This window comes from Medicago sativa, chromosome 1 (genome assembly GCF_051527215.1).
Source record: "Medicago sativa cultivar Bolivia chromosome 1, Bolivia_mono, whole genome shotgun sequence".
Lineage (NCBI taxonomy): Eukaryota > Viridiplantae > Streptophyta > Magnoliopsida > Fabales > Fabaceae > Medicago > Medicago sativa.
This window is the reverse complement of record NC_140749.1, coordinates 76489191-76607871: the sequence shown is the minus strand read 5'-3', so window position 1 is coordinate 76607871 and position 118681 is coordinate 76489191. Positions and strand designations below refer to the sequence as shown.

Genomic DNA, 118681 nt, shown 5'->3' with positions numbered 1-118681 from the left:
GCTAACTCTTGGATGTGTTCCGTCAGTACATCCAAAACTAAAGTAAAAAGATAAGGACTTAGGGTTGACCCTTGGTGCAGTCCTATTGTTATGGGAAAATCTCCGGTATCCCCATCCTGCGTCCTCACACTAGTCGAAGCCCCCTCATACATATCCTGGATAGCTCTAATATAGGCAATCCTCACCCCTTTCTTCTCCAGGGCTTTCCACAAAATCTCTCTAGGTACTCTATCATACGCCTTCTCCAAATCAATGAAAACTAAGTGCAAGTCTTTTTTATCCGTCCGATATCGCTCCATCACGCGTCGAAGTAAGTAGATCGCTTCCATAGTCGACCTCCCAGGCATAAAACCAAATTGGTTATCCGTAACGTGAGTCTCTTTTCTTAGTCTTCGCTCAATTACCCTTTCCCATAACTTCATGGTATGACTCATTAGCTTAATTCCCCTATAATTCGCGCAATCTTGTATATCCCCCTTGTTCTTATAGATTGGAATTAAGGTGCTTCTTCTCCACTCGTCCGGCATTTTCTTCGTCCTCATAATCTCGTTGAAAAGTTTTGTGAGCCACCCAATTCCTCTATCGCCAAGACTTTTCCACACTTCGATAGGTATGTTGTCCGGCCCAACTGCCTTGCCATTACTCATCCTTTTCAACGCTTCTTTCACCTCGTGCTCCTGAATCCGACGATAATAGTTATAGTTTCGGTCCTCCTCTCTGATGTCTAACCTGTTAGAGTCTGGTAAGATCTCATATCCTTCGTTAAATAAGTTGTGGAAATACTTCTTCCATCTATCCTTAATATCTCTCTCTTGCACCAAAACTATACCCTCTTCATCCTTAATACACTTCACTTGGTCCAGGTCTCTTGTCTTTCGTTCTCGTCCCTTCGCAAGCTTGTATATAGATTTCTCCCCCTCCTTGGTACCTAAAGATTGGTATAATCCTTCAAATGCTTGAGTTCTCGCTTCGCTCACCGCCTTCTTAGCCTCTTTCCTAGCTATCTTATATTTATCCCAAGTTTCGGCATTTTTACACTTAGACCAATCTCTAAAACAATCTCTCTTGATCCGAACTTTACTCTGAACACTGTCATTCCACCACCAAGATTCTTTACCCCTAGGTCCAAAACCTCTAGATTCTCCCAATGTCTCTTTTGCCACCTTCTTAATCTCATGAGCCATCCTCTCCCACATATCATTAGCGCTTCCATGTGGTTGCCTCAAACCTCCCTCTAATATCTTGTGTTGGAATATCCTTTGTTTGTCACCCTTTAAATGCCACCACTTGATTCGCGGAGCCCCGCTACGGTCTCTTCTCTTTGCCCTCCTCTTAACCCTTACATCCATCACCATTACTCTATGTTGGGTAGTTAAGCCCTCTCCCGGTATGACTTTACAGTCTAAACAGATCTTCCTGTCTGTTTTCCTAATGAGAAAGAAATCGATCTGAGAACAAGAGGCCCCACTCTTGTAAGTGATGAGATGCTCCTCTCTTTTCCTAAAACACGTATTTGCTATTGTAAGATCAAAAGCCGATGAAAAATCTAAGATGGAATTTCCCTCCGCATTTACCTCCCCGAGACCATACCCCCCATGCACGCCCTCGAAACCTCTCGAAACCCTCCCTACATGCCCATTCAAATCCCCTCCTAGAAAAATCTTTTCTCCTAATGGAATATCCTGAATTAATCCTTCTAGCTCCTCCCAAAACTTTACTTTAAGGTGTTCTTCTAGTCCTACCTGAGGTGCATAAGCGCTAATTACGTTAAAGGTGTCTTGTTCCACTACACACTTTAAGGCTATAATCCGATCTCCTATCCTTTTAACATCCACAATATCTTTCTTCCACTCCTTATCCACAATGATGCCTACCCCATTTCTCGATCTAACTTCGCCCGTGTACCAAAGCTTAAATCCTGAACTATCTAATTCTCTCGCCTTTTTCCCCACCCACTTAGTTTCTTGTAGGCACATAAAGTTAATCCTCCTCCTAGTCATAGTGTCTACTACTTCCATAGATTTACCCGTAAGAGTACCTATATTCCAAGTTCCAAAACGAATCCTACTCTCATGAACTAGCTTCTTTACCCGCACCCGTTCACGAAGATGTGGGAACCCTTGCTTATTTTTCACTACATCCAGGCGGCGATGCAGCGGCCCTTGCTCATTTGACACTGTACTCGAGCCATACAGCGCGTTGCTTCCGGGCAACGACCTAGCATTCACACTATTTCGTATTTGGTCCATGTCATAGAGATTCGACAAAGTTTTACGTTGGCTGTCGAGGCCTAACACAACCCTCTCCATTTTACCCGGGCTTGGGACCGGCCTTGGCAGGATTAAAGGACCAGACCAGCTGAAGCAGGAAATTTCTTTTCATTTTTTGAGAATATACAGTGTATCTTAGCGTTGCCGAAATAATAAACAAGCAAAAATGTAACGCAGCAAAATCTCAACCCCCGCTTATAACACTGTTTGATACAACAGACCAAAATGAATGGCTCAGGATCTTCTCTCCAACCTCCTTTCACTAGATCTTCTCTCCTCTGCCTCTCGTCGTTTTTGTTGCCTGTCCGACAACAGTGGTAATTGTATCAACATTTAATTTTAGTGGTAGCTAACAATGACTTGAAACTATATGACATAACATTGACAATAAACAAGGAACATGTTAAACTGTAGATTTTGAAATCAAACTGAGGTAACACATAAACTTCAGCAAATTCTTCTCCATCTTCTCCATACAAAACAGAGTTTGTAAATAATTCAGAAAAGTGAAACTTTTTTTTAAAGGAAAAAATTTATTAAAAAAAAACTCTAAAAGAAGCACAAGGTGTGCAAGGATTAGATGAAAGACTACAATGGAACAATCACATTGGCCTGAGCCATACAATTACAGCAAAAATACACCACTGCTACACTAAAAAGCATTATTTAACATAGGACGAGAATCACCCATTCTCAATTCAATACTCCAATATCCCAGAGAAATGAAACTATTTAACTTGTCATGAGTGCATATAGAATATTGCAAGTAGACAGCTTAAACTTTTGAAAGAGTACATAGCTGACACGCAAATCACACAAAGGTTTAGATTCTAGCTTTCTTTAATTAAATGATAACAGGCAAGACATACTTTGAAATGTCTCAACAAGAACACATGCCAAACCAAACTCAAATCTTACAAACTGAAAACATGACCAAAATCAAAAGAAAGATAGAATGCAGAAAGAAGTTCAAGGTTGCTGATCAACTTACGCAAATAGCATGTATCCACTGCCAGCATTAGTAGCAGATAACACTGCTGCATGAGCCCCTGCTGTAGATACAGAATCCTGCCCCACAGAGGGCAGAGGAATTTTCCGATCACCATCCACCTGTCATTCACTAGAATTTAGTAAGCACAATGATGATGAGTGTCACTGAAGTAGTATTTGCATTTATTTAGATAAATACCTTATCCCATTTTGATTTTTTATTCTGTCTACCATCTCGATTAATAGAATCAGCTGTAGGAGGCACCAAATGCAAACCACCTGTAGTTGCAGCAGAACCACCTATGCAAAAAGTCAACATAAAAGCGTCATAAGAATATAACTTGTTATACTGAAAAAAAGACTTCTAAAAAATAGCTTCAGCACTGAACAAATAAACTAGGTGATTTCTAAACCTGTAACAGGCATGCTGATCCTGGGAGCACCAAGCACAATTCCTGGTTGTGTACCCCCAGAAGTAAAATCAACCTTTTGGTTCTGTGCTTTCTTCTTTTCTTGCTCTTTCCTATCACTTTCTCGCCTCATATCAGCTTCTGCTTTGTTTTAGACAACGGACAAAAGCAAATGAGGGAAAGTAGTGTAAAAACAACGGCCAAAACAACGCTAACATTAATTAATAATAATAATAATAATATTAATAAGAATAATAAAGTAGTTGAGATTGGAAAATTAATTGCAGTTTTCACTTAAAACTAATAAGCAAATTAGTAGATGCATGCAAGGAATGACCAACAAAATTTGTCAAAAATGAGGGGAGAGGGAGGAAAGCAAAATCCAGAGGCATCGTTAACATAGTGCAACAAAATAAAGTCATGATTTCTCTATTTACTGATAGTCAAAATAGTAGTCTGGTCAATTATACATACTTCACCAAGCTTATCCTAATTACTCTAACACAAGTTCTAGTAAATCCAGCCTGAATGATAACCTCAAAGTATCTTGAGAACAGGAAAACAAAATTCTAATACTGGCATCGAAAATATGAGGCAGGCAGTAATATATACTTTAAATCAGCCTTCAGGTTAGGGGAAAAAGCAGCTATCAATAGCATAACTCTCAGTGGCAAACAAATATAGATGAACTCGTGAACATGTACAGCACTACAATTAGTATGTGATCTATTGAATAAATAAATTAATTAAGGTTAAAACAAGAACAAATTATATACAAATACAAATACCACTAACGCTTAGATAAAAGATGGAGAGAAGGGAAAATTACGGACCTATTTGATCATAAAAGTCACTTGAATCATATCCATGAGGATCAAATACATCTTTACTGAAACAAGACCCTATTTGATCAATATCCTGGTACCTCACAGCATGCAGTAAGAAGTCAGGGTTTCGGTAGTCCTTCCTGTTGCGAACTTCTGCATTAAAACTTTTTCCTGCCTTCTTATACTCCAGAAATTTATTTATTTTTCTCTGCAATAATCAATTTAAAGGCTATCATGAAAATTGACAAGGGAAAAAAATTGTTATGTCTAAATGCTAACAAACCACCAAAGCAAAAGATTCAATTTACGAACAAACAACCTATTCCTACCCCCTACATAGAACATAAATCTTTACTTGACTGCAACAACAATCCGAGCGCTTTCCCATTCCAGTAGATGGGGTCAATTATATGAATTGCACGATGCAATAAATCCTATCATATCACTAGGTATTACATTTCTGGTACCATGCCTAGGAAAAAGAGTTGGATTGTATAAGATCGAAGATTCAAATACTGGATAACTTGTAATCTGTATTGATGAACAAAGCATGTAACAAGAAAAAGAAAAACTGATAGAACAATGTCTCCCTTCTCCAGAGAAGTATTCTCGGTGACCTGACTAACTCTCTATAGTATAATTCCTGAATTGATCTCTCTCTTCCCCCTCTTGTTCCTTGTATAACTTACTCACCATTAGACACTGATTTTCCTCCTACCTACCTCTCCTAGTTCAGCCCCTTAGTATTCTTTATCTACATAATAATAAAACTTCCAAGTAGCAGAGGTAGGAGAAAAATAAGTGTTTAATGGTGAGCAAGTTAGTTATACAATAATCTACATAATGTGGACCACTTCCAAGTTTCAACATAATAAAACTTTGCCTGGTTATTGAACAATGGTAGTATAACCTTGTTTTCCTTTCTTCCCCTTTTGCTAATAATCGGAAAGAGCTGACAGAAACAAACAGTAATATTTTATATTTCAATGACAAAATAATGCATAAATTTTATTTATCGAGTGGTGCACTAACACCAATTTTTACATAGGGCACCAAGACATCCCCGCTCTCAGCATTAGAAAATGGATATTTGCTGCAACATTTTCCACCCATCTTTTTACTCGGTGAAAAATAAACATTGGGATTCTACTATCAGGGTAAAGTAAAACAACAGAGGTATGCAGATTAGCGTAATTAATAATTACTGTTAAAAATACTACAGATCTTCATTTCAAATGTTAATCTTATATTTCAGCTTAGGCCCAAAACAAAGGCAATATAAACCACTCTAATGTGAAAATTACAGATTTAAATCCAGATTATTGTTGCTGAGACAGGTCATTTCAACTAGCGACGCACATTATAAAAGTACCTATCTCCATGAAATGCATAGATGCTGACCAGCAAAGAAAGGTAATAAGATAAAAAAAAAGTTCAGCGCAACCCTCTAATTGCCAAAGTTTCTTTTTTATCAAATTCATTGGCAATAAAGAATATTGAATGCTTGATCAGGACTAAATCAAACCAGTTTAACTCAGCAATTGCATGGTTCTTTAAAATATATCCAAATGGCATTCATCAACTATAGTTATTAAACCATTAAAGAGGACTTACTTGTAGCTCCTCTGAGCATTTAACTTCGGGTGGAGGAGGAAGAAATTTATCCAATGGATCTTCAGATTTATGCTCATCTTGATCTGCTTCTCCAAGCTCTGCATCATCAGGTCTAATCACATCGTCATTATTCACGGTATCAGATTTCAATGTCTCCGAAAATTGGGGAGTGTTAGCTTGATTGTTAGGTGTCAAAATTTGTGCTGTTCCTGATGATGTTCTATCTAGCAAATCGCCTGCAGAAAAATTTCATCTTGGGAAGTAAAATAAACATAAACAATAAACAATTTACCTAAGATCCCGTTTGTTACAATTTTTTCGTGAAAAAGTCACTTTTTCTAAACAAAACAATGGCCTTTGGAAGTTTCCATATATTTGTCACAGATTAAAATGAGTGCATTTGTAGTAATGAAATGGAACAAATACATCAAAGCAATTGCAACTTCTGAAAATTGAACTTACCATTGGTTACATGATGTTGGTCCCCAAACATAACTCTACCACTACCATCTATCTCTCCCTCCTGCAACAAAAACCAACTAACACCCATTACCTTTCAGTGTATAATCTAACTAAACCTATGTTTGGTTCCACATTCGGAGCAACCATAACTGATTCAAGAGGTGTAAAATTGATTTTGACATATATAGTTGCTCTCAAGTTCAATTGATAGTGCCTCCAAAATTGATTCTAACTTGAAGCTAGAATTTTTAGCTTAAATTTATCGCTTAACTCTCCAAACATATACCATTTCATACTAACTTACTTTTTAAGTAAAATCAATTAATTCAAAATCAATTTTTATCACAGCAGAACCAAAGAGAATGCTCCAAGAGAAAGGAAAAAAAAAACTACCTCCGGTTCAGGTGACATTGCTACTTCATCATGACCATAATCAACTATCGTAAGCGTGGCACTCTTACTAATCTTCAATTCCACCCGTTGTTGCTCTTGAACCGGCGAAAACAATCTATTCGGAGTAAAACCCTCGCCGGTGACTTCGTTTCCGGAATCAGCAACGGTCATTCTATCCGTATCGGCAGCCAAATCTTCCTCCGCCGCTTGTTCAGCGGCGGCGTCATATTGCTCCTCCTGGCGATTCACGTCTTCTTCTTCTTCAGCGTCTTCCATATCGTCGTCGCTGTTGTCGTTGTACATGGATAACAAAGCGATTCCTTCCGATTGTTTCTTCTTTGATGCCATTGAAGGGGCTAGGGTTTTGAAATTTGTTGAATTGGGTTTTCTGGAAGAGATGAAATTCGGTGAAGGATAAGTGTTGATGTTTAACGATTGGGGAAAATTAGTTAATGGATTTTGGAGAGAATGAAAATAGGAGAAAACGCAGGAAAATTTGATTTGGAAGTGAAAACGCGAACTTGAAGCAGAAAAAGAATGAAGACGGAAGAAGAACGATGTGAAAAAAATAATTAATTAAACATGTGGTCTTTATAAATATTTTTTATTTTTTTTTTAGGGAATATGTGGTCTTTATAAATATTTATAATTATAATTTTGTTTTTAATCTCCACAAAAGGAATGTGGTCTTTATAAATATTTATAATTATAATTTTGTTTTTAATCTCCACAAAATAAGATTTACACTTTTTAATCCCGTAACATTTTTCTATAACATTCTTGAGACAAAGATTCTCAAGGAATTTAATCCCGTAACATTTTTCTATAACATTCTTGAGACAAAGATTCTCAAGGAAAAATGGGATTTTTTTTTGTGGTGGCCGGGGTTTGAACATCGGACCTTGCATATATTATGCATTGTGCATTGATTGTGCACTGTTCATACCAGCTGAGCTAAGTTCACGAGGACAAATGTTGTTGAAAATTTTTATCAAAAATGTTGACGGGAAATTATATAAAAATTAAAAAATGTGACTTTTTTTATATGAATTAAAAATGAAAAATGTTAGTATGATAAAATTAAAGTGACTGAAATATTCATGTCTCTAGATCTGTAATGTCAACGCTCAAATCATTATTTTTTTGAATGGTAAAGTAGTATATTAAATATTATGTTAGTTTTTTCTCCTTGGCAAGAAAATGTTAGTATGATAAAATTAAAGTGGCTGACATATTCATGTCTCTAGATCTGTAATGTTAACGCTCAGATCATTTATTTTTTGAATGGAAAAGTAGTTTGTTAAATGTTATGTTAGTTTTTTCTCCTTGACAAAAATTGAACCATGTACCTCTCACTCCTTAACCCTTGGCTCAAATCTTTTGAACTAGACAACCCCTGCTTAAATTATTGATTGAATAATTAATCTTTTAATATTAATCAATTGAACACCACAACAATATGAGAAATTAAACAACGTCATAAAAGACAACGAACAACACATTGCCGCTCTCTGACAACGAAACCACGAAGAAATAAAAACTTAGATATGTTAGTATCTCTTATTTAGAATTAATAGAGTGAAAAAGATGAAGATAGGTGACTCTACTCAAAAATTGCCACAAAACCTCTCCCTCAATAAATAGAATAAAAAAGAGAACCTAAAAAGAAAACTAGAGTCGGTTTGTTGAAGAGGGAGGAGCTAAAGATAAAATATATGTTCCTTCTTAATTTTGCTCAATTTATTTGTTCGGATTTAATAATTTAAAATGTAGTTGACGTTAATAAATCTGAATTGTATTTGATCGTACCTTATTTGAAGGTGGCTACCGATGCAGCATTTTGCGGTGATTACTTCAACTGGAACGGTGGGGTTGTACCTGCAGACATTTTAACGCTCAAGTTAGCGTTGAGTTTTAAAATGGGGGTTAGGAGAGTAAAAAGAATCTAGCTCTGAGGACTGTTGAGAGTCCCATTTGTAACGCCCGTCTTAATTATTTAATTATTTGATGAGTTTTAACATATATTTATATGATTTATATATGCGTGATTTATATGATTTAAGAATTTAAGTAGTTTACATGATTTATAGATAAATTATGTGATTTTCAAGATTGATGTGAAGTATATGATTTTGTGAAGTTATTATGTTGGTGTGACTTATTTTATTATTAAATAAAATAAGATATGAAAAATAAAATAAAAATATTAGAAGTTGGGCTGTGAGGTGAAAAGAGTAAGTTTAGAGGTGAGTAGAGTAATAATGAGAAATAAATATAACAACATAAGTTAGAAACGTTTTTACGTGAAACGCTTTTGGAGAAAATGGGAGAAAAGTCAGAGAAGAGGAGAACTAGAGGGAGAGCTGCGATTTCATCATAACCAGGTAAGGGTGAGACTAACTTTCAATATTATTAAGGGTATGATTCTGAAGAATGAATTTAACATGATTAGGTTGAGTTTTTGTGAGAATTGAGAAATTAGGGTTAAAGACCGATTTTGATGATTGAACTATGAAAAGATGTTAGATTGATGCAAAACTTGTATACAGACCTTAGATATTCCATAAGGGTGATAATTAGATGCCAATTGGATGATAGAACAGAGAGATTAAGTGAAATTTTGAGAAACTGCGAGCAGTACCACTCGCCATTGCAAGCTATGAAGCTCATCGCTCGCCATTGCGAGCGAAATCACTCGCCATTGCGAGCTAGTCCAGACACTCGCCATTGCGAGCAAAGCCTCTCGCCACTGCGAGCAAACCCATTACTCGCCATTGCGAGCAAATCACTCGTCATTGCAAGTTAAGTTGTTAGTTGCCTAAAACTGTTTCCATGCGATCCTTTCGCACGTGTAGTCATGAGTGGATCTTAGAAGTAAGAATGAGGGTTGTTTAGGATGTCTCCAGATGTTCCAGAAGTCTGTTTGAATGACTGAGATTATTAGTAATGTTGCATGAGTAATGTTATGATGTTTTATGATATTTATGTTGACGTAATTTATTCCTCAAATGATGTTGAGACATTCAAGCACTGGCATATGTTGTATTTGCTGTTGTTCGATGTTGTTGACCATTTAATGTCTTGAAGTTGCACGAGTCGGTGTAAGTTGTAAAGAGTTAAGAAGTTGTCCATGTTTATGGAATTACAAGAGATGTTATGATGTTGTTTAAGTTGTAGGAAGATTGAGTCCATTGCATACTCATTAAAGATGGGGGCTTGAGGCCCGGCAGCTTAATGCTCAAACGACGTTGGGGGCTTGAGGCCCGGCAGCTTTATGCTCACTTGTTGAAGAGCCTAATTACGCTCATATTATGTTGGGGGCTTGATGCCCTGAATGGTACCACATGCATTTGCATATTAAGAAGTTTACGATGTTATAAGTTGTGAAGAGTTGCATTTGTCAAGTTGAGTCGCATTGTTGAGTCAAGTGTCGAGTTGAATATGATGTCTGATGATGATTTAAAAAATGATGTTGATTATGAATTATGAATGATATTTGATTATGAATTGATATGATGCTAAGTGATAAAGGTTGATATGTTAAAGATATTTTATGTTGTTAAATGCATTTTGATGAAATATATGTTTAATTTATTGACTGTGAAATCTCACCCCTTCTGCTTGAAAATGTTGCCTTTCGTATGGGTAACTTGCAGGTAACAAAGACTAGAGGCGTTCGTGAGTGGACTCCTCACATTGTGTCTAGGTGCTCTGATACGTAACGGGATGGGGCTTGCTTTACTTCTATTCCTTACGTGTCTTTTATGAACTTTTATGAATAATTATTGAACTAAAACTTATGAGATTTTTGATGAGGCCTGCGTGCCAAGACTTTTATCATGTTGAACTATTTTCCGCTGCGAAGTTTCAAGGTTTTATGATGTTGAATTTTGAAGGATAATTATTATTATCTATTTTATGATTTCCAAGAAGTATGTGACATTCCGTTTATGGTTTAAATACTCTGATAATTGTTATGAAATTTTCATGTTGGGAAAACGGGGTGTTACACCATTTATATAGGGTGGGGGTGCAGGTGTCGTTCTAAGGCACACATAAAAGTTCGACGGTTACAAATTCATAGGAGTCGTAACTGATGAAGTATAATTTTTGCATCAAACAAAGTAAGTATTTTAATATCGTCTCCACAGGGAGTTGCGTATATCATAAGCATTTTCACAATAGTTCACATTAAGGGTTTGGATATAAATTGTTTGTTTGTAAAACTATGTTCCTAAACGACATAAAAGTAAAAACGAGATGAGATCGAACTATTTCGCTTGCGGTATAAGATAACGAGCAAGCATAACAGCAGCAATCTCTTGATCGATTAACAGACTCTAGCTTTATAACCAATATTATCACAATCATTTCTACAACATCCTTCGTGTCCAAAGCGATATCATTATTTCTAAATTATCGTTTAAACATTCGTGTCCAAATCCCTTAAACGATAACAAAGTCGATCGGATAACTTAATCGACCGTGTCCAGCCTGATTAAGTATCCGAAAGCATTAAATTCTTGATTAAAAGCAATTATCAAAGGTTTACAAATTTGTCAAGAGTGATATAACTTAAGATAGTTTGTTATTCTAGTTCTAGATTCAAGAGTTCGTGTCCAAATCATCTTGAATCTCTTTGAAAGCATTAAACATAAGAATAACAACAATATTGAATCATTAAGCTAGAACCTTATACATTAAAAGATCAAAAGATTACATAATAGCTTGTTTGTTACCTCAATACTACAAAGAAGATGATAGCTACACATAGACATGTATACTATAACAAGGGATGAAGGAAAGATGAAGATTCCATGTCAAGATCTTTTGTGTCCAAAGCGATCTTGAGTTGAATCTACTCCTAAACCACTTGCTTTGTGTTTCTCTCTATGAAATAGCTCTAACCTCTCTCTAGAAATGTATGAAAATATCTCAATAAAACAGTGTGTCCCAAAGAGAGGTGAAAAATCTATTTAATTGGGATTGCACTCGTGTTGGACGCTTTCGCGTCCTCAGGACGCTTACGCGTCCTTCACAAAAATCTCCCAGTGACCAATAGCAAGCTGCCACGTATGCAGTGAAAATATCTTCTGGCAAAAGTAGATGAGCACGCTTTCGCGTGCTAATGGCGTGCAGAAAGCGTCCTAAGACGGTTTGCCTCTGGAGCTTGCACGCTTTCGCGTGACGAGGACGCGAAAGCGTCCTACTTGAATCATGAAAAGCGTCCTGAAAGCGTCCTGAAAGCGTGCAATGAGTTGCATACGACATTGTGGACGCTTAAGCGTCCATAGGACGCGAAAGCGTCCTACCTTTGGTTCAAATTCTTCTTTCTTGTACCTTGCTTGTCATTTCCTGCATACATTGGGTAGAATAAAGCTCAAAAGCATATATGACATATTTGCATAATATTTGGAGTTTTCCATGGAGAATCTTGCAAAACAAGTCACTAAAATGCCTAAACTCCTATATGAAATATATCACTTTTAAACACTTATCAGTAACCATCGAGCGAAATTCGCATAAGCGTGGGGGAGAGGTTACCATTCAGGTTTGAACGAGTCTTCGTCTTGCTCCGATTCCCCCTTCCCCCGGGTGTGTTGTTAGTAAATGACCCAAACATTAGATTTTGGATGTTTTAGACTCAACCTATGCAAATGGGCGTATGAGTGTTTGTCCGGTCTAGGAGAGTATTTGACGCAGTTTTGTGTAAAATCAATATTCAGTTTATTAAAGAGAAAACTCAAGTGCATTTATTCACATGTTTATAGTTTTTAATCAAACTATATAACCCGTTTGTTACGGATTAAAATAAAAGTGATTTTGACATAAAATAATTTAGAGATTATATTTTAGAGATTTTATGAAAAATCAAAATTTATTTTGCGTTTGTTTACCGTAATAAAAATCACTTTTTTAAACAAATAATCTAGTTTGTTTGGATACAACTATATAAAAGGGATTTTTTATTACAAAATTAGTTCAATTATTTAAACAATATTTTCTCTCTCCTCTAAAAGAAATCTATTTTTTGAGAAGCTGCTCACATTCGAAGCTGTTTTTAATTTTTTTTTAGATTCTGATTTTTTTAAAATGCTGTAAAAAATGGATACAAAACTCTTAAAAATTATTATTTTCTTAAAAAAGCTATAACAAACGGTCTCAAAATCCGACAAATGAATACATAGGCCTTAAATATATAAACTCTTACAATTTGGTTTTAAAGTATTCAAGTCCATCAATTTGACTTCTAATATCATAAGATTAAATTCACGAATTCCGTACACTTTATTACTCCATCTGTTCCTTTTTAAGTGTCTTTTTAGGGTGAAATTTTTGTTCCTATTTAACTGTCTTTTTAGTATTTTAAGGGTACAATTTGTCAATTATACCCTTTGTCAATTATTCTTATTTTTTTCAATAAAACTGAAAGTTTGTTTTTAGTATTTTAATGCTATCTATTTGGAAAACTAAAGTTTATTTTTTTTAAACAAAGTTTGTTTCTTGTTATCTTCAAATTTAAACAAAATTTTGCTACAAACAATGGTTCCAAGAATAGTTAAAATTCTATAAATAAGATAAGTAACAATTGTTAAAAATTTCAAGTGCAAAGTAAAAGAACAGATTTGAGAGAAGAAAAATAAAAGACTCCATGAATGTGCAAAATGAGGAAAATTGACAATTGTTTGTTATGAAAGAGAGAGCGCGCAAAAAAATAGAAATTTGTTGGTGAAAAAGATAATAAGGGTATAATAACTGACAATTGTTTGTTATGAGAGAAAGATAACATATTAAATTTATTGGAGAGATAAAGTGTGTGCATAAAAATAAGAATTTATTGGTGGATTAAAATAAGGGTATAATAGGAAGAAAATGTGCAAAAATACACAATGCTATTTTTGTGTTAATTTTCTAAAAAGACACTTAAAAAGGAACGGAGGGAGTAGTATTTATCACATTATTTCAAAAACAAAATTAGTATTTATCACATATTAACATAATTTAAGGATTTAGCAAGGAAAATATTAACTAGTGTCTCAAAAACATTCTTTAAGGATCATACGTAGAAAATATTTATAAAAATGTGTGTAATCTATGCATTGAAAATTGAAATATTTATTTTTTTTAAAGAATAATTGTTTATTTTAAAATGTTTAAGGAATGTTCTGGATACACTCGTTAATAAAACATGTAAGTAAAAGAGATAAGATAGCTTCAAAAATAAATTGATAACTTATTCAAATCACAATCATTTCATGTTTATCCTTCACACAAAAAAAAATGATTTTGTGTTTAAAAACTTGTTTATGAGAAGGGCTTCTTAAAGAATATATTTGTTTTCTTAAAGAATAATCGTTTATTTTATAATGTTTAAAGAATGTTCCAGATGCACTCGTTAATAAAACATGTAAGTAAAAAAGATAAGATAGTTTGAAAAAAAAGAAAAAAAAAGAGAGATAAGATAGTTTCAAGATTAAATTGATCTTATTCTAATCACAATCATTTCGGCTCTGTTTGGTAAAAATAGCGGATAGCTTATAAGCTAGCTGATAGCTTTTAGCTGATAAGCTAGCTGATAGCTTATAGCTGATAAGCTAATTAAAGTGTTTGGTAAAATTAGCGGTTCAACTAGCTGATAGTTGTAAATTGACATAAAAGGACATGTTTTATTCATAATAATGTTTTTAAGAGTTTATAATACAATCTATACCAATTAATATTTAAGATGTTTAGTCATTTAAATTTATTAATATAATCAACATATATTTTTCATTAAGAAATTATTTTAAGTTTATTTCATTCAATTTTTATACTTTATGAATGATTAAAGTATAAAATTTTATCCTATAAACAAAGTTAAAAATAATCATCGATAAGATTAGAAGAAAAAAGTGTTAAAAGAATAACACAAAATAAAATAAAATTGGTAGTCAGTATATACCCAGGAAAATTAAACTTTTTTTTATTAGTTGGGAAATATAAAAAATTGCATGTGTCATTACATGAAACGAAATGGTGTCATTTGCATTGTAATACATTGAAAGAGTGCTAAATAAAAGCATGCATACTTTGTAGTATAAAAAATACGTCGCACAATAACGTTATATTATTAGTTTTCAAGTATAATAAATTATAAAGGGTAAATATGGATTTTAGTTAAAATAATAAGGGTAAAAATGGAATAAATGATAATAAGCTATAAGCTCAAACGCTACTTGGAATAGCTTCTGAAAAATAACTTATAAGCTCGTGGAAATTCGTGAAATAAGCTATAAGCTCGTTGTAAAAAAATGTTACCAAAAAGAGCTTATTTTGTCAAACGAGCTTATAAGCTATAAGCTCATTTGGTGGGCTTACCAAACAGAGCCGAAGTTTATCCTTCACACAAAAAATACGATTTTGTGTTTAAAAACTTGTTTATGAGAAGGGCTTTTGTTTTCACGTTCATGCTACTATCGTTTAGTCAAATATTGACCTATAAACAGTTTGTTTTCATAGATGTTTGTGACGTACGAAGATTCCCATCTCAGTCAAGTCAAGTGTATATGCTTTGTATGCAAATCTTGTTTTACTTTTTCCCATCTCAGTCAAGTCAAGTGTATATGCTTTGTATGCAAATCTTGTTTTACTTTATTTGTTGAAATTGAGTCAGAGCCCGATAAAATATGTAGAGCATGATAATAGGTTTCTCAAAGCATATTCATCTCTTTGTAAGTTGCAGACAATAGATCAATTAAATGAATAAATCAAAATAAAAATTATATAGATTTTACATACATTCAATCACTTAAGTAAAAAATTATATAGACTTTACATGCATTCTAAAATATATGAAGTAAATTTTACTTATAAATTATAATTCACCCGGAGGCTATAGGTTGCAAGCTATGAAGCCCGGATACGGATACGAGTGTGGGTACGATACGGGTACGTGGATACGCGAATTTTTCAAAATTTAGGATACGATACGACTAAGATACGTTAACAAAAAATTTATACTAAAACTTATATGTATGTAAAATACTTGAAGAAGATAAACATTGATTAAAAGAACTCAACACAAATTTTATCTAATGTTAATTAACTGAATCATCTCTCTCTCGTTACTTTCATTCACAAGAAGTACAATTTTAAGTGGTTCATCGAGAAACAATTATAGTGATGCATATCTAAAATTGAATCATATATATCTCTACTGAATGTTTACAACATTGTCTCACTTTTTTACTCTTCATATTTTTCTAGGATATGTCTCTGTGAAGTATCTTATAAGTATCCGTGTGTATCTGCAGAATATCGTATAAGTATCCGTTAAAATATTTTTTAAAAATTTAAATAATTAATTCGGATACTTCGTGGGTGCGTATCCGCGAGTATCCGTGGAGTATCGGTATCCGATACGTATCTGATACGGGTACGTCTCCGTTTTGAAGTATCCGAGCTTCATAGTTGCAAGTCTTGGTAAACATTTACTAAAAAAAAAAAAAGGTCTTGGTAAACATGTTGCACATAATAATAAATATATAAACACCCTGTACACAACCAACCGGATCCGGATTCCATAACTTTATTGAGGGAAAAGTTATGTAACTTTATTCAATATTGGCTCTTGGTTTAATCTCATGGTACAGAATTTGACACATGTCCCAGCCTTTTTTTGTGTTAAAAAAACTTAAACAAAAATTGAGATCCATTTCACAAAACCCGATACTTGTACCATGACCCATATTTATGACCCGTTTCTCCTCCACAAACTACTGCCTTTAAACCGTCGCTGCTCACCGCCGTCCTGTTAAAAGCTTACTGGTAAAAATCAATGTTTTCTAATATTTGTAACTCTTTTTCATTCCAATGTCTCAAATTTTTTCTATCAAGATACCATAGAAGACAATTTAGAAAATCGCCATTTTTAATACCCTTTTAACTTCCTGCTTTAATCCAAAGCATGGCCGTTTGTTTCTGTTGTATGTTCCGTGGAAGCATGTTGTGTTCATTTAGTATGTGTAACATTGTTTTGTGTTTTCTTCCAACATATGGTGTGTTTGTTCTGTGTAATGTTATAGAACAGAAATGATAACGACAAGGAAAGGAAATGCGTGGATCTAAACACCAACGCCGAGAGGTGCGACGACAGGTTGAGCGACGTTTGTTAGAATTACGACGAGCAGGACGGCGACGCACAGCGGTTTGTGGAGAGGAAAATGGGTCATGAATATGGGTTGTAAGATGGATCTCAATATTTTTTTGTTTATGTTTTTTAACACAAAAGAAGGCTGGGACATGTGTCAAATTCTGTACCATGAGATTAAACCAAGGGTCAATATTGAACAAAGTTACATAACTTTTCCCTCATTAAAGTTATGGAATCCAGATCCCAAACAACCTAGTAGTGACATCCTTATTCCATTTCTATCATCTTGCCATCTTTTATTTCATTCATTTTGTCTTTTTTTTTCATTTACCGTACGTGTGATCTATTTTGGAATATTCTTCATATCTGTTTGCGTGCCATTGATTAAAAAGGAGTACAATTTGATCCTTCTTCATATTTTTCAAGTAGAAGTCGTGCACACATATTCAATCATAAGGATCCCCATATAATATCTTATTTTTGAACTGTTATTTGATTTGAATCTATCTTGTGGTTTTTTTGTTCTTTCTTCTTTGCTATATTTTTAGATGAAGTAAAAATATAGCAAAGAAGAAAGAAAAAAAAACAAGATATAGATTCAAAGACAATATGTAAAAACTAATGTGTTTAGAAGGATCTTGTCACTCAACCCAACCATGTGATTCGACGTGGCTCTTTTTCATTTGTTCCACAAAACAAATCACCCAGTAAAATTTTGAGTAATGATATTTTGACATCCATTTGATGACAACTTTGTTGACAACCTTGTTTTTCTCACTTCTTATTGGTCAAAAACAATGGAGAGAGAAAAAGGAAGAGAGAGGATAACAACATCATGTGAGTATGAGAGAGAAAATTGTCAAAAAATTGTCAAAAAGTGGTTGTTAAAATATCATTTCTCTAAAATTTTAGGTTTGTGTGATGGGTTGAGCTTACTCACTATCCATCTTTAATTATTGTTTGTTCTATTATGTTGGTAAAGAGACTTTTAAAAACAAGTTATTCAATCTCTCCAATCTTTTTTTTTTTTTTTTGACAAAACAATCTCTCCAATCTAATATCTCAAAAAAGTTGCTAAATGCATCCCATCAATAACTTTACGTTAATATATTTTAACATTAATTTCTCAAACATCAAAATCAATAGTGACTAAAGAGACAAAATGTCCCTCTATACATTTTTCATAAAAAAAAAAGTTGTACAAATGGGATCCAAAAATAGTAAGAGCGAAAAAATTGAATTTCAATCATCGGAATGAGAGCGTTTATTTAGAATGACATTAAATAGAAGCATACTCTAGTGAGCTGTTATCTAGAAAACGCTCTCACTAGATATTTTGCTTGATAGAAGACTATCTAGACATGTTTAAAAAAAATATAGAAATGTTTAGATTCACGACGAGATTAGGAAAATAGTGGTAACTAGTAGCCACCACAAATTTAGGCAAAATACTACCTTTAGATTTAATAATATTATGGTGTCACCTTGATTTTATTGAACACGCGGTTCATCAAAAATACCCTCAATTTAAGAAAATCAATTTGAAAAAGAAAAAAAAAAAGGCTAAATGGCTAATGCATTTAAATATTTTTTTTGGGTGGGCGAGTGGGGATGTGTGGATATTAAAAAAATTGCTTGGATTAAATGTAATATTGTGTGTCTTTATAAGAAGAAATGGTGTTTGAGGATTCAGTGGAGTAAAGAGTTTAATATGAGATTGTTATTAGGGAAGTGGTATTGGAGGTTAATGAAGGAGTGGTCGAGTTTATGATTTAAGGTCTTAGTTGCGTGTCATATGGAAGAGGGTGCAAGAGTGAAGGAGGGAGGCATGTTATGCTCTTGATGGTGGAGAGACATTACATATTTTAGTAGAGGAGTAGGAATGGGGATAGACATTTGGTTTAATGATAATCTGATGTGATTGGTTGCAGATGGGACAAACTCTTTTTCTTTTTGTTGGCTAGATGGTGGTGTTCTGTGTGACAGATTTACAAGGCTATTTGACTTAGCAAATAACAAGTCTATAACGGTGGCATAGAGGTGTTCTTTAGGTAAGAGTGTAGGAGAATATGAGTGAAAGTGACAAAGGAGGTTGTTAACGTGAGATGAGGAGCAGGTGGGGGAGTGTAGTCTCTTATTGTTTACTAACATTTTTTTGTGTGCATAATTGTGTGGATGACATCTGGAAATGGAAACTAGATCTAGATAGAGGGTACTCGGTGCATGGCGTTTATCAAATATTAGCGACGAAAATGTTAAGGGATATATCATTCTTATATGATATTGTTTGGATAAAAGTGTACCGTTGAAGGTTACATTGTTTGCGTGGAGGCTGCTTCAAAACGGTTTACCAATAAAAGATAATTTGATTCGTCGTGGATGTATCAAGGTTAATTCAAACTTTTGTACATGTGAATGTTGGCAGAAGGTAAATGTGGACCATCTTTTTGTGGGTTGTGACTTGTTTGAGTGCATATCGTCTCTTATTCGCTAATGGTTGGGCATTTGATCAGCCGATAGGTTGCACATAGTAGATCACTTTCAACATTTGCACATTTAGAAAGTGGTTCTAAGAAGAGTCACTATTTACTTTGTCTGATTTAGTTTGCTAGTGTTTAAGTACAGTAGAAACTCTTTAATTTAATACTCGGTAAATTAATAAACTCTCTAAAATAATAAATTTGTCCGGTCCCGACTTGGGCCAATGTAAAAAATTGAAAAAGTCGATAAAATAATAAGATAATAATTTTTAGGGAGATCCCTTTATAATTTTCGGTCCCAAGAAAATCATAAATTAATAATTCATAGAAACTGAAAAAAAATATATGAAGAATACATTGAACACATTTGTTCCTCTTGTTTACATTTACTATACTTCAAAAGTCATTATTGATTTCCAATGCATATGAACACAATAGTTACTAATTTACGTTGAGTCACAAGGTTCGCTGCAACGTAATTCTTTTTTTTTTGGTAAGTACATTATAATTACTTAAAAACTCTTTAAATTAATAATTATTAATTTATCGATAAATTAATAACTCTAAATTAATAAATTTCTCCGGTCCTGACATTATTAATTTATAGAGTTTTAAGTGTATTATGAAAGGAGTGAAAAAGTCATGTTTTAACGGTTAGTCAATAATGTCAAACTATTCTCTTCCTTGTAACCTTAGTTCTACCATACTTTGAGTCCTAGCCTAATATTCATTTTGTTGGTTTGGTGCTCTTTTTGTTTAATATATTCATTTTGGTTTCTTAGAATAAAGATACTATTGCAAATCCATATCATTTATTTCGGTGTTACACTTCACATATGTACACATGCATATATACATACACCCTCCGGCACTAATATAAGCAAAAAATTACATTTTATGTTCATTTATTTAATGATGTATATGGTCTATAATAAAGACCATGTGCATCATTAAATGAATGAATCTAAAATGTAGATTTTTGCTTATAATAGTGACCGGAGGGTGTACACTAAATCTTAGTACTAGAAAGCAATATAAAAAGAGAAGACAAATGCCCATATCATTTATTTCATCAATTTTACAATACAAGGTAAAACTTAAGAACTAATGGTGCTCTATTCGCCAGATTTTGCCCATATATTGCTGTGACGTTGACATGTTAAGCCCAACTAAGAACTAAGAATCTAAATCTAATCAATCTATCTAGTTTTTTATTTTTTATGCCGAGAATTCTCTATCAAGTTGATAGATATAGAATCATTGCTAAAAAATAAATCCCATAACATTACTAATAATCTAAAAATAAAAAAAATAAAAACTATAAAAAAAGTGAATAGAAAAAAATTGACACGGGTATTTTGAAAAGGTGAATGCATCATTCTTGGTGAAAACGGTGGGAAGCTGAAAAGCTACGGCAACAATTAAAGACCAAACCAAGTTTGCGGTTTGTCTTTTATTATCTTAATCTTAATTAATTTCTTACCATCACTGCCGGCAAGCAACTTCTAAGTTTCCATGCCCCATGAGAATCGATTTGTAGACCTGCAAAATCATCTTCTCATCATATTCTTTAGGTGGGGCTCTTTTAAAACCAGGATCCCCTGTGAATCCTGCTGGTAGAGGAGCCCCACCAAACCCAGAGGCCGAGCCACTCACGGTCATAACCCGTGAGTTGGCCAAACCCAACATCATGTTTACATATGCATCTCTTGCCCTCAGCAACATCTTCTTAGGGGAAGGGATTCTGATTCTGTTGATTCGGATCTTAGGTGATAGTTTGATCTTCCACCTCCAAAATCGACCTTTTCGGGTTTGAGTGCTTCCAAGTTCAACTTTGCTTGTTCTTCTTCTTCTTCGGCCTGATCCATTTATTCTTTTGTATCCCTTTCTTTGCCAATATTCCTTTAAACCCTTGTAAGCACTAACTGTGATTCCTTCCATATTTTTCTTTGATACCTTATTTGATCTTGTTTATTTTCTCCACTTTTCTTTGGCTCAATATATGATATAGAAATAAGAAAATGGGGAAAGAAGGGGTGGGTGAGAGAGTGAATGAAAATGCAAGAAAGATAAATTAGTTAGGTACATGCAGACAGAGGAATAACACATGGGCATGGAAGCTAGCTATCTGCTCTTGCTCATAATATATGGTTATTTGATTAATTTAATAATGTTAGATATGTTAATTAATTAAGGGTTAAATATGTTTTTGGTCCCTATAAATATGGCGAATTTTCGTTTTGGTCCCCCTAAAATTTTCCTTTGAATTTTGGTCCCCCTAAAATTTTCCATCCACAATTTTGGTCCCTGCTGTCAAATTTGGATAACGGCGCTGACGTGGCAGATGACGTGGCGATGACAAGTTGTCACTTTTTAATGACTGTACAGTGCCACGTAGGATAATTAAATATTTTAATTAATAAATATTAAAAAATTAATAAAAAATATTAAAAAATTATGGAAAAATGAAAAATGACAAAAAAATTGAAAAAAATGTTAAACAATTCTGGAAAATTGAAAAATTAATAAAAATGAAAAAAAAATATTAAAAAATTCTGGAAAATTGAAAAATTAATAAAAATGAAAAAAATATTAAAAAATTCTGGAAAAATGAAAAAAATATGGAAAATATTTAAAAAATCTGAAAAAATTAATAAAAAAAAAAATCTGAAAAAATACGGAAATTTTTTTTTAATCTTCTTTTTAAAAATTCCGTATTTTTTCAGAATTTTTCATTTTTATTAATTTTTCAATTTTAAAGAATTTTTTAATATTTTTTTTCATTTTTATTAATTTTTCAATTTTCTAGAAATTTTTAACATTTTTTTCAATTTTTTTGTATAGCCATACCCATAATCAATGAAACCAAACGGAATGAGAGAAGCAATTACACAACTCAATCCATCTATGCAATAAGCAAACTTGCAAATGAAAAAAAAAAAATTTAAAAAAATGTTAAAAAATTCTGGAAAATTGAAAAATGAAAATAAATTGAAACAAAAAATTAAAAAATTCTGGAAAATTGAAAAATTAATAAAAATGAAATTTTTTTAAAAATATGGAAAAAATTAAAAAATTCTAGAAAAATTAATAAAAATAAAAAAAATACGGAAATTTTTTTAATATTCTTTTTAAAAAATCCGTATTTTTTCAGATTTTTTTATTTTTATTAATTTTTCCAGAATTTTTAAATATTTTCCAGAATTTTTTAATATTTTTTTTCATTTTTATTAATTTTTCAATTTTCCAGAATTTTTTTAATATTTTTTTCATTTTTATTAATTTTTCAATTTTCCAGATTTTTTTAATTTTTTTTAATTTTTCAATTTTCCAGAATTTTTAAATTTTTTTTATTAATTTTTCATTTTTCCATAATTTTTTAATATTTTTTATTAATTTTTTAATATTTATTAATTAAAATTGTTAATTATCCTACGTGGCACTGTACAGTCATTAAAAAGTGACAACTTGTCATCGCCACGTCATCTGCCACGTCAGCGCCGTTATCCCCATTTGACAGCAGGGACCAAAATTGTGGATGGAAAATTTTAGGGGGACCAAAATTCAAAGGAAAATTTTAGGGGGACCAAAACGAAAATTCGCTATATTTATAGGGACCAAAAACATATTTAACCCATTAATTAATGTTGACATAAAGAAAATAGTTTGGGTAGCACCGAAGGTGTGAGGTGGGGGTGGTACAATAAATGCGACAAGTACGTAGGTTGATGCATTTAATAACCACGGTTGTCATTTTCCTTCTTGCAATTGATATAATATTAGATCAGATCAGATAAAGGTCGCGTGAACCATGGTTATTCACATCACACGGCAAGTTTCCTCTACGTTTCCTCAAAACTAAAACTCCCTAAACCGTATCCTAACCTTATCAAAACAATAAGTAGATTTAAAACAACTTCATAGCCAATACATAATACTAGAATTCGACAATAACTTTAAGTAGATTTAAAACAACTTCATAGCCAATACATAATACTAGAATTCGAAGTACAATAACTAAATAAATAGGTCCATAACCAACACATTAACCAAAGAGGTTAAAAACAAGTACAAAACATAACATAAACTTTTTTTGTTTGAAGGAAAAACATAACATAAACTTGACTACGTATAATTTATGATTAATTATGTTTTTAATTCTTACAAATATTCAGAATTTTGTATTTAGTCATTTTAAAATAAAATCACATTTTTTAGTCCCTGTAGCATTTATCTTTAGAATTTGTAGGTACAACAAATATTAACTGAAAATTTTACCAGGAGCAAAATTGCTGATGGAAAATTTTACTCTTTGCTAATCAGACCCATTCAAAATTGTTTCTTGAGCTGCATTATAATTACCACCCAAATTTAGTTCTTGCACATCATCCACAACAACATTTGGTTCTTGAACATAATCCACAACAAGTAGGGGTGTAACGGTTCAGTTTGGATCGGTTTTTGGTCAAAAAAATGTCCGAACCAATGAAATCTTCTTCGGTTTGGTTCGGTTTTTACTGTTTTTTAAAAAAGAAACCGAACCAAACTAGTCTGTTTGGTTCGGTTCGGATCGGTTTGGTTGATCAGTTTGTTTGAAAATACAATTAAAAAAATCTATATTTTCACAAATTTGTATTTCATGCATACAACATACTCAAATATGTCATAGAACTTTGTTTTCCACGTTCTCTGTATTTCAAACTACTTTGTATAACTAACATGAAAAAACTAACAAGAGATGGACGATCTCAGCGGCAATGAGGAACGATGGGTTAGGTGTGACTGGCGGCTAGTGTTGAGACTCTGAGTGATGAGATGATGATGAGAGAAAATGAATGAATTAAGGAGTATTTTTTGTTGAACTTTAATTTTGAGCTTAATCATAAGTGTGTGTGAGGAGGGATAATATTACTAAAATGGGGAGCGAGGTTAGCATCGGTTCGGTTCATCGGTTCATTGGATCTCAAAATTAAAAACCAAAAACCGAACCAAACTAGATGGGTTTAGGTTGGTTCGGTTCGGTTTTGAACCAAACCAAACAAGGTCGGATACTTTTTCAGTTTGGGTTTTCGGTTTCATCGGTTTTGTCCGAACCACTTACACCCCTAACAACAAGTCAACAACACTATCACCCACATTTGATTCTTGAACATCATCCGCAACAACAATAGAATGAAGTTGTAGTGCATTTTAACAACCAGTTTTTTTTATCATCCAATTTCACATTTTATTTTAGAATTAATTTTTACTGTCATCCTATTTTGATATCATTTTTTGCTCATGTAGCCTATTCAATTAATAAAATGTATCAGAGTTTATATGGTCACAAATATCCACATCAGAAAAAATGCTTAGAAAAGATAATAAGCCACATAAGAGAAATGGCCCGAAAATAAGATAAAGGATAAAAATTAATAAAAAAAGTGAAATTGTGAGGAAAAAAATGGTTTTTAAAATGAAAAAACTAAAATTTCATTTAAAAAAAGTCTGGCTAACAAGTGCTCTGAAAAAGGCACTTGTTTAGAATTCTAAAATAGAAATAATTGGTAAGTTTTATGTAGAAAAAATACTTCATCCGTTACCAATTATAAGCAAATTTAATTTTTTAGGTTCTTTCAAGTAATGATGTATGTGATCCACAATATGAATCAGATACATCTTTAATTGAATGAATCTAAAAAGTTAAATTTGCTTAAAATTAGCAATGGTGGAAGTAACTTTTTAGGTTCATTTATTTTTTAAGTTTAACAAGTACTCTAGGAACTTTCGTTAACATTTCCTTTAAAAAAACATGAAATTATAATTTTTTTTCTTCCATCGTTTTCTATATCCATGCATTGTAGTAAATGTGTACCTCCATACTGTACTTTTATGAACCAATAGTAAATCACACATTAATCAAGAAAGTTAATTAATAGTATATTACTCCCTCCGTCCCTATATGAACCAATGGTGGAGTATTTGACTTTATTTTTGTTCCTTAATGTAAACCCCTTTTCAAATTACTATATGCATTTATTATTTTTCCCTATACATACCCATAATTAATACTACTAAGTTCTCTTGAAATATGAAATGTCAAATTTAATACACATACTACCTCCGTCCCTAATTATAGGGCCCTTTTGAAAAAATAACGGGAATTAAGATAGTGGATATTTGTATTAAATATGTTTGTAATTACTATTGTTTTTACAATTTTATCCTTTAAGAGAGAGGGTTGGTTTATGTTTTCAATATGTTATTTATTGTTGATTGAAGAAAAAAATGTATAATAAATAGGGGCATGTATGTAAAGAAATAATTAATGTAGTTGGAAATAACAAAGGGGTCTTATAAAAAGGGACAAAAAAAATTCTCAAAAGGGTCTTATAATTAGGGACGGAGGTAGTACAAACAAAGGATAATTTGGTAATATTAACACACAAAATAGACACATTAATTACACTAACAATTTTCCTTAAGAAATGTGAAAAAAGCAAAGGGGACTTACACATAAGGACGGAGGGAGTAGTTGATTTTTTTAGGTAATCAACGGGTATTTTTATATTATTATTTGAATTTTTTATAACAAGTGTGCTAATAAGGGCATTGCCATTGTTAAGTATTACTCCATATATTTTCTCCGGTCCTATTTATTAGAGAAACTTAAGTCAACAAAAGTTGATGTGTCTAATTAAAAATTCAGTCCAAATACATTAAATTTTGTTGACCTAACTTTCAAATTTTAATGTGTTGAATACATCAATTCTAAGACAAAATTTCTTTTTAAGTTTTTTAACAAGTGCTCTAAAGACACTTGCTAACATTTCTTTTATTATTTAATGGCAAATATTAAGGACACATGTTAAAATGTTGAAAATTAATTTTCCTAGTAAATACTTGTTTTTTTTAGAGACGTAAATACTTGTTTTTTGCGGATTTTTTAAAATGTGCTCTTAGTACACATGTTAACACCACTCTTGTTTAAATTACCACTTTTTTTCATCTAATTTTCTGTGGCAACTTATGAGACATCAATTAAATAGTGTGGATCATACTCTTTTTATGATAATTTGTTTGTGAGAAAAATGAGGATGTTATTAACTATTTTGACAATATTATTTGTTATTTGTGGATTCCTCACCATCAAACATAGTCGCTATCATTTTCTCTTGATCTATCTATTCCAATCGAAATCGAAGTCACATAACTAATTTTTCAAGCCAATTATTGAAAAAGACGTTCTCTTTCATAAATAGGAACAAAAATTTAAAATAATATAGGTATTAGTTTAAAAAAATAGAAAATTAACAAAACCTTTGATCATCTCTCCAATAAATTATTAGTTGGGTTATTTCGACAAAATAGTTTGATATCAAATTTCAACATCAGTTTGGACCGTTAATACAGTTTAAATATGTGGTTAATTATATTCCGTAGATTATTAATCTATATTATATATACAAAAATACATGGTTTTGAGTTGATTTTTTCACTTTCAATTATATACCCCTAAGCAAATTTGTATATAAAAATGTTATATTTTTTATGCCATTCAAAAAGATAAATTTATATTATACTCTCTCTGTCCAATATTATAAGAAAAAAAAATCACACCTATTAAGAAAACCAAAACATAGTAGTAGTTTGCAACATAGTTTCTTGTGTCATCCTTGAAATAAATTTTACAGGAAGATGTAAAAACAATTTTCATTGGTTATTGGTTATTGAGAAAATGAAAGAGAGAGCAAATTGAATGCACTTTACATTTAATTTTCCGTTGGAAAAGATAATTAAATATGATAAAAGTTGGTCTTTTTTGCTTATAATTTGGGACAAAGAAAATGAGTTTTTTTTTTGCTTATAATTTGGGATGGAGGGAGTACTTGCTATATTGTTGGTGTCGTTGAAAAAGATAAGTATAGTTTGTTACAATATAAATGTGCGAAAAATTTATACCTATAATTTGAATTAAAATCAAAATGCAAAATAAGGTCAAACAAAATTGATCTATCACGTTTAAAATCTAAACACGATATTGTTTAACTTTTTCTTACTTATATTTAAGATCGGATAGAGTAATTTTCAAAGGTTGAATAGATTATTAGTGAATTGCGACGTCTTGTTATATTGATTAACTATTGATTGAACATTGGTTGAACATAAATAACAATATATTTGAACAATGTTAACCATCCAATTTAATCTCAAATTTCTTTTTTCTTTTTTTTTTACTAAAAGAAGCAATATTCTTCATTCAAGTTGTATTAATTTTTTGTGTCAACATATCATTTCTCAAAATATTCTCAAAATAATAAAAGGGGTTTAATCCCCGCAAAAAACATAAAAACCTCTAGAAAAAATAGTATCAACAACACATGCCACACATGGCTTTAGAAAACTCAATAATTTTGATACTAGTGTCCAACATCAAACCATAATTTCCAACCCATCAACAATTTGGTTAGCTTCTCTAAAAATGTTGTCCGAGAAATATCACCAGAAATGCTTGTGCAAGCAACTATCCTCGAAAGGGGAGGGGGTTAGCTAGAGTGGCTTGAGTTAAGAGATTTAAGTAGATTGAGAGTTAAAGTACTAGGATTCAAGTCCTAGCAAGAAGAGATTCAAGTCCTAGCAAGAAGAAAAAAAATAAAATTAATATAACAATTAACATAATCAAAGAATCCGCACACATGAATTTTGATTTGAGAAAACCTCTATTTCAAGCCAACTTCAAACCATTTAGGATAGCCTATAATTCAACTTCAGGAGCTAAACACAATCTTAACTTTGAAGCAAAACCAATCAGAAAATTTCCTTTATCATCCCTAAGAACTCCTTTTCAAGAAGCCAATGTACAATCGGAAAGTAACTACACCATCGATGTTAAGCGCTATCGAACCAAAATTCGGCATCGTCTATCTAATCATATCATGAACACTACTAGGCTGGTTGCATAGGATGTGACTGGACATAATATTCTTTGCCATCGATATAGTCTTTTGGAACAATTACATGTTAATCAACCATTTCTTTTGAAAAACATGCATATTTCACTGCAAGAAAAACGGACTAGGATCTGCCGTTGTTCAAAAATGACGCAGTTGCACACAGTTTTCTTATAATCTTGCAAGAAAAACGGACTAGGATCTGCCGTTGTTCAAAAATGACGCAGTTGCACACAGTTTTCTTATAATCTAACAATATGACATCATACTCTATGTTAATCTTTTTGTGGAATCATTTGTTCGTCAGATTAAAATATGTTAGAAGTTTAATTCATTGGTATAATGAGTAACAAGTAAAATTATTAAATAAAGATGTTTCGCGGTCCTTATCTTACACAACTACTCATGTGTTTGTAGTACTGCTGCGGGGACAATTGAATATGCTTAGACTATCTCTTGTAATGTGTCATTCATTTAATAATTTTGCATGTTATGAATATCTAATGAATTATGTGTTGATATGTAGTTGTTGTTTTTATTTGTTGTATATTATTCTCTACAAATTGCGATTTGTGTTAGTTGTTTAAAAATTTGATTAATTGATATAGGAAAAATTGATTAACAGTCTAGAATTTGTAGAAACCTTAAGATGGATCGACTAGTTGAATGAAAAAAAAATGATTGATGAAGAAAAAAAAAACTAAATTTATCAATAAGCTAATCATGGTCAGATGTCCCTTATTTGGAGTGTTAATGAAAATCAATTAATTGAGGATAAAAAAAGAGAATTGCTTAATTGGTTATACTATTATGTGATGTCCTCTATGTTTCTGAATGCTTTTGAAACAAATTTGACACTAGTAGATTATAAACACTTTTGAAATAGAGAGTGTCACTATAATCGACAATTATGTGTCTCCAGCAATTAGTAGTTGTAGAAGGTGATCATATATAGTTAAAGTGATGATGATCGTAGTACTAGTGGTGGTTAGAGTGATAGTGTCATGTTAGTGTTAAAACAAAAACATGTTTGTGGTTTTAGAATTTAAGTGAAACTATTTTCAAATTACTTGAAAGAAAAAACTAATTCAACATCATTTTATGCCATGTAAAAAAATAAACATAATTTTATGACAACATATTTAATTTTAAAATTTAACTAAAAAACCAGGAACCTGAAAACCAATTTGACACACATTATTACACGTATAGTGATAAGGAAGAAAGAAAGAAAGGAAAAGAATGGAAGGAAAATTGTCGCGTGCAGCACAGAAGCTAACATCATCACCCATTCAAGAACTCTCTCACCTTGCTCAGAGATGCAATGCTATCAACCTAGCTGAAGGCTTCCCTGACTTCCCTGCTCCTCTCCACATCAAAAATGCCGCCGTTTCCGCCATTAATTCCGACCTCAACCAATACAGGTTTTTACTTTACACACAACTCAAACTAATAATACATTTTTCACCAATTCATAGAATCTATCTACTCTTTGTATTTCAAGGCACGTGCAAGGTATATGTGAACACTTGGCCAAAATGGTGAAGGAAATGCATGGTTTAGATATTGACCCTGAAACGGATGTAGCTATTTGTTGTGGTCAAACTGAGGCTTTTGCTGCTGCAATCTTTGCAAGTATGCTCTTTATTGTTATTTTGTTTTAGTTCAAGCTGACGCATATCCCGTGCACAATACCGACACTGATACATTACCGGTTATCATTTAAGATAATAGAAGTAATTGAATGTAAGAACATGTGTTGGTGTCGTACTAGTGTGAGTGCTTACAAGTTTTTTACACGGACACGTCTTCAACCTGAAGTGTTGGTACTGCATAGTGTGTTTTTTTTCTCTAATATCATAGCATGTTCTGTTTCAAACAGCAATTGACCAGGGTGACGAAGTCATACTCTTTGACCCTTCATATGAAACATATCAAGGATGTGTTACCATGGCTGGTGGTGTTCCTGTAAGCTTGCATTGCCACCAATCCCAAGTTTTGTTTATCAGTTTAAACTTGCATTGTTGTGTTTAGTTAACAATAATCACTGAATAATTCCTCAATTTAGTCCATAAACTATCACCGTCTCCTATTTAGTCTCTGGATTATTATTAATCCATTAAATTAGTCCTCGGTTGCTTTAAAACTACGAGAGACAATGGTAGTTCAAGGGCTACTTATTATATTTCTATAGTTTAGGGACCAAATTGACGGTTTATTCAATATTCAATAGTAGGTATTTCAGATTAAATCTTTTTGAAGCGCATATCCTGTGTACAATCCAATGACCCTGCATGTTTGCTGTCCCTTTTAACTGTTGAAGTTATTGATATTAACATTTTATCACTTTTGCCTTTATCTAATGTAACTAACCCTTGTTTTTGTGAACTTAACTGGACAGATACATGTGCCGCTTGACCCGCCTAAGTGGACCTTGGATCCAAGAAAATTGCTTACATCAATTACCGAGAGAACTAAAGCCATTATATTGAATAGGTTAGAAATTACACATAATTACTCTCTCCAATAGATTTCATATTTCCCTGTTTCTTTAACTGTTTTGGATTGGATGCATGAGTTGACTATGTTATATAACAGCACCCACTTAGTATAAATTTTGTTGTCATACCTCAAAATATTTGAAAGAGATGGTTAGTCTCACATTATGAATTACAAAATACTAACACAGAGTTTAAACAGTCCTCACAATCCAACTGGAAAAGTTTTCACAAAAGACGAACTTGAGACTATTGCCGGAGCATGCTGCAGCCGAAATTGCCTGGCTATAACAGATGAAGTATGACACTCAATTAATTTCCTGCTACTTCAATTGATTGTAAAGTGAGTGCCCTTGAGGAGTTTTTGCATGAATCAGTTATCTACTTAAACATTTTAATTATCCGACGACAGTAATTCTTTTCATAGATAAATAGAAATTGCTGGTTCTTATTAGCTTTTAATTTGGATTATCATACTTTTCAACCTGAATTTGCTTGTGCACAAGAAAAATTACTGAGAATTTTAATTCTGCGAGAATAAAACTGTTGTATGCTATTTGAATAATGTAATGTTTTTACCTTCTTCTGGACTCTTTGTGCAGGTTTATGAGCATATAACTTATGACAACCAAAAACATATATCCCTTGCCTCATTTCCAGGAATGCAAGAACGGACTATTATAACATCTTCCTTGTCTAAAACATTTAGTGTCACAGGTAATAACTCAGAGCTGCATGAAACAAAACTTCACTGGAAATTTTTGGGTTATCTATCTCATCCTTGCTAAGATGAATAGCATTAACTCACTGTTGGTCTGTATCTTTTAGGTTGGAGGATAGGATGGGCAATTGCACCAGCCTCTATTGCATCTGCTATCAGAAACATTCATATAATAGTTACAGATTCTGCTCCAGCTCCTTTTCAGGAAGCTGCTTTGACGGCTTTGAGAAGCCCCCCTGAGTACTTTGAATCACTAAGAAGAGTAAGAGATCAAACATACAATTTTAGGTGACATTGTTACTAGTGTTTCTTACTTGTCATAACAATGCTACGTTTCTTACTTGTGTTAGACCCCGATTGGACAAACAACTTAGTGAAGCGCTTATCATACAAGTGCTTATGTATAAACTATTTCTATCTTTGCAGGATTATCAATCAAAAAGGGATTATATCATTAAGTTGCTTGCGGGAGTGGGTTTTAAGATACAGTTTATACCTCAGGGTTCCTTCTTCTTATTTGCCGAGCTTCCTGAGGATTGTCCCCTTTCTGATGTATGTGCACTCTTTTATTCTCTTGTTGATCTCATGTAGACCAGTTTAAGCACAATTTTAATTGTAGCAGTGCAATTTTAATTGCAGATAGAATTTGTTAAAAAGTTAATACTAGAAGCCGGGGTGGTGGCTGTTCCAGGACAGGGATTTTTTCACACAAGCCTATCATCAAATGAAACTTCTAGTGCAAGTTGTAACTACCAGAAGAGATACATCAGGTTTGCATTCTGCAAGAGCGAGACAACTTTGGCTGCGGTTTCAGAAAAACTGGGTAAGCTTTTGGATTGCGAAGGGCATCTTGCGCTATATTAAATTGGTAGAAAGAATAATGGGTGACGGAGCCGCTATGAAGATTGAGGATATAAAGTTTTGTTTGAATTAATGAAGTTTGTAATCTGGTTAATTTGACCAAAGAAGACTATGTGAACTTTTAGTTGTATTTGGTTAATAAATGTACTTTTGATCCTATAAGAGCGACGCAATACTTATGTCTGATTGTGGTTTAACATCAACTGGAGATCAAGCTGTTTAGAAGCAGTACTACGAAGCTTTTGTAAATTAAGAGATGAATATTTGGTTTTTATCATATTATAAACCATTGTTAACTTAACTGGTTAACAATGAAGGATCACTACTATAACTGGAATGCTTCTATGTCACTTAAGGGCATCTTCAATGCATGTTCTAAATATGGTTATTAAATAGAAATGCTTCTTAATATTATTGTTTTTTTTTGTCCATCAATCTTTTATGCAATTATCGCATTTTTGTTACAAAAGTTGTTCTTGAAATTGACTTTGTCTAACTAATATTTTTTTTTTGGTAAGTGGTAATCCACCGAAATCAAACTCACATTGAATTTCAGCATTTATGAGTTAAAGTAGGACCTCTGGACAACTAAAATTATTTCTTATTTGACTTTAAGAGATAAAATCAGAAGTTACAAGAAAGAAAATATGAAAAGTAACTAACTAATTGACAAAAAAACGAAATTTCAGACGAATTGTAAAGAAAGCGGCGGCTTTCATCAACAAAAAAAGCGGCGGCGCGAGTCAAGTGAAAGAGCAAAAAAAAAAAAAAAAAACCTAAAATATCGATATCGGTGACGGAGGAACCAAACCAATCGAGCTCGTGTGATCAGAAATGTCAAATGAGAATCAGATACACGATGCAGAAGAAGAAGAAGAAAGAAGACCTCTTCTTGATTCCTCAATTCTCACTGTTCATGAAAATGAACAAGACAAAATAGATAGATCGTCACTCTCTGTTCCTACTAATCAACGCCTTGTTTCTCTTGATGTCTTTCGCGGTCTCACTGTTGCGGTTCGTCTTCTCTTCATTACACTCAATTCAATTGCTTCATTTTTGTTAATCAACTAAGTAGAGTATCTATGTTAGTTAGGGTGGTTAGCCAGCTAAACAGTTCTCAAATATTGCTGTAGTTGATGATATTGGTTGATGATGTGGGACGGGCTTTCCCATCCTTGAATCATTCTCCATGGTTTGGAGTCACACTCGCCGATTTTGTAATGCCGTTTTTTTTATTTGGGGTTGGCGTTTCAATCGGTTTAGTGTTCAAGGTACAACTTCTTTTCAATCCTGCTGCTATTGCCTTATCTTCTTGGAATTTGGAACAATATTCTAATTCTTGGATAGCCTTTCAGAAAGTCTCTAGTAAACCAAATGCCACAAAAAAGATACTATCGAGGACGATTAAACTTTTTCTTTTGGGGCTCCTGCTACAAGGTATGATCTGTATGTGTGTGCTTACCTTAGTCATGCAATCAATAGCCATTGCTTTAATGTTTCTTTCTCAAACTTGTTCATAGGTGGGTATTTCCATGGCCGTGGTAATTTAACTTATGGACTTGATTTGACCAAGTTACGCTGGTTTGGTGTACTTCAGGTAAAGTAGTTATCCTTACTCCTTACAATTTAACTTATTAGACTTTTTTTCTTTATTTTCAATTCTAGACGGTATAGCATTGATCATTATATGTAATAGACACCGTAGTGGGAAAAAGGCTATTGTCGTTGTTGCTAATTTCTAATCCAGGAGATTTGATAGTATTCTTCTACATGTTATTATCTATTTGATTTACTTTGTGCTTCTGATTATTAATAGTTTCAAATTCATTGATTCTTTCTGCCATAACTTATTTGTTTGATATATGCTGCCAATAAGAAAGATGCACTGAGTCTCTTTATAATGCCACTCCACAACTGTTAATACAAGCGCCTGTTGTATTGTTTTGAGGAAAAGTTAATACAAAGTTTTCTCTCTGAAGTTTTGACTTAAGGCTGGTTGCAGATTTGCAGTCGGCAGAATAGTTATTTAGTTACTATATAGTCATTGAAATTTGTTTTTCGTTTATGGTATGACATTGGAATTGCAACTGAAAAAAGGTCACAATAAAGAAAATAATCAACTGCCTGTTGCTTTTGTTTTGTAAATGTGTTGCTAATTTAACACAAAATTCCTTGCATGGTATGCAGAGGATATCCATTGGATATTTCTTGGCCTCAATGTCAGAGATTTGGCTCGTGAACAGTAATATTTTGGTTGATTCACCAGCAGCTTTTGTCAGGAAATACTCCATCCAGTGGTTAGTTTATTTTTGTGGCGGTTAATGTTTCATCTAACACCTAGGAGCTGAGCATGGAAATTTAGAATTTTGATTTCGAAGTTGACTATAAATATTCAGATATGTTGGGACAACTTATAATAAAGCGATTCAGGTTACTTTGATAGATCCAAGATATGATATGCCAATTGTCAAAATTAAACTTATGCAGGCATCAATTTTGTGTGCCTTATGATATTCTTTCTTTGTGCTAACTGCTTATTTTTTTGTCCAGGATTTTTTCTATTTTACTTTGCTCAGTATATCTTTGCTTGCTCTACGGCCTCTATGTTCCAAATTGGGAGTTCGAACATTCTAACTTGTTGTGGTCTGGTCGTGTATCAACTATTCAAAATGTGAGTTGGCATGGTTTTGCACTTTGTGACATTGAGTACTGAAGGAATATTTATGCTTTCATGTCCACATGACGTTGCTTATGACTCATTCTCTACAATAGATGGAGTTAACATGCAATTTGGTTTCTTGTTGCTAATAGTTCCCGTACACTTTTAAGTTTTTTTTTTTTTTTTTTTTTTTGAAGAGCCTGAACACTTTTAAGTTGTGCTGTAATATAGTATGATCTGCAGGCTTCAGCCTTTTATTTCAAGAAATATTGAATCATCTCTTTGCCTAATACATGCCTTCTCATTCTTAAAAAAAGGAATTTTAGGTTTGCATTTAATGAATAAAAAGGAATTTTAGGTTTGCATTTCATGAATCGATGAATCTGCATAGACTAGCGTCAGCACGCATGCTATGTAAGAAATGTGAAAGGTGCTTACTGGACATGAAAATAATAATTTCTGGACTAGGAAAATACTCCTAATAATATGAAGAGAATATAGAGGTATGCATGCAGCAATACATCATGATGTTTCATATTTCTTTTCGTGCCTCTTGTAATACGGTGTCTTAGTTTTCTTGAATTTTACTTTCATTTTAGCTACTTTTTATCTTGTTATTTTCATTTTATGACTCTACCCACCTAGTGGAAAGAAAGGCTTTGATTGTACTGTTTTTGTTTTGTATTTTATTTTTCATGGAGAATAAACTCGGCATGTAATATTTGTTCTCCAGGTTCATTGTGATATGAGGGGTAGCCTTGATCCTCCTTGTAATGCTGTGGGATTTATTGATAGATTAATTCTTGGTGAAGATCATATGTACCAGCGTCCTGTCTACAGAAGAACAAAGGTTATTTACCCTCTAGCGTAATTCCTGTATTGAATCAATCTACTGCCACCTCCAAAATAATTTGTTTTATCCCCTTAAATAATTTTATTCTTGACCTCTTTTCATTTTCAGGAGTGCAGTGTCAATTCTCCTGATTATGGACCCTTACCTCCAGATTCACCAGGATGGTGCCTTGCACCATTTGACCCGGAGGGTATTTTGAGGTAAATACCGTTCTCAACTCTTTCCTCTTTTTTCTTTTTCCTTTTCATTGTGGGTCGTTGTTGGCATTGAAATCTATGGTGGTATAAATATCCATACTGCCATAGTCAAGGTATTTTATTTCTTTCAGTTGTGCAGTGTACTTTGCATGCCTTATGTTCATCTTTTTTTTTTTTGATTTTTTCGAACTACTTTCTGATGTATGGATCTTTATCTTTTATGATCTATTATTTCATTAACTATCTTCAGTCAAATACCACAGGAAATTTTAGTGATTCTTAGAAGTAGGAATCTCATCTTGGGCTTGGCTGGGTTATCAGTCATTTAGAATTTTCATTGGGCCAGTCCAAATTCAGGCTGGGCCCATTTTACTGAGATTGAGCTTGGGCCAACCATCTCATAGTTTATACTGAGTTATTGGACCTAACCCTTCAAATGTGACAAATTTTGACAGTATAAAATTTCGTTAATGCATTGGTTGCTAACTATTTTACTAAACCTTCCAGTTCACTGATGGCTGCCATTACTTGTTTCGTTGGATTGCAATTTGGGCATATACTTGGAATTTTTCAGGTCTGATGTACAAGTATCCAATCCTAGTGACATATAATTTGTCTCTGAGATGTGTCTAAAACTATATCAACTACTGTTTTTTCCATTCAGGCACACAAGCAGAGGGTACTCCTTTGGTCTGTGTTTTCCTTCTCTCTATTGGTAGTCGGATATATTCTGGAAATTTTAGGTACTATCTAATTTAAATTTCTCAAGATTGAGATACATTTGCCTCTCCAACTAACAACTGTTAAGTTATTCAGGAATTCCTTTATCAAAAGCGCTGTACACATTAAGCTTCATGTTCATCACCGCAGGGGCATCAGGCTTGGTTTTGACTGCTATATACTACATTGTAAGTTCGTACTTGGGTCATAATGTATATATAGATATATTATATCCCAAGGTGAAAAGCATATAATTTGCTTATAGGCTTTCACACGAGGAGTGAAAAGTGGTTGCTCTAGTGCTCAACCACTTGGTGACTCTGATCACGACAGATGATTAAAACCCTTCAAATTCATATACTGTTGCAGGTTGACATAAAACAACTCAGAAAGCCTACAGTTTTACTACAATGGATGGGAATGAACGCCCTTATCGTATATGCATTGGCTGCTTGTGACATTTTCCCAGCAGTTATCCAGGGTTTCTATTGGCGCTCTCCTGAAAATAACTTGGTAAATGTTTATTTTCCAAAGGTTCTTTATATCTACCCTTTCTTTATAAATTAAGCAGGAATTTGATTTTCCTAACAAATTTATTACCGAATAGGAGCCAACGTTACATTAATTTATTTACGCGCAGGTTGACGCCAGTGAAGCTTTAATACAAAATGTATTACATTCCGAGAAGTGGGGTACACTGGCCTTTGTAATAATTGAGATTTTATTCTGGGGTCTTTTGGCTGGTTTCCTCCACAAGAAAGGGATATATATAAAATTGTAACAGATGATGCAATCATACAAGAGACAATAATATGTACATCTACTTTCTTTGTAGATATCTTCTATTAGAAACCAGCAATGCTTTCTTGGCAAGCACATATCTTTTTGGTTGTTTTTCTTGATTCTCCTATATAACCTGCCAAAGTTGTCTTTCCTAGCTTTACCATCGGAATGTCTAAACCCATCCTATTATCGTGTCTTTGACAATCTTAAGGCCAATTGTTGAGGAGTGTTAGTGTAGAGAACACCAAAAGCAATATTGAACAAATAATTAGAGACAAAAACACCACATCTCTACTTAAAATCTTTTGGTGGAAATCTTAAATATAATCAAACTCTACCTAGTTCTGGAATTAACCACTTACACATGAATTTCAAGCCATTACTAGTACAGGTGACTAGGGCTTCCTCAAGCGGTGGAATCAGGCTTTTTCGTTCTTATGTTTGTAGTGTGTGTGATGACAATTGACAAATTTGTTACTAAAATAAATTTCAATGATTCTGTTAGTTTTTCAGTGATGAACATGCGGTTGGTTTCACCTTTCCAGCTGTGCGAAAGGAGCACATGAGTTGAGACAATTTATTGTATAAGCATCAAGAAACCTAGTTTTGTGAATTGCACAATTTGCTTTCACTGAAAAATGTGTTTAAGATAGAGACAGTACAAGAAAGTCTATAATCGAAGCTGTTATCTTTTCTATACTTTGTTTAAAAAGAAAAAAGCAGGAGAGAAATGGGAAAAATACGAAATTTGTTATCTTTGGTGTCAAATTACTCTTTCTTATTCTATCAATTGATTTCCATTTAGTTTGATGTGAACATACAACATTTAGAAATCAGAAATGTATACTTATAGTTGAATTTCTTTACCTTTCGATTATTCCCATTCAAAATAAATCACAATGAAGCAGCTTGATGCCTACAAAGTACAAACACAACTCCAATCAACAACGATAACAACAATTAGGGCCAAAGAAAAAGAAAGAAACAAAAGCAATTAATCCAATTTTGTCTACTACTTTGTGTGCTACAAAAGTGCCATGTATAGGTAACTTTCTAGATATAAATGACATGTTTGTTCACATTGAGGTTTAGGACCTAAAATGGTATATTTGGTTTCTTCAAGTTGAAGACAAGTTGTAAAAGAATCTTACAAGTAGTAAATAAAGATTAAAGAGCTCTCTACAATTATCGGTTCTCTCTGTTTCTTTGGATCTTTTGGCATCTTTACACTGTCCTTGTCGTTCCCAAAAGTAAACTCACAAGAGACAATTTTAACTGTCTCAATAATTGTTTCCTTTTTCTATTCTTTTCCAAACTATATAAGTTAGTATCACCTATCATCCAATAATCAAAGGGAAAAAATGGATACTAAGAAAGGAAATGCTAAGATTTCAGGTAACAATGAAGACGATTCTGTTGAAAGATGATCAAGCATTAAACATCTTGAAAACTTTCACTTTGGAAAAGCATTGGCATTCAGAGCAGTGTATGGCTCTAGTGGATTTCAACGCAGTGGTAGCAGAAAAACTAGAGGCAGTGATTCCAAGACATCATCGCCAAGCAGGCTCAGTAAGGTCACATACAAAGTGGTTGTTGATGACACAGATGCTTAGTTTGCCTGAAAATATGTTACTATATATACCCTTGTAGTAGCTATATGTAAGTTGAATATGGTTTACTACGACATATATATGTTTAATGCTCAGTTTTGGTGCCTCAATTGCACAATTAGAAACAGAGGCACCAAAATTGCGGGTTTGCCATAAATAGAGAGACCAAAACCGCATTTAAGAAAAACTTAATTAACATTTCATATTGAATAAGTTTATTTGGAATTTATGCAATATCAAAGACTAGTTTGAGACCGTCTTCTAAAGTTAGTGATTAAGGTCCATCTATTGTGACCCAAGTCAAACCATTTTAGGATATGTCATTGACACATGACTATGTTGCATGTGATGCACTTGGCTTATTGTATGCGATACACTTAATTTATTGCATGAATAACACTTGACTTCTTGCATGTAATTTTCTTATCTTCCCTTCTTCTATAAATTAATAGGAGTTTATAATGTATTTTGATCATTCAAATTGTAGAAATCAAAGAGTGTGTGCTTCTCTAACATACAGTGTCTCTGTTTTGTAGTTCTGATCCAATTAGAGACCAAATTTATGCATGTTGTATTCTTCATTCTAAGACCAAGATATCTGACAAAAATTTCGGATATTACACTTAACAAACACGTCTTTAAGTAACTTGATGTCAAGTGCATCAAGTTCAGAGCTTAATTTAAAAGATTTATATTCTGAGTGACTAAAATTTGTCTCACAAAATTACTCATTTAATTTAATTTAATTTGAGAAGAAAGTAATAATATTCATCCATGATATAATATTAACTTTAAGTTGTCCATTTGAACTTATCATTACATCTCTACCACTTTCCAGTGTCTATTTGGCTGGCTACTCAAAACTTGGCCTACCTCTCAAACAATGATCAAGAAAGAGCTAATCATTCCAAACACACATTCTATGTGTCCATTTTATTCCCTTCCTAATTTCCATTTTCAATTTTAAAAATCTTTTCTATCATATATTTTTTGGTTGATAATCTTTGATATCATATACTTATACACAAATAAACCGACAAATTAAACTTTATTATCTTATATGTAGGTTCAAACACAAGACCTTCCCATATAAATTAATGTTAAACATTAGAAAATTGATTATTCTCTTTAGAAAGTCAGAATGTTGTTAAAAGTTTTCAATACTATAATATGAATTAGTGATTAGTGATAATAATAAAAATGAAATTAACATGCACTATATATTATTTGTTAAATAGTATAATGGAAAGCACTATCCCAGTTTTCCAGCTCCAAAATCTTTTTTTTTTTTAATGACTCCAAAACCACTTGAATAACATTAAAAAAAAAACATTAAAACATGGCACATTCTTTACCAAATACTCCCTATAAATATCACACATCTTCAATTCCTTCACTAATTAGTAATTACAAAACCATAATCTTAAAATTTTCAACTTTCATGGAAGGGTACGGGTACGGGTCGGATCACGGTTCATTTGGAAGTGAAAGAAGAATCGAGATTGTGAGCGGGAGAAGCTACGGTTTCAATCAGAACTACTACGTGGGTCGGAGTGAGTCATCTGGTGAGGTGACCCGAGCGAGTCACGACGGAGCAGCACCGGTGGCGAAGCCGTGGAGCTTCAACGACGCGGCAACGAAGAGGAGAAAGAGAATAGCAAGGTATAAGGTTTATGCTGTTGAAGGTAAGGTTAAGGCTACGTTCCGAAATGGGATCCGATGGATCAAAAACACTTGTTCTCGGATCGTCCATGGATACTAATTGGTACCCGGTATCATTTTCAATTTCTCTCTTTGACTTTGACTTCTTCTATTAGGAGACATGGACACATCACTATGTACAATTTAACTTTCTTCTATGGTTCTAAAGAGAGTAATAAAATTTGAGATTCATTTCTATCCCTATTTTTATAGATTAGTTCTAAAATATCTTTACAAATATCTACAAGACCATATGGTATGATTTCACTGAATGGATGTGTAAGATATTTTACATTAGATGTATGCAAACTAAATCCTAAAGTTTTAATTTGTGGGTTTGAGGTTGTATTGTATTGTGGGGTTTTTTAAACTAGTGTTTGATTTAATTGTATCAACCGGCATCCATCAAATTTGAACTTCATAAAAAGTGTGAGCAATGATTTTTGTTTTAGAAAGAGAATAGCGAACTAGATCCAAGAGGTTACCAAGGTCATTGGAAACTTTAGGTCTATAACGTGAAATTCAATTAAGCGTGGTTAAGATTGGATGTAGTCAAGTATAGTCGCACTTCAAAACTGTCCAATTAAGACGATTCAGATCTCAACACAATCCTTTTTTTTTGTTTAATATAAAATTTTGAGCTAGAAAATCTAAATTGTTCGATCTTAATCGGTGATCTCGAGTTTGTCGACCCATGAATGCACCAATTTTTTATTGCACCAAAACTTGACCTCAAATAAAACGGGCAAAGATACTTAATTTTATTTTAGGTAAGAAAATATACTTAATTTTTGTTTTGACAAAACAAACATACTTACATTGATTCATATGAGTCTCATCATTTTACGTGGGATTCATTTTTAAAGTGTAGAACACACATCAATCTCACTTAATAAAAGGCTGAGTGTAAGAAAATATTGAGAAAAAAAAATGTAACTAGCACTTCGTTTATGGTGTATTTGTGTGTGAGTTGTCTGTGACTTTTACAACAAGATTCATGCATTGCAATCTTAGGCGACAACACTAGCTATCATAATTTTTTTTGGCTAATACTTCATTCGGTAATTTTTATGAGACAAATTGGTAAACCACAATTGATGTTTGGTTCATAATGTAGATCAAATACATCAACTTTGATTGACTCATTTATCTCTTATAAAAATGACCGAGAGAGTAGTTTTTTTAGAGTTCAAATTTGAGACATTTGTTTAAGTTGAAATAGACTTGTGTTGTCTCATTTAAGTTCTTTTGGATACTATAATTGAGTATCTCTAATGGAGAACGTATCCAAGTGAGTTTCATAGAATGGTTGTTCCTTATTTTTTTCAATATTGAAAAAATTATGATTTGACACTTTGAGTAGAAAAGAAATGATTGAAGTAGCTTAATAAGCTATTGTATCATCAAATTAAATGTTGGTTTATTTTCTCAAATTAAAAGGTGCACATAAAAAGTTCATTAAAAGTGTAAGTTTCAAACACACACTCGTGGGTGATTACATATTTTCAAGGGCTAAATAAGTAAATAGTCCTCTTAAGTTGACCAACATTTGATTTTAGTTCATCTAAAATATTCCTTAGGCTTTTGGTTCTTCATCCATAAAATTAGTCCATTCTCTTTTTTTTTGAACAAGAAATTAGTCCATTCTCTACATTGAGAACGGAGACTAATTTTATGGATAAAAAAATTTAGAGGGACCAAAAGCCTAAGAAATGTTTTAAGGGGACTAAAATCAAATGTTACTTATTTAACCATATTTTCAAATATACATCAACATGTAATTGTAGAGATCATTTTGGCAAGACTTTATATCAATTTTTTTCCTTCTAAAAACAAGGTTACAACACTTTATATATGTATACATTTTTTCGCACGCATATATACTTTTTCTTTTATGTTTTTAAGAAGGGTTTACAGGCCCATCTTTCTACACACAAAAGAAAAACAAAAAAGAATGAAAAAAGTTGAATCGATCTCGTTTCCATGCGCATGCCCAATTAGACAAAGTATGAAACCACAATATTCATGATCATTGCAATCAGCTAGATCATAACCCTAATGACCTCATACTCATCTCATTGTAACGACGATCCACTACATCCATACGCTGCAACCTCATTTCTCGATAAAATTTAGCAATAAAATCTTCAGCTTTGGCATCAATCATGTCATCACCATCTATCTCATTATTAGTATTACTATCCTTATCCACAATCTCTTCCTTTTTCTCCTCCTCAACCATTTCATTTCGCCCCGCCTCATCAGCATCAATCATGTCATCATCATTCTCATTAGTATTATTATTATTATCCTTTTCCACAATCTCTTCCTCTTTCTCCTCCTCAACCATTTCACTTAGCCCCACCGCGGAAGCGTAACGGCTACTCGCCACCGAAGCGAGGCAGCTTCTAGTCGGAGATGGCGAATTTAGAAACTCCGATGCATTATGAAACCCATCCTCACCTTGATTATCAATAGTGCTATTAACATTATTTTCAATCACCACTTTTTTATGATTTTTTTCACCGTTGAGAATTTGCGGTGGAGATTGGTTGCTTTGAAGGTGCATAGGTCTCATGGACCCCAAAAGCTTCTTCCACATGCTTTTAGACTCATTATCAATAGGCATAATCGATTTTGTTTTACGAGAATGCCCTCGCATCATGAATACAACAACCTTAAAGAAATTCTTAGATCCTTTTGATGATCTCTTCTTGAGAATGGGTTGGGGTTGAGGAATATGATCTAGGGTTGTTTTTGATTTTGGATCATAGCTAATCATAGCATTCTCAACCTTTTTCTCCATTATATAAATAATGAATAGGTGTTAATTGAAACAATTAACAAATGTTGGAGAAAAAGGAGAGATTGCAATAAAGGATATTAAATTTAATGTGACATTTTTCCTGCTACGTACAAGCAGGGGGAGGAATATTTGGGAGCTAGAAATGATTCAGTATGATGAGAAAGTTAGGAAACAAAAACAAGTTTATATAATAAGAAAATTTAGAAACCATGATTTGTTATTTTGATTTTATGACAGGAAGACAACAAAGCACGAATGTTCTTGTCAATTTTAAGTGTTGATGTTTAAGAACAGGTTTGATAGTTACGTGGCAGTTAGATTGTCGAATGACTTAAATAGCCTCCTATTGGAGTTTCTTAAATTTTGATATTTTCTAATTTTAGTATGGAGAAGGGTGGGGAGAATGGTAATTGCATAGGGTAGTGTATAGCGGTTTTTGTGGCGAAGAATTTGGGTGCAAGGAGAGAATGATTTTTGTTTAGGAAGGACTTAACTGTAACCGTTAATTTCTGTTTCCCTCGTTTTGAAATGGTCTTTCTAGAATATTACTTTTTTAGGGGTGGTCTTTCTAGTATTTTTTGAGTAGTGGTGTCAAAATTATATTTATAAAATTTATTTATACAAAAACTTTACCATTGTTCTATAATAAAAAAAAAAACTATAATGCAAAAATTGAAGACATTAAAATCTATGAATTATAATTGATCTCTACGTGTCATTATATTTTTAAAATTGTCGTAGGAATATCGTGTAAGTGCATTTAGAATGTAAAATGTCGCAAAGGCCTTTGATACATTGATGTGCTGGTTTGAATCCACATAATATCCCTCTTCTCTGTAAACTGCACTTAGTGTGTATTAGTGTTTTCAGTTAAGTTTTTTTTTTTTACAAAATAAGGGAATGTGGGAATTTCTATATTTACAACACTATAAATAATATCTCTATCTATTTCTCCAAACAATTATTCTAAAAATCATCACTAGACATTTAGGTATTTGATCAATTATACACAAAATTGACTGGGAGATAAACTACTTTCATGGTCCTAGTTTTCACTTTAGTGAGCAGGACATTGTTTTAAGTGGGGCACAAAATAAAACATCATATAATTAACAAAAAAAAAAAAAACAGAATGGAGGTAGTCCCCCCACACCCATCCCCATTAACATATATTCTTGTATGTTGTTAAAATAAGGGGTTTTGCTAATTTGTGCATATGTCAATGGGTGCGGGGAGAGAATGATATTTGTTAAAGAAGGACTTAACCGTCGTTGTTCATTTAAGTTTCCCTCATTTTGGATTAGGCTTGTACGTAGATTGGTTTGGGTTGGGTTTGGTCAAGCCCAAATCATATAGGGTACTCAGTTTGGTTGAGGTAAAATAACCACTCGGTTTGGATAACCCTACTAATTAAGTTCTGGGTTGGATTAGGTAGTGGGTTGCCCAAATTATTTGTCTATCATTTTCAATATTAAATGACTAAATAACAAATCCTCATAATTTTTCATAAGAATTACTCTGCTTTTTTATTTTCTAAAAATTGTGTAACTTATTTTCACTGTTTTTTTAGCATTATAAAATAATAAATGATAATATCAAATAATAAACTTCATCATAAAATACTTGCAACAACTAAAGTTGCATAACATAAAATTGCATTAAGATCAAAATAACAAAAAAGTGCAACATCCTAATTTGACACCCTAGCAATATTAATTCAGTGGGATACTACTGTGACTCAAGTTTACAAAACTCTATTTTTCTAATGGCGACTTTGTAGGGGGCCGTCTAGGTCAAATTTTTTTTTTTGGCTTATTGTCTATACTTCACATGTACTCCCTCCGTCCCGGAATATCTGACCCATTTTCTAAAAAAAAGTGTCTCAAAATAACTGAGTCATTTCAATTTTCAATACAACTTTCATCATTCCCAATACAATATAACTCTAATTAATACTACTTTCATCATTACCAATACAATATATTCCATTTTCCCCTTTATTTATACATTTTTCTTAATCTGTGTGAAAAACCAAACTGGCTCAAATATACCGGGACGGAGGGAGTAATAGTTGGGGGAGAGGAGGGATGACACATAGTAAATGGAAGGCGTTTCTTGAAGTCCGAGACAAACAAGAGTTCCTTCACTTGTTTATTTTCCTGTTTGGCAAAGTCTTAGATGCCACAAACTTGTTTCTTGAAGTTCAAGACAAGCAGGTGGTTCTTTCACCTGTTTACTTTTTTGTTTGACAAGTTTCTTGAAGTGCAAGACAAGTAGGTGGTTCCTTTTTGTTACCTCCATTTTCCTATGTCACCATATCTGTGCATGTGAATTTGACATGCTAAACACTTTTATTATTATTGTGTCTAAATATGTTTTATTTATTTAATTATCATTTAATTAACTTAAAAATTCAAAGTTCATCTTCTCATAATATCCTAACAACCACCATTGTTGAGAGATTCACCAAGCAGCTTTTAATTAGAGTGATATCCCAAATTTAAGTTCAAAACCCATGAACAAAATCATCCAAAATTACCCACACCCATGTCCCATATTTAATTACAGTGATGAAATAAAATCAAGGCAAAAAAGATACAGTAGAAACTAAAATCAGGCCAAATCACCACACCCATTGTTAAGCTTCTTCTTTTCTTTCTAACATCAACCTTACAATTTTCACCTAATATTCATAATTTGTTAACTTCTCCCCTCATACTTATTGTTTTTGTGTGTGTTGGGTTTTATTGAATGGGGCAAATCTAGGAATAGATTTGGGAACTAGGGTTGATACATTCATCATAAACAAATTTTGGGTTGATGGAAACGAGAGATTGAATTTTTCTAGGATTCTGGATTTTTTAAAATTTGATGAACATTGATGATGATATTGGTTAATAATAATTCTAAATTGATAAATGAATTATAAAATAAAAAATCATATTATTAAAGGACTAATAGTGTTATTTGCCATGTCATGCGTCACATCAGATAAATTTAACGGTGTTATTGCTGTATTGACAGAAAGGACCAACTTGGTCCAGTTTGAGAATTAAAGGACTAATATGAAGGAAAAAAAATTAGTTATGGGACTAAGGTTAACCTCAAAATTAATTTAGAGGACCAAAAGGCATACAAACTTAAACTTATATACATGCAAAATACAAAGAAATATGTATTGATCATTTTTCATATAAAGATCATAATTTCCAAAAAATAATATTTGCGATCAAAACCTAAAGGGTAGAGTTTTTGTATAATTTAGGCCAAATACCTCCCTGGGTCCTTTAAGTTTCACGTTTGTAACAGATAGGTCCTTTAAGTTTCAAAGGTTACAGATAGGTCCTTTAAGTTTCTAAGGTTTCAGATAGGTCCTTAACGGAGGTTGATAGAAAGGACCTATCTGAAATAAACTCGAAACTTAAAGGACCTATCTGAAACCTTAGAAACTTAAAAGACCTATCTGTAACATTTGAAACTTAAAGGACCCAGAGAGGTATTTGGCCTATAATTTATAATCTCCTTATGCTAGAATATCAACAAAACATATTTAGAATAACTCAAAATAAGTTTAGTCTAATTTATTGGTTATGTTTGTTTCTCTCATTACCATCTTCAATAAAAAAAAACATGATTTTTATACCTTTGTATTTTCTACGTACATATTTGTGTGTATTTATGAAATATCTTCTAAATATGCGATAAATGTTAAAAATAATAATAATTTCAATACGTATGGGATGGATATCCGCAAGTATCCATATAGTCAAAGGTATCCGACATAGATGCGTCTCGGTTTTTAAAGTGTTCAACTTCATAGCTCTCTTCACATAACAGTAAACAATGTACCTAGATGGACAGAAAACATGTAGGCTAGCTCTGTGAGCCATCTAGAATTCGATTCCCTGGCTAATGAGTGAGTGAGTGAGTGACTACATGGTACTCTTGTTTCATTGTTTCATTTGACAGCACCAGCCCATCTGGTCCAGTTTCACTATTTCCATCCCATGAGGACAAAAGCTGGCTAGCTGTAAAGTTTGAAAGGTTGCGACTCTATTTGCTTCAAAACCTCTGTACCAATGAATGAGAAGGAAAAGTCAGACCGAATGAAATTGTATGTTTAGTTGCTTGAATTATTTAAAATTGAATTAAATTGTATGTTTAGTTATTTGAACATTGATTCACCCACCGTACACTATGAGTGAGAAAAAAAAATATAGAGAAAGTAATGTGATAGATGTAATATATTGATGGTGTGATGGAAAGAGAGTGAAAAAAAAAAAGATATTTTGACAACCATTTTTTGACAACTTTTGGACAACTTTCTCTCTCATACTCATATGATATTGTTATTCTCTCTCTTCCTTTTTCTCTCTCCATTGTTTTTGACCAATAAGAAGTGAGAAAAACAAGGTTGTCAACAAAGTTGTCATCAAATGGATGTCAAAATATCATTACTCAAAAAAAAATGAGATGTTGAATAAGTATCAAGAAATTATGGGTGATCAAATATCATTGTTAATCCTCTAAAAAAATAGAGAAATGTTATTATACAACCATTTTAGGACAACTCTTCATACTCTTATTATATTCATATTTTTTTTTTCTTTATTTATTTGGTTTTTGTGTCAATATCTACATTTTTTATATATATTTGCTTGTCATATAAGTTGTCCAAAAAATGATTATTCAAATAACATGCCTCAAAAAAATATCATTGTTGTTATTTTTTTTATGAAAGCATTTTATTTCATAACTCACCATTTCTCTCTCTTTTAAATGATTTAGAATGAGATAAAATCTCTTTTTATTTATTAACCAGTATCGGACCTAACAAATGAGTTAAACTCGTGTAATATAACAATCATAATTCGAATTATAGATAAAATAGATATGTGTATGTAGTGTCTGACACACCTTAAATAAGATCGATTAACTTCAATGAAGGAAACTAATATAAAACTAGAAAAAGAAATATCACTTGTATATGGAGAGATGCAAAGCGCTTTTGAAAGAAGAAGAAGAAGGAAAAAAAAAAAGAGCATTGCACGACACAAGAACACAACAATTGCAAGAATATACTGTGTCTGTTTCAAAAAAAAAAAAAGAATGCTAATTCTGCATTTAATGGAAATCAAGGCCGTGCGGTGCTTAAAATCAACGGATCACATGGTTTCGTGTGTTTCGTTTTTAGTGTTTTCGTAATAATAAGCATTATCCACAAAAAAAAAAACATATGGAACAAAATCACAAGAAAAAGTTTTAATTTGGAAAACTCGAAAACTTAAGAAAAACTAATGTCGTCTAATGACAACCGAAGAATAGCACCAAGTGAATTTTTTCTACAACACATGGACTATGGTCTATGGTATTTTTTTCTATAATTTAGTCACTAAATTGAAGTGAAAGTGATAGTTTAAAGATTAAACTAATAGTTTATTCTAAAAAATTTAAAAAATAACAATAAATATAATGTTCTTGCTCTGGCCCGCTTTTGTGGGCAATTAGTTGTCTGCATGTCTTGCTAGAAGGAATGCAAATTTAGAAAAACTCCCATGAATGATGCAGCAACATAAAATGTATCGGTGTATCTAGCTTGTTTATCTTTTCCCTTACTTCAAACCTAAATTATATATCATAAGTGTTTGTTAATAACTCATTCCATCTATGCTCAATAGACCCTAATTGGTGATAGTAAAAAGCTCTCCAACATGATCAATTAACTGATATCTTTCTTGGACACAAAATTTGACATCAACACCGTATATACACAAGTGCGAGGACTAATCTAAATAATTGAGGTTCATTTATGTGTACATGTTGTACATAACTATAACTATAGGCTACGGAAATTGTGTTGCGTCGTCATTGGAATTGAGATCAATAATGTGGGACTGAAGGGGTATGCAAGTCAATTTATGGCTCAATGTACCCCAACAACCCATTCAATCATCATTACATTATAGTTTTTGTGCTCTGTATTTTTGTTGACTTCTCAAAGTCGGAGTCTTCTAGGTATGTGCATTGCAATTGCATTATAGTCGTTTCTTTTTTTAAGTGATGTGAAATCGATGTATAATTAGAATCTTGTTATATTATTGTTACCCAAAATAAAAGCACTAAAATTCTGTTGGCATAAAAGAATTTAAAATTGGAGAATGAATTTAAACATATAAGAAAAGAAAAAAAAATAAAGACAAGTCAAGTCACATTTTTAATCATTTGTAATAATAATAAGTACAGCTGCAGAAGGGAATATTAAGGTTTTTGAAAGAATATAACTACTAGGAGGATTGGACTATTTACCATTTTTAGTCAAGGAGGATTCGATTATTTTACATTAGATCCTTACACAACAAGTTTAAGTGAAAACTCTGAGTCGAAAAATACTAGTGAAAATTGCAACAGAAAGTTCCTTTGAATTTTCAACCGCGGAATGGTTGTAGGAGCCAGTGGGTCGTCAATATAATAGTAGTTTATAAAGACCATTGGCATTAAGCAAACGTTTACTTGTACAAAGTGTCTTAACTTTGTGTTTAAACAACTAATTTCTCTTTGGTCCCAAAAAAAAACTAAACTTTGTGTTACATTAATTTTAAGACTTTCTTTTTCTACCTTACACTTTTTAGAGGTCTCTAATTTGTCTCGGTTTTAAAATTCAAACGTGTAAAAGATAGAGAAGGTTTAAAAACTTTTTACGCATTCGAATATTAAACTCCAAACAAACCATAAGCTTCTAAGAAGTGTGGAGTGGGAAAAAAATTTGGTTTTTTTTTAATTACCTTCAAAGAATGGTAGATAATTTATCAACCAACCAATAAAATTATAAAAATGAACGATTTATCGGTGGGATCAAAATAGTTCATGAATGTCATCTAAAAAAGTAAATATTCATTTGTTGAAGTAAATCACTCACCATTCTTCCATGGATACTCTAGTTGTCACCAAAAATATTCACAAATTTGAAAACAAGCAATCCCAAACGGCGCTCAAATACGCCAACAAAATCCAACTAAATGCAGCCTTCCTTTCATGTGGCCGTGGGTCCCATTTCTATATTTTTTCCACATCATTTCAGTTGACGAAAATAACCCCATGAGTATCAGATTGTTTTTGACTAAGAGATGGTTGGTAACTCGGTGAACCAATGATGAGTACAAGTTACGGGCAAAATAGTTAGCAATAAACAAATGATGTTAATGTTCCAGGTTGTTTCCAACCACGTACAGTAAAGACGTGTCCTTAACGAGTTGGCTCTTCGTCCTTTCCTCCTCTCACAGTTCACACTATATTATATTGAAACATCAAACATTAAACTGAAAAAAAAAAACTGCACTGTCTCTTTCTAACACCACGCTACGCGTCCTAAATCCACCAAAATATATCAATCAATCTACTATTTTTACATATAAAAGAGCAACCACCACTTTCCATACATCATCAACATTAATCATCCACAAAAAGAGTTTCTATTTTCTACAAACACTTGCTATAGCTATTAGCTACTATACTCTTCATCACTTTGTTTTTCATCTACATTAATTCAAGCACATTTTAGCATATAGTTAAAGATAACATCATAATATCACCATGTCTTTGAAGAACCGTAATGTTGGTCGTAGAGCATGGAATATGTTGCGGCTCTCATTGTTGTGGGCACGTAAAAGTGGTGTGTTTAGGCGCAAGCTAGCGACAGAGCTGCGTCTTGTACCAAAGTATTTGAAACGTTTAGGACACACAACAACACCTACTAATCAAATTCACTACTTTGAACGTGAGCTCTCCTTTGATGAGACACCTATGTTCAATGTCAAGATGTATCGTCCATCATCGTTGCGCTTTCACTTGCCTCATATTCCGTGTATAAACCCACATGTTGATTTTGATTATGATTTTAATGATGATGATATTGTTGAATATGACAATGGGAGAAAGAGTGATCTAGTCGATGAAGGAGATTATGACGAAGAATTTTATCATGGGGTTGAATTATGTGAAGAAATGGGTTTTAGAGAAGAAGTGCAAGAAGGTGAAGGAATAGATAAACGGGCTGATGAGTTCATTGCTAAATTCCGTCAGCAAATGAGACTACAGCGCCAAATTTCTCTTCTACAATACAAGGAAACACCCAGCAGAGACACGAACTGATTGACACCATACACATGCAAATTTTAATTTTCTTTTATTTTATGCATTCAACTTCAATTTTCCTTCTTTGATTTTAGTTTTGATACTATGATCAATAGAACTTTTTAGCCCATGAAATGAGAGAGAGACAGTACAGGCGGGATGTTTGTAAATACAAGGAGCTGCTCTAGAGTTCTGGTATTTACATTGTTTTGTAGATGTAATTTCAATAAAATACTAGTTTTACTAGTTATTTTTTAATTTAAAAGAATATTTCACTCCTATAATTGTCACTTGTCCATATCCCTCTTTTTCCTTTGAAAGTTGTCCATATTTCTCATCAACACTGAAGGAAAAAAAATAAAAAAAGGAATTCTCATGCGTTGTCAAAAACGATTATGATTAGAGGAAATCCTAAAATCACTGCTTGTAAGTAGTCGTACTATTGGGTGCACTGAAGGATAGTAACTTTTTGACTTGATAATAACAATAATGAGATGATTGTGATAAAATTAGCTTACAACATCTCCAATGATCTTTTTATAATTAACCTACTTTCAAATCATACACTATTAATAAGCGGTCTCTACAATGCTACGTCTTACTTATGCAACTTATACACATTTTACTCCAATGGTAAAAAAAAAAAACAAGGTACCTTATATTTAATAATGATATCGGACCTTATTTAAGTTGCAACTACAATTTTTATGTTATCCACTTTGTCACGCCAAGGTCCTCCAACGAAGACAAAAATAATGAAGAATTTAGCCTTCTATGAAACTTAGTACCCCCATTGGAGATGCTATAAAGAGAGAGATTCTGTTCAAATGACATATTATTTTTTACCTAAAATCCCTTGATCATAGCATCCAAGGTGTAAGTCCTTAATTTTCATTTATCAATTTTCTTCTAAACTTTTTTTTTGGTGCAAGTTTCTTACAACATAATTTCAATATTTAAAAAAGATGGAATGGTAATTCAAATATTAAAAGGAACCATATTCATCAATTGAAGAACCAACCAAAACGCATGCGACAGAATTCCACTCATAACCCATAATTATAATATTATCTTCAAACAATTTCATCCGTTTAAAATGTTTCTTAATGAACCTTCATAATGAGTGACTAAGTAACACAAGTATGAGAAAATAATATTAAATACACATGTATCATCTCACAATTCTACTTACAATTTTTGAACAAGTTTAAAACCTAATTAGCGAGCATAAAAAGAAAAGGAGCACGCACGTTTGGGGCATGGTGAACTGAACAAGGAAACAATCTTAAACTGTCTGACAGTAATTTATAAGCCTGTGAGTGTCAGGTTAATGGTCAGCTTTGAAATGAAAATTAACTTGCTTATAGTGTGGTGTAGACAAGAAATTAGCTCCGCTTCAGACCTCTATACACATCAAACAATCATCAGTACTTTTTTTTTTCCTGCAATGAAGATCGAAAAAGATGACACAAATTATGTTAAATCAGAAGGCATGATATTGGTATTACTTCCACAGCAAGCTATACAACTAAGGAAAAGGTCTGGCCATACTATTTAGCTAACTGTGGCCAAGAAGTGCTGAATTTATCAGCTAAGGAAAGCAGAGCCCTCCTTAGCTTGACAAAGTTACAACTCAAGATGCCGTAATTGTTTTCAATACCAGTATTTGCAACCTTTTAGCATCTCTATTACTAAGTTAATTTAATATTAAAAATTATAAATCTCAGAACTTCTGGTGATGAAATACATGGACGAGATGCAAATAATATTCCTTTGTGACTGATATGAATCAGATCCAACCTAGAGAAGCATGGGGTAGCTGCACGCATACTCCACTTCAGGATTCCCATTCCTCCTACTTCAGTTCCTAGTTCCTACCTCCCATTCCCTTGCTCCCAATTATTTTCCCTAAAGAGAATCAATTTACCTTAGAAAAGTAATGTAGAAATGAGTCCTATAGTAAAGAATCGTAGATCAGCTTCCATTCTCATGAATGCTAGTGATATGTGCTTCCAACTTCCCCGTTGCTGCCAATATGAGACCTACAGTATAGGTGCAGCATCATAATATTTAATCGAGTAGAAATAATTGAAACAGGGATTGATGATAATCTATAATAATTTGAAACGCAAATTCTTTTACTTATTACTTCTCGCCATTTTTCAAGAAATTATAAGCATCAATTCACATGGGAATTTCGGTAGGTATTTAATCTTAAGCAAGCAATAACATGACATCAGGAAGATAAGCAACAACAAGAGTGCTGTGAAGGTCCAAACAGACCATCTTCATCTCACAGTATTAACACAGATGGTGTAAACGGCTCTTGGTTTGTACTTGATATTGTTCATGCACGAGATATTAAATGCCAATTCATAACTGAAAAGTACCTAAAAACAAAGCAGATGGTCTCCCAGGCCGAGATTTGAATTCGGGATGAAATTGCACGCCTACATAATATGGATGACTTGGATGTTCTAAGATCTGCACAAGAGAGAATTTCTTAAGGTTACATTCTTCAAGCAGAAAAACAAGCAATGAAGAAAGTGAATTATGTATAACAGTAATATATAGAAACACTAACGCAAGATAACAAATATTGCCATGTCTAATTGAAACCGCCAGGTTTTCAACTACAGTTCTGGTTAATATCAAAACCCTATCCAAGCAGGAAAATATACCTCCATTCGTCTTCCGCTTTCATCCCTGCCAACAAATTTTAGCCCAGCTTCTTCTAAAGTTTCAATAACATCCGGATTTACCTGAACAATGTCAATACTAAATTAGAAAACAGGTACTACACATGTTTGTAGGACATCCAGTAACTAAAAACAAAGATTAACATCAAAACCTCGTATCTATGACGATGCCGTTCATCCACATACTCCGAATTGCCATACCTGGTAATTAGGAACAGATGAAGATATTAACATGGACATAATGAGTATTGAGTACTGAGAGCATAATCTACATATAAGTCTAGTCCAACTAAACAGTATAATACAACACACAAAGGAACAATCAATTGAAGAATATATGGAGGACACATCACACGCTGGTGTATAAAAAAATTCCACAACACAGGTTTTCATTATAGAACCATATACTACCTCAGTTCCAAAATATCATTTCCCCTTCTTATAAGACTCCATTCAAATTTTCAACGACATCAATTATTTCTTTACCAACATACTCCTAATTATATTACATCTTTTCCTGCAATCTGTAATAAATACTCTGATGAATACATTAAGTAATTTTCTCTCCTGAAGGGTAAACTTCTCAACAAATGTAATACCAAAATCAACTTTTTCAAATCTCTTGATTTACTCGATGTGGTCTTATATTTAGAGACAGAGGTAGTAGTAAATTCTTTAGGATTACAAAGGAGAGCTATATATCACACTGTTGATAGAAATTCTTTTTTCACCTTTTGCTAGGAAGGGAAGGGGGGGATGTAGGTTTGGACAGTCGGCTGTGCAATATGACCAAACCTTTCCCATTTCCCTTCCCTTGAAACCCCTTATCTACAGTAAGGAAGAATTGAATTTGAATCCCAATCACATTTGAAATGCAATACTCACTCCGTTTCAAAATAAGTGTCTCAGCAAAAAAAAAAATTGTTTCAAAATGAATGTCATGTTCACTTTTCAATGTAAACTTTTACAATTATGCCCTCTAATTAATGTTGTATACACTTCCAAAGTAATATATTCTACTATTGTGGGAAACACACCAATAGTTATTAGGGGTAGTTTAGTAAAAGGGTTATGTCTTTTGAAAACTTTTTTGCATTTTTTAATATGTGTGCAGAAACCTTAAACGGCACTCGTTTTGAAACGGAGGGAGTATCACAGAACATAATGAATCAGGCCTGATATTCATTTACATAAAATGATTCCCTGATGGTCAACGACCAGACATCCTTATTGACATGTGTCATTCAGAACAACCAGACAGGCCCAGAACAAGAAAACTGAGATTTAATATATGCAGATACTACCAGAAAGAAAAAAAAAGTTATCTGATGGGAAAGAAATATGGCTTATCTGTGAAAGGGATATTTAATCTATTTTTTATTCATTATTCCATCAATTATTAAAACACTACATAGTAAGATAGCTACATCACATACAGTTTGGAAGTGATAGAATCGCGTGTCTGTAAGAGTGTTCTTCGAGATCCAAGTCTCATGGTACTTCCCATGTGAGTCCTAGAACCCTGTTTATGACTAGCAGGCATCACAACAAGGATAATGATTAGGGAAACTGGGGAGGAGGGGAAACAAGTATGCGTACCTCTGGCATGAAAATTACAACAGGATTTGGTGTTTGGGCATCAAACTCGATACTGTTCGCTCTTTCCCAGCCCAAAACCTAAGAATAGATTTTAAATTACTAAGAAAAGCTTGCAGTCATAAAAAAAAAAAAAAATATATCACAAACAGAAAATTACTTACTGATCTAGCGAACTCAATTACAGAAATTTGCATTCCCAAGCAAATCCCCAAGTAAGGAACATTGTTCTCTCTGGCATATTTGGCAGCTAGCATCATACCTCTCACACCACGATCTCCAAATCCTCCTGGAACCAAGACACAAGCTGCACTCTGCAAGTAAATTGTCCCCAAACAAATATTGTCATTACAGATTCAAAAGCAGAACATCTTTCTTTGTACTGTATTAATCATGTGGAGAGATCCACATTGGATAGTAGTATTTACAAGCCAATATTGTGAGATTGAGCAGGCTCAACAAAATTTCAGATTCAATATGGTATCAGAGTCTATCTAAGAACCATAAGACCACCCATTATTAGGCCAATAAGATCACACTCTAGATAGCCAGTAACGTAAAGGGTGTGTGTGTTGACTGATGAAAGTTGTGCATTAAATAGTGATATGAACTGAATAATGTTTACAAGTCAGTTTTTTAGGTTGAATTAAGCCCGATCTAAATTCTAAGAAATCCAATTTTATCACAGAAAGTCCAGCTGTTCGATCATAGATATTAAAGCAATGGGGAAAACATGTTTTTGTTTATTTCTCAACCAAAAACCGTCTAGCACATAGCGGGATCACATAACTAAAATCTGAAGGCCTCACCAAACTTCCTAGATAGAATAGACTAAACTTCCATAAATTGTATGTGCTTCTAGTGCACTTACCTTCAGAGTCTTCCATGCTGCGGCATGTGCTTCTGGTGTCTGAAAGAATAAAACCACAAAATAAAATTAAATAAGCCTGACTGCCTGCATAATGAGAAGAAACCAAATTTCTTTAAATGCAATTTGAAAGAAATCATTACTGATTGTGCACTGTCATCTTCAAGGTCAGAAGCTGCAATCCAGTCAATTGATGGTCTCAATGAGCGTGCAACACAAGCATGCAGTAGGGCCTTTAAACAGATGAGGCAAAATAAAATCAAACTATTCAGAATATTTCAGTGACATAAGAACAACCAAAAACCCCTTTTTTTAATTTTTTTAGAAATAACAATTCTAAAATCCAAATATGTTGATATTCGGCAGTGATATGTACACTTTAGCTTTTATAAGATAAAGCATGCATAAACCAATAAGTGATAGCAGTTTTAAGAATACCGCAAAGATGTCAAAATCAGATTATTGCTAGTGAATATGGCATCAAACTTTTGGAAAGAACCAGATTTAAACGAAAAAAATATATATATAAATAAAAAGTTAAATGATATCATCTAAACAGTGTTGATAGCTACATGATAAATACACAAAAATTCCATAACATATATTGATATCCTGCTGTTCTTGGGATAAATATCAAGGGAAAGAACAGCACACCTTTACAACAGATAAATATGAATCTGTTAGACCAACATATTTTCCCACCATGGCAATCCTAACCTGTAAATTTCAAAATGCTCTGATTCACATGCACAAAATATTATGATAAATTTAGAAAAAACATTGTAAGCAGCATATATAGTACTAACAGATTCAGTGAGGTTATCATAGCTCTCAGCCATATCAGTCCATTGCCGCAAATCAGGAGGTGTAGCACGGCTGAAAAGGAATTTAAAAGTGAGACAAACTAATGTTTCCAATTATTAATATATTTTTCAATAAAAATATGGAAAACAAGTAACAGACATATCCAGCAGAACCTTCCCAAGTATGACCAACATATGACGTGTTTCAATTTTGTTCAGATTTTAATAGTTAGTTCAAACCATTAAGAGATTCCAACATATGACTTATAGTTTTTCAGAAACTTAAACAACAATTGAAAAGAGTTTCAAGATATTCAAAGTATATTTTCATAACAAGTGAACAATTATAAGATCAACCCCAAAACCAAAAGACTTGTGCTTATGCTACAGTTATTCATAAGAAGTGAAGAATTATAAGATAAACTCAAGTTGACAACGGGATGCAGGGGACAGTTGGAACACAAATGCTACATTTAGTCATTGCATTACTGTTGAGAATGTAATCAACGCACTCTTCATTGTTGGGCTACATCTCAAATTTTTTCATCAATTAAGGCAAGGAAAAGACAGACAACTTGTAGAACGCGATCAACAATATTGTAATAAGAGAGGTGATGTTTGAATTACTGTAGCAACTTTTACATGTGATACTGTGCATAGCTTTTGCCAGTTATGAAAATAAAAGACAAATCAAAAACTCACCTAAGTAAGTTAAGCTGCTGTAAAATTGAGTGGTGGGCATTTTGATTCTGAAAATAGAAGCCGGACATTAAGAGGAAAACAATTACACAAATTAAAAATAGCCAAGATACAATGGCACTAAAAATTTACTAGAGACTCACTCTAAGTAACAGGGGAATATGCCAAATATTTGGTACATCATGAATATTCAGAATATTGTTAACCTGTGAAACAATATACAGAAAATACAGATCAATAACTAATAAATTAAAGATTATCTGGGAAATAACCAAGCATAATTCACTGAAAACTTACTGGAACATGGCAAAACTGTGAAAGTTTTTCCTTGGTACTTTCCAGCAGAGGCTGCACATTGAATAAAAGTATTTTAACTACCGAGATAGTGAAACTAACATCAAAGACAGCTGTCAAAACAGAAGAAAATACTTGAGAAACACTGATAATCTCCAGTTAACTTCATGGTAAAAAATATGAACATAAAAAGATAAATTCAATTAACCACTGTATTCTCCTAAATATAGAATGAGGCAATAATCCTTTAAAAAGGAGTCGCTTGATTGTCAGACCATAATCTCATTGGAGAAGCAATTGCAAAACCAGTGTCACATAAGTTGTCAAATCCACATAAGCACATAAGTAGCTTTTGCAATAGCACTCAGCTTCAACCCCTTTGGTCTTAACAACCACAATCTATTTATTGATTTACCAAGAAACCAAATTTCCTCGGTAAGGCCCAATATCACAAACATTCACTAATAAGTAATAACAGTACCCATCCTAGCATTACCCTTACTAAAGTTCACTGCAGTGTTTTAATAGGATTCAATGCATTAGTGCTAGTATAATCAACCAAACAGAGAAATATATTATCTTCTGATCAATTTTTAAATTGTTTCAGAAGCAACAATTTTAAAAATAAAGATTAAAAGTTTGTCGGTGTGTGCTCATGTGCATAGAATTATTGAAGTTTTTCACCCGTTGAGTTATAGATTAACCAACTTTAAAGTCGCATAGACTTGGGATGAAAAATACAGCAAATATTTCTAGACTACCAAATGCAAAATAATGATTATAATTATGTTCTTTGCTAACTGTTGAGCCTGAATTTCGTAACTGTGGTAAACATCAATAATTCATGTGGCTAAAAAGAAAAGAGCAATATGATGTACATGCTAAGAACGAGTGAGCAAGCAAACTTTTTATGCAGTACTACAACCTAAAGACTTTGGAGCAACCATAGTTACACAGTTAATTTTAAATGCATCTAGGCACCAACTGGTGCAATAATATACCTCAGCAGAGCGACTTGCTAAAAGATGAGGCGTCAAGCCCAATGCTCTTAGTTCCCTGACACTGTGTTGTGTCGGCTTTGTTTTCTGGAAGAAAAATATTGCACTCAACATGAGAGAAAAGTAATCAAAAGTCTAAAACTGTAATGCACAAGTAATTGAGTATTACTTGCTCCCCCACTACACCCAACACTGGTATCAGGCTAACATGGATGAGACAGAAGTTGTCAGGCCCTGAGAAGGAATAATGAGAGTAAAAATGTTATTTGTCGAGACAAGATGACATTTCATGGCTATATGAAAATGTGACAATTGTATTATGCAAAGATAATATTTCTTTATTAGTATAAAACTATATCAGTATTCACTACATAATGATCATAACTTCCAAAGAGAAACTAGTGATCGTAATAAAAATAAAAACACTTATTTTTATGTAGCATATTAACATATATTTTTTTCCCTATAAAAACATACGTATTTTTCCCAAACCAATGCCATAATATCAAATAAAACATCAATAAGCCTATTTAAAAGAAGTCTTGACTCTTGAATGTATTCAATTGACTACTAATACTAGTTATACTTGTACCAATTTCATCACCAGCCTTCTAAACATCCATAAATGTACATCTTTTAAGATTAATTAATTCACCAAGAGATAGTTCTACCAATTTAAGAAGTCTACCAATATGACCAAGTGAATGTCCCGCAACCTTTTCTCTCCTTTAGTGTATCGGTCATCTTTCCTCGACAACAGTCAAAGGATGGAATAAACATAAATAAAAGCATCAAGCCTTTTTGGGTGCATTTTATTTCTCTTCAAATCAAATATAATGATTAAAAGAGTATGCACTCCAATAGTGTATCCTGAAGTATCAAAGTCATATCCCAGATGTATTGGTCAATAACTTCTTTTAAAATAATTTCTAAAAAAATAGGAGCATCAATAGTGTAAAATTTAAAATGCCAATACATTTGAAATTTAAGCACATGGACTCATACACATGATGATACAATGAATTCAGCAGCATAAAAACAGCAGTATACTTGAATGAATTATACATTAGTACTATACCAAAAATGGTACATAGAATTATTATGTACCAGATTGATCTTAAATAAAATTTTCATTCAGATTATCATGCACAGTCAAACTCGCACTTACCTAAGTATTTGGATTATATGTATTTTGCAATAGAAAACCAACAAAATTGACATTACTTGTTGATTTATTTTTTACTCAATTTAGTTATTGTTTATTATTGTTTGACAAAAGTATCTTTACCTTTAGTATTATATGGACTAGAGGAACTTAAAAGTTACTAAAATTATTTCCTCATCACACATGAGAACAATGAACAGTTGAACAAAGACTCCATGTAGTAGTTAAAACGTGTACATGGGGTATCTATATACAAAAATAACTAAAGTTAGTTAAAAAGCAAAAGATGCTGTCATACCCACTTGAAAGGATAATTGCCGTAGAGCCTCAATAAACGGCATAGACTCAATATCCCCTATAGATCAACAAAAATATCATTATGCTCTTTCATAATCGATGGAAGTGAATAAAGCAACTTTCAAAAAAACAGAATCATAATTTATGATGTAAGAATCTTACCCACAGTGCCTCCAAGCTCAATCACACAAACATCAGCAGGGTCTTCATTTCCATCAACCGGGATCACAGCAACCGACTCAATCCAGTTTCTGATTGCATCGGTGATATGCGGAACCACCTATTTCATCAAAAATCCCAACAACTCAGAAACTTCATCTTCATTATCCACACAAAATATCCATTATTCAGCAATCAATTAACAAGTATAAATATCACGCTCGCGCACACAAACACGCGCACGATTTATCACCTGAACAGTTTTTCCGAGATAATCCCCTTTACGTTCCTTCTCAAGCACAGACTAAAAACAATCACATGAAACCATAAAGCAAAATCAGCATAAAGTTTAGCATTAATTAATGAATTCCATAACATAAAATGAAACAAGCATGCACCTGATATATTTTCCCAGTAGTAATATTATTATCCTTTGTAAGTGTAACATCAAGAAAACGCTCATAATTTCCCAAATCCAAATCAACCTATAAAAGTCAAAAAGCAAAAAAGTAAAAATAAAATATAAATTAAACACTTCCATAACCATAATAAATTAAAATTGAACTTCGTACAAGTGTATTTATGGAATAGAAAAGAAAAAAAAACCTCTCCGCCATCATCAAGAACAAAAACTTCTCCATGTTCAAAAGGAGACATGGTACCAGCGTCAATGTTCAAATACGGATCTGCAACAAAAAAAAAAAATTGAGAAACGGTGAATGATGCGAAACGGTTACGAAGAAGTTGAGTTGGTTAGAGAGAGAGTGAGAACCGATTTTGATGGAGGTGACGCGGAGGCCGCAGGCTTTGAGGACGACGCCGATGCTGCTGGCGGTGACGCCTTTGCCGAGGCCGCTAACGACTCCGCCGGAGATGAGAACGTACTTCATATTTTTGGGTTGGGGAATGAATGAATGAGTTGTAGGTGAAGTGTTTGTGTTTATATCCGAGCGGGAAGGTTGATATTTTGGTGGGAGGAATAAGATAGCATCACCCAAGATGAAATGAAATGAAACTGCTCAACTGAACTCTACTCACTCACTCCTTTTCTAGTGCTACTGGTACAAATTTAAAACAAGCAAATAAATTATTATTTTTTACTGTATTTTAAGATTTTCTACTGATCAAATATGGTTTTGTTTAATTGTAAAAAAAATATTTTCTCGCTCCTCGTGAGCTTAGTTCGGTTGGTGTTGGTATGAACAATGTATCATGTATGCAAGGATGTAAGGTTTGTGGTTCAAACCCCGGCCACCACAAAAAAAGAACTTTCTCCGATCTCAAATATAAGAAAATATTCTTTTTTAGGTTCATTAAATAATTAATGTACGTAGAATACATTTTAAAGCAAATACATTAATTATTCATTGAATTAAAAAATAATATTTTCTTATATATGAGATTAGAGAGAGAGAGAGTATGTATAGTTTTGTTTATCTTTCAACAAAAACAAGTTTTCTAAGACGTTTGATTAATGTCAGACATCCAATGATGTCATTGCTTTGTGACTTGGTGAAAAAGAATGCTTGAAATCTACAATTTCCAAATATAGAGGCTAAACCTTCCTGCTTTTACTTTTTGCTTCCCCGTGCTGATACATATCAACCCATGTCAATTTTAGTTTGTGGACTAGCCATCCTTGTCCTCAGTAAGAATAATATTTCTCATAAAAGGATGAAATACTGTTGGTGTCGTTTTTCTTCTTTGTTTTGTTTCATAAAACATTCATTTTATTCAACTTCTTTGTTTCACAAATAATTTGTGTTCAGTTATCATTTCAGTATTAACAATTATATAGACACACACATGTGAGTAAAAGCATCCACTTAACTTTCATGTGCTATTGTATAAAACTGAATCAATCTTCGAAATAATAATAGTGACTGGCCACTTTCTCACTATGATTTTTTATGGAAATAATTGACACGTTCCTTTTTGTATCCTAAGATCCCCCGACTGCTTGTTGGAGGAAAAGTGTATTCCATAATTTTTCTAATGAGAATTGATAGCCATTCACTAGCATTAAAAAATATATACAATATTACTTTCCTCTCGTATCAGAACAAATAAAATAAATCATCTATTGTGGTCTTGAACCCTTTATTTGTTCTGAAAGGACATAATATGCTGTCTGCACTAAGACTTTTTCTTTTGTTGTTTTATAATCTTGTTTTTGAGGAATTTATAGTCCGTCATTGTTGGTTCTTCTATTGGCAATTTTGATCTTCATTAAGACTTATATTAACAACAGTGAAGCTCCTTGTACAAGGAGTGCAAGAAACACCACCGATCAAAGTTTACAGAAACAAGGTGCCACAAAAAAAGAGCACCAACACAACAGACAAAAAAAATAGTGGACACTCATATAAGGTAGCGGATGTTTCCATCAATCATGATAACAGTAATTAAAGGTTGTCTGTTTAGCTTTCAGCCACAAAAAAAAGAGTAACTTGACTTTCTCAACAAGAATCAATGGAGTAGACGCCATGTTTTTGAAAGTACGATTATTACGTTCCTTCCAAATCACTCAAACGCAAGCGAACCATATAACCTTAAAGAAAAGAGTGAGTACCACGCGGCATCCCCGCCATGAAAGAAAACTGTATATAATGATCTCGGAGCTGACAAGGATGAACCACCGAGAAACCCACCCAATTCCAAACACGGAGCCACAAAGCGTATGACAAATCGCAGTCCAGAAAAAGGTGGTTAACTGTTTCGGAAGCTCCACACCCAGTTACACACTTCAAGTCGTTAACATGAATAATATTCCGCCGCAATAGATTATCTTTTGTTGGAATCCGGTTACGCAAGAGAAGCCACACAAACAGAGACACTTTCGCAGGAATATGTATGTGCCAGACATCATCAACAAGACTCATATCCACCTGATCACCTGAAGTTGTGAGAAAGCGGTAGGAATCCCGCACCGAATAACCATGCACAAGATCTAAAAGCCATCTCCATGTATCAGTAACATCATCCTGCAAAATAACGTTATGTAACACTTCAGAACACTCCCTCACACTCTCTTCCTCCCAAGCTAACAAACGACGTCTCCACTCCCACGCCCTTCCCTCCGCCTCCCAACCCAAACTCTCCATCTCCTTCACCGTGCAATCCTTATTTACGGCTAAATCATAGAGTCTAGGAAATCGGAAGCACAAAGGTGCCCCGATCCAATGATCGAACCAAAATAAAGTTGTGTGGCCATCTCCTACAATCCGACAAACGTTGTCGTCGAACCAACTTCCCACTCCCTCTCTAACCCCTCCTCGGACACGACAAATAGTCCGCCACCACATAGAATCACGCCTTCCCCCCTACCTCAAACAACCACCTAACTTCATAACAGGCCTTCAGAACCCGATACCACAACCCCTCCTTATCAGTCAACATCCTCCAACACCATTTTCCCAACAACGACATATTAAACTCTCCTAACTTCCTGACCCCCAACCCATGATCCTCCTTCGGAACACACAGAATTCCAATTAATCCAGGCTATTTTCCTATGATCCTCACCCCCCCCCCCCCCCCCCCCCCCAAAAAAAAAAAATCTTTTAAATATAGATTCAATAGAAGAAATTATACCTGCTGGAGCCTTGAGAAAGGAAAGAAAGTAAACCAGAAGCGAAGACCGGACAGATTTCAACAATATCAAGCGACCACCAAATGAGAGAAATTTATTATTCCACAAGGACAGGCGAGCAACTATATGATCAACAACCGGTTTCCAAAAACTCAGTTTCCTGGAGTCCCCCCAATAAGAAGTCCCAAGTATAAAAGGGAATGGACCCCGTTCTGCAATTCATCACCCTATTATTATTATTATTATTATTATTATTATTATTATTATTATTATTATTATTATTATTATTATTATTTGTTGCAATTTTCAAAAACTTAAACATTGTTTTTACAAAAATCGAACACAAAAGCACACGAAAATTTTGTCGTAAGTAAATTGAGACGTGTGACGGACTAGATTGTTCTGTTTAACATGTTTTGTGAATTTGCTTCAATTTTTTAAACGACTAGAAAGTACCCACTTCAATCTTAATATTATAAGCAATTTTTCACTTGCTTATAATTGCTTTGGGAGGGAAATTGAGGTGTTGCGCATCAAACGGGCAGCTAGCCATTCTTGAAGCATGATTTATGCTTGGTCTACAACATAAGTCTGAGGATCAACTACCTCATTCTAAACCTTATTGTTTCTTTGTTTCCAAATGCAAAGTTTGAGGATCATAGTTCTCTCATTTCTCATTTCATATCGCACAATCTCAACCTCTCTCTTCTCCTTCACCATAATCATCGATCACCGTCATCTTTTTGTTGGATAATGCATTACAACATTGTGTTTGGGGCTGAAAAATACGTTTAGTTTTATTTAAAAAAATGATCCACTACGGGGATGGGGATGTGGCGGGGATACCCGAATCCGTCGGGTATGAGATTTGATTTCTCATCCCCATTGGGTATGAGTAGAGTAACATGTAAGTATATAAGAGTAGGGTATGGGGACGGGGAAGATGAAACTCGTCTCTACTCCGCCCCATTGTCATGCCTAGTACACCAGGCATATTTGCAATACTATTGTGTTCTGCATGTGAGACTTTTCCACTGCAAAAAATCATAGATTTTTGAAGGTTCACTGCTTGACCAAAAGCTTTTTCATAAATAGATAAAATAGAGGTGAGATATAATTGGTGCATTATTACAAATTTTAACACCGTTGATATTTCCCTTTCGAATAAGCGCGGAAAGACCTTCAACGCAACCTATAAACAAATAAGGAAATAGAGGGTCTCCTTGTCTCAACCTTCTTCCTGGAATAATGGGACTAGAAACAATGTCATTGACAAGAAAAGAATAATCCACCATTTTAATGCACATCATGATCCATTTGATTCATTGATGAGAGAAACTCATCTTCATCATTACCCCTTTAAGGTAACTCCACTCAATCTTGTGATAACCTTTGCTTATAGGAGAATGCTAACCAGTGCCCTCAGGGCAATGGTTAAGCATCTAAATCAAGTAAGTTTTAATGAAAAAGATGTGTAATCATTACTTTATCAAAAGTAACATCTTATGTTTCCAAGACAAAATTTATAATTCTAGGTTCCTTAATCATTGCCCTGAGGGCACTAGTTAGCAAGACCCTTGCTTATATTAAGCTTTAACGCCACATCTCCTTTTCTACCTTTAACTTTTGATTTTATGTAGTGTATAGTTTCAATAGTCGTCATTGCATTATCTAAGATAGATCTATCAGAGATATGAAAGATGATTGACTATCTGAGATACACTCGTCTTCGTCTAACACTGTTTTTAATCGATTTGCTAGGACTTTGGCCACAATCTTGTAAATCACATTACACAAAACAATAGGCCGTTAGTTCTACATTGAGACCCGGGACTCCCCTTTTAGAATAAGAGCAATGTTAGTCATTTTTAATATAGAAGGAAAGATACTTGCCGAAAGTCACACACAACATTAATTAAAAACTTATTCTCCTCAAGTAAACCAAAACTTATGAAAGAAGCCGGTGTTGAACCCATCTGGTCGTGAGCATTTATCCAATTTTATAGAAAAAAAATAATCTTCTAGAATTCATCTATCACAAAAGGTGTTGTCAACACTTCATTATCCTCCGATGAAATAGCTTCATCAATAACTTTAATGAGTAACAATAATATAGTTACCATCTCAAAAAAGAATAACAACATTTTTCATTAAAAAAAGTTTTGTTAAAGAGTGTCCAAGACACTCTTTAAACATTCTAAAATAAATAATTGTTCTTTAAAAAAATCAAATATTTTTATTTCCAATATAATTACTTTTATTGTCTTTATTTAGTGTTCCAGTGGGGTGTGGTTATGGTGCATAAGGAAATCCTTATGCACCGTGCATAAATCCCAGCCCATTAACCGGTAGCCCAACATAATTGCTTTCTACACCCCAAGTGAAAGCTTAATTCTAATAACAATTAATATCTCCTAACCATTTATTTTGTTTTTACGGAATTTAATTTGTTTTCATAATGTCCTAATTAATATTTGTCTATTTTCTCACATTAGTAGTGATCATTGGTCTGATTAGTAGCCTGAAGCATTTACGTGATCATATGGAAATTTGTCTTTCCAATCTCCATGTGTAAAGAGCTTCCTGAGCTACAGATCTTGATGATAAGAGAAGCAGGTGAGCTGGATGAAATATTTGCAAATGAAGGTGATGATCACAAAGTGGAGATTCCAAATCTAGAATATCTAGTATTTGAAAATCTACCAAGCCTCTATCATGTCCAGGGAATTCAATTTCAAGCTATAAAATATCGTTTCATACAGAATTGTCAAAAACTCTCTCTGGCTTCAGCAATAACCGCATACCTTGAAAATGATCTTTCTAGTTTATATAGTAACATCTTCGGTACACATTCTATCCAATATTTTTTTAAAAACTATTACATGGTGGCTGTAAATAATTACATATCATGCATTAATATTGTTAAAAGATATAACATGTCTTAGATAAAATGAAAACATGTAATAAAAAATGAGAACATGAAATTATGCCAAAACCATTTTGCTGTGGAAATGGTTTCTGTGAATTGTACTCCAAAACCATTGGATGTACTTAATGGTTTCCAGCAGGTGAAAAAAACTAAGGACCTAGAGTCATTGCCATCATTCAGTTTTTGACTAACACAATTGGAGGAGGGGGAAAGAAATGGTTTATGTGAGTTGTACTCCAAAACCATTTTGCTGTGGAAATGGTTTCTGTGAGTTGTACTTCAAAACAATTTTGCTGTGGAAATGGTTTCCGTGAGTTGTACTCCAAAACCATTTTGCTGTGGGAATGGTTTCCAGCAAGAACAACATGAACAATATTTTTCAGCAATTCATTTTTTGAGCTTTCACTACAAATCCATCAAACACTTTTCCAGCAAACAATCATCAGATAAAAATTTTCAACAACAATCTTTTTCTTTTGATTTCAAGAATAACACTATCTCCATCAATATTTTTTCCTTATCTCACAAATAACAACAACCTTTTCAAATCATCATCATCTAGAATAACACAACAAATCCGAACTCAAGCAATCACAACACAATCCAAACCGGATCTGTACAAAACAAAGCCGGTTCTAGATCTAGAAGAAGATGAAGAAGAAGAAGAAGAAAGGAAAGATAAAACCTTGATCTATTTTTCTAGATCTAGAACAAACCGTTGAGTTTTCGAAAAATCTAAGGTCATATTCATAACCAGCGCGAAAAAGGATGTCGGAAAGTGTCTTCAGTTTTCAAAAAAAAGGAAGTTGAATTTTCCGGCGCAGTGGCGCCGCTCTGTTGGGCCGGCCACCACCGCGCCGGCGTTTTAATGTTGATCGGAGAAGATAACCTTTGTTGCAGAGCTTCTATCTCTAAAATAATTTAGAGAGAGAAACATTTTAACTTATGTTTCACTTATACCTCTTTCTTTATTCCTTGATTTGGTGTAGTTTGAGAGGAGAAGCCTATGATTATTACACATGTACATTAGATCTGATGGTTGTGAATGATTTATGTATACGGTGCATAAGGATTTCCTTATGCACCATAACTTTTGCCGTTCCGGTGACAACAATTGAAAAACACGTGTCCAACACTAGTAGCCTGCGATCATAAACCACGTCAGCTGTAACATGCTACAGTACCCTCCAATCGCTTTCTGCACCCCCACCCCCAAAAAAACTCAGATACACTTTACGTTTCATTTCACTGTGTCCTTACATTCATGGCAGAAAACAGAACAAGAAAAACCAAACCTTCAAATTTTGCTCAAAATTCACAACATTGAACAACCCATTTTCCTCCAAAACAATTTCTTGGTGGCGCTGGATCCAACAATGGGTTTCGATTTGAATTTGGGAGGTTCGCCATCTTCATCTTCACCTAGTAGCAAACGCACCAGAGACCCCGAAGAAGAAGTTTATGTCGATAATCTTCGTTCTCACAAACGTTACCTTAGCGAGGTTCAACATCTTTGTCTCATTTACCTTTTGTCCTGTTATTGTTGTTTTTCATATTTTATTTTAGGAAAATACTAGATATCAAGAATGATTTTATCAAGAAAGATTCAAAAATGACATGGCGTTCTGCCATGTCATTCTTGAAATTTTTTTGATAAAATCTTTCTTGATATATAGCATTGCTCTTTATTTTAACTTTAACATAACTTCCAAATTGTTTTTTTTAAGGTTTTTAATATTTACCCTCTTGGCAGTTATTGTGAATCTGTGATAGATTTTTTTTGTTTTTAATGTTTTAGTTTTTCTAATTTATTGCTTGTTTCAATTTCCGTATCCCTGTGATCTTTAGCAGTTATTATTATGCTCTGGACAAATAATGATATTAATTTTATGAATATTTAGGTTTGTTTTAAATAGATTACTGTGTTACTGAGCTCAAAAACTATTTTTGAAGATGTTTTTGTTTGAAGAACATGTTTGTTTTGATCATTTAGATTTTTGATTAAATTGTATTAGGTGATTATAAGTTTTTATGTATGTTTTTGTTACAATCAATTGAAATGAGATAATATAGGCTTTAAATTTGAGTTTTTTTTTTTTTTTTTTTTGTTTCACTATCTAGATAATGGCATCAAGTCTTAATGGATTGACAGTTGGAGACTCACTTCCTGATAATCTCATGGAATCTCCAGCAAGGTCTGAAAGTGCTTTCTCTCTCAGGTAAAATCAAAGTTCTACAACTACACTGCTTTACACTATACTAATCCCATTCTGGAAGAATATCAACAACTATTTATTTATCTATGAATGAGGTTTATTTTTGCAGTATCATATCAGCTGTAATTAGTCGATAATGAATATGACCTAACATGTGCAATGTTAATGTATGAGCTAGCTTCATATTGCTTGTGGAGCGAGTTATTGCCAGTTGCATTATCACATTTTATACATATTTTGGCAGTGTATGTCGGCTTCAGAAATCTCTGGAAAAAAAATGCTCCTTTGATTTTCTTTGGTTGCTTCTTTTTATCCTTTTTCCTTCATACTTGAGAGTTTGGTTATAAGTATTTAAATCATCATTCTAGCCACACAGAAGATATGCATACCGGTGCATAGTTCTTTGGTTATGCAATTTTCTTTTTATAGAACATTATGCCTTTTTTTCCTTCTTCTTTTAATCTCTTAATTTAGTGCAAAATGCCCAGAGTCTTTTCCCATTAGGCAGATTGATTACACGGATCAAGTGATATCATAATTCCCTATCATGAAAAATATCTAATAATTATCATTTAACTCTAAACCTTTCATAATGGTTTGACTTATAGTTTTACACTTTTATTTTATATGAATAAGTGTTGAGAAATGATGTTCCCTTTGCTATTCCAGAATGAAAGAGGACCACTAAATTTTTTCACTATGGTTTTGTTGTGAACAAACTCGAAAGCTTGATGTAGGTACAAGGTCTTTATTTGCGCATCATGGTCATGTTCATACTCCATATTTTTAAGACATTCATCTGGCATCAATGCATTGTTAAGTGAATCTATCACATAGCCTCTTATATGCTCTATGCCTCAACTAACTCAACCTTTGATTTTTTGGGGTTTTTGGCTCTCATAGCACAGAGTAATAGGCAGTATCTACTTGATACTCCTGATACATACTGTGGCTATTTTAATCATTTATGTGGACTATTTGATAATAAAAAATAAAATAAAACGCAGTGGTATGCATGGGCTAGAATTCAGGACCATTTACTTTCCAGCCATAGCGATTTGCGACTATTAGCTCAACATTTGTAAAGCATATTAGTATTAAAAAAGATGTGGAAGGCAACAAGAAAAAAGTTTCCCTGGGAAGCATGAATGGGCGGGAAATTATTTGCATACTAGTTGCAAATATACTTGGCACAACGGTAAAGTTATTATCACGTGACTGAAAGGTCCCAAGTTCAAGTACTGGAAAGAACCTCGTGTAAAAAACTGGGTAAGAGGCTGCGTAGAATATACCAAAATGGTGGGTCCCCTTCCCAGACCCTGCGTATGTGGGAGCTTTAGTGCACCGGGCTGCCCACTAGTTGCGATTAGACAATAGCTGATGCAATCTAGAGTCAACTAAAAGCATGTTGCTTAATTTCTCCTGTCATGTTTACACACCATAAGCATTTTTTGCAGTCTTCATATGATTTAAACTCTATTTACAAATAAGTAATTTCAAAATAATTCATATGAACTTACCTGCTTTTAAGAAGTATTTTTGTCGCTAACTCAATGTATTTGCTATTTCTTGTGTTCGAAAAATTCTTACATTCCCAAGCATTATGTGTAAGGTTATATATGTGTTTCCATGCGTCTGTTTTCATAGTTTTATTCAAATTGTATAATAAACATGACTCAGGTTGTGGACGGTTTACTTATAAACATGACTCAGGTTGTGGACGGTTTACTTAGTTCTCAATTTTCCTGATGCTACTCTTTTCCAATGTTACCCGCATTGTGTTTATTTATGCTCTTTGTGCCTTATTCAAAATGCTTAGATATAATGCATAGAAAATTATAATTTCTCGGCGCCAATAGCGAACAGCTAGCAATCTTTTGTTGAAATTAATTCGTTGTGTCTCAGATACTTCCTTTTGTGGAACTTATTTTTAGGGATGACATGTCTTTACAATATTCACCAATGTCAGAAGACTCCGACGACTCAAGGTTTTGTGAAACCGCTGTGCATAGTTGCTCATCCCATCCGGATAGCCGACCCGGCAGTCCAGTTTCTCCATGCAGATACCAAAGATCACAAAACACATTTTCTTCAGCGCCTTCTACAAGTTTCAATGCATCTCATGGCTTTCCAGTCTCAGCGGTTACTTGCTCCCAGCCTCGTCAGCGAAGTTCAGACTCCGACGGCCGCTTCCCATCATCTCCAAGTGATATATGCCACTCAGCTGACTTAAGAAGAGCTGCACTTCTAAGATCTGTGCAGATGAGAACACATCCTCCTGGCTCTGCATCTTTGGAGCTGCCATTTGGTTCAGGTCAAGAGCCTCCTCCTAATATTGATCCTGAGGAAAGGCCATGCTCATACCTGAAATCTATGGTTGACGAGAGAGATTATCAAATTGAAGAGTGTTCGCCAATTGGTATTCCTGAACCTGAGTTTAACCATGAAAATAAACCTTGCAGGGTCTTGAATATGAATCCAAAAGAAGCGGATTCCGGAGGTTAATTACTAAAAAAGTTTGTTAGTCTCTGATGTGAAAGGGTTGCATGTGTTGTGTCTGACCAAAAAGAAATGGCTAGTGTTTAATCTTATTGGAATATGTCCTCCCACCATGGTATTATTTATCTTCTCCAATAAATATTCTCACTAGCTCATTCTTCAAATTCAATACAAGTTTATCAAGCCTGTGTTTGGTATTTTAACAATTTGTGGTGTGACTGCACGCTTGGTTGAAGCTAACAATCGGAGCTTCAGAAATCCTGCGGTGGTGAGAGGGGCCTATAACGCGAGGTGGCAGTGACCTGCAGGGTTACCAAACACTACAAAGCACAAACAACAATGTCAAAAGCATATACAAGCTATAACAAGCACAACAAAGCTATAACAAATTCAGAACTCAACCACAACAAATAACAAAACATATTAATTTGAGGCTTACCTTGTATGATGAAGATGAAAACAACGATCAAACACAGTTTGATGGCTACAATTTCACGAAGACATGAAGACTTGGTTCTAATATTTCTTTGCAAAAAAAAATTCCCTTAATTTCTGATCCTTGCATGTTATACTTGTGAGCCGAGAAAAGGAAGGGAAAAAAAAACTAACCATGTTAAAGCATTGCAACTATTGATCACAAATTCATACAACTACAAGTCATTTAAGTCTATTTAGTTATTGCTTAAATATGTCTATTTAGTTATGTTCACCATACTTTTAACACTAAAAACTATTTCCAATTTTACTGTTATTCCAGTGAAAAATCTGCCACCTACATTTTGTGATCATAGAAAAATTGATTACTAAATCTAATGCGAAATGGCTTGTAGCTATTCTTTTTTATTTTTAAAGTGTAGACCCAGATTGGTTCACCAAACTGCCCAAGTCTCTAGTTTACAATGATTTTAGCTGAGTTAGACCAGTTCTCGTCAGTTCCTAAATTAGACCATCCCCAGCCAAGTTTTAAAATACTGAATATCTACAGCTGTCTCAAAACATTACCTTCTGAGTTCATTTTTGAGTTCATATTTAATTGAGATTGTTCTGTTCTTATAATTAATCAACGAATAAAGGAGAAAGTATCAAGTACATACTTATCCTTATGATGCATTAACTATCGTTGTTGCCTTGTATTAACCATAGTAGTTGTCATGTATTAACCATCTTCATGCGACAAGTTTATACCATAAACCAACGAAGGAAACAGATTGTAAAAGTTCTCGTCCTTCTCAAAAATCGATCTCAGGTAAACTACAACGGGGCAAAGAATAATCTCCATTACCCCAAAATTGTTCTATAATATAGGATCATTAAAACAGACTCAAATTAAGTGCTACAAGTCTCCACGTTGAAAATCTCCCAGCAATTTTGATGTCAATGTCAAACATTCATCACAAGGAGCTGCAGTGGGACACTAGCTTCCAGGATCGATGGTAGAAATTGCACCGTTAAGTCAAGCATATGTAGACAATATGTTTTTCTTGAGGGTCAATTCGTCGGCCTTAGCAGGGCTGATAGACTGCATCAATCATCACAGATAATGAGTGTACCACGATTATCAAATTTTTACAACAATTTGTCCACTTCAATTCTTAATCTCCTTTAACGACCAAATAATTAAAATTTGTAAAAGCATAATTTTAATTTATTGCAAAAAAGTTATTTCAAGGAACCAAAGAGAGATTCAAGTTTAACCAAGGAACTTATCATTTCATGCATCAAGTGAAACTTTCAAGGTTTTTTTATCTTTGCAAAGAGAATATTACCTTTTCAAGTAGTCGTTCTAGGCGTTGAATTTCATTCTTAGCATAATCAGAACCTTTCTCCAAGTACTTCTTAGAAACTTTCAGGTAAATCTTCCCGTATCTAATGGAGAAAAAAAAAATTGTAGCATTATTGTCTCTAGCTTTTTGCTTTAAGCAACATAACAGGGTCAAGTACCATAAAGTATACGCATGCAAATTAAACAGTTCTCAAGGGGCATAATTTCAAGCACTTAACCATGACAATATTCTGAAATGATGATGTTACATTACCTAGAAGCAGAACCCTTGAGCTTCTCAACTTCCTCTTCAATTCGGGCAAACACGGCCTTCTTCTCTTTGTCATCAGCAGCTACAAACTCCTTTACCAATTCGTCCAAGTCTTCCACTATACCAGCCTATACAGAAATATCAAGTGCGAGCACAATGTTAAATGTAACAATTTGAACTTGTTATGCCTTATCCCACCCCAAAGCCACCATGTCCACTGCCGCCAATTTTTTATATGAAAAAAATAAAAAATCAGAGAGAGAAACAAACAATGCTTCTCTTTGATCTGAATTCACTAACCTCAGAAGTAAGCTGTCCTTTTGCATCTCGACTTGTTCCAGATTTCTCATTGATAAAAGCCACAAAGTCATCCAAGTCTCTTCCACCTCCATAATCTTCACCGGCTTTGTTGCCCTTTGGGAAGAACTTCAAGGTAGGAAATCCACTTACATCATACCTGCATAAAAGTTATTGCAGAAATCTTTAGTTATTTATGATATTGTACTCTTCCACCTCCAAGTCTTCACTAACTGCAGCTTTTGCTTAATATAATCGCATACTTTAATTATGTATTGTCATATGAGCAGTGTTAGCATTTTTCCCATTTGTTTTGGTACCTACATTATTTCTTCTTGCTACATCATGCAGTTTGGTCTAGTAGGCCCCAAACAATCTGACCTCTATTGGACTTCACTTTTTAAATTTGACTCATTCAGATTTAAAACCAACTCTTTTTAAGATTAGGCAACTAAAACTTACTTTTCAGCCAGGTCCCTATATTTGTCGGCATCCAAATTTGCAATCACTACATCGTCCTCCGATTTAAAAACTGCAGCAACTTTTTCATAAATCTGAAGGGGAAAAGAGCATAGCCAAGTTAAACATAACTCTTTCAAAAAATAAATGCACCAACTTTAAATTGATAAAAAGGAAACTGCAATGATATCAACTTACAGGAGCAAGACTTTTGCAATGTCCACACCTTGCAAAATAACAAAAGTTCATAAGATATAGCAGTAATTGAGATTTTTCACAAACATTCCATGATTGGATGAAACCAGGACATTACTAATTTACAATATTTTAATGCAAAACAAAGAGGAAACGAACAAAATTAATGATTAAAAAATGGCAATATGATAATTATTGGTGAGTAGTGAGTACCATGGTGCATAAAACTCAACCAAGACATCTTTGGTTTCATCCAAGACAACTTCGTTGAAGGTTTCAGGTGTTAGCACCACTACATGAGATGGAGCTGTAGCAATCTTCACATTGGTTCCTGTAAGTCAAACCCTCTGTTTAGGAAATCCATTACAATAGTACAATTGCAAGTAAAATACACAGAAGAGAGAAAGGGGAAAACTAAACCATGCTAAAGTTATGCTCAACACCATCACAGAAACTAAAAAAATCAAGTGCGCAGATTTTGATGATTTAGGATCTAAAACTCTAGTATCTCAGGAAAACCAATCCTACATTAAAGTACTTCAAAAAAAGTATATGATGCTACAGGATGGGTCTTTGTGATATTTCCGAAGGGTGGCACTATGTTTCCTTGGAAGTTACACAAACATGTGAACATCTGAATGTTTCTGTTTCATAGATATTACAGTAACAGATGGTTTTAAAACGGTAAATAGTACCTCCTTCTGTGTTTACAAACTCAGCAAGTGATTCTGCAGTGCGTGGCCCTTCAAACCTACAGGAATTTTCCGAAATCAAGTATTAGATTAACAAAAAATAGATGTGAAATGCAGGATAAGTAAATATGACCTGAGATATAAAATCATATCAATATTATTTTCTAAAAAGTCAAGGTCTTCTCACTTTTTGGGTTCTAGAGATCCTTTTGGAAACCACTGAATCGTTGGGTACCCAGAGACGCCATATTTGCTGCACACACTCTTATGCTCATCACAGTCCACCTATAGCAAATTAATAAGTTAGCTTCATCATATGTGCAATGAATTTATTAAATCATCAATGAGAACGGACAAAAAGAAACATCAAGTTCAAGCACAAAGATGGAGTAAAATTTGTTAAGAATATAAATTTCCCAGGATGGTCCAACTCTCCTCCGCCTTTACTTTAAAATTACGTGTGTGTGTGTGTCTATATATATATATATATATATATAGACACACACACACACAGAATGCAGAAGGAGACATCACTCTGTATAAAAATCCTTACTAAAAATACAGAGAAATTTTTTTATTTTTCTTAATCTATAACAAATGGACCCTGGTAAATGTCAAAGTTTCAGTTTAATAATCTCCTCGGTTTGTAGACAGGTATCCAACACCAACATGCTTCGCAATAAGAACACAATTACTAATCATAAACAGATAAAATTTACTGAGCTTGGTAACAGGAAAACCAGGGGGCTGACCTTGGCAATCAAAACAGATTTGGCTTTCTTGAAGCTGTTACCGAGCTTTTCATATTCCGGAGCAAGCTTTTTGCAGTGTCCACACCTATTATTACAGATAAAGTGAAACATTGCTATAAGTTAACTGTGCATCTTATTTGCAGCATAACAACAAATGAGTAAACAGTAGATATAGCTTAGATTTTCTTCACCAAGCTAGAGATAACACTTACTCTACAAACGTCAAAAAAATAAAATAAAAAATCTTACTCTACATTACAGATTACAAAGGGAAATTACTTAGTTGCGAGTACAATGAAAAATAGTTTATACTCAACTCTGTAAACCTGAATTATTAATTAAAGTTCTGCTTCCTACTCAAAAACCTTAATGGATATAGTGTTTTGGATCATTCGCCCTTCATTCTATTAAAAGATATTTACTTGTTATCTATCAAAACTCTAAAGAACCTAAATCAAATAGTCGAGATGATCTAATTCATTCTGATAAAAACAATGTTCTTCCTTATCTATTAAAAGAGTATAAATTAAATAGCCTATATTCAACCCAAGAGAATCACATTGAGACGCATAAGTTTATTTACTATGGAGTCCAGTTTATTTTATGCAAACCAGAGCACATGGTCGTATTTATATAGAGTTTAGTGTAAACAAATTTACACATACACCATGTGTTGCCAAATTACCTAATGACCTATGACAAGGCATGTGTTTTTCATTCACTAAGTGATGTGGCAACACATCAACGTCATTGAATGCATGTGTGAAACTTTTTTACACTGACTGTACATATAAACTAAACTCTACTTAAATAACATGGTTATTTTGTGTTTACGGCTTCTAAAAAAGTTCCTACTGTCTTATCATTGTAATACTAGACACTAGTTATTATTCTCTAATTAGGGATAAAAAACCTGAGCTAGATTGTTAATAATTAATTAAATCAAAGAATCGCAATCACCTTAATTTAATTATCAAAACTAAATTTCGGTAATTAACAAACTAGAGAGCAGTGATCTAAACTGAATTACATCAAATCAAAAGCTAAAACGGCACCGTATCATTTACAACAATTCATAAACCGTAAATCAGATGATAAAACTACAATCTGAACAAATCCGATCGAAGCGAATCAGAAAAATGAGAAGATCGAGAAAATTACCAAGGGGCGTAGAACTCAACGAGAGCTCCTTTATCTTGACCAACTTCCTTCTCGAAATTTTCTTCAGTCAGCACAACCACGTCGTCTGCTGAAACTGATACTAATAGAATTGCAAACGCGAACGATGCTAATGCTATTCTGCTCCAGATCTGATGCATCTCCATTTTCATCTTCTTCTTTCTGTTTCGGTTCAACCGCTACAGCACGTGCTGATTATATATTAGTACTTACTACGTATAAGCATTTGTATTCTACTGTGTAGTCACGTGGCATTGTTTCATTGCTTCTCTTTAAAGCAAAGTAATCGTCCTTTGTTTCTCACTTAATGACGCTTGTTGTTGAGGTGGCATAGTGTAAGTGGTTCAAACACCCTATGTGTGAATAGTACCTGCCACGTGGTGTCATAATCTTTTTACAAAAATGTAAGAAGAAAAAATGAATATACTAATTTTACCAAATAATTGTTAAGTATTGATGTATAGGTAGTGTTAACTTGTGCATTTACGGTACATGTTAAGAAATTTAAAAGAAGAAATATTTCTCCGTTTTTATATCTAAGCACCCATTTGACTTTATTTTTGTCCATAAATCTAAACCCTTTTTTAAATTACAAGATGTATTTATTATTTTTTTTTCTAAACATACCCCTAATTAATACTACTAACTTGTCTTGAAATTTGAAAAGTCAAATTTAATACACATACTACAAACAAAGGACAATTTGGTAATATTAACACTAAAAACAGTCATATTAATTACACTGACAGCTTTTCTTAAGAAATGTGAAAAAAACAAAGGGGGCTTACATTAAGGGACGGAGGGGGTATTTTATAAAATTTTGTGTATTCAACTCGTTAAAAAACTAAAGATTAAATGTAATACACACATTCCAATGAACTATTTCTATATTTGTTTCATTAACTTGTGCTTTAAGGGCACAAGTTATCATTTTCCTTCATGTATTTATATGGGGTAGAGATTATTGATGTACTACTTTCTTGTAAGTAAAGTGATATTTGTACTACTAATATTAAACAACTTTAGTGACAACCATTTTTCTTTTCTTGTGATTGAACAAAAACAATAGAGAGAGAAAGAAAGAAAAAAAGATAATAAAACATGTGAGTATGAGAGAGAGGGTTGTTTCAAAAGTTGTCAAAAAATAGTTGTACAAATATCATTTCTGTTTTTGCAAAAACGAATTGGAGGTGCATTCATCGAAAACATAAATACAAAATGATGTAATTAATATATCGTTAAAATTAAAAATAATATATTTTTTAAGATATTTGTTTTGGAGCAATAGTCATTTTGATCCCTAAATGTGTAATGATTAGTCACAATAGTCAATTGATGGATCAAAATTTTAAAATAGTCGCTAGTTGTGCATTATGTTAGTCAAAATAGTCTCTGACGCTAAAATAATATCTCAATGCTCACAGTGACTCTTTTTTGTTTTAACAAAACTCGGGATTTTATTGCTTAACATTGTTCCATTGGACTTCAGTTACAACACAGTGGGTATATGCTCAATCTAAACGTTATTGTGCTCAATAAGAGTAGACTGGGGCAACTTATGAGCTACCCCAATACCCTTTCTACTCACATATTTGAAGTACAATTGTGTTAACAAAATCACCCTATACTGAATCCCCCTTATAATATTCCCCACATAGAGATTTGGGATTTCCTCTTTCCCATTAAGAACCCTAATGAGCTTTTCATTATTAGATTCAAAAATTACATCGAGAAAACAACATTGAGCTGCGAATTCCATTGCCATGTACATCCCGAAAGCTTCAGCTGCTACCGTATCATTTAAGCATGCCTATTTCCAAGTCGCGGCTGTGAGCACATCGTCGGAGTCGTTGCGACAAATATCTCCTAATCCCCAGGTATTGTCTTGCGATAGATTGACATCAATATTGATTTTGTAGAAGTGAGTGCTTGGTTTTTCCCATGTAGCATTTTTCCCATTTCAAATCCTTACTAACCTCTCACTTCCACGAATCCTAGATATATTCCCGTCATCGTCGTTTTATCCACTTGCTTCGTATTGTGATTGTTGATGATGCTTTTCTAGCAATCTCTTCTGGAAGTTTTGATGGGATTCTCTGTGAGTGTTTGATTTGGATCAATAGGATTTGTTGTCTATCATATATCTGAACCCTAACTTTGTCGCGTTTTTATCTCTGGTGATTAATGGTGATATTTTCTCGGTGATACCCTTTGCTATTGAGCTAAACTTAAGGGATTTGGGTTTTTCATTAATTATTTTTTTCTTCCAACTCATATTTGGGTGATTTGAAGAAACTTTTAAGAGTTTTTATTTCAGTAATCTTCGAATACCCTCATATAATCTCCTATCTTCTCTCTTATCTCATATCTTCTATACATACATTTTAACATATTCAAAATGGCTAACCCACATGGCAATTTACAATTTTCTATCAAACTGATATCCCACGCGTTCTCATTTTGGGCAAACCATTCAAGGGGATTTTTTTTGTTGCGGGAAACCATTCAAATTAATTTATTTCTTATAGTATAAGTCATTCAAATAGCGTTGGCTTATACTTAATTAATTCACATTAAAATTGCTTTCAAACTGACATTTAGATCACAATAAAATAAAATCACATTACAGTTTACATGTCACTCACAAAACCATTCTTATCTAATTCTTTTTTTTATTTTTTATAAATGACTACCAACTATGATTCCCTCGTTAAAATTAACGACAACAAAAGAAAATGGTGTTTTTTTTTTGGTAGAATTGTTAGGCTATGGAAATCAACTTATTCGAAGAACTCAGAAATCATTGACCATCCATTTGATTTTAATGGATAACTATGTGAGTTTTTTAGATTTTATATTATGATACTATTAAATTGTCGTCATTTATAAAAGGTCGGTATATTATATGAATATTTTTTTAATTATTTTCACATGCACGGTCACAAAATTCATGCAATGGTTGGAGGCCAACTTTTTAACAAGTTCGAACTTTTTTGAAAGAAGAGGCTGTCTATACATGATATAGACTCTATATCATGTATTTTCGAGTCAATATCCATGAAATACAAGAAGTCGTCACAACATCGGGTAGATATTGAAAATAGTCACGAGTTTTCAAAACTTTTTTGTATTGATGCATAAAAAATTGCATCTGTGGATATAAGCACATAAAATCTGTAACGAGTCATTGTGAGATTAGCTCAGTTGGTAGGGATAATGCATAATATATGCAAGGTACGGGGGTTCGAATCCCGGCCACCACAAAAAAAAAAATTGTAACGAGTGTTGTGCAAATATTTAATTAATGGTGTTTTGCATATAAAATAAAAAATATTTAATAGAAACACTACATTAATGTTGATATTTTAAAAATAGTCATTAGTATTTAAAATTTATTCATATCGACTTTCTAATATAATATCGTGGACGTAAAAAATTACGGTAAAAAATAAATTCAAAATAAATTAAAAAAATTGCAGTTTTGAAAAAAGGTAAATTCAAAAGCTATTCAAAACATTTATTTTTCAAAATCAATAAAGCAAATTTTTTTTTTTGGTGAAGAATCAATAAAGCAAATATAAAAGGACAAAGATATCGCAAAATCAAAAACCCCTTAAAAAAAATAAAAGACCTCGCAAAACAAATAAAATTTTAAAAAATATCTTAAAAAGGTGTGTGTTTTCTTTGCAAAACACTAATTTTCTCATGGGAAAAAGTAACATTAAATATGTTTACATTGTTCCCACTCATTTAAATTCAAATAATTTCTTTTTAGACTCAGTCAATTTTAAGTAAATAATATTGCAAATGTTTTTTACAAGTACATTATACTAGTATATATTGAGACATTGTAGCCATATCTTAATCAATATTTACATTTTTATTTTAATTACTTCTTAGATATGTTAAAGATGAACATTATTTTCTCCGTCTTGATCTTGTTTGAAGTTGCTCTTTTAGCGTTGTTTGTTAATAATGTCAGACAAGTGCATCTCGCTTGTACTCAACAAATGAGAATTCTCCACAACCTGAAAATGTTGGTTATTCTGCAAAAGAGAGTCTAAGAAGACGGAAAATACTTAGGTGACATTGTGGTTGGTGACATTGGCCAACCACAATGTCACAAGTGTACATAAAACAAAAATCCCTTATGAAAGAGAAAGAAGAAAAGCCACTTGTGACATTGTGGTTGGACAATGTCACCAATGTCACCACCACAATGTCACCCAAGTGCTACCCCTAAGAAGACATGGTAATGTTGACCATATTGCAAGAGAGAGCTCAGGACATCCTTCCTAATCCAGGACACCTCCATTCCTTACAGCAGCCTCGTAATGTTGATCGTATTTTAAGAAAAGTCCCATCAGGTCCTAATCCACTTCATAATCAAGTCCCACAAACACCACCACATCTTTAAATAAATCATGTAAGCCAATTTGGCCTTGCTTTTACCTATATCTATTTATATAAATCTTGTAAGCCAATTTGGCCTTGCTTTTACCTAGTCAAGAAAATAAACATATATCTATTATAAGTCATCATTATATTATAAAGAGGAGTGATATTTTGACAACCAAAATCAAACAACTTTAATGACAACCTTTTTTTCTCTCTTCTTATTGGACAATAACAATAGAGAGAGAAAAAGGAAGAGAGAGAATAAAAGTATAATGTGAGTATAAGAGAGAAAGTTGTCACAAAAGTTGTTTAAAAGTGGTCGTCAAAATATCATTTCTCTATTATAAATTATAAGTTCTCTTACAAAAGGAAAAATTCACGCGTCCTTCATATATTAATTTGATTCCTATCCAATTCATATTTATCTATTTTATTTCTTTAATTAGTATTATACTTGTGTCAAATACGGAGAATTAACATACTTATAAAATTTTACGGAAAAAAAATATTATTTCAAATTGAATTGAAAATTAATGTGTGTGCGCTTGCGAGCGTGCGTGCGTTTGGGGTATGATATTTAAGTTTAGTGGCGGATCTCTTCAGGGACAGGTGGGAGCTATGACATCCCTCGATTTTCCTTATATACTATATTAGGTGTATTATATCAATCAGATTTCGCTGTTGCACCGGAAAGGGTACCATAAATTGCTAAAGGTCACGTCTTTTTTTTACATACACACACACATATATCTTCTACTATTACATATTGTATTAAAAAATCGTATTTGAGAGGATTCAAACCCACATTCTCTTGCTGCTTTCAAACAATTTATACCAATAGGTCGGTTATTAATTATTGTTACATCTTGAAACCGTTTAATATATATTCCATAGAAGTTTGACATCCCTAACAAATTAACTCAAGATCCGCCACTGTTTAAGTTATATACATTCCAAATCATTTTAAGCTGAAAAAATATATATTGTCATCTCATCCCAGTGTTGTTGAGGTATGATATTGCAGGGTCGTTCTTAGAGTTTTACTGACATTAGGCATAATATGAGAAAAGAGTGGGGATCCATTGACTCCAAGAGTAAATCTAAAGATTTACTCCAAATCTTAACCCTTCATCTTAATAATAATTAATGGCTATAATTGATTCTTAATAATCTCTATGGTATAGGCCTACTTCGTGATTCCAACAGCAAAAGACATGGAAAGATTGGTTTTGACACAAACATGCGTGTCTCCAATCCAAAAGAATCAGCACAGTATCGTTCCACTATTTGATTAATGGTACAAATCTACCAGAGATTGGTTTCATCGAAATTCCATTATGCATAATCATAGGCCACTCATCAAATCAGGTACCTTTTAATTTGCAATCAACAAGTTTCAAACACAGTTTTTTTTCTTCATAATTTGGTGTACGATTTTTTATAATGTTTTGTTCAGATATTGAATTTGTATCAATGCACCGATTATTTTCCACACCACTTACATGATATAGTGATGAAGGTACAATTTCATTAATAAATGAATGGATTAAAATAAAACCTTCTACCAAAAAAAAAACCTAAAAAGAATGAATCGATTTCCTAGAGAAGAATAAAATGATATTGAAAATTAAAATTCTAAAATATGAAATATTTAAGCCATATGCGTTGGTAGACGAAGGGCTGTGTGTGCGCCATTGTCATGGAACCTGAAAGGGATGAATGAAGTGCACCAATACAATGCAATGCTCCTGAGTTAACCACACATAGGAATTATTAGTAATCAATTGTAGCCATTAATTATTATTAAGATGAAGGGTTAAGATTTGGAGTAAGTCTTTAGACTTACTCTTAGAGTCAATGGATCCCCACTCATGAGAAAAAGGCCCTTTACATAGTACATCATAAAAGAATTTAGCTCATTGTTGTGATTTTATTAGGTCTTCATTTCATTTTTTTTTTTCGCTTTTCACTACCAAATAAATGTCTTTTTAGAGAACATCTAAAAATAAATCAAATACTTCATAGACACCAAAACAAAATAAAATATCGTAGAAGTAGAGAACAATAACACATGCGAAGTATGTGATATGTAGAATTATTGTTCTTAGCATCACTATTTTTATAAAAAAATAAAATAATACATTTTGAAATAAGGGACGGGCCGATTCATCGGGCTGTGTAGCCCACTACTAATTGGGCTGAGCTCCATTTTGACAACTTATGAATAAAGTGGGCTGACCCCCTTTGACCCATTTGTGTGAGCTGGCCCACCAGACAAAGACAGACTGGACTGGGCCGGTCCATTTGACAACTCTAAGTATCACAACCCAAATTAGCTAAGAGATATGCGCATTTAATTTATTTTTTACGAAAAAGTTATGATCCATCTTAATTTAGAAGAGCTTTGTAATTTCTACAAGTAAGTATTCATGTAATTTCTTACTTAAGATCAACTTTAAAATTTAATTAAAACTTCTCTTTTTAATAATGATGAATGTGAGCATTAACTTCTCTTTAGTTCTTGAATCTAACATCTATCTTATCAATGCTCATATCTTTACCATTATGATGAATCCTCGTTGATTTATCAATTTTTTTGGTTTGTGGTGTCTTCTTAACCTAATCCATCTTTAGTTCCTTTTCTCCTTTTATATTTGTTTCTTTATCCGAAGAAACCACTTGGTGAGATACTCCATAGGTGAAAGCAAATATCCACATAAACTAAGCGTCTTCTAATATTCTCATACTATGTAATTATTTGTAACACATGAACATCCTTATTTACATTTTATTTAATAATAATCTGTTGCAGTACTTGTGAATCAAAAGATTAATCAATCCAAAAAAGTCACCACTCACTTTTATTATTTTGTATTCACGTTTTATTATTTATTTTACAATAACAAATTTTTCAAAAAGCTACACTAAATTGGCAACGTAAAAAATGAGCTACTCACTAAAAGCCATACAAAAGAAAAAACCCTAAACATTCAAACCAGAACACGCTCATGCCTTCATTGTTTTTTCAAGAGAGAAACCAAGCAATCAAATCATTTTGTTTCTGAGGATCTATCTCTCCCAAACTCTTACTATCACCTTCCCAATCATCATCTTCACACAACCAATTCAAAAGATTATCTTTATGCTCCCTATTACTATTATCATCAACACTAAATTCCATCACACTCTCCCAATTCCATTTATCATCCAAATCTAAACCCATATTCAAAGACCATTCTCCACTTTCACCGTTATTTGAGGTTTGGTTCACACTACTTTCGGGGTCTTCACATGAAACCAAATTATATTTAAGACTGTCTCCATCATCATTGGTTGTTCTTTCATTTTCTTCACCTCCATCACCCATCATTTCTCTCTCTTGACTTAAATTTGAAACAGACCCACTTGTTTCCAGCAAACAATTTTCCATTGTCTTGACATGAGTACTTATGCACAATGCCCCACTGTCTTCATTAATGTCATCTAACAACTCACTCAGCCCTAAGATGTCGTCACATAATTCATACGTTGTTTCTTTCTCATCATGTGTTGTTTTTACCTCCACGTCATCAATTATTTTCTCTGTAACAACTTCACAATCTAGTGAAGGAGTACGTGGAATTTGAACTTCTGGTTCAATATAATTTTCTTTAGTATTAATAACGGTTTGTTTTTTGTAGCTTTTGTTCTTCTTCATGGCCCAACGACTTGTTTTACCACATTTACGCTTAGGAGGACGAACATCCATGATCTTTGGCTCTATAGTTGTGGAAATTTTTGAGAAACTGTAGATTTTTCTGCTGAGGTGAGAATTCCAATGGTTTTTAATTTCATTGTCCGTTCTTCCTGGCAAGTGGCTAGCTATCATGGACCACCTGAAAATCACACAAACCCAATAAACTTCAAATCATAATTTCTTCCTTGTGTATATACTAGTATATTCTTTTTCACTTGTTTTGTTCCGTACCACCACTTTATGCCAAAATTTATTAGCAAAATGATGTTTGTTACTATTAAGAAAATAATCCAAACCCATATTCAAAGACCAATTTGTGATTTTTTTTGTTTGCTTCCAAAAAATAATACGTACTACTAGCATGAACCTCATTTAATGTTTCACCAAATTGTTAGGCATGTGGGCATTATTATAATAATTAATCCATGATTTTTAAAGTGCCCAAAAAAGACGGGGACAACTTTAATATCTCCATCAAAAAATAGTACTACTCAGTGTTTGTTTAGAGTACTCTATCCGTTTGTATCGTTGAATAAGTAGAAAATCTAGGGTTCAAATCTTAATCTCCGTATATTATATTACCAACCGAGCTATGCTAACGTAACTACTTTATGCATTATATGTTTTTATATGTCACACACAAATATCTTTTTCCTACTTAAAAAAATAAGGAAAATGCTAATTACTTAAGGCACTTGTTAAAAAAAAATTATCTTAAGAATTCTGCATTCAATATATTAAAACTAAAGAAATTAACTTCTTCTACATAATTCTGTAAAACTAAAATCTTCTATATAAAATTTATCATTCTTTTTACTTTAAAAAACTGTCCTTATGATATTTGTTTTTCTTTTTGAGAGAATCTTTAATATTTCTTAACATGATCCAAAAAATAAAATACTTTATAGGAAAACAGTTGGCTTTCATGCTAATTATTTGTCTACTTCAACCAAGTATAGTGCCAATGTCAATGTTTCTTAAGAAATCATTACTTTTTAAGTTTTATATATATAAAAAAAAATCCATTGATAATTAATATATATTTATAATATAGTTCAAATACATCGGTTATTCAATGAATATGAAAAAAAGAATATTTGATAGAAGAACACGGGAGTAGTTCAGTGTTACTCTGACACTCTTTAAATTATCCAACAAAATCTTTAAAATAGAGGGAGGAAAAGTAAAGTGATGATCTTGCTTCTCAAGAAAAATGTTTTACATAAAAAGAGAGAGAGTAAAATACACTTAGTTGAATACTATTGTCAGCAGGACGAATGGGAAAATATTTGAGTGACTTGAAGTTTTGGTGACTTTGGTGACATTTGTGTATTTTAGATGAAAGAGAATAATAAATAAATAATTAAAATAAATTATTTTGATGAGAGAGAATTATTAGTTAAGAGATATTAGATCGAAACAAGACCACTAGGACAAATATACCCCAATTATCATTTTGTGCACGTTTATCAATTCATCAGTAGGGTTGGGAATAGGCCAGACCGGCCTACAGGGGCCTACGATCTGGCTTGTTTAAGCCTGGTCTGACCTGGCCTGTTTATTAAAAAGGCTAGGCTTAGGCTTTTGAAAAATCCTATTTAAGTAAATAGGTCAAGCTTAGGCTATCAAAAAAGCCTACGAAACCTAATAGGCCGGCCTGTTTATGCATGTTATTAAAATTTATTTTTTATTTATAATAAAATATAATTTATATTAAGCATAAAAATAAAGAAACAACTCAAATAATAGACTTTTTAAATATAGGCTTTAAGGCCTTATAATGGTAGACAAGCATTACAATGAAATAGGCTTTAAAGCCTACACCCTCCGGTCACTAATATAAGCAAAAATCCACTTTCTAGGTTCATTCAATAAATGATGTATGTAGCCTATAATAAAGACTACATACATCATTAATTGAATGAACCTAGAAATTGGATTTTTGCTTATATTAGTGACCGGAGGGTGTATTTAGCCTATTTAAAAGTAGATAAAATAGAATGTTTAATGACTTTTATAATAAGTAGGCCTGTAAATAGGCTTTCAGGCTAGGCCAGACTTTTAGATATGTCAGGCCAGGTCAAAACAATAGGCCTATGAAAAGCTATAGGCCAGACTCAGGCTTACAATTTTTTTCGTAGGTCAGGCTCGGGCCTATCAAAGTCTGGCCTGACCTGGCATATTCCCAACCCTATTCATCAGTACTACTGTTGGCCTTTATTAGGACATTATAAAGAAAATCCGGCAGCAGAAATAACTGGTTAAAAATATGTCCTTGAAATTACTAGTACTTATTATTTTTTGAGGAAACAATCATAGTCTTTGAAATTACTATAATAGTACTGTTTTATACCAGTATAAGAATAGTTTGCAGGTTATTTTAGACTTCAGTTAATTTCTGACATTCGTTTGTTGAGGAGCGGATCCAGGAATAACTTTTTGGTGTGATTAGTGTCAACAAAATTTATTTAAAAAAAAAAAATTGTTCAATGAAACTAAAGATTATATTATTTCATTCAAAATAACAATTTAGTAGTTTTATTTGGAGAGGTGTCATTAGCACATGTCTAAAAAAGAATACTATTGTTTATTTACACGTTATTATATCAGTAAAAAATTCTACACGTTATTATTTTGGGTAAATAAAAAAGTACACGTTATTAATTAGTGGTAAAAAAACACTACACGTTATTATTTTAGGTACAATAATAGAGGGTGGGTTTTAGGGCCCACGAATTATTCCAAAACATAGGTACGTACGATACTGGATTTTTCTTACGAAAAAACAAAGGTACAACATTGCAGTTTACTTTTTATTGAAAAATTATTCCAGTTTAATTGGAAACAATGACAACCTGACACGAGTATTTTAAATTTTTTAATAAAGCCACGCATTTTGCAAGTGATGGGAAAATTAAAATAGACAAAAAAACAGCTTCCCCGTAGTATCCGGCAAGCTCTCACTTTTAACCCTAACTTTAAAATATGTAAATGAAGAGTGTGGAAAAGAAAATGAATAAGAGATCACGTGGAATATTAATTTTGTGTTGGTAATGTGAATTAAATAAAATGTAAATTCCAGTAGAACCTAGAAAAAGCAATTCTAAAGTTATGAATGACAAATTTAGATCAATTAATGACAAAGTTAGTTACCAAGAAATAATTAATGACAAAGTTTTTTTTGAAGGAAATTAACGACAAAGTTACAAAAAAAAAAATAGCTACCATGCCATACCCACATCCTACGGTCAACTCTCAAATTTGTATTTTTCATAAAATAAAAAAACTCTTAAATTTGATGGGTAGTAGTCTCCATCTACATTATTACAAATAAAGACATAGGCTAAATATACGTGGGCAAGAATGATCCTAAATAAAAAGGGTAAATTTTTCTTTAAGAAAAGTGCTAAAGTTGGTAAACTTATTTTCATCTATAATTAAAACTATAATATTCAATGCAAGCAGCACAAACCTGTTACCATAAGTAGTGTGGAGCTTCACAATGGTGTCTTCCTCTTGAGCAGATATGTTTCCTCTTTTGAGGTCAGTTCTCAAATAGTTAATCCATCTTAGTCTACAACTCTTCCCGCACCTTAATAATCCTTCAAATTCCCAAATAAAATGCCAGTTAAAAATGAAGCCGTGAGCTTAACTCAGTTGGTTTGGACAATGCATAATATATGCAAGGTCCGGGGTTCAAACCCTGCTCACTACCAAAATACTAACACAAAGTAATTTATTCAAAAATATATAACGACATAGTAGTTTGTCATTGAAATATTAACAAACCCACTATAAATAAAAAAAAAATAGTTCAAACTTTAAATAATAATTTAATTTATATACGCCGACAATGTACAATCAGTCGTAATCTTTCAATGATTAAGAAAGATTGACTTTTAATCATGCAAATGATGGTTTGTGATTGATTGACAATGTAAAAAGTTTACGATGTATAAAAACTATTCTCTCAAACTAAATACATTTGGCCTCTAATATATAGTATCATTATTAATTTAATTAACTACTACTCATACCTGCATTCTTTGGCAATGACCTCCAAGAACCTTCTCCATTGACTTGAATGTATTTTGACAAGATCTCATCTTCTTCTGTTGTCCATCTACCCCTTTTCAGCCCTACTTTCTCACAACAAGGAGTTCTTCCCATATCTAACTAGTGAATGTTTTTGTCCACAATGCTACTATAAAATAAACAATGCACGAAAATGTTACACAAGAAAAAGCTAGCTAGCAAGACAACAAATTAAATAAGCACATGAAAATTGAAATGGTTATTATAGCTACCTTTGTTTTTGACGGTGGTGGTTATAGCTACCTAGTTAGTGTTTGAGGAATGAGACTAGACAACGAGGTGGAGAAAGGTTAGTGCATGTTTGTATATGTTGTCATGTCTAAAACCCAACAATTATGAAACGTATGAGAGAGCAGTTGAAATAATTTATAGAATTGAAAAGGTAGCAATGTGTGTGGGGCTATTCATTAAAACATATCTGTGGTGGCAGATTGTGCCACGTTGGTTTTGTAACAATGCTACGATCGTGGCTCATCCACCGTCTACACCCTCCTTGCGGGGCTTCCATCTCCCACGTTGATGTACTCCTGTATATGAATAATGAAATATGAATATGATTATCATATAAAGTACATTTCCATCCCCTTGCTATTATTCAATGACATAAATTTGTTGTTGGTCTTTGTTGTTCAACTCAAGCACGCTAACCTAATCATTTGATAAATGTCCTTTAAATTAATATTTGTTCTTTACTAGTATGCTATTACAGTATATATAAGAAAAACTATATGAGTGTTTGATTAGATAATTATATTGCATCCCTTTCATTTGTCTTCTTTATTAGAAGGTAGTTTTAATATTTTAGTAGGTTGAATACCCCTTAGGCTTGCGAGATAAAATTGAAAGTCTAAATCGGTTAAAAAAAAATACTAAATAAAGTATAAAGTTTTTTAATCATGAAAAATAAAACGGATACACTCTATTTTGATTTTTTTTCTTCTTATGTTATCTATGGGAGGAGTCATTAAAAAGAAAAATAATTTTCGACGAATGATAAAGGAAAAACATATTATATTTCTATAGAAATGGAAAGAAGGAAAAAAAAATATCACTTGTACATATGTGTATCATTGTATGAGAGATCATGTCATGAGCAGGGCTATAAGTTATAAACTAACTGGTGGGAAGGGCCAAGAATGATATTGAGCCTCACCTGTTATTTTAATATTTTTTCTAATGGACCTATAATTTTAATCTAACATAATAAATATAAGTTTTTTTTTTAAAGAAATTTGACAAGAAATAAATTGAAAGTTAAAATTATGGTATTCTTAGATTAGATTGGTAATCTAAGTATCCAACTCTTTTTGGAGCACCAGGACGTGGTGAATGTTTGAATACCCAATAGCACGATACATGTGTTGTAATTTTTAGAATATTATTTATATTTCAAAAGTTATATTGTCCTGATCATGTGCTACTATGTTGCCATTTCTTAAATAATTCATTTGAGCAATTACCGGCTGAGTCATTGCAAATAACTATTATTAAAGCACATTTAAATTGCTTACTAAGTCAAGGTTGTTACCATTTCTTCACAACGTTAATTTTGAGCTATTATTATGCCTTTATTTTAGCATGACTAAGCAGGTACTTGCTAATATATTACAACTTCTTTTCACGTGTAAATACATATAAGTTAAACACTATTCTTCTCAAGTTTTTGATCAGTAGCAACAAAAATTAAAACCGATACCTCACAACTTTGTTTTCTTCTCTTCCAATTTTACTTCCTGAGAGAAACATCTGCCTGATAAAATTATCATTCTTGCTGTTCTGTAACCTCCATAACTTGGAGAAGGACCTGTTGAATCCTGGGGAGTTTGCGCACATTCAGGCGGATAAATTCCAAGGACAGTCTTCGTGACGCCCCAGGTTAATACTAACGTGTTCAATTTACGGGTTTACTTTCTAGTTTGTTTTGCAGAATCTGGTTCGTTGTTATTTGAAGTTGCAGTGGCTACGGTGTTATTCAAAGTTGTGGTTGCTGCGTTATTATTTAAAGTTGCTGTGTTGCGGTTTCTGTTTACACATCAGGTACAACAATCTTGGAATTTATCGGTTATAACTGTGACCGCAAGTTAAAGTTTCGGTGATTGCATAATTAGCGCAGACCTTCTACAAGGTACACAACTTTCATTCAATAATTAATTGACAAAAATAAATTGCCGTAACTCATATTGTTATATATTTGCCTTTTGAAATTGAAACATTACTGTTCATTCACTTGGTCTCATACGTGATTGCAACTGTTATTATCTTTATTATTATTTTTATTATTATTATTATTATTATTATTATTATTATTATTATTATTATTATTATTATTATTATTATTATTATTATCATCATCATCATCATCATCATCATAATTTGGTATCTGTGTCTATATTGAGCAAAGCGGGTGTAACAGTTAAGTTCGAATCAGACAAAGTTTTACTTTCAAAATGTGGGGGCTTTGTAGGCAAAGGATTTTATAGTAATGGTTTATTTGTGTTGGATATCTCTACAATTATGAATAAAAATATTTCCTCTGCATGTTTGGTTGATTCATATGATATTTGGCATGCTAGATTAGGACATATTAGTTCTTCATATGTTTTTAAATTAGATCGTCTTGGTATAATTTCTCTTGGTGATAAACAACATGATAAATGTGATGTTTGTGTTGAATGTAAATTAACCAAAAAGACATGTCCACCTGTGCAACGTGAATCTAATTTGCTTGATTTAATTCATACTGATTTAGGAGATTTAAAGCAAACTCCAACAAGAGGTGGTAAATGTTATTATGTGACTTTTATAGATGATTTCTCTAGATACACTAAGGTTTATTTATTAAGGCATAAAGATGAAGCGTTTGACATGTTTTTATCTTATAAAGCTGAAGTAGAGAATCAATTAAATAAGAAAATTAAAAGAGTTAGATCTGATCTTGGTGGTGAGTATATTGCATTTAATGAATTTTGTGAAAAAGAAGGCATTATACATGAAATAACTCCTCCTTATTCTCCTGAATCTAATGGCGTAGATGAAAGGAAAAATAGGACTTTAAAAGAAATGATGAATTCTATGCTAGTTAGTTCTCATGCTCCTAATAATCTTTGGGGTGAAGCTTTATTGTCTGCATGTTTTTTTATTAAATAGAATACCTCATAGAACTACCGGTAAGACACCATATGAACTTTGGAGAGGTCATCAACCAAGCTTGAAATATTTAAGAGTGTGGGGGTGTCTTGCTAAAGTCATGTTACCTGAACCTAAGAAAAGAAAGTTAGGATCTAAAACATCTGATTGTATGTTTATAGGATATGCTCAAAATAGTGCTGCCTATAGGTTCTTGTTTTGAAAAGTGATGTTTTAGATTGCAATACAATTATGGAAACTAAGAATGCTGAATTTTTTGAAAATATTTTTCCTTTGAAATCTAAATTTGAAGGTAGCTCTAAGCAACCTTTAGAAATTAATTTTGAAGGTCCTAATGAGGAATTAAGGAGAAGTACACGACAAAGAAAAGAGACATCCTTCGGAAGTGATTTTTATATTTATCTTGTTGATAATGAGCCTAAAATTTTTCATGAAGCTATTTCTTCTTCTGATTCAAAATTTTGGAAAGAAGCTATTAAAACCGAAATTGATTCTATTACCAAAAACAAAACTTGGATTTTAGTCGATTTAGCTCCATGATCAAAAACTATTGGTTGCAAATGGATTTTTAAAAGAAAATATAATCCTGATGGGTCAATCGATAAATACAAAGCTCGTTTAGTTGCAAAAGGTTTTTCTCAAAAAGAAAACATTGATTATTTTGATACTTTTGCTCCAGTAACGAGAATTTCCTCAATTCGGATTTTAATAGCTTTAGCCTCTATTTATAAACTTGTTATACATCAAATGGATGTAAAAACTGCATTTTTAAATGGTGATTTAGAAGAGGAAATTTATATGGCTCAACCTGAAGGATGTGTAGTTTCTGGTCAAGAGAAAAAGGTGTGTAAACTCCTTAAATCTTTATATGGTTTGAAACAAGCACCAAAACAATGGCATGAAAAATTTAATGAAATTTTGATTAGTGATGGTTTCTCCTCTATTGAAGTTGATAAATGTGTTTATGTTAAATCTTTGGATGGAGAACATGTTATTATATGCTTATATGTGGATGACATGCTCATTTTTGGTACTTGCATTGATATTGTGATCAGAACTAAATCTTTTCTTTCATCTAAGTTTGATATGAAAGACATGGGTGAAGCAAGTGTTATTTTGGGAGTAAGAATCATAAGGAAGGGTGATAGTATAATACTATCCCAACAACATTATGTTGAGAAACTTCTTAAAAAGTTTGGTCATTTTGACTCTAATCCTGTGAGTACCCCTTATGATGCTAATTCTAAATTAGTGAAAAATAGAGGTGATCTTGTTAACCAGAATCAACATTCTCAAGTAATTGGGAGCTTACTACATCTGATGAATTTTTCTCGACCTGATATTGCATATGCAGTAGGTCGTTTGAGTAGATATACTCATAACCCGAGTCAGGATCACTGGCAAGCACTTGCTAGACTTATGAAATATTTGAAAGGTACCATGAATTATGGTATTGTATATAGTGGATTTCCCGCTGTACTAGAAGGGTATAGCGATGCTAACTGGATCTCTGATTCAGATGAGACAAAATCTACTAGTGGTTATTGTAACGCCCACTTTTTCATAATTATTATTTGAGTGAATTATTGCATTTTATTAGATTATTATTATTATTATTATTATTATTATTGTTATTATATTTATATTGGTGGAATATATGTTAATAGTGGATAGTATAAGTATTATTCTTAAGTGGGGGAGAAATATTATTATTAGCAGAAATAATTAATTAAAAGGGGAAAGAGTAGGATTGTGGTGAGAAGAGCAATTAGGGAAAGAATAAAATCTGTAAGTGAGAAAGAAAAGTTAGAACGCGTACAACTGAGAAAAGAGGAGAGAAAGAAGAGAAGTCAGAGATAACCCTAAGAACGAAGACCGTGGCTGTTGGATTTCAGGAAGATAATCTAAGGTAAGGGTGGGACTAACTCTCATTATTAACAAGTCTTGATTCATAGGAAGTGGTCAATTGTTGTAGGTTTAAGGGATTGGGATTAGGTCAAAAATCATTAAAAGTGGAGGAATTAAGTGAACTTTGATGTAGTTTGATGTAAAAAGATGTTAATTAGTCATAGAAAACGTTTAGATGTTGATTTATAATGAATTGGGGGCCTGGGTAGTGATAATTGGATGATTGAGATGTGTTGCAGAGCTGCGACAGAACCCTGTTCTGTCATCGCTCGCAACTGCGAGCGTTCCCACTCGCAACTGCGACCAACCCCGTTGAGCTCGCCATTGCGAGTAGCTTTCCTCGCAACTGCGAGTTCCCCTGATGAACTCGCCATTGCGAGTAGTTTAGCTCGCCACTGCGAGTTAGTGTAGTACAGACCTGCTGTTTCGCAAATTGTTGCAGTTTTGACTTGTTTCCTTGATGGAATAGGTTCTGATGTATAAATGAAAAATGTTGTTGACTTAATCGTTGTTCCAGTAGATGCTGTTTGATGTGATGAAATCCTTGTGAGTAATTATTAATGAATTTATCATGAAAAATGAAGTTGTTGCATTTAGAGTCGAGTTGATGCATAGTCAGCGATGGGGGCTTAATGCCCGACAGGTTCTTATGACCTTAGCGATGGGGGCTTAATGCCCGACAAGTCCAAATATGACCTTAGCGATGGGGGCTTAATGCCCTGGTGGTACCACATGCATGTTGAAGTTGTCTAAGTTGTTGTTGGAGTTGTTGTTGCATTGTAGAGTCATCATAACTTATAATAAATGATGAATGATGTGATGATGTTGCTGTCTTGCCGTTGTTGTTGCTGTCCTAACTTTAATAAATGATATAAATGATGAGTTATAAAAATGAATATGTTGCTTTTGGTAACTATGAAGTTGTTGACTACTTAGCTTTGTTAAATGTTGTTAAAATGATGATATTAATGTTAGATATATGCTGTTGGTTATCTTTTTATGAATTATTATTTGTTAATTAATGAATGTGAAATCTCACCCCTTCTTCTTGAAAATGTTGCCCTTCGTATGAGTAACTTGCAGGTAACCAGGTCTAGCTGTGTTCGTGAGTAGACTCCTCACGTCGTGTCTTGGATGCTCTGATACGTAACGGGATGGGGATTGTCTGATGTTTGTTTTTCCTTGTTACGTATTTTATTTTAATAATGTTGAAGTATTTTATGAAGACTAATTGAGATGTTAAGTTGTGGCCTTTTAATGCCAAGGATTTTATGAGATGATGTAAACTAAATTCCGCTGCATTCGATTATTGAATTTTATAAGACAGGTTGCTCAAATAAATAGTATTCCTTTTACTATAATTGTTGAAAATGATGTATGTGATGCTCCGTTTGATGATAAACTCTGATAATTTTTATGAAATTTTTAAGTTGGGAAAACGGGGTGTTACAATTGGTATCAGAGCAGGTCGGTCCGTCCGGCCAAGTAGAGAGTCGAGTTGTGTCTTTTAGCAGTTGGAATACCATTATTATGTTATTTTAATTGTTGTGTGTTGCGTAGAGTAGAGACCTGGAGGCTGCAAACCTTATCTGTTATAAGAGGACTAGAATGGCTGGAAGAAATGATGATGCGATTGCTGCTGCTTTGGAAGCTGTAGCCCAAGCTGTGGGACAACATCCAAATGCTAGTGCTGGTGTTAATCTGATGTGAGAATGTTGGAGACCTTTCTGAGGAATCATCCTCCTACTTTCAAAGGAAGATACGACCCTGATGGGGAACAGACGTGGCTCAAAGAGGTTGAAAGAATTTTAAGAGTTATGCAATGTACTGATGATCAGAAGGTGCGATTTGGTACGCACATGCTGGCCGAGGAAGCTGATGACTGGTGGGTGAGCGTTCAACCTACCCTAGAGCAGAATGATGCGGTTATTACTTGGGTTGTGTTTAGGGAAGAGTTCCTAAACAGATATTTTCCTGAAGATGTTCGCGGAAGGAAAGAGATCGAGTTCCTTGAGCTGAAGCAAGGAAACATGTCGGTGACAGAGTATGCATCGAAGTTTGTGGAGCTGGCTCAGTTCTATCCACACTATACCAGAGACAATACTGAGTTATCTAAGTGTATCAAGTTTGAGAATGGTTTGCGTGCTGATATTAAGCGAGCCATTGGTTACCAACAAATCCGTGACTTTTCTGCTTTGGTGAGCAGATGTAGAATCTATGAAGATGATTCAAAGGCTCATTATAAGATTATGACTGAGAGGAGGGGTAAACAGCAACAGAATCGTGGGAAGCCTTATAGTGCTCCAGCTGATAAGGGCAAGAAAAGGGTGAATGATGAGGGAAGACCTAAGAAGAATGAGACTCCTGTTGGGATTGTTTGTTTCAAATGTGGAGAAAAAGGTCACAAGAGTAATGCTTGTGGTGCTAATGAGGAAAAAGGGTGCTTCCGTTGTGGCGTCAAGGGGCATACGGTTTCAGAATGCAAGCACGACGACATTATTTGTTTCAATTGTGGTGGAAAGGGGCACATTTTTGCTCAGTGTACTGAACCAAAGAAGGCCCCGGCTAAGGGTAAAGTGTTTGCTTTAGCTGGTACTCAGACAGCTAGTGAGGACCGTTTGATCAGAGGTACTTGTTTCATTAATAATATTCCTTTAATTCCTATCATAGATACTGGTGCCACACATTGTTTTATTGCTACTGATTGTGCTTCGAGGTTGAGTCTTGATGTGTCACCAATGAATGGAGAGATGGTTGTCGAAACCCCATCTAATGGTTCGGTAACTACCTCTCGAGTATGTTTGAGTTGTCCTTTGTCTATGTTTGGTAGAGATTTTGCTATGGATCTAATTTGTTTGCCATTGAAAGGAATGGATGTAATTCTTTGTATGAATTGGTTAGAGTATAATTACGCTCACATAAATTGTTTCAACAAGACGGTGCGGTTTTCTTCTCCAGAAGAGGAAGCGAAGACCGAATTTATAACTACTAAGCAGTTGAAGCAGCTGATGCTTGATGGGAGTCAATTGTTTTCTTTGATGGCGTCCTTGTCCATTGAGAACCAGACGAAGATTGATAAGTTGCAAGTTGTGTGTGAATTTCTAGAAGTATTTCCTGATGAAATTCCTGACGTGCCGCCAGAGAGAGAAGTTGAATTTACTATTGATCTTGTTCCAGGAACGAAGCCTGTGTTTATGACGCCTTATCGTTTGTCAGCTTCAGAGTTAGCAGAATTAAAGAAACAGTTAGAAGAATTGTTAGACAAGAAGTTTATAAGGTCAAGTGTATCAACTTGGGGAGCACCAGTGTTGCTAGTAAAGAAGAAGGACGGAAGTATGAGATTGTGCATTGACTATCGTCAGTTGAACAAAGTAACGATAAAGAATAGATACCCCCTTCCCAAAATTGATGATTTGATGGATCAGCTAGTGGGTGCACGTGTATTTAGCAAAATTGACTTGAGGTCAGGTTATCATCAGATTAAAGTGAAGGATGAGGATATTCAGAAAACGGCCTTTAGGACGCGTTACGGACATTATGAATATTCTGTAATGCCGTTTGGAGTATCTAACGCACCAGGTGTGTTTATGGAGTACATGAATCGCATTTTTCATGACTATTTGGATCGTTTCGTGGTTGTATTCATAGATGATATTTTGATATATTCGAAGTCTGAAGAAGAGCATGCTGAACATTTGAAGATCGTCCTGCAAGTATTGAAAGAAAAGAAGTTATATGCCAAGTTATCTAAATGTGAATTCTGGTTGAAATAAGTAAGTTTTCTTGGTCATATTATCTCTAGTAGTGGTATTGCAGTAGATCCATCCAAAGTTGATGAAGTATCAAGATGGGAGACTCCAAAGTCGGTTACCGAAGTTAGAAGCTTTTTGGGGCTAGCAGGTTATTATCGAAGATTTATAGAAGGATTTTCTAAGTTAGCACTTCCGTTAACACAGTTGACGTGTAAAGGCAAAACCTTTGTGTGGGATGTTCAGTGTGAGAACAATTTTAATGAGTTGAAGAAACGTTTGACGACGGCTCCAGTTTTAATTTTGCCAAAACCCGATGAACCTTTTGTGGTGTATTGTGATGCGTCCAAGTTGGGCTTAGGTGGTGTGCTTATGCAAGATGGCAAGGTAGTGGCTTATGCTTCGAGACAGTTGAGGATACATGAGAAGAACTATCCTACACATGATTTAGAGTTGGCTGCTGTGGTTTTTGTGTTGAAAATTTGGAGACACTATTTGTACGGTTTCAGATTTGAAGTGTTTAGTGATCATAAAAGTCTGAAATATTTATTTGATCAAAAGGAGTTGAACATGAGGCAGAGGAGATGGCTCGAGTTACTAAAAGACTATGATTTTGGGTTGAATTATCATCCTGGAAAAGCTAATGTTGTTGCAGATGCATTGAGTAGGAAAACTTTACACTTGTCGGCGATGATGGTTAAAGAGATGGAATTGCTTGAACAATTCAGAGACATGAGTTTGGTTTGTGAAGTGTCGCCAAAGAGTGTGAAATTGGGGATGTTGAAGATCAACAATGAATTTCTGGATAGTATCAGAGAGGCGCAGAAAGTAGATGTGAAGTTGGTAGATTTAATGGTTGCAAGCGATCCTGCTGTAGACAGTGACTTTAAGGTTGATGAGCAAGGAGTGTTGAGGTTTCGAGGAAGAATTTGTATTCCTGATAATGATGAGATGAAGAAGATGATCCTTGAAGAAGGCCATAGAAGCAGTTTGAGTATTCATCCAGGAGCTGCTAAAATGTATCAAGATTTGAAGAAAATGTTTTGGTGGTCTGGTTTGAAGCGCGACGTGGCACAATTTGTGTATGCATGTTTGACTTGTCAGAAGTCGAAAGTTGAGCATCAGAAACCTGCTGGGTTATTGACACCGCTAGAGATTCCGGAATGGAAATGGGATAGTATATCCATGGATTTTGTGACGAGTTTACCGAATACCAACAAAGGGAATGATGCAATTTGGGTGATCGTAGATAGATTGACGAAGTCGGCTCATTTCATTCCAATTAATATTACTTTTCCTGTGTCCCAGTTAGCAGAGATTTATATTAAAGATGTTGTGAAGCTACATGGTGTCCTATCGAGCATTGTGTCGCATAGAGATCTGAGGTTTACGTCGTGGTTCTGGAAGAGTTTGCATGAGGCTTTGGGTACTAATTTGAAGTTGAGTTCAGCGTACCACCCGCAGACAGATGGACAGTCGGAAAGGACAATTCAGTCGCTGGAAGATTTATTGAGGGTTTGTGTGCTTGAGCAAGGTGGAACTTGGGATAGTTATCTACCTCTGATAGAGTTCACTTACAACAACAGTCACCATGCTAGTATTGGAATGGCACCTTTCGAGGCTTTGTATGGTCGGAGGTGTAGGACTCCGTTATGTTAGTTTGAAACAGGTGAGAGTGTGGTATTGGGACCAGAAATTGTCCAACAGACTACCGAGAAGGTAAAGTTAATTAGAGAAAAGATGAAAGAGTCATAGGATAGGCAGGAAAGTTATCATGATAAGCGCAGAAAGGATCTTGAGTTCCAAGAAGGAGACCATGTGTTCTTGAGAGTCACTCCGGTGACCGGTGTTGGACGTGCATTGAAGTCAAAAAAGTTGACTCCGAGATTTATTGGTCAGTATCAGATTTCAGAAAGGATTGGAACAGTTGCTTATAGGGTGGGTTTGCCACCACATCTTTCGAACTTGAATGATGTGTTCCATGTATCGCAACTTCGGAAGTATGTGCCGGATCCATCCCATGTGATTCCAAGAGATTATGTGCAAGTAAGGGACAACCTTACCATCGAGACCTTACAGTAAGGATAGAAGATCGTGAAGTGAAGAGGCTGAGAGGCGAGGAAATATCTCTTGTGAAAGTAGTTTGGGGAGGAGCAGCTGGTGAAAGTTTGACATGGGAATTGGAGAGTAAGATGCGAGAATCTTACCCAGAGTTGTTTGAACAAGGTACATTTACAAGGACGTAAATATTATAAGTGGGGGAGAGTTGTAACGCCCACTTTTTCATAATTATTATTTGAGTGAATTATTGCATTTTATTAGATTATTATTATTATTATTATTATTATTATTATTATTATTATTATTATTATTATTATTATTATTATTATTATTATTATTGTTATTATATTTATATTGGTGGAATATATGTTAATAGTGGATAGTATAAGTATTATTCTTTTTTTTTGGTTACATGGCTAAGACAAAACAGAAAAAAACAGAAGGAAACAAAAAAGGAACAAGAAGGCCTAGCCTCTAGGAAAATAAGTTCCTATGAATTCAGAACTAGAGAAACCAAATTTATGCCAGATTGCAGTAGAAAACCTACAATCACGAACACAGTGCAAGAATGTTTCCTCTTCGTCCTCACATCTTGAACAAGTTGCAGAATTAGCGATGTGACGGTGGTTAAGCACAGACAATGTAGGGGCTGCTTTATGGCAGGCAAGCCAAATAAGGAACTTGTACTTCTCTGGAATTTTCAATCTCCAAATCCAAGACCAAGATTGATGAGAATTAATAATGGTTGTTGTTTCCGAGAGAGAGAGAATCCAAGAGTACCCACTTTTGGTTGTGTAAATTCCATTTTTATTGTGACTCCAAATAAAAGTGTCATCAACTGTTGCATTGAATCTGATGTGGGAGTTGTTTATGATATCAGCTACATGTTGGGGAAGGTTTGTGTAGAGAATCTGAGTGTGTTGTTGATGACCATTCGCGGCGAAAACATCTTTAACTGTGAGGTGGATATCATGTATGTCAATGATAGGTACAAGAGAACCAAGGAAACCGTGAGTGCTCCAATTGCTAAACCAGAAAGAGGAGTTTCCCGCACCAGCTCGCCAATGGTACCCGCTTTTAAGAACATTTGTTGCTCGAATAATAGAGGACCAAGATGGAGAGCTGCTACTGTTTGCATTTGCATGAAGAATGTTGGAACCAATTGAATACTTGTTAGAGAGGAGTTTCACCCATAATTTATCTGTGGATTGGACCATGTCCCAAACAAGCTTTCCTAGAAGACAGGTGTTTGCATCTCTTGCTTTTCTAATGCCCAAGCCACCGAGGTATTTCGGCCTAGTGATCTTATCCCAATTAACCAAATGGACCCCTTTGTTATTAGTGCCTTTCCAGATGAAATTGCGGGTTGTTTGGTCAATAGTATCACAAATATTCTGAGGGAGCCAATTTATTTGCATGTAGTATGTAGGAATAGAGGATAAAACAGAGGTTGCAAGAGTCACTCTACCTGTTCTATTTAGGAGTCTATTCTTCCAAGATGCGAGTCTAGTTTGCATTTTCTCAATGATGAAATTGAAATCACTTTTTTTAGGCCTCCCATGAAGCATTGGAAAACCCAAATATTTACCAAGAGAAGTAGTGCTTTGAATTTCGGAAATAGTGGTGAGACTATTTATTTTGCTATTAGGCGTGCCGGAAGAGTAATAAGCTCTAGACTTGGAAATATTAATTTTTAAACCTGAAGCCCGACTGAATCTATCAAAAAGGCTGGTGATGAAGCGAAATTGGGAGCTTTTAGCTTTGGTGAAGAGGAGGACATCATCAGCAAAAAGAAGATGTGATATCTTGGGCCCTTCATTAGTGATGTGAATAGGTTCCCAACTCCTTTGGATGACAGCATTGTTAATAGCAACCGAAAGCTTTTCCATACATAAGATGAAAAGATACGGGGAAAGAGGATCACCTTGTCTGAGACCATGGGTAGGTTTGAAAGGTGGCATCTTGTTTCCGTTCCATAAAATAGAGTAGGATGATGATGAAACACAATGCATGATAAGCTTTATGGTGATGTCCGGGAAGCCAAAATCATGAAGGCAAGATTTTAGAAAATCCCAATTAACATTATCAAAAGCTTTTTCCAGATCAAGCTTGAAAGCTACATATCCTTTCTTTCTTTTTGGATCTTCTCATGAAATGAATAATTTCCTGCAAAACAATAGAGTTATCAGAAGTGCCCCTACCAGGCAGAAAACTGCTTTGATAGGGACCAATAATATTGTTAAGAATGGGCCTTAGCCGATGCACCAAAACTTTTGTGATAATTTTGTAGACAATGTTACAGAGATTGATGGGTCTAAAATCCTTGTAAGTGTTGGGAGGATCAATTTTAGGAATGAGTGCAATGAGAGTGTTTGAGATCTCCGGATCAAAATGACCTGTGAGGAAGGCTTAATGGACCAAATGGAATAAGTCATCACCAACAATGTGCCAATATTGTTTAAAAAAGATACAGTGAAAACCATCTGGACCAGGTGCTTTGTATGGTTTCATGGAGTTGAGGGCAGCAAAAACCTCCATTTTGGTAATAGGGGCGGTGAGAGAATTTTTTCCAATTTCATCAAGGACAGGGTGGGCGCCCTCATTGAAGGTACGATTGTGGGGGTTCTGGTTGCCGCAGAAAAAAAAATTTGAAATATTTTTGGGCTTTATCTTGAAGGATAGTGCTATCTGAGGTGGTAATACCATTAGGAAGTTGGAGCCTATGGATTCTGTTTTTCTTCCTTCTAATGATAGTTTGAGCATGGAAGAAGGAGCTGTTTTTATCGCCAAATTTGACCCATTGTTCGCTTGACTTTTGATACCAAAGCATTTCTTCTTGGAAAAGGATGTGGTTGTATTCTTGTTGCAACTCTTTTTCAAGGAGGGTGTGTCGAGAGGAATCAACTCTCTCCAAATAATTTTGAACGCCCTTGAGACGACTTTCAACACGCTTTTTCCTTTGAAAAATATTCCCAAAGACTTCTTGATTGAAAATGATGGAGTTTTCCCTGACTTTGTTGAGAGATGCGATAGTGTTTTGGTTGGTGGAGGTCCAAGAATTTCTAACAACATCAGCATAGTCACTATGATCAATCCATGCTGCTTCAAAGCGGAAAGGTCGAGGTCCACGAGCTAAAGGGAGCCCACCAAAGCGGAGGAGGAGAGGATTGTGGTCTGAATGCAGTCTACAAAGAACCTCAACGAAGGCTTCAGGGAAGGATATACGCCAGTCAACATTTGCAAGTCCTCTGTCAAGTTTATTTGAGAGGATACGAATGCCGTTGTTGTTTCTATGCCAAGTAAATCGACCACCAGTATTTGTGAGGTCCAGAAGGTTACAGTTATTCATGAAATTTGAGAAGAGGGCAGCCCTGTTGTGATGGAAGGTGCCTCCTCTTTGATCACTAGGGAGAAGAGTCTCATTAAAATCACCTATGATCATCCACGACACGTCAATGGTTTGGTTGATGTTCATAAGGTAACTCCAGAGATTAGGTCGCATAACAGGGTTAGGGCTTGCATATATGCAAGTGCAAGCAGTGATGGCATTGTTGCGGCTGATGGAGAAGGTGATGGAGTGTTGATTGTAGTCTAGAACAGTTGAGGTAATGTTGGTAGCTGACTGTTGAAGGAGCCAAATTCCTCCAGAGTGTCCATTGGCTTCTATTATGTGAATAGGGGCGTAGCCATTATTTGTCCAAAAAGAGGAGAGTCTGTTGAAAGGAATATGAGTTTCGTAAATAGCCATGAAAGTTGGGTTGTACTTTCTAATCAATTCTTTCAGGTGTCTTCTGGCATTGTTATTGTGAGCCCCTCTGATATTCTAAGAGAGGATTGCATTATCTAGGAGAGCATCCATAACAAAACTAGGAGACAGAAAGTACAAAAAGGAAGTGTAAAGATTACGTGACCATATCTTCTTCATTATTCCCATGGGAGTCATGATTTGCTTCACTTTCATTATAATCCACTTGAACATCCTCACTGATGTCGCAAATATGAGTGGTATTGTTGAGTTCAGGGTGCGATGAGAGGTTGTTATTCATGGGGGTAAGGATGGGATTTTCTTTAGGGTTGGAATCATTAAACTTTGTTTGGTCTTTGTTGTGTGGGGTCGGGGCAGTGTCCATATGGTCCTTAGGGTTTCTTGGGGGATTTTTGGCTACATATGACGGCTTGACAATCTTTTTGGAAGTGTCAGTTACTGACTTTGTGTTGGGCTTGTTGATTGGGGGAACAAAGGAATATTCTATGGATGGGTCAAAATAGTTTTCCTCTTGTCGCCTTCTTTTAGGGTCATTTGTGGTTTTATTGGCACGTGTGGTATCAGTGGGACTAGGGCGTGGGGGAAATATTTGGTTTTGTGGGCCAGGTCTTGATTTTTGGTTCATTGTTGACAAAGCAGTAAAACGGTTAGCTTTAGAGGTAACGGTTTTTGGGGAGAATAATGTGGAGTTATTGGTTGATCTCTTTTTTCTAGTGACTAGGAGCCAATCACCATGAAGTTCTTTATTTCCTTCATCATTGGTAATTATTACTCCATTATTTGCTGGTAAATCATTAGGAATAACAATTAATGCCTTACCGTTTTGGGATTCTGACATTGATGGAGACTGAGTCACGGCTGGGATGGACTGACTCGGCTGCTGACTGCTTCCATGGTGGTTGGCGGTGGTTTGTGACTGTGGAGATTCAGTGGAAGCGGTTCTGTTTGGTGTGTTGGTGCAATTTCGTCCCAGATGGCCATAGCAACCACAGTTAGTGCATATTAGATGGAGACCCTCATACTGAACTTTATACCAATGACCATTTACCCAAATCTTTCCAACGACTGGCAGTGTGAGATCAATTTCGACACAAACTCTTGCAAATTTACCTCTCTCAACCTTCAATGTGTTAGTGTCCACTTTAATTGGACGACCAATTGCTGAAGCCATTGCAAGAAGGAAACTCTCATCATAATAAACCAAATTCAATCCTGGAAAACGAACCCAAACCACGGTGCGTTCCACTTTAGCATTTGGTGAAGCAAATTCAGGGGACCAATGTGTGACTGCTAAACAGTGGTCGTAAATTAGCCATGGTCCACCGGTGATTACTTTTTCTTTGTCCGCGGCTTGATCAAACTTAACCATGTAAAAGCTGTTGTCGTTATCCATGATTTCGAATCCTCCTTGGAGTTTCCATATTCTTTGAAGTCGATCTCTCATGATATTGTATCCAAGGTTCTTTCCTAACAGCTTGACAACAAGGGCGTCCTTCCATGGCGTGCAGAGTTCTTGGAAGACCGTAGGTTCCAGGTAAACTTTAGGGAGGAGTCGGTTGCCATCTTCAAGTTCGATTCGAACCAATTGTTTTTTGATCATATCCTCTTTCTCGCGGATTGGTATTTCTTGGGAGGATCCTAGGAGTTTTTCACGAAAAGAAGGCTTTGGGGTTGTAGGCTTAAGGGGGTCAGGTGGCTTTTTTGTGTTTTGCAGGTTTGGATCACCTTGAGCGGAGAAGACAAACTCATAGCTCATGGCACTCATTTTTTCTAACATGATAGGAGTTTGAATCTGTTTCTAATTCAAATGCTCATAAGTATTATTCTTAAGTGGGGGAGAAATATTATTATTAGTAGAAATAATTAATTAAAAGGGGAAAGAGTAGGATTGTGGTGAGAAGAGCAATTAGGGAAATAATAAAATCTGTAAGTGAGAAAGAAAAGTTAGAACGCGTACAACTGAGAAAAGAGGAGAGAAAGAAGAGAAGTCAGAGATAACCCTAAGAACGAAGAACGCGGCTGTTGGATTTCAGGAAGATAATCTAAGGTAAGGGTGGGACTAACTCTCATTATTAACAAGTCTTGATTCATAGGAAGTGGTCAATTGTTGTAGGTTTAAGGGATTGGGATTAGGTCAAAAATCATTAAAAATGGAGGAATTAAGTGAACTTTGATGTAGTTTGATGTAAAAAGATGTTAATTAGTCATAGAAAACGTTTAGATGTTGATTTATAATGAATTGGGGGCCTGGGTAGTGAGAATTGGATGACTGAGATGTGTTGCAGAGCTGCGACAGAACCCTGTTCTGTCATCGCTCGCAAATGCGAGCGTTCCCACTCGCAACTACGAGCAACCCCGTTGAGCTCGCCATTGCGAGTAGCTTTCCTCACAACTGCGAGTAACCCCTTAGCTCGCACCTGCGAGCAATGTTGTGCGCAGCTGCGAGTTCCCCTGATGAACTCGCCATTGCGAGTAGTTTAGCTCGCCACTACGAGTTAGTGCAGTACAGACCTGCTGTTTCGTAAATTGTTGCAGTTTTGACTTGTTTCCTTGATGGAATAGGTTCTGATGTATAAATGAAAAATGTTGTTGATTTAATCGTTGTTCCAGTAGATGTTGTTTGATGTGATGAAATCCTTGTGAGTAATTATTAATGAATTTAACATGAAAAATGAAGTTGTTGCATTTAGAGTCGAGTTGATGCATAGTCAGCGATGGGGGCTTAATGCCCAACAGGTTCTTATGACCTTAGCGATGGGGGCTTAATGCCCGACAGGTCCAAATATGACCTTAGCGATGGGGGCTTAATGCCCCGGTGGTACCACATGCATGTTGAAGTTGTCTAAGTTGTTGTTGGAGTTGTTGTTGCATTGTAAAGTCATCATAACTTATAATAAATGATGAATGATGTGATGATGTTGCTGTCTTGCCGTTGTTGTTGCTGTCCTAACTTTAATAAATGATATAAATGATGAGTTATAAGAATGAATATGTTGCTTTTGGTAAATATGAAGTTGTTGACTACTTAGCTTTGTTAAATGTTGTTAAAACGATGATATTAAGGTTAGATATATGCTGTTGGTTATCTTTTTATGAATTATTATTTGTTAATTAATGAATGTGAAATCTCACCCCTACTGCTTGAAAATGTTGCCCTTCGTATGGGTAACTTGCAGGTAACTAGGACTAGATGTGTTCGTGAGTAGACTCCTCACGTCGTGTCTAGGATGCTCTGATACATAACGGGATGGGGATTGTCTGATGCTTGTTTTTCCTTGTTACGTATTTTATTTTAATAATGTTGAAGTATTTTATGAAGACTAATTGAGATGTTAAGTTGTGGCCTTTTAATGCCAAGGATTTTATGAGATGATGTAAACTAAATTCCGCTGCATTCGATTATTGAATTTTATAAGACATGTTGCTTAAATAAATAGTATTCCTTTTACTATAATTGTTGGAAATGATGTATGTGATGCTCCGTTTGATGATAAACTCTGATAATTTTTATGAAATTTTTAAGTTGGGAAAACGGGGTGTTACAGTTATGTATTCACATTAGGTGGTGGTGCGATTACATGGAGATCAGCTAAACAATAATTGCTAGATCAACTATGGAGTCAGAGTTTGTAGCTCTAGAATTGACTGGTAGTGAAGCTGAGTGGTTAAGAAATTTTTTGGTAAGTATTCCTTTAGGAACAAAACCAACACCATCAGTGTCAATTCATTGTGATAGCCAATCGGCTATAGCTATTGCAAAGAATACTTCTTACAATGGCAAAAATAGACATGTACGTCTAAGACATAATGTAGTAAAGCAATTGCAAAAATATGGAACTATACCGATCGATTATCTGAAGTCAGAAGTGAATCTAGCCGATCCACTGACAAAGCCTCTAGGGAATGAAATTAATATGTGGAACATCGAGGGGAATGGGACTTGAGCCAATTGAAAACGACAAGTAATGGTAACCCAACCTTTGTGATTGGAGATCCCATGAAGAAGGTTCAATGGGAAAAACAAGTTACTTGTTAGTTCTGTTAGCACTGAAACTTTTTCGTCCCTTTCCTATAGTGTATGATATTGGATGTGAGAGTGCTAATCTATATAAAATTGATGGGTAAGCTTAAAAGGCTTTTAATGATTACCATAAGCCCTTATGGGTGGTGTGTGGTTGGAGCATGCACTAGATAGAATCACCTATATGAGTGTCAAGTGGGGCCGCTTGCATGAGACTGTGGCGGGTCTCTAGAGCACTCATGAATACCAGGCACGCACATGGCCTAATAGCGCCGCGTAACAGCTAGAATTGTGGGGGTGAAATGTGATTGTGAGACCGCTAACACATAACAAGTGTCTTGGGTTCCATAGCTTGCTAAACCAATTCACTGTGTGTTAAGTCTTACTAGTCTAGGACGGGTTCCATAGCTTGCTATACTGTTTCGATGCATTACATCTACCGATGTTTACTCAGGAAAATTCTTTTATCCATTCTTTTAACTTTTGAAATATGTGGGGGATTGTTGTAATTTTTAGAATATTATTTATATTTCAAAAGTTATATTGTCATACTGATCATGTGCTACTATGTTGCCATTTCTTAAATAATTCATTTGAGCAATTACCGGCTGAGTCATTGCAAATAACTATTATTAAAGCACATTTAAATTGCTTACTAAGTCAAGGCTGTTACCATTTCTTCACAACGTTAACTTTGAGCTATTATTATGCCTTTATTTTAGCATGACTAAGAAGGTACTTGCTGATATATTACAACTTCTTTTCACGTGTAAATACATATAAGTTAAGCACTATTCTTCTCAAGTTTTTGATCAGTAGCAACAAAAATTAAAACCGATACCTCGCAACTTTGTTTTCTTCTCTTCCAATTTTACTTTCTGAGAGAAACATCTGCCTGATAAAATTATCATTCTTGTTGTTCTGTAACCTCCATAACTTCGAGAAGGACCTGTTGAATCCTGGGAAGTTTGCGCACATTCAGGCGGATAAATTCCAAGGACAGTCTTCGTGACGCCTCAGGTTAATACTAACGTGTTCAATTTACGGGTTTACTTTCTAGTTTGTTTTGCAGAATCTGGTTCGTTGTTATTTGAAGTTGCGGTGGCTGCGGTGTTATTCGAAGAAAGAATGGGAGGATTGAAGAAAGAAGAGAGAGATGTAAATGATAATCGAAATAACAAAAGTTGAGGAGATAAGAGATCTATAAGAAAATAAAAGAAATAGATTTTACCAAAACAGATAGAGGGATAGCACTTGTGTATTACTGGGCTACCAATCTTATATAACATTGGTGAATTAGGGTGTGTAATATGGCCAATGTAAGAAAGAGCTAAGGAGGAAAGAGAAAAGATATGCATACGGAGGAAAAAGGTGTGCCGCATAGCTAGAGCTATCAAAACGGGCTACCTGGCCCATTTAGGGTCGTCCCTAACGGGCTTCGAGTTTTATAGGGTCGGGCCAAAAAGCCCGGTTAGAATACGGGCTAGAAAAATACTATTCGAGCTCAGCCCGTGTTAAAAATTATTTAAAAAAAATGTACTATAAAATACTCCTATAAAATTTCTTGTAAATAATATTTTTAATATGTTTAAATAATGCCTAGCACAAAAAAAAATTATAAACATTTTGGTACAAACGTCGTAAACTAATACGGCGAGAAAAGTAATTTTAAATAAATTACGTACGTTATGGTTATAGATATTTATATATTCGATCTTTAAAATTATAAGTAACGTAATGAGTAAATATAATTTTATATTACTTTTATATTTGTGTGTAAATTCATTGAATTTCCACTTTTATTTTTTACTTTGGCAATCAACTAAGTACAGAATTATTTAAAAAATATATATAATATATAGGATTTTTTTGGTTATGCGGGCTAACGGGCTACTCATGGTCCATTTGGGCTAGCCTTAACGAGTACCGAGCTTTTTAGGACCGTGCTAAAAAGTCCTATAAAAATTCTGGCTCAATATTTAAGGCCCAAGCCCTATAATTAATCGGGCTAAACGGGTTGGCTCATACGGGCCGGCCCATTTTGACGGCTCTACACGTAGCGCATCCTAATTGACTAATGTTATATAAGAGCGTCTCCAGCGCCGATTCTTTCTTAGTGTTCTTAGAAAACAAGAACACATTTTTGTGTTTTATGCATTGGAGATCAATGAGTTAGATGACACTATGGAGAACAATTCTCTCACTAGAACACGTTATGGCAGTGGCTGGCTGGATTATAAAAAGTAAGAAAATGAGAGAGAGAAGGGGTATATTGAAAAACGAGAGAAGAAATATGAGGGGCCTACATAAAGTAAAATAGGAAGTGGGTTGAGTTCTAGCATTGGAGGAAAAAAAAACTCAATGTTTGGTAAATTCTACATGGCATACTTGGACCCATAATTTAGCGGTTAAGAACAAAAAATTTATCCCAGCACTATAGATGCTCTAAAAAAAACTTGCTGAAATATTTTATAAAGCTAAAAACTTACTTTCTAAAAAAAATAAGCTAAAAACTTACTAAAATGTTCACATTAGTCATTTTAAATTCTATTTTTTAAACAATCCATCAAAATTGAGATTTTTTTTTTACTATAAAGTACTTTTTGTAAGTTGTAAAAAAAATTAATTGAATACCGCAAGATCTTTATATTCAATTTTAAAAGAATAATAAATCTCAATAGAATATCACTAGACCTTTTTAAATTAAAGTAAAGTTCTACCTGAAGGTAAGTAAAGTCTAACAAAAAATTGGTCCATTTAAGATTATAATCAAACTCAGGTTCTCCCAAAAGGTTTGTCATGTGGTGGAGCTCATTAATCACTTGAATCTTATCATTTTGTACTTGCATGTGTTATGGAAAAGCATCAAGGCTCATAGAGAGTTAGCGAAAGATATTTTTTTTTTTTGTGGTGTTTGAGGTTCTAACTTCGGATCTTACATATATTATGCATTGTTCTTACCAACTGAGTTAAACTCACGGGGACAAAAATACTTTCTTCATATATAATATAATAGTGTCATGATGGACATTAACGTGTTCGACTTTTTGCATTTTTATTGTGTTTAATGATATGTTTTTTTAGGGTTAAATATGTTTTTAGTCCCTATAAATATGTCAACTTTTCGTTTTAGTCCCTCTAAAATTTTCCTTCAACTTTTAGTCCCTATAAAATTTTCAATCTTCACTTTTGGTCCCTCTTTTAAAGTAAACTCATATGTAGAATTCATATTTTTTTAATAAAATTTTCCAGAAAAATTCAAAATATTATAAGAATCACTCCAAAAAAAATTCAGAATTTTTTAACAAAACATGAATTTAATATGAATTTTTATATTTTTTACGGTTAAAAATTCATATTTAATTTGTGTTTTGTTAAAAAATTCTAATATTTTTTCCAGACCTGTCATCATTGAACTCGGCCACACAGAGATAGATGAAGGAGAGAGGTTGCACCATCGGCGGCGGTTGAGCATCACCATAACCATGATTCCCAATTTCGAAGACGTAACCATTCTTCATTTCCCTCTGTTTGTAATATCATCTCATTTTTATCAGAGTGACCATGATTCTCATTTATTTGCAAATTCTGGGACAAATATTAAAAGACAAACCATGATGATTCTTTTTTCCAATCTTTTGTTGTAATAATGAAGAAGCATCATCATCAATTTTGCAGAAAAAACATAAGGAGGACGAGATCTCATGTGATACTTTTTGTTAATACTTTTAGAGAATAAATTTAAACCATTAGATCAAAAGAGCTTAGCTCAGTTGGTAGAACAATTCATAATATATACAAGGTATGAATATACCATAATCAAATAAAGATTCAACTTGTTTCTATTTGTAAAAAAAAAAAACTTACGTTGTTTTTATTACAGTGGTATTGTTCATATATAATGAGATTTGGTTGATTTTTTAAAAATAATTATTTAAATTTTGTCAAAAAATAATTTAAATAATATTATACAAAGAATAATCTAAATGAAATGTATATTTGAAATATAAAAGTCAATCCAAAATTATACCTTTTATTCATAAGGATAGATTTAGATTCAAACAGGTAAAATGAAAAATTATAAACAATAAAAATAAATATTTAGATTCTTATATAAAATATACATGTGAATTACTGGTGATTTTTTTTTTGAAAGAAAATGTGAATTACTGGTGATATCGATTTGATTCGATCTGTATTTTTTTTTAAGGGAAGATCTGTTTTTTCTTTATTGTTTGTTTTGGTGACTCGATGAACCGATATTCAGTACGATGTATAAATTTATTTGTTCATTTGTTTTCATCGAGATATAATTCACATCGTTTGATATCTTTCAAGTTTCAATTATTGCTCACGTGGTACGAAAATAAAATTTAACGTGCACCCAGATAAATGCAAGCTCGTAGAAAAAAGGAAAAGAACTTGATATATATATATATATATATATATATATATATATATATATATATATAGGGGGCTGTTAACTTTCCCCTTATCTGTTTATTATTTGTGTGGAGGGTTTGTCTTCTCTCATCAGGGATGCAGAGGTAAAAGGTGTTATTACAGGAACCAAAGTTTGTCGAGGGGCGCCCCCCGTCTCCCATCTTCTGTTTGCGGATGATTGTTTCCTCTTTTTCAGAGCTGATGAGGGCCAAGCAAATGTTATGAAGAATATTCTCTCTATATATGAATCAGCTTCTGGCCAGGCCATTAGTTTGCCTAAGTCTGAGATTTATTGTAGTCGAAATGTTCATGACCCTCTCAAACAAACTCTTACTAACATTCTTGGGGTTCAGGCAGTATTGGGAACCGGCAAATATTTGGGTTTACCATCTATGGTTGGTAGGGATCGAAATGCAACTTTTGCTTATATCAAAGATCGAGTTTGGCAGAAAATTAATTCCTCGAGTAGCAAATGCTTATCTAAGGCAGGACGTGAGGTTATGATTAAATTTGTCTTGCAGGCCATTCCTTCGTATGTTATGAGCATTTTTCAGTTACCAATTACGTTAATTAATACTATCGAAAAAATGATGAATTCCTTCTGGTGGCGTCATGGTAGAACTACCCAACGTGGTATTAACTGGATGAGTTGGGAGAAGTTGTCAGTACACAAGGTTCATGGGGGAATGGGATTTAAGGACCTCTCCGCTTTCAACTTGGCTATGTTGGGTAAACAAGGTTGGAAGTTTCTTACCGAACCGGACTCTCTTGTTGCTCGTATTTTTAAAGCACGATATTTTCCCTCTGATACCTATCTCACGGCCCAACTTGGCCACAATCCTAGCTATGTGTGGCGCAACATTCTACACGCCCGATTTATCGTTCGTGGAGGTGCTCGATGGAGTATTGGTTCTGGCTCTTCTATTTCTATTTTGAATGACCCTTGGTTATCTAATGGGGAGTGTATTGATGGAAGTATTATAGGAGCTCATTTTGTTCAGAATGTTACCATTAATAATTTGATGAATCTATGCGACAAGAGCTGGAACGAAGAGGTAGTTCGCCAGGTTTTTAGAGTTGATCTAGCTGCTAAGATTCTTAACACGCCACTTATTGCTCAAGTCCAAGATGACCATTTAATCTGGAAAGCGGAAAAGAATGGTCGTTATTCTGTGCGTAGTGCTTATCAGCTCTGTGTGGATGAGCTCATTGATTCTTCTCATCTCTGTCGTTCGGGTTCTTGGTCAGGAATTTGGCAGCTTAAGGTTCCTTCTAAAGTAAAAAATTTAGTTTGGCGCATGTGTCGGGGCTGCCTGCCGACTCGTGTTCGTCTCCTCGACAAAGGAGTCCAATGCCCCACACATTGTGTTAGTTGTAACTCGAACCATGAGGATCTTGCTCACTTAATTTTTTATTGTCCTTTTTCTGTCCAAGTTTGGCATATGACAGGTATTTAGGGAGCCATTCAACATGCTATTCAATCTACTACTTCGACAGCTGAAACTATCTTTTTGTTATTGGATACATTGTCTGCCGAACAAAACCAACGGTTGGCAGCAACATTATGGAGCATTTGGAAGCATCGTAATCTAAAAGTTTGGGATGATGTCACGGAGGTAAGTGCCACGATTGTTGAGCGTGCAAAGAATTTGGTCGACGATTGGCATATTGCAAACACCTCTAGCATAGCTGCTCCCGCAACTCAACAGCAAGCGCAACAGCCTCATGGTGGGGAGCATTCAGCTGTAACTTTGGATACAGGTAGCAGTACGACACCAGTGGTTTCCAATTGTTGGCAACACCCTTTGTCAGGAAGGTATAAGTGTAACATCGATGCTGCATTCTCATCTAGTCTTAACCAAACTGGAATTGGCATTTGTGTTCGGGATTCTGAAGGTACGTTTGTCTTGGCAAAAGTTGTTAGTTTTCCATGTATTTACTTGGTTGATGTTGGTGAAGCTTTGGGGTTACATAGTGCTATGCAATGGTTGAGTGATATGCAATTTGACAATGTTGATTTTGAAACCGACTCCAAGATTACTCGTGACGCTTTTCATTCTACTCGAGACGACATTTCTGAATTTGGGTGCATTATTTCTTCTTGTCGATCTCTTTTCAGCTCTTCTTTTACCAACTCTAGGGTGGAGTTTGCTAGGCGACAAGCAAATGCGGTTGCTCATGTGCTTGCAGGAGAAGCCACGTTTCTAGCTAGTCCCGTTGTTTATTTTAACATACCCGATTGTATTGAATCTCTTATTATTAATGAAATGCTATAAGCATATTTCTTTCTCTCAAAAAAAAAACTTGCACCCACCTAAAAACACTAAGGTGCAAGTTAACAAGCTGCACCTACTAGTTATTTACCAAAACACCCATGTTTTTCTATTATAAACAAATATTATTTATGCTATTTACAAAAATGTTCTTTTAATTAAAATAAAGTTTAATAGAGCCAAAAGGGTGTTTTAGCAAAGTACAAGTAGGTGCAGCTTGTTAACTTGCACCTTAGTGTTTTTAGGTGGGTGCAAGTTAACAACTCCCACTGTTAACTTGCACCCACCTAAAAACACTAAGGTACAAATTAACAAGCTGCACCTACTAGTTATTTACCAAAACACCCATGTTTTTCTATTATAAACAAATATTATTTATGCTATTTACAAAAATATCCTTTTAATTAAAATAAAGTTTAATAGAGACAAAATGGTGTTTTAGTAAAGTACAAGTAGGTGCAACTTGTTAACTTGCACCTTAGTGTTTTTAGGTGGGTGCAAGTTAACAGCCATATATATATATGGGGGTTGCTAACTTACACCCACCTAAAAACACTAAGGTGCAAGTTAGCAAGCTGCACCCACTTATAATTTACTAAAACACCATTTTGTCTATATTCTAGTTAATTTTAATTAGAAGGGCAATTTTGTAACTAGCTTAAAAAAAGAAACAAAAAAGACAATGACATGTTTAAGGTACAAAACCTGTAATAAAGACAAACTTTTAAGGAAACAATAAGAATCCCAGAAACGTTAGTATCATCTTCTTCTCCTCTTTTTCATCTTCGTTAGGTTTTCTTCATCTTCTTCTCCTCTTTTTTATCTTCGTATCATCTCCATCAACCTTCAACAACAAGAATCTCTGAAAAATTCCAGAAGAAAATGAAGAAAACCTAACGTTTTTGAATTAAAACTAACGGAAATGACCAAAATGTGTAACGGAGAGAAGTTAAGGGACCAAAATAAATGAAATTTTAATTATGGAACCAAAGCGATACTACCTAAATAGTTAAGGGACCAAAAATACAATTTAGCCTTTATTTTAATATTTAAATTTATTTTTATCTATTTGCTACATATGTTATTTGTATTGAAAATTGAAGGTATTTTTGGAAAGAAAAGTCCAACCCAAAAATGCTGAAAGAGGTAGTTTTCTTTATATATAGTATAGATATATATTAATATAAAAAACCTTTAATTTTTATTTTTTAATCACAATTCTTAAATATTTTTTTTGCATCCAACATCCAACGTTTAAATGAATTACTCCCTATCTCCATTCTCTTCTTAATTTTATAACTAGAAATTGACATCCATCATAAAAAAAGACTGGTCTCTAAGAGAGTCACAATTATCCTTTATTGTATTATAATTTAAAAATAGTATTGATTGTGTATTATGTTAGTTAAATTATTTTTCTTTATTAAAATGTTTTCTTAAAATTGTCATATTAATCTTTAAACATACTTTTTTTTTGAACATATCAAAATGCGATTTCATTAAAACCACGATGATCCATTCTCAACAAGACGTGCAAAAGGAGTACCACCGATAAATATTTACAAAGTCACAGTGTCTGAAAAAGCTCCAACAAAAACGGCAAACAAAATAATATCATTAAACATACTTATTGTTATATCAATCAATAATCATTATATGGAAAAAGTTAATATCACTATTGAAAGATTATTTAACACTATAACTATTTTGAGTAGTAAAATGTACAATAAAAACTATTTTAAAATTTTAATAGATTAAAATACTATTGTAACTACTCGTTAAAATTGAGAGACAAAATTAACTATTACCCAAAAAAAAACTTTATATTGGAGGTGTACCAAATATTATTAGTGCGCCTGAATATATTCCTTTTTTAAAGATTTTTTTTTTTGAGAAATGATATTTTGATAACCACTTTTTGACAACTTTTGGACAACTTTCTCTCTCATACTCACATGATGTTGTTATCTTCTCTCTTCCTTTTTCTCTCTACATTGTTTTTGACCAATAAGAAGTGAGAAAAACAAGGTTGTCAACAAAGTTGTCATCAAAGAGATGTCAAAATATCATTACTCCTTTTTTTTAATGAAAAAGACAAACTAGACACGATGATGGTGTTGGTGACCCGGTGTAGAAAAGACAAACTAGTCAACACACATATGATCGTCTGACAAGCAGAAAAGTATATGGGAATTTTTTTTTGGGTTAATACGTTTTTACCCCCCTGTAATATATGCGAGTTCCGGTTTTCCCCCTGTAAAAAAGATTCCTTCGATTCCAACCTGGTAATATAAAGATTCCGTCGAAAACCCCCTGGTCGAATATTGGACCCCCCAGCTGATGACGTGGCGTGACGTGGCGCGCTGAGTCACCCTTTTCTGCTGACGTGGCGCGCTGACTGTATAATTAATTTTTTTTATAGGGTACACGTGGCATTTGTCATTTGTTTATGTCTTTACCCCCTGTAATTTAGGCGAGTTCCAGTTTTCCCCTCTGTAAAAATTTTAAAAATAAAAAATAAATTCTGGAAAATTTTAAAAAATAATTATTTTTTTAAAAAAAATGCTGGAAAATTAATAAAAATTGAAAATAATGAAAAAAATACTGAATTTTTTT

At 33.8% G+C, this 118681-nt stretch overlaps 13 protein-coding genes across 20 annotated transcripts; 5 read left to right on the top strand and 8 right to left on the bottom strand.

The window, feature by feature from the left end:
• Window positions 1-2359: 2359 nt before the first annotated feature.
• On the bottom strand, window positions 2360-7527 carry LOC146957562 (transcriptional regulator family protein). Of its 2 annotated transcripts, none has more exons than XR_015023254.1 (8): window positions 6967-7527; window positions 6574-6634; window positions 6112-6347; window positions 4504-4705; window positions 3674-3811; window positions 3460-3560; window positions 3262-3390; window positions 2360-2571 (listed from the first exon to the last, which is right to left on the bottom strand). XR_015023254.1 is itself a non-coding variant. In XM_085737244.1 (8 exons), exons 1-8 carry the CDS (start codon window positions 7312-7314, stop codon window positions 2505-2507), a joined length of 1272 nt encoding a protein of 423 aa, XP_085593370.1. In that variant the 5' UTR covers window positions 7315-7527; the 3' UTR covers window positions 2360-2504. The 2 variants fall into 2 exon arrangements, 1 of the variants encoding a protein (XP_085593370.1); XM_085737244.1 differs by having other exon boundaries at window positions 3262-3380.
• Window positions 7528-20613: 13086 nt separating this feature from the next.
• LOC146957561 (uncharacterized) lies at window positions 20614-21720 on the bottom strand. The gene has a single exon (XM_085737141.1). It carries the CDS (start codon window positions 21517-21519, stop codon window positions 21064-21066), a length of 456 nt encoding a protein of 151 aa, XP_085593267.1. The 5' UTR covers window positions 21520-21720; the 3' UTR covers window positions 20614-21063.
• A 7964-nt stretch (window positions 21721-29684) lies between these two features.
• LOC146957560 (uncharacterized) lies at window positions 29685-33002 on the top strand. Its single transcript, XM_085737223.1, has 9 exons — window positions 29685-29932; window positions 30013-30143; window positions 30391-30476; window positions 30910-31004; window positions 31209-31305; window positions 31609-31723; window positions 31835-31989; window positions 32154-32279; window positions 32367-33002. Exons 1-9 carry the CDS (start codon window positions 29751-29753, stop codon window positions 32589-32591), a joined length of 1212 nt encoding a protein of 403 aa, XP_085593349.1. The 5' UTR covers window positions 29685-29750; the 3' UTR covers window positions 32592-33002.
• A 233-nt stretch (window positions 33003-33235) lies between these two features.
• LOC146957559 (uncharacterized) lies at window positions 33236-37895 on the top strand. 5 transcript variants are annotated; one of them, XM_085737203.1, is made up of 13 exons: window positions 33236-33602; window positions 33722-33859; window positions 33944-34025; window positions 34109-34185; window positions 34776-34885; window positions 35139-35259; window positions 35981-36097; window positions 36209-36300; window positions 36805-36871; window positions 36962-37040; window positions 37114-37205; window positions 37387-37530; window positions 37658-37895. In XM_085737203.1, exons 1-13 carry the CDS (start codon window positions 33423-33425, stop codon window positions 37796-37798), a joined length of 1440 nt encoding a protein of 479 aa, XP_085593329.1. In that variant the 5' UTR covers window positions 33236-33422; the 3' UTR covers window positions 37799-37895. The 5 variants fall into 5 exon arrangements, with proteins under 5 accessions (XP_085593329.1, XP_085593338.1, XP_085593333.1 ...); XM_085737212.1 differs by having other exon boundaries at window positions 33936-34025; XM_085737207.1 differs by having other exon boundaries at window positions 33682-33859.
• Window positions 37896-40851: 2956 nt separating this feature from the next.
• On the top strand, window positions 40852-41172 carry LOC146957558 (uncharacterized). The gene has a single exon (XM_085750771.1). It carries the CDS (start codon window positions 40852-40854, stop codon window positions 41170-41172), a length of 321 nt encoding a protein of 106 aa, XP_085606897.1.
• A 1732-nt stretch (window positions 41173-42904) lies between these two features.
• LOC146957557 (uncharacterized) lies at window positions 42905-44155 on the bottom strand. The gene has a single exon (XM_085737136.1). It carries the CDS (start codon window positions 43915-43917, stop codon window positions 43159-43161), a length of 759 nt encoding a protein of 252 aa, XP_085593262.1. The 5' UTR covers window positions 43918-44155; the 3' UTR covers window positions 42905-43158.
• A 7217-nt stretch (window positions 44156-51372) lies between these two features.
• Window positions 51373-52200, top strand: LOC146957556 (uncharacterized). The gene has a single exon (XM_085737192.1). It carries the CDS (start codon window positions 51508-51510, stop codon window positions 52063-52065), a length of 558 nt encoding a protein of 185 aa, XP_085593318.1. The 5' UTR covers window positions 51373-51507; the 3' UTR covers window positions 52066-52200.
• An 887-nt stretch (window positions 52201-53087) lies between these two features.
• Window positions 53088-62630, bottom strand: LOC146957555 (uncharacterized). Its single transcript, XM_085737186.1, has 23 exons — window positions 62398-62630; window positions 62232-62311; window positions 62024-62110; window positions 61879-61929; window positions 61629-61746; window positions 61468-61524; window positions 60174-60238; window positions 60008-60091; window positions 59010-59060; window positions 58856-58918; window positions 58716-58762; window positions 58017-58086; window positions 57865-57927; window positions 57354-57443; window positions 57214-57252; window positions 56507-56656; window positions 56346-56423; window positions 56183-56268; window positions 54899-54947; window positions 54729-54809; window positions 54438-54531; window positions 53975-54089; window positions 53088-53489 (listed from the first exon to the last, which is right to left on the bottom strand). Exons 1-22 carry the CDS (start codon window positions 62513-62515, stop codon window positions 54022-54024), a joined length of 1689 nt encoding a protein of 562 aa, XP_085593312.1. The 5' UTR covers window positions 62516-62630; the 3' UTR covers window positions 53088-53489; window positions 53975-54021.
• A 6720-nt stretch (window positions 62631-69350) lies between these two features.
• LOC146957554 (pollen-specific LRR extensin-like protein) lies at window positions 69351-73406 on the top strand. 2 transcript variants are annotated; one of them, XR_015023249.1, is made up of 4 exons: window positions 69351-69648; window positions 70268-70365; window positions 72297-72976; window positions 73098-73406. XR_015023249.1 is itself a non-coding variant. In XM_085737178.1 (3 exons), exons 1-3 carry the CDS (start codon window positions 69523-69525, stop codon window positions 72865-72867), a joined length of 795 nt encoding a protein of 264 aa, XP_085593304.1. In that variant the 5' UTR covers window positions 69352-69522; the 3' UTR covers window positions 72868-73406. The 2 variants fall into 2 exon arrangements, 1 of the variants encoding a protein (XP_085593304.1); XM_085737178.1 differs by having other exon boundaries at window positions 69352-69648; window positions 72297-73406.
• A 663-nt stretch (window positions 73407-74069) lies between these two features.
• UNE5 (thioredoxin family protein) lies at window positions 74070-78636 on the bottom strand. The gene is made up of 11 exons (XM_085737170.1): window positions 78451-78636; window positions 77290-77374; window positions 76725-76822; window positions 76541-76596; window positions 76059-76176; window positions 75849-75876; window positions 75654-75745; window positions 75195-75351; window positions 74898-75022; window positions 74628-74727; window positions 74070-74380 (listed from the first exon to the last, which is right to left on the bottom strand). Exons 1-11 carry the CDS (start codon window positions 78618-78620, stop codon window positions 74315-74317), a joined length of 1095 nt encoding a protein of 364 aa, XP_085593296.1. The 5' UTR covers window positions 78621-78636; the 3' UTR covers window positions 74070-74314.
• Window positions 78637-85696: 7060 nt separating this feature from the next.
• Window positions 85697-91226, bottom strand: LOC146957552 (uncharacterized). 2 transcript variants are annotated; one of them, XM_085737128.1, is made up of 4 exons: window positions 90910-91226; window positions 90640-90806; window positions 90075-90204; window positions 85697-86741 (listed from the first exon to the last, which is right to left on the bottom strand). In XM_085737128.1, exons 2-4 carry the CDS (start codon window positions 90770-90772, stop codon window positions 85892-85894), a joined length of 1113 nt encoding a protein of 370 aa, XP_085593254.1. In that variant the 5' UTR covers window positions 90773-90806; window positions 90910-91226; the 3' UTR covers window positions 85697-85891. The 2 variants fall into 2 exon arrangements, with proteins under 2 accessions (XP_085593254.1, XP_085593256.1); XM_085737130.1 differs by having other exon boundaries at window positions 90640-90803; window positions 90910-91034.
• Window positions 91227-104161: 12935 nt separating this feature from the next.
• LOC146957551 (uncharacterized) lies at window positions 104162-105310 on the bottom strand. The gene has a single exon (XM_085750741.1). It carries the CDS (start codon window positions 105308-105310, stop codon window positions 104162-104164), a length of 1149 nt encoding a protein of 382 aa, XP_085606867.1.
• Window positions 105311-105464: 154 nt separating this feature from the next.
• Window positions 105465-107084, bottom strand: LOC146957550 (uncharacterized). Its single transcript, XM_085750728.1, has one exon. It carries the CDS (start codon window positions 107082-107084, stop codon window positions 105465-105467), a length of 1620 nt encoding a protein of 539 aa, XP_085606854.1.
• Window positions 107085-118681: the final 11597 nt, after the last annotated feature.

What these genes read in the sequence shown, in the direction of transcription:
- LOC146957552 (XM_085737128.1), bottom strand. Translation starts at nt 90,772, where the DNA reads ATGGGAAGAACTCCTTGTTGTGAGAAAGTAGGGCTGAAAAGGGGTAGA. An exon ending in GTCATTGCCAAAGAATGCAG is followed by an intron (nt 90,205 to 90,639) that starts GTATGAGTAGTA and finishes GGGAATTTGAAG; the next exon opens with GATTATTAAGGTGCGGGAAG. An exon ending in CACACTACTTATGGTAACAG is followed by an intron (nt 86,742 to 90,074) that starts GTTTGTGCTGCT and finishes TGTGATTTTCAG; the next exon opens with GTGGTCCATGATAGCTAGCC.
- LOC146957550 (XM_085750728.1), bottom strand. Translation starts at nt 107,084, where the DNA reads ATGAGCTATGAGTTTGTCTTCTCCGCTCAAGGTGATCCAAACCTGCAA.
- LOC146957551 (XM_085750741.1), bottom strand. Translation starts at nt 105,310, where the DNA reads ATGGCTATTTACGAAACTCATATTCCTTTCAACAGACTCTCCTCTTTT.
- LOC146957562 (XM_085737244.1), bottom strand. Translation starts at nt 7,314, where the DNA reads ATGGCATCAAAGAAGAAACAATCGGAAGGAATCGCTTTGTTATCCATG. An exon ending in CAATGTCACCTGAACCGGAG is followed by an intron (nt 6,635 to 6,966) that starts GTAGTTTTTTTT and finishes TTTTTGTTGCAG; the next exon opens with GAGGGAGAGATAGATGGTAG. An exon ending in TGACTTTTATGATCAAATAG is followed by an intron (nt 3,812 to 4,503) that starts GTCCGTAATTTT and finishes AAAACAAAGCAG; the next exon opens with AAGCTGATATGAGGCGAGAA.
- LOC146957554 (XM_085737178.1), top strand. Translation starts at nt 69,523, where the DNA reads ATGGGTTTCGATTTGAATTTGGGAGGTTCGCCATCTTCATCTTCACCT. An exon ending in ACAAACGTTACCTTAGCGAG is followed by an intron (nt 69,649 to 70,267) that starts GTTCAACATCTT and finishes TTCACTATCTAG; the next exon opens with ATAATGGCATCAAGTCTTAA. An exon ending in GAAAGTGCTTTCTCTCTCAG is followed by an intron (nt 70,366 to 72,296) that starts GTAAAATCAAAG and finishes ACTTATTTTTAG; the next exon opens with GGATGACATGTCTTTACAAT.
- LOC146957558 (XM_085750771.1), top strand. Translation starts at nt 40,852, where the DNA reads ATGGAAGGGTACGGGTACGGGTCGGATCACGGTTCATTTGGAAGTGAA.
- LOC146957557 (XM_085737136.1), bottom strand. Translation starts at nt 43,917, where the DNA reads ATGGAGAAAAAGGTTGAGAATGCTATGATTAGCTATGATCCAAAATCA.
- LOC146957561 (XM_085737141.1), bottom strand. Translation starts at nt 21,519, where the DNA reads ATGGAAGGAATCACAGTTAGTGCTTACAAGGGTTTAAAGGAATATTGG.
- UNE5 (XM_085737170.1), bottom strand. Translation starts at nt 78,620, where the DNA reads ATGAAAATGGAGATGCATCAGATCTGGAGCAGAATAGCATTAGCATCG. An exon ending in AATCTGTTTTGATTGCCAAG is followed by an intron (nt 76,823 to 77,289) that starts GTCAGCCCCCTG and finishes AATTTGCTATAG; the next exon opens with GTGGACTGTGATGAGCATAA. An exon ending in GTTTGTAAACACAGAAGGAG is followed by an intron (nt 76,177 to 76,540) that starts GTACTATTTACC and finishes TTTGACTTACAG; the next exon opens with GAACCAATGTGAAGATTGCT.
- LOC146957559 (XM_085737199.1), top strand. Translation starts at nt 33,423, where the DNA reads ATGTCAAATGAGAATCAGATACACGATGCAGAAGAAGAAGAAGAAAGA. An exon ending in TTTGGGGCTCCTGCTACAAG is followed by an intron (nt 34,026 to 34,108) that starts GTATGATCTGTA and finishes ACTTGTTCATAG; the next exon opens with GTGGGTATTTCCATGGCCGT. An exon ending in ATATACTTGGAATTTTTCAG is followed by an intron (nt 36,872 to 36,961) that starts GTCTGATGTACA and finishes TTTTCCATTCAG; the next exon opens with GCACACAAGCAGAGGGTACT.
- LOC146957560 (XM_085737223.1), top strand. Translation starts at nt 29,751, where the DNA reads ATGGAAGGAAAATTGTCGCGTGCAGCACAGAAGCTAACATCATCACCC. An exon ending in AAAGCCATTATATTGAATAG is followed by an intron (nt 31,005 to 31,208) that starts GTTAGAAATTAC and finishes GAGTTTAAACAG; the next exon opens with TCCTCACAATCCAACTGGAA. An exon ending in TAAAACATTTAGTGTCACAG is followed by an intron (nt 31,724 to 31,834) that starts GTAATAACTCAG and finishes TGTATCTTTTAG; the next exon opens with GTTGGAGGATAGGATGGGCA.
- LOC146957555 (XM_085737186.1), bottom strand. Translation starts at nt 62,515, where the DNA reads ATGAAGTACGTTCTCATCTCCGGCGGAGTCGTTAGCGGCCTCGGCAAA. An exon ending in ATATTCCCCTGTTACTTAGA is followed by an intron (nt 58,763 to 58,855) that starts GTGAGTCTCTAG and finishes TTCTATTTTCAG; the next exon opens with AATCAAAATGCCCACCACTC. An exon ending in AAAGCGGAAGACGAATGGAG is followed by an intron (nt 54,532 to 54,728) that starts GTATATTTTCCT and finishes TCTCTTGTGCAG; the next exon opens with ATCTTAGAACATCCAAGTCA.
- LOC146957556 (XM_085737192.1), top strand. Translation starts at nt 51,508, where the DNA reads ATGTCTTTGAAGAACCGTAATGTTGGTCGTAGAGCATGGAATATGTTG.